At 41.3% G+C, this 144179-nt stretch overlaps 2 protein-coding genes and 1 non-coding gene across 6 annotated transcripts; 2 read left to right on the top strand and 1 right to left on the bottom strand.

The window, feature by feature from the left end:
• The first annotated feature begins 51944 nt into the window (after positions 1-51944).
• On the top strand, positions 51945-94240 carry EED (embryonic ectoderm development). 2 transcript variants are annotated; one of them, XM_049780050.1, is made up of 13 exons: positions 51953-52151; positions 61775-61927; positions 62944-63036; positions 66483-66548; positions 67384-67509; positions 70166-70247; positions 74046-74137; positions 77522-77655; positions 81795-81900; positions 83070-83144; positions 90949-91107; positions 92321-92394; positions 93838-94240. In XM_049780050.1, the coding sequence occupies exons 1-13, from the start codon at positions 52014-52016 to the stop codon at positions 93962-93964; spliced, it is 1425 nt and encodes a 474-aa protein (XP_049636007.1). In that variant the 5' UTR covers positions 51953-52013; the 3' UTR covers positions 93965-94240. The 2 variants fall into 2 exon arrangements, with proteins under 2 accessions (XP_049636008.1, XP_049636007.1); XM_049780051.1 differs by lacking the exon at positions 83070-83144 and having other exon boundaries at positions 51945-52151.
• LOC126019809 (U6 spliceosomal RNA) lies at positions 60067-60172 on the bottom strand. The gene has a single exon (XR_007499430.1). It is a non-coding gene; the product is annotated as a U6 spliceosomal RNA (small nuclear RNA).
• A 3913-nt stretch (positions 94241-98153) lies between the features above and the next one.
• Positions 98154-129670, top strand: HIKESHI (heat shock protein nuclear import factor hikeshi). Of its 3 annotated transcripts, none has more exons than XM_049780064.1 (5): positions 98154-98253; positions 102116-102353; positions 117632-117783; positions 125838-125956; positions 129588-129670. In XM_049780064.1, exons 2-5 carry the CDS (start codon positions 102203-102205, stop codon positions 129640-129642), a joined length of 477 nt encoding a protein of 158 aa, XP_049636021.1. In that variant the 5' UTR covers positions 98154-98253; positions 102116-102202; the 3' UTR covers positions 129643-129670. The 3 variants fall into 3 exon arrangements, with proteins under 3 accessions (XP_049636021.1, XP_049636020.1, XP_049636022.1); XM_049780063.1 differs by having other exon boundaries at positions 98154-98358; XM_049780065.1 differs by having other exon boundaries at positions 98184-98212.
• Positions 129671-144179: the final 14509 nt, after the last annotated feature.

Genomic DNA, 144179 nt, shown 5'->3' with positions numbered 1-144179 from the left:
TTGATAAGGTCCAACACCCATTCTTGATCAAAACTCTCAGCAAGATGGGAATGGAGGGAACCTTTCTCAATATAGTGAAGGCCATCTACCACAAGCCAGTGGCAAATATTATCCTCAATGGAGAAAAACTGAAAGCCTTCCCTCTAAATTCTGGCACAAGACAAGGCTGTCCTCTCTCACCACTCCTATTCAACATAGCACTGGAAGTACTTGCTATAGCGATTAGGCAAGAAAAGGATATCAAGGGAATCCAGATAGGAAAGGAAGAAGTCAAGCTCTCACTGTTTGCAGATGACATGATACTCTACTTAGGAAACCCTAAAGACTCTATCAAAAAGCTTCTAGAAACAATAGACTCATATAGCAAGGTGGCAGGCTACAAAATTAACACACAAAAATCAATGGCCTTTCTATATACCAATAGTAATAAGGATGAAATGGACATTAAGAAAACAACCCCATTCACAATAGTACCACACAAACTCAAATATCTTGGAATCAACTTGACTAAATATGTGAAGGACCTATACAAAGAAAACTATAAAACTCTGCTCCAAGAAATAAGAGAGGACACACGGAAATGGAAACACATACCCTGCTCATGGATTGGCAGGATTAACATCATCAAAATGTCAATACTCCCCAAGGCATTATACAGATTTAATGCCATCCCTCTAAAGATACCCATGACATTCTTGAAAGAAGTGGATCAGACACTTTTGAAATTCATTTGGAACAATAAACACCCTCGAATAGCTAAAGCAATCATTGGGAAAAAGAATATGGGAGGAATTACTTTTCCCAACTTTAAACTGTACTACAAAGCAACAATTATCAAAACAGCATGGTATTGGAATAAGGATAGGTCCTCAGATCAGTGGAATAGGCTTGAATACTCAGAAAATGTTCCCCAGAGATACAACCATCTAATTTTTGATAAAGGAGCAGGAAATCCTAAATGGAGCAGGGAAAGCCTCTTCAACAAGTGGTGTTGGCACAATTGGATAGCCACTTGCAAAAAATTGAACTTAGACCCCCAGCTAACATCATGTACGAAGGTAAAATCCAAATGGATTAAAGACCTCGATATCAGCCCCAAAACCATAAGATATATAGAACAGCACATAGGCAAAACACTCCAGGACATTACAGGCATCTTCAAGGAGGAAACTGCACTCTCCAAGCAAGTGAAAGCAGAGATTAACAGATGGGAATATATTAAGCTGAGAAGCTTCTGCACCTCAAAGGAAATAGTGCCCAGGATACAAGAGCCACCCACTGAGTGGGAGAAACTATTCACCCAATACCCATCAGATAAGGGGCTAATCTCCAAAATATACAAGGCACTGACAGAACTTTACAAGAAAAAAACATCTAACCCCATCAAAAAATGGGGAGAAGAAATGAACAGACACTTTGACAAAGAAGAAATACGCATGGCCAAAAGACACATGAAAAAATGTTCCACATCACTAATCATCAGGGAGATGCAAATCAAAACAACGATGAGATACCACCTCACACCCCAGAGAATGGCACACATCACAAAGAATGAGAATAAACAGTGTTGGCGGGGATGTGGAGAGAAAGGAACTCTTATCCACTGCTGGTGGGAATGCTGTCTAGTTCAACCTTTATGGAAAGCGATATGGAGATTCCTCCAAAAACTGGAAATCGAGCTCCCATACGATCCAGCTATACCACTCCTAGGAATATACCCTAGGAACACAAAAATACAATACAAAAACCCCTTCCTTACACCTATATTCATTGCAGCTCTATTTACCATAGCAAGACTCTGGAAACAACCAAGATGCCCTTCAACAGACAAATGGCTAAAGAAACTGTGGTACATATACACAATGGAATATTATGCAGCTGTCAGGAGAGATGAAGTCATGAAATTTTCCTATACATGGATGTACATGGAATCTATTATGCTGAGTGAAATAAGTCAGAGAGAGAGAGAAAAACGCAGAATGGTCTCACTCATCTATGGGTTTTAAGAAAAATGAAAGACACCCTTGTAATAATAATTTTCAGACACAAAAGAGAAAAGAGCTGGAAGTTCCAGCTCACCTCAGGAAGCTCACCACAAAGAGTGATGAGTTTAGTTAGAGAAATAACTACATTTTGAACTGTCCTAATATTGAGAATGTATGAGGGAAATGTAGAGCCTGTTTAGGGTACAGGCGGGGGTTGGGGGGGGAGGAGGGAGATTTGGGACTTGGGTGATGGGAATGTTGCACTGGTGATGGGTGGTGTTCCTTTTATGACTGAAACCCAAACACAATCATGTATGTAATCAAGGTGTTTAAATAAAAAAAAAATTAAAAAAAAAAAGAAAAAAGAAAGAAAGAAAGAAAGAAAGAAAGAAAGAAAGAAAGAAAGAAAGAAAGAAAGAAAGAAAGAAAGAAAGAAAGAAAGAAAGAAAGAAAGAGAAAGAGTGAAAAAGATGAAAGAGGGGCCGGGAAGGTGGCGCTAGAGGTAAGGTGTCTGCCTTACAAGCGCTAGCCAAGGAACGGACCGTGGTTCGATTCCCCGGCGTCCCATATGGTCCCCCCAAGCCAGGGGCGATTTCTGAGCACATAGCCAGGAGTAACCCCTGAGTGTCAAACGGGTGTGGCCCAAAAACAAAAAAAAAAAGAAAAAGAAAAAGATGAAAGAAAAATAAAATAAAAAGAGCAATGCAAGAAAACCCCAAAATAAGAGCTGCTCATCTCACACCACAGAGACTGGCACATATCACAAAGAACAAGAACTGGAGGGATGTGAAGAGAAAGAAACTCTCATTCACTGCTGGTGGAAATGCTGTCTAGTTAAACCTTTATGGGAAAAAAAAAACTATAAATTGAACTACCATATATATAATCCAGCTATATCACTCCTAGGGATATACCCTAGAAACACAAAAACACAATTCAAAAATCCATTCCTCGCACCAACATTCATTGAAGTGCTATTTACAATAGCCAGACTCTGGAAACAACCAAGATGCCCTTCAATAGATGAATGGTTAAAGAAACTATGGTTTACATACACAATGGAATATTATGCAGCCGTCAGGAGAGATAAAGTCATGAAATTTTCCTATACATGAATGTACATGGAATCTATTATGCTGAGTGAAATAAGTCAGAGGGAGAGAGATAGACGCAAAATAATATCACTCATCTATGGGTTTTAAGAAAAATAAAAGACATTTTTGTAATAATTCTCAGAGACAATAGGGATGAGCACTGGAAGGTCCAGCTCACCACAAAGAGTGGTGCGTGCAGTTAGAGAAATAACTACACTGACAACTAACATAAGAATGTGAATGAATGGAGGGAAGTAGAAAGCCTGTCTCAAATTCAGGCAGGGGTGGGTAGGGAGGTGGGAGATTTGGGGCACTGGTGATGGGAATGTCACACTGGTGAAAGGGGGGGTTCTTTATATGACTGAAACCCAATTACAACCATGTTTGTAATCAAATTGTATAAAGACATTAATTTAAAAATAAAAAAACATAAAAACAATTGGAACAGTAGAATACAAGTAAGTATTTAAGTCTCCAGAACAATAATAATACAGGCACTGTAGTTGAGAAATTTTTAAAACATATATTTAAATAATCCAAAGTTGCTCATAGCCTTGTATGTTAGTATATGTAAAATGCCAATCATAACTGAAGTTGGCTTATTGTACTGAGGGATATATACTCCTCCTATTCTCTCTTCCAACCCTGCCACACCAGGCCCTGTCATGTGGCATAACTGCTGCCACAGACTGCCTGGTTACTACTGCCAATGCTACTGCTACACCTGGGCCAGTCATGACAAAAATCTTTTCATGAAAACATGAAGCAAGAAACTAAGTTAGAATCACCCCACAAAATCTTCCTTGAGGAAACAGGAAGAGATTCAGTGGACACATAGAGTCTCCCCCAACTCCCAAAATTGACTTCATCCCGACCTGGGAGAGAAGGGTTAACTTTGCAGCCACCAGAAGGCCAAATATGGCAGAATCATACCTGTACCAACTGGAAGGCCTTTTCACCTTAGAAATTTTAAAACCACCTTAAGATCCTGCAGACTACAAGGAACTCGGTCATCTCTTTAGGTTTCCTACCCCATTTTTTGCAGCACCCTTTTCCCCTAATAAAAACAGTCACTTGTCAGTGTGCAGAGTACTTCCAATAAATCTTCCCTAAGACAAGCAAGGAGAATGCCCTTAGAACTAAGGAAGGGGCATTCTCCTAGTGTGATTATTGGTTTATTATATTATTATTTACGTTTTGGGATAGCTAATTGATTTGCTATCCCTTGTAATTTGTCAAAATCCCATCTGGAATTTTCATTGCAATCCTTGGGCTGAATCACATTACCTTCAGGTGAAAGGGCACAGCTGGAAGGTTGATATAAAGCTGTTCCAGTGGTGCTGAGTTTTTGTTCTTGTTTTGTTTTATTGGTTGTTTGTTTTTGCTTTTTGAGAACCCTGCCTCTGCTTCTGAACTCAACAGCCTGGGTTTCTGCCATCCTGCTGTTTGTGGTTTTCTCTTCATGGAGATATAAAATGAGCTCTCCAAGTCCATCTTTGTGGTGCCATTCTTCTCATATCCAGAGCAAGAATATACTACTCCCAACAGCCATAGCTAGAATTCCTAAAGAAGATGTGTCACTGTTTTTGCCCATCATCCTAGAGCTGGGCGAAAGTGGATACACTGTGAGTCCAGCCTATCAGAGGGTCTTTAAAAACAAATAAACAAAAGCTTTGAATAATGGACTTTCTAGCATCAATGCCATACAACTACAAAGAAATTACAAATTATAGCCAGCATATATGTCACAATGGTGCCATCATGAGACAAGTCCATGTAATATAAAAAATGAAGGAGGAAATACAGTCTACTAAAGACCAACCTAGTCTCAGCTTCAATAAATACCAGGGCAGGATTTAGTTTTATAGTAAAGCACACATCTTGCCTGTATGAGGCCCTGGATTTGATCACCAGCACTGAATATTTAAAACATTGCAATAGCACTTTTATTGTTTGTTTGTTTTTTGTTTTTGAGCCACACCCGTTGATGCTCAGGAATTACTCCTGGCTATGGGATCAGAAATCGCTCCTGGCTTGGGGAGACCATATGGGACACCTTACCTCTAGCACCACTGCTCCAGCCCCTGCAATATCACTTTTTTGACCCTTTCTAAAAGAAAAAAATAATAGAACAACGGAGTTGCTTGTGCTGGGTGCCTAAGACTTATACCTATTTGCATTTTCAGTCCAATAGCCATTCCTTGCCACTGTTCATCTTACACCACCAATTTCCAAGCTACCTTCTTGTCCCTCGCCTCCCCCAGAAGCCTACCTACCTTCCTGCCTCCCGCTCCCACCCACCACCGCCACTTTTTTTCAAAAACTTATAGGCACTGTGGTTTGACATACTGTTACTGAAGGGGTGTTATGCATCAATTTACTTCCTTTCAGTTCTCAGTTCTTTTCCAGTGATCATTTTCAACAATTATTCTCATAGTAGCCACTTCTCTGTCCTAAATGCACTGCCCCCATAATTTCTATTGTCTTTGGTTATTATTTTTATACATTTTTTAACTATATGCTGCATATAATTCTATGTCTGTCTTTTCTCTAACTCATTTCACTCAGCCTGATACACTTCATATCTATCGATGTATAAGCAAATTTCATTACTTGATTTTTTTCCCAACAGCTACATTGTTAAAAACAATTTTTTTAACCTAGTGGGATATATCAGCAGAGAAATAATGCTGCAACTGGTCCTCTAATGATATTAAGCATGAGAGAATCATCCTGAAATCTTAAGCTAAATGCTTTTTAGGCATTTAGATTGTTTCCACATCCTGGCAATAATAGTATTTCAAAGAACATAGGAGTACCAATGGCTTTTCTGCATTGTTTTTGGAGCCTCTAGGATATATTCTCAGGAGCAATATTGCTGTGTAAAATGAAAGTTCAATTTCTGGTGTGTTTTTTTTTTCAATTCCAAATTGTTTTCCAAAAAAAGGCTAGACTAGTCTGCATTCCCACCAGCAATGAATGAGTTCCTTTCTTCCTACATCTGTGCCAGCACCAACTGTTCTTGTTATTCTTTTTTTTTTTTTGGGGGGGGGGGAGGGTGTGCCCACACCCAGCGGTACTCAGGGGTTACTTCTGGCTATCTGCTCAGAAATAGCTCCTGGCAGGCACGGGGGGGGGGGGGGCAATACGGGACACTGGGATTCGAACCAACCACCTTTGGTCCTGCATCGGCTGCTTGCAAGGCAAACACCGCTGTGCTATCTCTCCGGGCCCTCTTGTTCTTCTTGATATGTACCAGTCTCCATAGTGTGAAGTGTTAGTTTTGATTTGCATCTCCTTGATTAATGATGTAGAGTATTTTTCTCATGTGTTATTTGGCCATCTGTATTTCTTCTTTGAGGAAGTTTTTGTTCATCTCTTCTTCTCATTTCTTTTAATTCTTCTCATTTTTTCATAGGATTTTTTTTTCCTTGTCAAGCTCTACTAGTGCCTTATATATCTTATATGTTAACACACTTATCAGGTGGATTTTGGGTGAATAATTTTTCCCTTTCCATCGGCTGTGTTTGTATCCTAGTCACTATATCCTTTGAGGTGCAGAAGCTTCTTAATTTAATGAAGTCCTATTTGTTTATCTTTTATCCACTTGCTCAGTTTATGGTGTTTTACCCTTGAAGATACTTTTTAGCATCAAAATCATGGAGAGTTCTGCTTATGTTTTTCTCTATTACCTTATGTATTGAATCTAAACCCTCCAGTTCCAACCCCAAACACTGTCGAGATGGGTCTGAGGTCAGAAGACGATCTGTAAAATAATCCAAACACACACTTAGAAAAAGATAAAAAAGACTTTGGAAAATTCCCCACGTAACTCTCACTCCTACCCACAGACCACCACTTCAAAAATGCCAGCACCACAGAGATCCGGAAATAAAAAAGATTTTTACTTTTTGCCCAAGCTTTTTATATGAGAAACAAAAAACGTCCCACCTGGTGGGACCATCCAGTTTCACTACCAATCAGAGAGGCTACATTCAAAGAATTGCATCCAATGAGAAACAATGTGGATGTTGATTGATGTAGAAACAGACAAATCCCGTAATCTTACACTTATAGTTTTAGATCTGATATCAAGGTCTTGAATATATTTTGATTTGACTTTTGTGCATTATATTAGAAAGAAGTCTGAGGGAAAAAAAAAAAAAAGAAAGAAGTCTGAGTTCATTTTCTTGCAGGACTCTGGCCAGTATTCCCAACACACTTTGTTGAGGGGGCTTTCAACTTCACGTTTCTTTTTTTCCTTTATGAAAGATTAACTTACTGTAATACCTGGGCATCTGTTACAGGATGTTCAATTCTACTGCAGTGATCTGAGGGTCGTCTGATCTAACAGTATCACAAAAGTATTAATTTACAATAACTTAAGTACCAAAGTGTTGAAATATTTAAACCAATAACCTAAAAAGTGTAAAAATTTGATTATAGGGCCGGAGAGATAGCATGGAGGTAAGGCGTTTGCCTCTCATGCAGGAGGTCATCGGTTCGAATCCCGGCGTCCCATATATGGTCCTCCCGTGCCTGCCAGGAGCAATTTCTGAGCCTGGAGCCAGGAATAACCCCTGAGCACTGCCGGGTGTGACCCAAAAACCACAAAAAAAAAAAAAAAAAAAAAAAAAAATTTGATTATAGCTTATTATTTTAAAGATCCTCCTTTGAACAAAGTATAACAGGAGGTATAAAATAGACAAAAAGACACCATTAACACTGTCAAGTCCCAACTATCTTAATGCACTTGGGCCAAGTTATTTAACTTTTATATCACCAGCTTTGATTTTTTTGAAATGGGAATAAATAATTGGCATCTCATGGGTAGAATTTGTAAATTTGTTTCTGAGCTCTCAGTTTAACACTCTTTCTCCCTTCCCTTCCACTGTCTTTTACCAATCTCCTCTTAAATTTACATGGGAATGTCCACCATCATGAGTTCATTACTATTCTAGCACCACTTTCTCTCTACATCATTGAACATTTTCTTATTTTACTCAGAAGATAGTGGCGACCCATTGATGGCAGCAAGCACCTGGCCTATGCTGCTCATATTCTCTGAGAAAAATCTCTCTCTGTGTGTACAAAATGCTTGATGTGGTAATGAGGACAAACCTCAGTGTCATCCACACAGCTTCTTCTTTCCTCTGAATGAGAAAATTGTTCTTTGTGTGGCTGGGGAAATCCTGCTCAGTCATTTCTGATGACCTTTCAAATAAGAGTTTTGAATCAAGTTGTTTTGGGGGAAAAGATGACCAAGGTAACAGTCTCACTTTACACTTAACCTTTCCTGGTCATCAACTCTTATTCTCTAACCCTCTCGAATGTTCTGAGAAAAATATACCATCCATTAAGCAGAATAACAGACCCTATCCTCGGAGGGTGGAGACTGTAAAAATTTATGTTGGCATACTCTTTTCATAAGTTCATCTAGTCACCAGCCACCTATTAAGGACTATCACCCGCAATCTGCCTTCTTCCCCTCCTACACTTCTGAGAAAAGTGAATAAAGAGAAAGACAAGAATGACTCAACTACTTAAAAAGTTATCAGAGAGAGGGCCTGGAGAGATAGCACAGCAGTGTTTGCCTTGCAAGCAGTTGATCCAGGACCAAAGGTGGTTGGTTCGAATTCCGGTGTCCCATATGGTCCCCCGTGCCTGCCAGGAGCTATTTCTGAGCAGGCAGCCAAGAGTTACCCCTGAGCACTACCGGGTGTGGCCCAAAAATAAAACAAACAAACAACAAAAAAAAAACAGTTATCAGAGGGGCCGGAGAGATAGCATGGAGGTAAGACATTTGCCTTGCATGCAGAAGGTTGATGGTTAGAATCCCAGCATCCCATATGGTCCCCTGAGCCTGCCAGGAGCGACTTTTGAGCATAGAGCCAGGAGTAACTCCTGAGCACTGCCGGGTGTGACAAAAAAAAAAAAAAAGGTTATCAGAAAGTCCAAAAAAGTATACAATCAATAACAGAACATCAGATATGAAGAGTAATTTCATATCCTCTCCTTCTGTTGCTGTTGTTATGATAAGCATGGGTCACCCATGCTTTGGTTGTGATGTGCTCCGGGAATTGCTGCAAATGCTCACTCTCATACATGTCAGGGGCTGTGGCCCTGATTGCAATGTTGTACATCACCTTCATTTTAGTACTCATACACCTGCACATGGATTTTAGTTACAATTCACCTGTGACACTAGGGACTTGCAGAACAGCTAGAGACAAGCAGCAGAGCTGCCAGGATCTCACACCATTCATGTGGTAGTATTGAAGATAGAACTTTGCCTCACATTTGCCAGGCAGGTGCTTTTGCTTCTGAAGTCATTCCTGTAGATTCCAGCTTCAAACTAGACATTCTGTGTTTTTTTTTTTTTGTTTTGTTTTTGTTTTTTGTTTTTGGGCCACACCCGGTAACGCTCAGGGGTTACTCCTGGCTATGCGCTCAGAAGTTGCTCCTGGCTTGGGGGACCATATGGGACGCCGGGGGATCGAACCGTGGTCCGTCCAAGGCTAGCGCGGGCAAGGCAGGCACCTTACCTCTTGCGCCACCACCCGGCCCCGATTCTGTGTTTTTTTGAGTCTTTGGAATGTCCAACACTTAGCTCATGACTGTGACACTGAGAATCTTTCTGCTGAGACTTCAGTCTACAGACTCTACCATATCCTTTGATCCTTCCATGCCCCTGGTCCTTGCCTTGGACCACAATTGTAGCTCTACTTTTAGTTCTGCTATCTTAGGCAGAGTTTGTTAAGTAACTGAACATTTTTGAAATCTCCAGCCTACATTTAAATCCTTTACTAGGAGCCAGAAAGATAGCATGGAGGTAGGGTGTTTGCCTTGCATGCAGAAGGATGGTGATTCAAATCCCAGCAACCAATATGGTCCCCCAAGCCTGCCAGGAGTGATTTCTCAGCACATAGCCAGGAGTAACCCCTGAGCGCTACTGGGTGTGACCCAAACCAAAAACCAAAAACCAAAAACCAAAAAAAAAAACAAAAACAAAAACAAATCAAAACAAAATCCTCCACTGACTAGAAGTCCAAAAATATGTACTTCAATTCCTTCATGTAGTTGTTTCAAAAGTCTCCCTGACCATATTATGTATATATAATAAAACCCATGTGCGAGGGGGCTGAAGAAATAACATGGAGGTAGGGAGTTTGTCTTGCATGCAGAAGGATGGTGGTTCGAATCTTGGCATTCCATATGGTTCAGTAACCCCTGAGTACTACCAGGTGTGACCCAAAAACCAAAACAAACAAACAAAAACCCATGTGCTCACATATTTGAATCATGTGCTCTATCACTGATTCACATCCCTGGCTGGCCTTCCTGATTGAACCTGGTAACCTGGTTGTCCCTTTTTTTTTTGGGGGGGGGTCACACCTGGCAGCACTCAGGGGTTACTCCTGGCTCTGCACTCAGAAGTCGCTCCTGGCAGGCTTGGGGGACCATATGGAATGGCGGGATTCTAACTGGGGTCTGTGCTGTATTGGCTGAGTGCAAGGCAAAAGCCTTACCGCTGTGCTATTGCTCTGGCCCTGTCCCTTTTATTTTTATTATTATTTATTAGTTTAAGTATTATTAGTTTAAGTATTATTAAAGTATCATGATTATAATAGTGTTACCATTCATTGTTCTGATGTATATTTATCATACCTCACCACCACCAACGTGCCCAAGACCCTTCTTAAATGTCCTTTTGCTACTTTAGTCCCAGGCTATCACTATTTCCATTTTAGGGATTAGTACTAACTTTAGGGATCTTGCTTCTGTTTTTGTTGTTGTTGTTTTGTTTTGTTTTGTTTTGTTAGGTCACAACCAGCAGCACTCAGATGTCCTCCTGGCAGACTCAGGGGACCATATGGGATGCCAGAATTAGAACCACTGACCTTCTGCATGCAAGGCAAATGCTTTACCTCCATGCTATCTCTCCAGCCCCAGGGATCTTGCTTCTGAAAGATCCTCTACTATTCTTCGTATTGGTTTATTGAATTCCACCCCCACCAGATATGGTATAAAAGATTGAATAAGGGGCCGGAGAGATAGCATGGAGGTAAGGCGTTTGCCTCTCATGCAGAAGGTCAGTGGTTCAAATCCCAGCATCCCATATGGTCCCCCCAGCCTGCCAGGAGCGATTTCTGAGCATAGAGCCAGGAGTAACCCCTGAGCACTGCCGGTTGTGACCCAAAAACCAAAAAACAAAAAAGATTGAATTATAACCAGGGGCCAGAGAGATAGCACAGCGGTAGGGCTTTTGCCTTGCACGCAGCCGATCCAGGACAGACAGTGGTTGGAATCCCAGCTTCACATATGGTTTCCCTGTGCCTGCCAGGAGTGATTTCTGAGAGCAGAGTCAGGAGTAACACCTGAGCACTGTCGAGTGTGATCCAAAAACCTAAATAAATAAATAACCAAACAAATATACCAGTGGAGCCTAAAATACATTAAATTATTTGGAAAGAGTACTTGGAGTTATGATTTAAGTTCAGGATCTTGAGATGGGTTAATGTTATAAGAACTGAATTTGTCAAGGATGAATTAATTTAGAACATAGAGGGAGAGAAGAGTTGTGTGATTAGGGTGATAAATCCCAGTAACTAAAAATTAGACTTTTTTTTATTTTTTTAAAATATTACATACATAGGAACTATAGAAAGTTAAAAGTTGGGCTCAGAGAGATAGCTCAGCAGTAGGACATTTACCTTGCATGGATGAATGATAGTTTGAATCCCAGTGTCCCATATGGTCCCATGAGCCTGCCAGGAGTGATTTCTGAGCACAGAACCAGGAGTAACCCCTGAGCGCCGCTGGGTGTGACCCCCCCAAAAGTGTTATTTATTAAAAGAAAATGCATCAGGGGCCGGGCGGTGGCGCTCGAGGTAAGGTGCCTGCCTTACCTGCGCTAGCCTAGGAGACGGACCGCGGTTCGATCCCCCGGCGTCCCATATGGTCCCCCAAGCCAGGAGCGACTTCTGAGCGCATAGCCAGGAGTAACCCCTGAGCGTCACCGGGTGTGGCCCAAAAACCAAAAAAAAAAAAAAAAAAAAAAAAAAGAAAATGCATCAAATATTTGACATAATTAATCATAATACATTTGTTTCCAGATAAGTGAAAGAAAAGCTATTGAAGAAAATGGAAAGAAAAAAGAAAAGGAAAAAAAGAAGAAAGGAAAAATAAAGTAGCAAGCTCATTTGTGAAAATTTTGTATCACCAATTAGGTCATTAATAGAATGGTAGAAGGTATAGTAAGTTCTAGTTGTTATATACATACATACATACATACATACATACATATATATATATATATATATATATATACATATATACGTTAAATTGGGATGTTCTTTTAGGGATGGCAGCATCAAACAAATGAAATTGCCCAGAAATTCAAAGAATTTTAGGGGCAAATATTCAGCTACAGGGCATCCTGGAAGAAGGCCGAGTTCAAACATAGTGACTGCATTTGTGGGCATGGTTACAACTGCCGGGCTTTCCTGGGAAAAGGGAGATATAGGGGAGGTACCCACACTTGCTTCCAAAAAACCCAGGTGATATTAGCCCAACCACCTGCATACTAGAAGTGTAGTCAGATCTGTGTTTTTGCATGGAGTTGAGAAGTTCAGTGATAAGGCAGGCCATCAGGGAAAGGGTAATTCTGGATTTTGAAGACAGCAAGCGTGGCGTCAGCAGGGTGAGTCGTGGCCTACCCTCTCCTCTTGAGATGGCCAGCTTTGTGATGTGTGAGCTAGTTTAGCCATGATCTTTCACAGCACAGATTACAACTGACTGGAGAAAAGAATGAGTCTATGGTGCTGGCCTGGTTTAAACATGTTCACTGCATTTGTCTTATCCAGGTTTTCTCTAAATCTGTCTATGGTGATTTGTGCCTGCTCTATGAAATAGAAAAATATTAACCACAAATACTTCAATCAAAACAATAAGATAGGTCCAGGGAGATGGTTCAGCAGGCTGAGGGCATTCTTTGCCTGCATGAAGCCTGGATTCAATTCCTGGCACCACATGGTCCCCCAAGCATTACCAGGAAGGACCTTCCCAAGATACCGTAGCTACCAAGCTTTATCAGGTATAACCCCACCTTAAACAAAATTAACAACAAAAATAAATGGTAAGTTATATCTTACAGAACTAAACACACTTTTAACTATGCAGTCCAGAATACATGAGGCCCTAAATTTCATCCAAGCACCACAATGATTTGGTGGCTCCAAATCATTACTAAGTGTAATTACCTCTGTAATAAAAGTAAGAAGACAAAAGAAAGTGCTAGTAACTTAGCTCAGTGTTAGGACATTTATCTTGCATATGTGAAACCCTAGGATCAATCTTAGCAACTCAAAATAAATAAATAAATAAATAGTAAAAGAAAGGAAATAGGGTTTCAAGTAGGACAAACATTAAATATATATTACATGGTGAAAGATACTAATACAAAAGAGCTATTTCTTCTCTACAGAAGAGATACAAAAAATCCAGAAGATTATAGAATAGATGTCTCTCAAAGGGAAATTATTTAATAAAAGTTGAGACATTTTGAGGTTAGAGAGATATATATACTTGCCTTGCATGTAGTCAACCCAAGCTTGATCCCAGCATCCCATATTGTCCACTGAGCTCTGCTGGGACTAATTTCCTTAGTACAGAGCCAGGAGTAAATGGAGTATTATCAGATGTTGCCCCCTCTCCCCCAAAAAAAGATATTTGATGTTTATTATATTATAGCTGTTAATTAATTTTGTTGTCCCTTGCTAAGAGTCAGTACGAAGGACCTTTCTCTGGTATGGAACACATAAAGAACCACTATACTGCATTTGTCATGTAGAAAGCCAAAAGAAATACTTTCTGTGGTCATTTATTTTTGTTAGACTGTTCTTCTCCTACAGGGAAGTTTAACAAAGACTTTTGACTCATGTCTTTCACTTACAATTAACTACCTAAGAACATGTCTAAATCATATCTGGACCAGACCCAAAGACTGAAAAGCTATAAAAGCTGCCATGGAAATACTTCTTTGGAGCACTTGTCTTGCCACCTTCGCAAATAGTCCTGGTTGTCTCACTGTCAACTGTTTATGTTCCTTTGGGCTTCAACAAAAAATATCATATACCCAACTCTGCCACATAACCCTTTTTTGCATCACTGAGCAAGAACCTGTCGTCCATGGACATTTCATACCATTTTTGAGTAATTAGGATTGTTAGAGGAAAATATTTTCATGACATTGCTCTTGTTATGAAAATAACTATATGACCATATATAACTATATATCCAAGCTGAGGGGTACATAAATATTCAAAAAAGAGAAACCCAGACAGTTTGAACAGACAATGAGGCAGTTTTTTCAAAATGAGTTGAAGTACCAAGGCATCTTTATAATTTCTTGACTTGAGGCAGATCCAACTGATGATACAGGTATTAAACCTGATATCTTATCTATGGATTGGTTTGAAGAAGGAAAGAAAACAAAGAAAGCGTAAGCTTGTGTGTTAATGTCTTCCCATAGATGGAGGACAGGGTGAGGCAAGATTTAAATTTTCTTCATTTGGCTTCCCACCCTTCTATCTTTCCATCTGCTTGAAGCAGTTTTCCATGATAAAAGGAGACCCAGGGGGACAGAGAGATAGCATGGAGGTAAGGCCTTTCATGCCTTTCATGCAGGAGGTCATCGGTTAGAATCCCATATGGTTCCCAGTGCCTGCCAGGAGCAATTTCTGAGCCTGGAGCCAGGAATAACCCCTGAGCACTGCTGGGTGTGACTCAAAAACCACAAAAAAAAAAAAAAAAAAAAAAAAAAAGAGAGAGAGAGAGACCCAGGCATAAATCTTAATAAATAACATGAGATAACTCTGTTAACAGCTTTAGCATAATAAAACAACACTAGCAGAATTATGGCTAATTTTGTTTCACACTGTGATTTTTTTGTGAGTTCACATCTTCTGCATCATTTATGAAGTCTGTTATAGTTTTGGACCTGCCACTTGGCCTGGTACTCAGAAATCACTCCCAGCATTCCTGGTAACCATGTAATGCTGGAGATCAAGCCTGAGGTTACTATATGCAAAGAATGCATTCCAGGTCTTCATGCTATCTCCCTAGACTTATTTATAAATTTCTTTAATGACAGAAATAATAAGTACCATTAAACAACTATGAAAAGTTGAAAATATACAAACAATAGAATAAAAGATTATTTGGATCACACTCATATGACTTTATGATTAGAATAATTGATAACATGATAGAATTTTGATGTGGTTCTTATTTTTGGAACATAGAAAGGAGTTAAAAATTGTCCTGAGCAGGGCTGGATAGATAGCACAGCATTAGGGCCAACCCGGACAGACACCAGTTCAATTCTGGCATCCCATATGGTCCCCCGAGCCTGCCAGGAGCAATTTTTGAGCACAGAACTAGGAGTAACCCTTGAGCACTTCCAGGTGTAACCCAAAAACAGAAACAAAAACTAACAAACAAAAAAAAAAGACTACAAAGTTTAAAAACATGAAAATTTCACATAAAAACGTACCTAGAATTTGGGCCAGAAAGATATACAGTGGGAAAAGCACTTGCCTCGCACAGTCATCCCAGCATTTTGTATGGTTCCCTGAGTTCCACCAGGAGTGATTCCTGAATACAGAGCCAGAGTAACCACTGAGCATCACCAGATGTGGCCCCAAACCTCCCAAAGATAAATAAAATAAATTTTTATTCTTTATATCTAATTGTTCACATTAGAAATTAAAATTGAGGGGGCCGGAGAGATTGCATGGAGGTAAGGCGTTTGCCTGCATACAGAAGGACAGTGGTTCGAATCCTGGCTTCCCATAAGGTCCCCCAAGCCTGCCAGGAGCGAATTCTGAGCGTAGAGCCTGGAGTAACCCCTGAGCGCTGCCGGGTATGACTCAAAAAACAAAAAACAAAAAAATTTAAATTTAAATATTCTTGGGGCCTGAGAGGTGGTGCTAGAAGTAAGGTGTCTGCCTTGCAAGCGCTAGCATAGGACGGACCGCGGTTCATCCCCCAGCGTCCCTTATGGTCCCCCCAAGCCAGGAGTAATTTCTGAGCGCATAGCCAGGAGTAACCCCTGAGTGTCAAACGGGTGTGGCCCAAAAACAAAAAGAATTGAAATGTTCTTTAAAGAGAACAGAAAGATAAAGGTTAAAATTGTAGTATTCTGGAATCAAAAAAGCTCAATATCTGCATCTCTAATACATTTGTGCCTAAACATCTCTACAAACGAGCTAGATTAAGAATTCCCAATACTGGGCCGGAGAGATAGCATGGAGGTAAAACGTTTGCCTTGCATGCAGAAGGTTGGCGGTTCAAATCCCAGCATCCCATATGGTCCCCCGAGCCTGCCAGCAGTGATTTCTGATAGAGCCAGGAGTAACCCCTGAGCGCTGACAGGTGTGATCCAAAAACAAACAAACAAACAAACAAAAAAGAATTCCCAATACTGTAAGCCCTCTTCCTGACTCATTTGAAGATTCCATTCATTTAGGTGAATTAAACACCTCTCCAAGGTCATAGGTTTGAGACTGAATAAGGACTAAATTTGGTCCCTCCTCCCATCAAGAAGCCCAGCCTTTAAATTCCACAGAGAATTTGCCTCAAGGTCAAACAACCTCCTGCCTACAAATTTCTCAGCACATGCAAATCAAGGTGTTTTTATTACAAACTTTCTCCCCAGCAAGACAGGGGAGAATTCCTAACCCTGTATTAACTATTAAGCAACAGTGTTAAGCAACAGACCTATTATATCAACATTTCAATTGGAGGCCAAATGGCCTCCCAGGAGGGGTGCACAGATAAAACTTAGGTGAATGGGGGGTGGGGATAGCAACTGGTTGAGTTGGGTGGGTTGGGGGGCACAGAAAGAAAAAAAGTTGGAAAGAAGGAACCGGAAAGACATAGCTTGCCTTGCAAGCAGCCGATCCAGGACGGATGGTGGTTCGAATCCCAGCATCCCATATGGTCCCCCATGCCTACCAGGAACGACTTCTGAGCACAGAGCCAAGAGTAACTCTTGAACGCCACTGGTGTAGCCAAAACAAAACAAAACAAAAAAGTTGGAAAGAGCCACAGTTGGGAAAAGTTTGAGAAATACTTCTTTATATTACTACTGAGACTGTAGTTCCATCTTAGGCCCCTGTGCCTTTGATTTCCATGTACATGCAGTGTACATGCAGTACTTGCAGTGCCCTTTTGTGCTACAATAGTCCCCAAATGAGACACAAGAAGATCAGTGAGCACATATACAAAACACAGCATTCCCTTCTTGGAGTCAGCTAGCCTCAGCACTCATCCATGGGCTTCTCTGTGTTCTGAATTCCTGGTCTTTCCTTCCATAAACCTCTTCCCTCAGTAAACTTGATTTGGGAATAAGATTTCTGGTCTTACCATGTATTTCTTGAGAGCCAAAGAACCTGAGTCTCTGTAACAGATTCTTGACTTTGCTCTTAGCATTTCCAGTACTTCAGACCTAAATGAAGAGAGGACACCTAGTTCAGAGAAATGTTCTTTGTTGCCCTAAAGGACATCCTTCATTCTTGCCTTTGCAGTCCTTCCAATTCTAGGATTATCCTGAGAATCTAATCCTAAAAATGAGTAGGACCTAGGCCAGAATTTGCTCCCTCCTTTAGGGATTTGAACCACTATTTGTGCAGTTACCTCAGTGCCTTGAGAATCTGTCTCTCAAGGGAAATTTATCTATTGCCAGAAATAATTCTCTACCACTGCCAATGAAGAATCAGCAACTGAAGCTGTGACCATTCATTTCTCATAGCAAGAATTTCATCTAAAAATCCAGTCTCCTAAATCTTGTCTTGTGATACTGTACCAGATACCAACAGAAGCAGGTAGAAACAACCCGACTATGATGCTGAGGGATGCCTGTGGCTGCATTAGCTTCTCCTAGCTTACACAAGACAATCCAGGCAGTCAACTACAAGACATCATTTCTGCATGGATGAAAAGAGAACTGAAAATTTCCAGAGATTTTACATTCAAGGACTGGAAGGGAAGAAGTTAAAGAGTTGTAGTGGGCAGCCTGGTAACCTCCGCCCTAACAAACCAGAGTTTAAGGGCAGTATCTTTCTTTGAAAGAATAGAATGAGACATGTGTTCATTTTTTAACAGGCCCATAACAATACCCAACATTCTGATTAAACCAAAAACTACATTTACATTTGGGAGGTTTAAGGCAAAAAAAATTCTAGAGGTGAAGATCTAGATAGTCCTAAGATAACATTGTTCAGAAATCCCAGTCTTAGATTTGCTAAGAGTCAGCTGACTATTCATGGTTACTGTAAGGAGCTAGTCTGGAGGTGGGTAAGGTCTTCAGTTAGCTTTTCATACTCAACAAAAGCCTTTTTTTCCCCCTTTGTGAGTGACTAAGGAGAAAGACTTGACAAAGATTCAGTCTCTGCCCAAATATTATTCCCCAGAGCAAATATCCATTGTTCATCTTATCTCCACTTATCTCCACTCAAGATCCCAAAGCCCTTTAGACTGCTTGCTCCAGTGGCTGTAAGGACCTTGTAGAATGCCTCCCAGGAGACTTGTGACCTTCTAACTTCAAAAGGTCCCATACAGTATCACAAAGTAGAAAAAAAAGTGAAATATTTCAAAAACTACACTAGTCCCAAGATGATTGATGAGGAAACAATGTCTCAGTACACTTCCATTTACAACAATTTTATTGCTCCAGCAGACTCTGCCACAGAATAATTTTCTATAAAATCTCCATTTTGTTCTCTAGTCAATTCAGAATTTTTCCCCTCTGGAATGAAGAACGGGAATCATGAGCTCCCCCTGGAGGTCGGAGTGTGCTAGTACACATTTCCTAGGATATTGATTTATGCCACCTATGCAGTTCATCTTAGCAGCAACCTTAATTAACTTGGTTGTTGACTTTCAGCCCTTAGCAGTCATCTTCGAGGTGACCTGCCTACAATCTTCTTGATATCATACTGGAATGTCCATCTTCTCTGCATCTGATAATAGGGAAGGCTCTCTTGCATTCACCGCATATACACACACACAAAAATCTATGTTGCTTCCACTTTCTCTTGTAATGCAAATACTGTTCATCTTACTTGATATATCTCTCCAACATAGTCCCTTCCTTAGATCCCTTATTGTTGCTTTCCCCCACACCTGGAATTTGTTTCCTATCTTCAATCCTATCTTCCTTATGAAAGGTTTTACTTTTGTGGGAAGCGGGGGTCACACCTAGCAATTCTCAGAGATTACTCCTCACTACGCACTAAGAAATTACTCTTGGTTGTGTTCAGGGACCATATGGGATGCTAAGGATCTAACTCCTATCAGCCATGTGCAAGGCAAGAACCCTACTATCTCCAGCCCCCCCTTTTTTAAACCCAAACCAGAAGTTTCCCACACCTACTTTTGAAATCCTGTAGTAAAACTTGTTCCTGAAGTATTTGTGTATACTTATCTCTGTATAGCTTATCTAGGATGGACCATGGTTCATCCCCACCCCACCCCATCCCACCCTACCCCACCCCACCCCACCCTACCCCCTGTGTCCCATATGGCTCCCCAAACAAGGAGCAATTTCTGAGTCCATAGCCAGGAGTAACTTCTTTTTTTTTTCTTTTTTTCTTTTTCTTTTTTTTTTTTTTTTGGTTTTTGGGCCACACCCAGCGGCGCTCAGGGGTTACTCCTGGCTATCTGCTCAAAAATAGCTCCTGGCAGGCACGGGGGACCATATGGGACGCTGGGATTCGAACCAACCATCTTAGGTCCTGGATCTTCTGCTTGCAAGGCAAACACCGCTGTGCTATCTCTCCGGCCCCCCAGGAGTAACTTTTGAACGTCACCAGTTGTGACGTAAAAAAAAAAAAAACAAAAAAAGGAAAAGAAGAAGAAAGAAAGAAAGAAAGAAAGAAAGAAAGAAAGAAAGAAAGAAAGAAAGAAAGAAAGAAAGAAAGAAAGAAAGAAAGAAAGAAAGAAAGAAAGAAAGAAAGGTTATATTAAAAACAAAAATTCCTTTTCAATGCAAAAAAAAAGAAAGGAAGGAAGGAAGGAAGGAAGGAAGGAAGGAAGGAAGGAAGGAAGGGAGGGTGGGAGGGAGGGAGGGAGGAGGGAGGGAGAGAGAGAAGAAAAGAAAGAATGAAAGAAAGAAAAAGGAAAAGAAAGAAAGGAAAGAGAAGAAAGGAAGGAAGGAAAGGACGAAGGGAGGAAGAGAGAAAGAACAAAAAAGAAGAAAAGAGACAGAAAGAAGGAAGGAAGGGAAGGAAGGAGGGAGGGAGAGAGAGAAGAAAAGAAAGAATGAAAGAGAGAAAGAAAAAGGAAAAGAAAGAAAGAGGAAAGAAAGAAGGAAGGAAAGGATAGAGGGAGGGAGAGAGAAAGAAAAGAAAGAAAAGGAAGGAAGGAAAGAAGGAAGAAAGGAAGAAAGGAAGAAAGAAAGAAGAAAAGCAGAAGCTTTGGGTTCACTTGGGGAAAGAAGGAAGGAAAGGATGGAGGGAGGGAGAGAAAAAGAAAGAAAAGAAAGAGAGAAAGAAGAAAAGAAAGAAAAAAGGAAGGAAGAAAGAAAGAAAGAAAGAAAGAAAGAAAGAAAGAAAGAAAGAAAGAAAGAAAGAAAGAAAGAAGGAAAGAAGGAAAGGAAAGAAAAGAAAGAAGAAGAAAGAAAGAAAGAAAAGAAGAAAGGAAAGAAAGATAGGAAGGAAGAAAGGAATGAAGGAAAGGAAGGAAGGAAGGAAAAGGAGAAGGAAAGGAAGAAGGAAAGAAAGAAGGAAGGAAGGAAGGAAGAAGAAGGAAAGAAAGAAAGGAAGACAGAAAGAAAGAAGAGAAAGAAGGAAAGAAAGAAAGAAAGAAAAGAAAGAAGAAGAAAAGAAAGAAAGAAAGAAAAGAAAGAAAGAAGAAAGAAAGAAAGAAAAGAAAGAAAGAAAGAAAGAAGAAAGGAAGAAGAAAGGAAGAAAGGAAGAAAGGAAGAAAGGAAGAAAGGAAGAAAGGAAGAAAGAAAGAAAGAAAGGAAGAAGGAAAGGAAGAAGGAAAGAAAGAAGGAAGAAGAAAGAAAGAAAGAAAGAAAGAAGGAAGAAGAAAGAAAGAAAGAAAGAAAGAAAGAAAGAAAGAAAGAAAGAAAGAAAGAAAGAAAGAAAGAAAGAAAGAAAGAAAGAAAGAAAGAAAGAAAGAAAGAAAGAAAGAAAGAAAGAAAGAGAAAAGCAGAAGCTTTGGGTTCACTTGGGAGAACACTATTTTGGTGGAAGGGTTGGGAGGCACCAGGCTATCTCATTCATTTTATTGGTCATTATAAACTTTGTCCACAAGAAGCAGAACCAGTTTGATGGATAATGAAAATGGTTAGGGGTGGGGATACAAATTAAAAGGGGCACAGATCAGGTTTCTTCAGTCTCTTTAATCCCTCCAACTATACCAGGCAGATGGTATGAAATCAGCAGCAGCTCTCACCCACCTGTGTGCTGCAGAGAACAAAGAAAAGCCAAAAGAACAGAGATCATCAAGGGCTAACTGGGAGAGGCAGATCACAGAGCAGCAATGGCAGACCAGCGTGACTGCGGACATGGAAGAACACAAGACCCCTTGGATATCTGGAACCTGGAAGGACTGAGCAGCAAAGAGCACAGAGCATCATGGAACAAGACTAGCAAAAGGTCCAAACACAGGACATGGAGAGGGGCATGGGGCAAAACTATCTTTTACAGGCTGTTAAATAAATAGCTGCAAATCACACACATTTGGGGTTTTGAATGTTAATATTGCATACAACACTCAAACACACACACACACACACACACACACACACACACACACTTGCTTGTTTCACTACATAACTTTCTGTTTGTTCACTTAAAGGTGGATTTTACCCAGATTCAATCCCCAGCAATCCAATGGCAGTTTCCAATAGCCCGCCAGGAGTGTTTCCTGAGTACAGAGTCAAGAGTTACCCCTGCTAAGTATGCCCTCATCGCCCAAAAAAGGTGGATTTCAAGGGGATCACTGAATGATTTTTTTAAGAAGCTGGCATGGGCTTGGAGAGATAGCATAATGGCGTTTGCCTTGCAAGCAGCCGATCCAGGACCAAAGGTGGTTGGTTTGAATCCTGGTGTCCCATATGGTCCCCCGTGCCTGCCAGGAGCTATTTCTGAGCAGACAGCCAGTAGTAACCCCTGAACACTGCCGGGTGTGCCCCCCCCCCCAAAAAAAAGAAGAAGCTGGCATGAATACCCTGGTTCTCTTCACCTCTAGAGAAGTCCAAATTCTCTCTTAAGAACATTGTTCTTTCTTATCTTCTCACTCCCCATCCTCAGTACCTCCAAATAAAACCTGTTTTGGGGGCAAGAGGAATAGAACAGTGGGTTGGGTATGTACCTTGCATGCGGACAACCCAGGTTTATCCCTACCATTCCATATGGTCCTCTGAGCCTGCCAGGAGTAATTTCTGAGTGCAGAACCAAGTGTTACTCCTGAGCACCACCAGGTATAGCCCCAAAGCAAAAACAAACCAACAAAAGCTACCACCTGTTTTTATTTCACTGCTCATTTCCTAAAATTCTCTTCTGTGAGGGAAGGAAGTGGACCTGAAAGACCTGGACAAGGTCTAGGACTGACTTTCCTTTTCTTGAGAGCAAAAACAGCCCACAATCCTAAATGCTCCAGCCATTCCTGAGGTAACAAGAGATGGAGAGAGGCGCTGGAGAGATAGCATGGAGGTAAGGTATTTGCCTTGCATGCAGAAGGACGATGGTTCGAATCCAGGCATCCTATATGATTCCCAGGAGCGATTTCTGATGGTAGAACCAGGAGGAACCCTGAGCACTGCTGGGTGTGACCCAAAAAGACAGAAACAGAAAACAACACCAAAAAAAAAAAAAGATGGAGAGACAGAGAGAGAGGAGAGAGAGGAGAGAGAGAGAGAGAGAGAGAGAGAGAGAGAGAGAGAGAGAGAGAGAGAGAGAGAGAGAGAGAGAGAGAGAGAGAGAGAGAAGCAGATTCCCTCAAGGGACTGTTGTTTTTATCTTCACCACTTCACATAAATCACCCAGGAATTGTCACCAATATGAGAGCCACATATGAGAGAAATCATTCTGTATCTGTTCCTTGCATTCTGACTATTTCTTAGCATTTTATCCTCTAGTTCTATTCATGTTGCTGCAAATTGCGTGATTTGTTTTCACTATTTTCTTAAGATTTTCCCAACTAAGAGCATTACCAAGTCCTGCAGATGTGTAATGGCCTTCATTCCTTCTGCATCTAGGAGTGCAGTTTCTTCATTTCCTCCTCAGGAGTCCTTCCTTATCTCTTGCCCTGAAAAAACTATTTTAATGATATCTGGGACTTCAGTGAACAGAGTAAATTGCTCCTGTTGTTATCCAATGGTTCATAGGCTGTTGTTTTCATAATCCCTGAGGCAGTAGCTGAGTAAAAATGCCAGGTGCACCTAGTTGGGGACCTGGGTGTGACAGGAGGAAACTGGAGAGGGTGACAGTATTCATTTATGAGATGTTGGCAGCCTTTATTTAGCAACATCTAACTGCATTTTCTGCTTAACAATGAAACCCTATAATATAAATGTTTTCTTCAGATGCTATGCTGGTGGTAAGGAAAATCTACAAGAGAGTGCTAAAATAAGAGGTTAAAAAATTACAAGTCATAGCACAGTGTTTTAAGAAAAATGAAAGGCATTTTTAACAGTATCTCAGAGACAAGAGAGATGAGGGCTGGTAGGGGCAGCTCATGACATGAAGCTCATCACATAGAGTGATGAGTGCTTGGAGAGATGACTACATTGAAAACTATCATAACAATGTGAATGAATGAGGGAAGTAGAAAACCTGTCTCGGGTACAGGTGTGGGTGGGGTGAGGAGGAGGGAGATCTGGGAAATTGGTGGTGGGAATGTTGCACTGGTGAAGGGGGGTGTTCTTTACATGACTGTAATCATACAACTATAATCATATTTGTAATCACGGTGTTTAAATAAAGATAATTATAAAAAAAGAACTAAAGGGAAGTACAATGCCTATCAAAAAATTATTAATGAGAACAAAAGTTGCTTCTAGAAAAATAGCTGTAGTTCAGGCATGCATATTGAAGAGCCCATTCTTATGAACATATATAAAACATACACAAATGTATAGGTCTAAATATCTATACAGTAACAACTATCATGACTTTCTTAATGAGTGAGACAAGTAAAATGCCTGTCTCAAATACAGGCAGAGGTTGGGAAGTGGGTGGGAATATTGCACTGGTGAAGGGGGGGGGTTCTGTTTGTGACTGAAATCCAACTGCAATCATGTTTGTAATCATGGTGCTTAAATAAAGATTTTATATATATATATATATATATATATATATATATATATATATATATATATAAAGAAATAGCAAGTCATAGGACCAGAGCAATAGCACAGTGGTAAGGCATTTGCCTTGCACGCAGCCAACACAGGAGGGACCCCAGCTTGAATCTCAGCATTCCATATGGTCCCTGACCCTGCCAGGAGTAACTCCTGAATGCCACCAGGTGTGACCCAAACCAAAGAATAAATAAATAGCAAGTCACAATAGCAAGGATTAAGTTGTTATATGCTATGTCCATATCTCATTGTTCTATAGTTAAAATATTGCAGCTTTCTTGGAAGAGTGTATCATAATCTTTCTGACAAGACCACTTTATCTTATTCCTCATTCACAGCACTAATCATAGTTGTTTTTTGTTGTTGTTGATGGTGGTGGTGGTTTTTTTGGGGGGCGTCACACCGAGCAGTGTTCAGGGTTGACTCCTGGCTCTCTGCTCAGAAATCTCTTCTGGCAGGCACGGGGGACCATATGGGATGCTGGGGTTCGAACCAACGTCCTTCTGCATGCAAGGCAAATGCCTTATCTCCATGCTATCTCTCTGACCCCTCACTAATCATAGTTGTAAAAGTAACTGTATACATGTCTTTTCCTTTTTTTACACATGTCTTTTCCTTCTTTCCTTTCATCCTTCATTATCTGCCTTCATTTATTCATCCTTCCCTCCCTCCCTCCCTCCCTTCCTTCCCTCCTTTCCTCCCTCTACCTCCCTCCTTCCCTCCCTCCCTCCTTCCCTCCCTTCCTTCCTTCCCTTCCTCCCTCCCTCCCTCCTTTCCTTTCTTCCCTCCTTCCCTCCCTCCCTCCCTTCCTTCCTTCATTACCTCCTTCCCTCCCTCCTTCCCTCCCTCCTTCCCTCCCTCCCTCCCTTCCTCCCTCCCTTCCATCCTTCCTTCCTTCCTTCCTTCCTTCCTTCCTTCCTTCCTTCCTTCCTTCCTTCCTTCCTTCCTTCCTTCCTTCCTTCTTTCCTTCTCCACACCTGGTGATACTCAGTGGTTACTCATGGCTCTGCACTTGGGATCACTCCTGGAGGTGCCCAGGACCATATGGTATGCTAAGGATCAAACTTGGGTCAGCCACATGCAAGGCAAGCACCCTACCCACTGTACTATCTCTCTGGTCCTTCTTTTTTCTCTGTTCTTTTTTTTTTATTTTTTCTCTCATTCATTCATTCATTCTTTTTTGGGGGGGCACACCTGGCAGCGCTCAGGGGGTACTCCTGGCTCTTTGCCCAGAAATTGCTCCTGGCAGGCACGGGGGACCATATGGGATGCCAGAATTCGAACCACAGTTGGTTCTGGGTCGGCCACTTGCAAGGCAAATGCCCAACTGCTGTGCTTTCTCTTCGGCACCTCATTCATTCTTTCATTTGTTCTTTCTTCCTTCTTTCTTTCTTTCTTTCTTTCTTTCTTTCTTTCTTTCTTTCTTTCTTTCTTTCTTTCTTTCTTTCTTTCTTTCCTTTCTTCTTTCTTTCTTTCTTTCTTTCTTTCTTTCTCTCTCTCTTTCTCTCTCTTTCTTTCTTTCTTTCTTTCTTTCTTTCTTTCTTTCTTTCTTTCTTTCTTTCTTTCTTTCTTTCTTTCTTTCTTTTCTTTTCTTTTCTTTTTTTTTTTGGTTTTTGAGTCACATCCGAGAGTGCTCAGGTGTTACTCCTGGATCCATGCTCAGAAATCGCTCCTGGCAGGCTGGGGGGACCATATGGGATGCCGGGATTTGAAGCAATGACCTTCTGCATGAAAGGCAAATGCCTTACCTCCATGCTATCTCTCCGGCCCCTCATTTGTTCTTTCTTTATTTTTCTTACTTAGTTAAGAATATGTGCTCAAATCTGGCTTTGTTCACTATTATATGAGATCCAGCATAAAGCCTGGCACATAATAGGATTTCAATGTTAGTTGGGGGGCTGGGCGGTGGCACTAGAGGTAAGGTGCTTCCCTTGCCTGCGCTAGCCTAGGACGGACCGTGGTTCGATCCCCCGGCGTCCCATATGCTTCCCCAAGCCAGGAGCGACTTCTGAACGCATAGCCAGGAGTAACCCCTGAGCGTCACCGGGTGTGGCCCAAAAATAAAAAAAAAAAAAAACACTCAATGTTAGTTGGATAAATCCATATTATTGCAAGAAAGACGAGTAAAAAGAGTTGAAACAGACTTGAAGGGTCTGATTTAAGCAATAAGTATTATTAATAATTACTGGAAGAATTGCACAAAAATGAAACAGACTTCCGAGAATATTTGTTTATCATGACACCATTATATGTAATCTCTTTCCAATATCACTTCTTTGATTTTCTGAAATCAGCAAGGCATTCAACAAGTCACCTAAATCCTTACATCCAGGAAACTCTCAAAAGATTGCTACCATCCCTTTAAGATCAAGCACAAGTCTCAGGCCACCTGTGCTTCTGCTCCACCAGACACAAGTTAATAAGTCAAGTCAAGGACTTTCAGGTTCTTAAGGATTCTCCTCAGGTTTAATATTTTGCTATGATGACTCACAGAAGTTAGGAAAACATTTTACTTCTATTTATTAAAATTGTAGTAATAATTTTGGGTGTCAGAATTGAACCCAGAGCCTCAAACTTGTGACACAGAAGCTCCGCCAATGAGCCACATGGCTAGTTCATTGCTGGCTGTTTTTGTTTATTTGTGGCACTGTGGTTTACCATTAATAAATGTTAGGGCTTTATGCATACAACATTCCATCACCACATCCACCATCAGAATGTTTGCTTTTCTCCACAGTGAGCTCAGTATTCCCCCATTCAACTGTCCTCCTCCCCCACCAACACCCACTGTCTCCCTGTATGTAAGTTCAGTTCCACAGACCAGGTCTCAAGTTCTGTTGTCTTTGGCCAAATGGGACAGAATATATATCTGTCCCTCTCCTGACTAATTTCATCCATCATGATACTCTATATATTCATCCATGTGTGGTGACAAATTGCATGATTTTATCTCTTCTTATAGCTGAATAGTATTTTATTGTGTACATATATCTATTTCTTTATACTGTGATCTGTACTTGAACACATCTTTTTATCTTCTAGATTTTGGCTTACTGGTTTATTTTAAAAAATATCAGCTGATCCAGCACCAAAGGTGGTTGGTTCAAATCCCGGTGTCCCATATGGACCCCTGTGCCTGCCAGGAGCTATTTCTGAGCAGACAGCCAGGAGTAACCCCTGAGCACTGCCGGGTGTGACCCAAAAAAAAAAAAAAGAATATGGGGGGAGGGGGGGGCGGAGAGATAGCAAAGCAGTAAGGCATTTGCCCTAGGCGCAGAAGGAATCCCGGCATCCCATAAGGTCCCCAAGCCTGCCAGGAGCAATTTCTGAGCATGGAGCCAGGAGTAACCCCTGAGCACGGTGGGATGTGATCCAAAAACCAAAAAAATAATGGAAGGAAGGAAGGAAGGAAGGAAGGAAGGAAGGAAGGAAGGAAGGAAGGAAGGAAGGAAGGAAGGAAGGAAGGAAGGAAGGAAGGAAGGAAGGAAGGAAGGAAGGAAGGAAGGAAGGAAGGAAGGAAGGAAGGAAGGAAGGAAGGAAGGAAGGAAGGAAGGAAGGAAGGAAGGAAGGAAGGAAGGAAGGAAGGAAGGAAGGAAGGAAGGAAGGAAGGAAGGAAGGAAGAATACATAGGACCAGAGATATAAAGAAGTATATAATGCAGAACCTATAAGCAGGAGCTCTGGAAAACAAAAAGCCACCATGGAAACATTCAAAAGCACTTTATCACAGGGTTTTGTGCAGCTTTCATTACAGAGGCATTGGTAAGTGAACTCAATTTCTAGTCACTTTACCCTCCCTGGACATAGAGTCAAAAGTTCCAAGTTCCGGGCCCGGAGAGATAGCACAGTGGCGTTTGCCTTGCAAGCAGCCAATCTAGGACCAATCTAGGACCAAAGGCGGTTGGTTTGAATCCCAGTGTCCCATATGGTCCCCCGTGCCTGCCAGGAGCTATTTCTGAGCAGACAGCCAGGAGTAACCCCTGAGCACTGCCGGGTGTGGCCCAAAAACCAAAAAAATAAAAAAAGTTCCAAGTTCCTGGGTTGAAGAAATGGTACAATAGGTAAGGCATTTGCCTTGCATGCAGCTAACTCATGTTCAATTCCTAGTATTCCTTACCCTCATCCCTTCTCCCCTCCCCCTACCACCCCACTGCCACCCCCATCCTCAGCACTGTTTCTGAATGCATAGTCAAGTAATCACCAAGTGTGTTTCTAAAAGTCAAAAAAAAAATGTTCCAAGTTTCTGAGAAGAAGAGACTAGGAAGGAGGGGACACATTTGGATTTTAATATTTCCAAGTTTAATATTTTAATATTTACAAGTTTCTCACTAAAGTTTGCTTTTTATGGCCACAAGCCTCTATCAAGCCATGGAAGATAGCTTGCTAAAAGCAATCTCATTAAATGGTCTTCCTACCATCCTTATCACTCAGGAAATTCCAAGAATGTTAGGATTTTGTACCAAGAACAAGGACAAAACCTTAGAAACCATAAAAAGACAAATATCTTTCTATGATACTATTGGTAGGAATGAATTTAAAGCTATAAACTTAGGGGTAAAGCAGCTAATCAGTAGATTGTAACAATAATACCAACAATGTTATCATCCAAGGTTTAAAAGTTTAAAATGTAGTGATAAATCAAGGTTACATTTGTGTTTTGTTGTAATATATTTCCTGCTAACTTCTTTTTTTGTGGGGGTCACACCCAGCGGAGCTCAGGGGTTACTTCTGGTTCTGTGCTCAGAAATCGCTCCTGGAAGGCTCAGGGGACCATATAAGATTCTGGGAATCGAACCCAGGTCTGTCCTGGGTCACCCTACCGCTGTGCTATCTCTCCGGCCTTGCCCCTATCTTCTTATAGAAATAATGACATCAGCATGCCTCCATGAGTAATTACACTGTTAGTCTCCTGCTTCATCTAGCCCAATACTCATCCCATCATACTCTGAGTCATTTATGTTATAATTAAATGTTACAGATACCCATGAGAAGGATTTGGCTGAATTAAATATTCTGGCACATTGATCCTAACAAAGCTTCTCTGGGAAAAGAAGCAGATGCCTTTAGCAACTTTAAGGCTCACACTCCCAGAGGCTGCAACTCTCAAAGCACTGTGTGTGTGTATGCAGGGCAACAAGATTGCAGCCCCTGCTCATGGAACCAAAAATAGTGAAAGAGAGAAGGGGTGGGGAAAAGACAAGGGGTGAACTATTGTGTCTCTCTCCAGAGGAGCTGATTGAGGCACCAGTGGGATTCTACCTTCCCAGAATGCAGTCCTAGTGTATTTGTTCTTGTTGTTGTTGTTGTTATTTCTCTCTCAAGATACACCAGAAAACTACAATTTAAAAATGTTGATAACTTGTAGAAACACAGAGGGTAGGTATTTGCCTTGCATGCGGCAGATCCAGGTTCTATGTCTAGCTTCCCTATAATCCCCGAGCCTGCCCAAAGTAATCTGAGCATGCAGCTAGAAGTTAACCTTGAACACCGCTGGGAGCCGGGAATGACCACAAAACAAAACAAAACAACAACAATAAAAATGTTGATAACTTGGGCCTGGAATGATAGTATAGCAGAGTGGCTGCTTACTTTGCAGGTGACCCAGATTCAATCCACATCACCCAATATAGCCTTCTGTGTCCCACCGGGAGTGATTCTTGAGCTCACTATGGCTCACTGGATGTGACCAAAACAAACAACAACAAAAGAAAGTATTGATAACTCATTTAAACCTTTAAAGTGTACTGCCAGAGGCCAGCCACAATGTAACTAAGTGGTAGGCCACTTCCTTTGCATGTATGAGGTTCTGAGCTTTCAGATCACAACATGCTCCCCTACACCACCACCACCACCCCATAAAATTAAAACCAAAATCACCAAAAATTTTATACTGACTAAACAGTACATGAAGATATAATTCAATATGCTCATCACCACTTTATGATCTTTATATATTTTATGTGCTTTTTGTCTTAGTTTTCAATATTTTACAAAAATGACCGGTTGCCTTCATGTTCAGTGAAAACAAATGCAATTAGAATACTTAACTGTGTTACAAGGAGATAGCACAAAGGGGCAGAGTGCATGCCTTGCATTCAGGAATTCGTAGTTGAGTCTGTGGCACCACATGGTTGACCAGGAACTCCTGGGAATGACCCCAAAATAAACAAACAAAAACAATATTACAATATTAGTTGAAAGGGACATGCAATTAATATGAAGCAAAAATATAAGTAGGGGCCAGGACACAGTGGTAAGGCATTTGCCTTGCACGAAGGCTACCAAGGACAGACCCAGGTTTGATTCCAGCATCCCATATGGTCTCCCGAGCCTGCCAAAGAAGATTTCTAGCACAGAGCCAGGAGGTTATGGCCCAAAACCAACCAAAAAAAAAATATATATATATATATACACATATATATTTTTATATACACTTATATTTTTATATATATAGCAAGAAATTGAAAATAATAAATGGCCTTACAGGACAAATTGCTGAATATTAATGTTAGTTCTGGTGTAATCATTCAATCATACATATATTTAATATAGTCAATAATAATGTGCAAAAAGAAGAAAAAGATAATTGTGAGAATATTCATATTTGCTCTTTTTCTACTCAGGGAAAGCAGGTCTGGAGCAAGGGTCATTACCACAGGAAATAATCCAAATAAAGCTAAGAATGAAATATACATGACTGAGTAGCAATCTGTCTCATCAAACCGAGAGAGAGAGAGAGCTACCTGCCAGGACTACAGTTTTGTTTTTTATTAGTACAAAGACCACCCCATCCCAGGGCAGGAGAATAAGGACAGAAGGCCTATAATGAGCCAGTCCTGCCAGGTTTGTTTGAGACAAATAAAATATGTTAAGTAGGAAAGTCCATGTTTTCATAAAACCAATTTGTAAACAAACAAATACAAAGAAATGAGAGATGACATTTTGTTTTGGGTGAAACCAAATTGCAAATTGTAAACCAACAATTCAGCTTGGACTAGAAAGATAGTATATGCTTGTTTTTTTGTTTTGTTTTGTTTTGTTTTGTTTTTTGGCTTTTTGGCTTTTTGGGTCACACCTGGCAACGATCAGGGGTTACTCCGGGCTCTGCTTTCAGAAATCACTCCTGGCAGGCACAGGGAACTATGTGGGATGCCGGGATTCGAACCATCGCCTGCCCTAGATCGGCTGCCTGCAAGACAAAAGTCCTACCACTGTGCTGTACTATCTCTCCGGCCCCAGTATATGCTTGTCTTCCACAAAGCAAGGTGCTAGGTTTGATTTTTGGCACTTCATATGGTCTCTCAAGCCACTTTAGGAATGATTCCTGAGCACAGAGCCAGAAGTAAGCCCTGCTTACAGCCAGGTATACTCTCTCCCCCACCTCCAAGACAAACAAACAAACAAACAAACAAAAAAACAGAATAAAACTGAGACATATTGAGCTAGAGGCGGGAGGTAAATATCAGACATTTAAAAAAAGTTAATACTGAGCAAAGACATTTGTTTGGGAACTTAAGACTACACGTACTAGACGGCATTCCCACCAGCATTGAAAAAGAGTTCCTTTCTCTCCACATCCCCACCAGCACTGCTTGATTTCCTTTTTTATGATGTGTGCCAATCTCAGTGGTGTGAGGTGGTACCTCACAGTAGTTTTGATTTGCATCTCCCTGACGATTAGTGATGTTGAACATCTTTTCATGTGCCTTTTGGCCATTTGCCTTTCTTCTTTTTCAAAGTGTCTGTTCATTTCTTCTCCCCATTTTTTGATGGGGTTAGTTGTTTTTTTTCTTGTATAGTTCTGTCAGTACCTTGTAAATTTTGGATATTAGCCCTTTATCTGATGAGTATTGGGTGAATAATTTCTCCCACTCAGTGGGTGGCCTTTGTATTCTGGGCACTATATCCTTTGAGATGCAGAAGCTTCTCAGCTTAATATAGTCCCATCTGTTTATCTCTGCTTCCACTTGTTTGGAGAGTGCTGTCTCCTCCTTAAAGATGCCTTTAGTCTCAATGTCCTGGAGTGTTTCACCTACATGTTGTTCTATATACCTTATAGGTACTTATATACCTAGTACAACCTTTATGGAAAGCGATATGGAGATTCCTTCACAAACTGGAAATTGAGCTTCCATACGATACAGCTATACCACTCCTAGGAATATACCCAAGGAACACAAAAATACAACACAAAAATCCCTTCCTTACTCCTATATTCATTGCAGCGCTATTTACAATAGCCAGACTCTGGAAACAACCAAGATGCCCTTCAACAGATGAGTGGCTGAAGAAACTGGTACATATACACAATGGAATACTATGCAGCCATCAGGAGAGATGAAGTCATGAAATTTTCCTATACATGGATGTACATGGAATCTATTATGCTGAGTGAAGTAAGTCAGAGGGAGAGAGAAAGACGCAGAATGGTTTCACTCATCTATGGGCTTTAAGAAAAATGAAGGACATTTTTAACAGTATCTCAGAGACAAGAGAGATGAGGGCTGGTAGGTGCAGCTCATAACATGAAGCTCATCACATAGAGTGATGAGTGCAGTTGCAGAGATGACTACACTGAAAACTATCATAACAATGTGAATGAATGAGGGAAGTAGAAAGCCTGTCTCGAGTACAGGTGTAGGGGGATGGGGAGGAGGGAGATCTGGGAAATTGGTGGTGGGAATGTTGCACCGGTGAAGGGGGGTGTTCTTTACATGACTGTAATCATACAACTATAATCATGTTTGTAATCACGGTGTTTAAATAAAGATAAAAAATAAAAATAAATAAAAAATAATAATTTTAAAGCATTTATATAAACACATTGTTCTGGATATTCCATTTGATATTTTGTTAACTATAATGCTCTAGACATTCATTTTACTTTTCTAGTTTCTGAGCTTGAGTTATACACTAACCAATTTTCCAAACAAGTGTTTTGAAAAAAATATGAAAAAATTACATGATTTTTAAAGCGATGTATTGTTATTATCAAGTTAAAGTTCTTTAATAGGTTTAAAAATACATCAATTATATTGATTCTATATTGCCTTCTCTATCAGACACAAATTGCCAGAAGAATGTTTTTCGATTAATTCTTGTTTAAAAGAATCACAGATGGAAAATATATTTTGACTAAGTTATAGACACAGGCAGGTGTAATTTATAATCCTTGAGGTATATTATATATCAGAAATTTATATTAAAAACATGAAATCTATAGTAAGCTGAATTATTTGTTGTTAATCAATGCTAGAGTGTATCTCACCTGTCTCAACATTTCTCTCTCATCTCTCCTCTGTCCTCTCCTTTCATTCTCTCTTTTCTATGATAGCTGCATCTGAGTTTAAATTTCAAAAAATGGTTAACATTCTTGAATATCCTTTCTGTATGCATAGGCAAAATTGTTTATAAAAAGCTCACCTTCATTGCTATATGTACTACAAACATATTTATCCTATTTCACTATGCTTTTGCATTTTTCATGAATATATGAGAAGGCCTGGAGACACTATATAAGAAAATATTTTATATAGTATTTTCTATTTTGTATGAGGTCACACAAGACTTTAAACAAATTATGAACAAGTTCAGCAGAATGTTCATTCTTTCATCAGGTCGCCCCATGTCTAATAAAATATATGTTCTATGTCTTCTTGATGAGACAGTCTGATCTTAAGTAGAAATATATCATCGTTTCTCATCAAATATGCCTCATAAAATACACCCAGTGTGTATTATGTTGAAGAGAACTGTGATCTGTCTCAGTGACATGTGAATTGAAATGCTACAGATATGAAGTGTCATAAGATAGAATAAAGGTAATTTAAATTTTAAAAAAAAAAGACTACACGTAATATAAAAAAAAAAATTAAAAAAAAAAAGTGCTACCAGTACATTTAACACAGCCCAACTTCAGTTCCATTTTTTTTTTGTTGTTTGTTTTTTTGTTTTTTGTTTTTGGGCCACACTCGGCAGTGCTCAGGGGTCACTCCTGGCTGTCTGCTCAGAAATAGCTCCTGGCAGGCACGGGGGACACCGGGATTCAAACCAACCACCTTTGGTCCTGGATCAGCTGCTTGCAAGGCAAATGCCGCTGTGCTATCTCTCCGGGCCCCAGTTCCTTTTTTTGTTGTTGTTGTTTTTTTGGCCACACCCAGCGGTGTTCAGGGGTTACTCCTGGCTGTTTGCTCAGAAATAGCTCCTGGCAGGCAGGGGGGACCATATGGGACACCGGGATTCGAACCAACCACCTTAGGTCCTGAATAGGCTGCTTGCAAGGCAAACACCGCTGTGCTATCTCTCCGGGCCCCCAGTTCCTTTTTTGTTGTTGTTGTTGTTGTTTTGGCCACACCCAGCGGTGCTCAGGGGTTACTCCTGGCTGTCTGCTCAGAAATAGCTCCTGGCAGGCAGGGGGGACCATATGGGACACCAGGATTCAAACCAACCACCTTAGGTCCTGAATAGGCTGCTTGCAAGGCAAACACCGCTGTGCTATCTCTCCGGGCCCCCAGTTCCATTTTTTAATGAGAGAATAGTATAAGACATTTTCATTTTCCTTTTTTTTTTTTTTTTTTTTTTGTGTGTGTGTGTGTGGTTTTTGGATCACTTCTGGCAGTGCTCAGGGGTTACTCCTGGTTCCATGCTCAGAAATTGCTCCTGGCAGGCACGGGGGACCATATGGGACACCGGGATTCGAACCGATGCCCTTCTGCATGAAAGGCAAATGCCTTACTTCCATGCTATCTCTCCGGCCCCTTCATTTTCCTTTCTTTTCACCATAATTTATAATAGTGTTAACATTGAAGGGGGGGGGTTCATACTCAGCTGTGCTCAGGGGTTACTCCTAACTCTGCATTCAGAAATCACTCCTGGGCCAGAGAGATAGCACAGCAGTAACGAGTTTGCCTTGCACGCAGCCAATCCAGGACCAATGGTGGTTTGAATCCCGGCATCCATATGGTCCCTCTTGCCTGCCAAGAGTGATGTCGGAGTGCAGAGCTAGGAGTAACCCCTGAGCACTACCAGATGTAACCCAAAACCAAAACAAAGGGCCAAAGAGATAGCATGGAGGTAAGGCATTTGCCTTGCATGCAGGAGGATGGTGGTTCAAATCCCAGCATCTCATATGGTCCTGAGCATAGAGCCAGGAGTAACCCCTGAGCGCTGCTGGGTGTGACCCAAAAACCAACTAAACAAACAAACAAACAAAAAACAAGACTAAAACAAAAGCAAAAAACAAAACAAAACAACAACAAAAAGCGAAAAGGAAAGAAGTCACTCCTGGCAGGCTTGAGTGACCAGATGGGATATTGGGGATTGAATCCAGGTCAGCCACATGAAAAGCAAGGCCCTACTCACTGTGCACTCACTCCAGCCCCAAATAGTATTAATATTGATGTTTTAAGCTTACAATGTCACTGCACTATACCCACCACCAAAGCACCAACATTCCCTTCACCACTGCCTTTTTCCTTTCTCAGTCTCGTCCACCTCATACTTAGCAGACTCCATTCCATAGGGAGACTCCCAAGGTCTCTTTTTATTGGCTATCGCTTATTCCTTGATCTCCTTTTTTTATAGTCCGTAAGAGTGAGATAATTTTATATTTGTCCTCTTTTTTTTGTTTGCTTGTTTGTTTGTTTGTTTGATAATGTTCAGGGCTTACTCCTGGCTCTGCACTCAGGAATTTCTCTTGGTAGAGCTCTAGAGACCCTATGGATTGCTAAAATTTAATCTCAGTCAGCCACAAGCAAGGCAAAATTCTTCCATCACCAAGTCCTCCTCAGTTGACTTTGCTCAACACATTACCCTCAAACTCCATCCAACTTGTAGCAAACTGCAAAATTTTGTCTTTCTTATCACAGAGTAGTAGTCTATTGTGAATTTACATCACAAAAGGGAGGGTGGTTTGGGCCAAACACAATGATGTTCATGGTTATTCTTGGCTCTGTTCTCAGACATCTCTCCTAACAGGCTCAGGGATCATATGAGGTATAGGAGATCAAACCCAGATTGCTTATGTTTTAAGGCCAATGCCCTCCTATCCACTATGCTATCTCTTTGTACCCCCCCGATTTTCTTCTGGTTTTGGTTTTTGATTCTTTCTCTATGAAAAGCAGTATAGAGGGGCAGAAGACTTAGCACTGCTTTTTATAAAGAACCAAATAACAGTCTCATTAACAGTAAATGAGGGTTCCTTTTGCTTATCATTATTGTTGTTGTTATTATTATTATTATTTTATTATACTTTACTTTTGCTTGGCTTTTTGGGAGGGGCATATCTGGTAAAGTTCAGGAACTACTTACTCCGGATTCTGTGCTAGAAGTGGGATTGCTCCCAAGAGTGCTTGAGATTGGTGTGGGAATTGAACTGAACCAGGCCCCTGCATTCAAAGCATATTTCAGCCCTCTGAACTATCTACCTCTCAGGCTCTTGAGGATTGCTTTCTCATTTTTCCTGGAATGTTTAATAGAAGCCGTTCTCACTGGTGTAAGAGGATCTTATTCTTTTTATTGGAATTTCCCTAATAATCAGTGATACTGAACATGTTTTTATATTCTTGTAGTCATCTATATGTGTTCTTTGGAAAAGCATTTGCTCATCTCTCCCCCCCCCTTTTTTTTTTACTTTTTTGTTTGTTTGTTTGTTTGTTTTTGGGCCACACCTGGTGACATTCAGGTTCAGGGGTTACTTCTGGCTCTCAGCTCAGAAATTGCTCCTGGGGGCTGGAGAGATAGCATAGAGGTAGGGCATTTGCCTTGCATGCAGAAGGATGGCGATTCAAATCCTGGCATACCATATGATCCCCTGTGCCTGCCGGGGGCGATTTCTGAGAAACTGACTTCATTTTACATGTTGAGGGGTTTTATGTTCATATCCAGGTATTCTCAGGGCCTTTTCCTGACTCTGTGCTCAGAAGTGACCCCTGGTAATACCCAGGAGTGGTGGGTATTTGAACCACAGTCATAGTTGATGCTGCCACATGCAAGGCCTTGTCTTCTGGACTATATCTCTGCCTCCTCTCCCTTTTATTTTGTTTTTGGATCATATTCAGTGATACTTGGGGTTTACTCCTAGCTCACCAATCACTTTCAAAGGTTCTCAGATAACTATGTAAAATGCCCTGGATAGAACCTGGGTCAAGGGCCGGAGAGATAGCATGGAGATAAGGCATTCACCTTGCATGCAGAAGGTTGGTGGTTTGAATCCCTGCATCCCATATGGTCCCCGAGCCTGCCAGGAGCAATTTCTGAGCATAGAGCCAGGAGCAACTCCTGAGCACTGCCGGGAATGACTCAAAAACAAAAAACAAACAAACAAACAAAAAACAAAACAAAACAAAAAAAAGGACCTGGGGTCAGCTGCTTGCAAAGCAAGTGCCTTATCTGATTTATATGATTTGTTCCACACCTAGCAGTGTTCAGGACTTATTCCTGTGTCTATGCTTAAAGATCACTCCTTGCCCAGAGTGGTGGCGCTAGAGGTAGCACAGGTATTCTTAGTACTGCAGGATCCAAGAAGCATCATAAGTTAAGGCCAGTTAAACCAATAGTTTCATTGGCAAAGAATCACCAGTGAGGAACCCAGACCTCCTTAGCATTGTTTGAGAGGTTCCCTCCATCAAAAAAAAAAGGGGGGGGGGCTGGAGCAATAGTGCAGCAAGTAGGGCATTTGCCTTGCACGTGGCTGACCCAGGATGGACTTCGTTTTGATCCCTGGTGTCCCATATGGTCCCCCAAGTCAGGAGCAATTTCTGAGCGCATAGCCAGGAGTAACCGCTGAGCGTCACAAAAACAAAAACAAAACAAAACAAAAGAATTAATTTTCAGAATGAATCAGGAACTACCTGCTTTCAGATTTATTATAAAGCTACAGTAATCAAGAGAATTTGTATAGGTTAATTAAATAGAATAGAAAACTAAGAACTGGAGGAATTTTACAAGAACAACACCATGCAAAAAAAAAAAGGTCACTGTTACCACACCCCCCATTCTTCTTGTAACCTTAACTAGAAGAAAGACCCTTCCATTTCTGGGAGGGGTCTTGGGAAAGTTACAAAAGGTTTGGCCTCAGGGGCAAAAGAAGATTTGCGGGCTGGAGAGATAGTGGTGTTTGCCTTGCAAGCAGCCGATGCAGGACCAAAGGTGGTTGGTTTGAATCCCCCACACACACCAGTGTCCCATCTGGTCCCCCGTGCCTGCAGACAGCCAGGAGTAACCCCTGAGCACCGCCGGGTGTGACCCAAAAACCAAAAAAAAAAAAAAAAAAAAAAAAAAAAGAAGATTTGCATGGATGGAGTTGGAGCAGGTGCAGATGGCTGAAAGATAAGTTAGAATGTAGGGCTGAATAAAGGATCCAATGTAAATGGTTATGATCGACCACATATGTTGGCCAGGGCTGAATAAAGATGATCTCTCTGGAAGCCTGACTGCATGCGAGTTTTCTACCTGCTGCTATCCTGAACTTGCTGACCCGCTGGCTGGAGAGGGTGGCAGACACACGTGGTCCTGGCCTGGAGGAGAAAGTCCTCCATCTCTATCCACCATCATCCAAGCCCATCCAAAGGGCCTCTTTATTATTATTATTTTTTTTTTTTGTTTTTGGGCCATACCCGTTTGACGCTTAGGGGTTACTCCTGGCTATGCGCTCAGAAATCACCCCTGGCTTGGGGAGACCATATGGGACGCCGGGGGATCGAATCGCTGTCCTACACTAGCGCTTGCAAAGCAGACACTTTACCTCTAGCGCCACCTTCCCGGCCCCTTCTTTATTATTTAATTCTACAGTCACAAGTTTAAATCTGGGGTGTCTGACATCCACAAAGTATAATGTGTTGCAGCATAGACTTTGCTGTTTGAATCTGACAGCTATGATCCCAGTGCTGCAAGCAATGTCCATCTATACCATAACAGGTATATATGAGCACCACAGGAATGGGTGTGACTTCCCAACAAGTGCCAACTCTTCAAAAAAGTCACAACCACCTCCTACAAACACGTGTGAGCACTGCCATATGCCCCCCCAGTGAGCACTATCACCAAAATTTGTGTCTAAAAGTGCAAGTCCAGCAAGTACCACAAGTAAAAGAACACAGACTTTAGTGAACATCACAAATGAGATTGTGATCATTGCAGTCTAATCATCAACCTACAGCTGGACTCATAGCTAAACATGTGTGAGTACCACAGCCAGGCTTGTGTAAAAAACTGGCTATCACAATAACAAGGAAGAGAAAAGCTAGGAGGCAATTAAAAGAATAAATATTTTATTGTTATTATTATTATTATTTTGGTTTTTGGGTCACATTCAGCTGCGCTCAGAGGTTTATCCTGGTTCTACGCTCGAACAAACAAATAAAAATCTGAGGAGGGGCTGGAAAGATTGTACACAGATGAAGGTGCTTGTCTTGTACACACCTAATTCTAGTTTTTTTTTTTTTTTTTTGGTTTTTGGGTCACACCTGGCAGTGCTCAGAAGTTATTCCTGGCTCCAGGCTCAGAAATTGTTCCTGGCAGGCACAGGGGACCATATGGGGCGCCGGGATTCGAACCAATGACCTCCTGCATGAAAGGCAAACGCCTTACCTCCATGCTATCTCTCCGGCCCCCCTAATTCCAGTTTTATCCTCAGCATTGCATATGAACCCCAAGCACTATCAGGAGTGATTCTTAAGCACAAAGCTAGGGCAAAGCCCTGAGCATCACCGAGTAAGGTACGAACCCAAAAATTAAAATAAAAGGAAAAGAAAAACAATTGAAAGTAAAATTATTTTAAATATTCCAATTTTCTTTATTCCTTTTTTTTTTTTTTTTTGAGTCACACCCGTTGGCGCTCGGGTTACTCCTGGCTCTGCGCTCAGAAATCACACTTGGCATGCTTAGGGGACCATATGGGATGCCGGCGGGATTGAACCTGGGTCTGAACCAGGTCGTCTGAATGAAAGGCGAACGCTCTACCACTGTGCTATCTCACCTGGGCCCCTCTTTTTTTTTTTTTTCTTTTTTTAATTTTGAGCAAAACTGACCATACTCAGGGCTTAATCCTGGCTCTTCTCTCAGGAATTACAAGTGACATACTTCGAGGAAAAATATGTGATACTAGATATTGAACCCAAGTCAACACATACAATACAAAAGCCTTGTTCACTGTACTTCTTCTCTGAACCTTTTTATCATTCTTTTCTTTCTTTTTGATTCACAGCCAGCAGTGCTCAAGAGTTACTCTTGGCTCTCCATTCAGGAATTACTACTGGTGGTGCTCAGGGGATCATATAGAGTGTGGGGTATCAAAGCCACATAGATTATATATAGGGCAAATGTCCTATTGACTATACTGTTACTCCACCCCCTCATCATTCTTTTTAAAAAAGATAACTCTAGACTGGGGGTGCAAAGAGATAACATGTAGGTAGGGCATTTGCCTTGCATGCAGAAGGATGGTGGTTCGAATCCTGGCATCCCATATGGTCCCCCGAGCCTGCCGGGGGCAACTTCTGAGCCAGGAGTAACCCCTGAGTGCCTACGGGTTTGACCCAGAAACCAAAACAAAAACCAAACCAAACCAAAACAAAAAACTCTAGGCTGGCCACTAGACCGATTTGATCCTGGGCATCTCAGTGGTTCCCTGAGTCTATCAGAAGCAACTGAGCGCAGAGCAAGGAGTAACTGGTTCTGGAGCCAGGAGCACAGTGCCAACACTGCCAGGTATGGCCCAAAACAAAAACAAAAACCAAACAAACAAATGAAAAAAAAAAACAAAAACCTCTAACTCTGGGGCCAGAGAGATAGCATCGTGGGTAGGTGTTTGCTTTGCACTCAGATAATTGGGGTTTGATCCTTAGCATATATCCCTGAGCACCATTAGAGTGAGCACAGAATGAAGAATAAGCCTTGAGTACTGCCGGGTATGTTCCCAAAATAAAATCAAACCCAAACCACGTAAAAAACCAAATTCCCCTCCTCGATATCTAATTTTGATTTTTTTCCCACTTTGTTTTTGTCTTGGGGAGGTGCACATAGCATGGTCTGAGCTCAGGGGTGCTGAGCTCTGAGTGGTGCTTCCAGGACCATGTGTTGCCTGGGATCTAATCTGGATCTCCTGTATGTAAAGTATGTATTTAGTGCCACTGTGCTGTCTTTCTGGTTCTCTAGTTTTGATGGTAAGTATTAATACATTGGTATTTTAAGGCAAAATTTTAGCTGATGCATGGTTTCTTTTTCTTTTTTCTTTTTGTTTTGTTTTTTGGGCCACACCTAGTGACACTCAGGGGTTACCTCCTGCCTATGAGCTCAGAAATTGCTCCTGGCATATGAGATGCCTGGGGGATTAAACTATGATCCATCCTAGGCTAGCGCATGCAAGGCAGATGCCTTACCGCTTGTGCCACCATTCCATAGTGCATGGTTTCTATGTATGTCGTCCCCACAGAGCTTAGGATCCTCCAGGTCCATACACAACTCCTATTGTGTTTTGTTTTGGGGCAACACCTGATGACACTCAGGCTTTATTCATGGTTTCAAGCTACAGTTCACTCCTGGCAGGACTCAGGGAAACATATGTAGTGTCATGGATTGAACCTGGTTTGGCTGTGTGTTAGGCAAATGCTTTAACAACTATATTATCTCTTCAGTAGCACAGCAGTAGAGCATTTCCCTTGCATGCAGCCAACCAAAGAGGGATGCAGATTCTATCCTCGGCATCCCAAATGGTCCCCCCAGACAAGAGTGATTTCTGAGCACAAAGCCAGGAGTCACTTCTGAGCACCACCAGGTGTGCACCCCCCAAAAAAAAAGGGAAAAAATTGCTAATTTTAACTGTAAATTAACTCCAACAAAGTTCCTTAAAACAGAATCTAGAAGTTTGACCTAAGAGATACCTTTTAAAATTTTTATTTAATTTAATCTTATTTTTTTGGTATTTGGGCTACACCAGGCAGTTCTTAGAAATTACTCCTGGCTCTTGCCTCAGAAATCACTCCTGGCAGGCTCAGGGGACCATATAGGATGCCAGGGATTGAACCTGGGTCTGTCTGGGTTGGCCCCATGCAAGGCAAACGCCCTACCACTGTGCAGATATATCTTTCTAACACGTTACCCACTATGAGAATACCTATTTTCTTCCACTAAGGTTTCAGAGGTTTCTTCTGTTATTTGTTTGTTTGTTTGTTTTGGGGTCACATGCAGCAGTTCTCATGACTTACTCCTGGCCCTGGGCTCAGGGATCACTTCTGGCAGACATGGGGCACCATATAGTATGCTGGGAATTGAACCTCTTTCTTTTAAGAGCAAAGTACTGTTGATTCAAGCCCAATCCTCAACTCAGTTCTGTAGAGTAAGTACAGTTTTGCTGCCTTTGATATGTGCTATTTCTCAGATCCAAGTGTGCTGTTCATTTCTTTTCAGACTTTTTTTTTTTTGCAGACTTCTGTTGTTTTCTAGAGTTTTCCTGCATCTCATCATAGAGCTCACTGATCTTTATGTCTGTTGTTATTATTCTGCTGTTCAGATCTTATATGAATTTTTTTTTTTTTTTTTTTTGGTTTTTGGGCCACACCGGTGATGCTCAGGGGTTACTCCTGGCTATGCGCTCAGAAGTCAATCCTGGCTTAGGGGACCATATGGGATGTCGAGGGATGGAACTGTGGTCTGTCCTAGGCTAGCGCTCTCAAGGCAGACACCTTACCTCTAGCGCCACCACGCCGGCACCCTTTATGGATTTTTTTAATATCACCTACCACGCTCTTCCTATCACTTCTCATTTCTGCTCTCATACTCTCTTGTGCTTTGCTGACTGCCTGTGCCATTACTTTGAGCTTATTAAAACACTATTCTTAATAGTTTACAGAGCTGGTTGGTTCAGACTAAACATTTAGTGTCACTATTTTTACTCACTGAACTTGATGGACTTTTAGGTATCTTCCCCATTAAGCTTGATGTGCCCCAACTGTGTTAAGGGTGAATCTTTGTAGTTTGCCCTCTGGGAAGCCTATAGGGGTTAGGCAAGATCTGCTCTTTTCCTTCCCTGTCTTCATCCAGTGACAAGAAGTATAACTGTGAGCAGGGTGAGATCTGATGAATAGATTGTCAGGAAATGTGCTGGGCTTGGAAGGGTGTGGAAACAATCAGAGGCTCATGAGATATGGAACTGGTACCACTGATATGGCAGGGGTCAAGTGTGGAGGCTGGTGAATCTTAGCTTGAAGGGAAGGGAATCTTCCCCTTGTTCTGGAAAAACTTAGAAATCAGCTAGAGGGGCCAGTGCGGTGGCGCTAGAGGTAAGGTGTCTGCCTTGCCAGTGCTAGCCTAGAACGGACAACAGTTCGATCCCCTGGCGTCCCATATGGTCCCCCAAGCCAGGACCGACTTCTAAGCGTCACCGGGTGTGGCCCCAAAACCAAAAAAAAAAAAAAAAAAGAAATCAATTAGGAAATTAATCTCACCTGGAAGGGTTGGGGGAGTAAGTAGAAGTCCCAGCAATAAATTTTTTATTTTGTTTTAATTTATTTATGTATGTATTTATTTACTTATTTATTTTTGGTTTTTGGGTCACACCCGATGGCGCTCAGGAGTTAAAAGACATAGCATTTTCTTCTGCTGGGTGTTCAAATCCCAGATTCCACAAAAGCACACAAAGATCTCCAGAAAATGCCACAACAACTGACAGCAAAGAGAAGTCATGTAAACAAAGAGACCTAATTTGTTTTTATATTATTGTGTAATAATATTACTCTTTACTCTTTACTCCAGACAAAGACATTATTTCCTGGCTCTGTGCTCAGAAATTACTCCCGGTAGTATCAGAGGACCATATGGGATGCCAGGATTCGAACCAGGATCTGGTTTGTGTTGGCCGTGTGCAAGGCAAACTCCTTACCATTTGATATCGCTCTGGCCCCAGCAATGAATGTTTTGTTTTTGTTTGTTTGTTTGTTTGTTTTTTGGTCAACTCTCGATGGCCCTCAGGGGTTACTCCTAGCTATCTGCTCAGAAATTGCTCCTGGCAGGCACGGGGGTGGGGGTGGGGGTGGGAACCATATGGGGTGCCGGGATTCGAACCACCTTTGGTCCTGGGTCAGCTGCTTGTAAGGTAAATGCCGTACTGCTGTGCTAACTCTCCGGCCCCCCAGCAATGAATTTTTAAACACTGCCTTGCATATTGTCTCACCAATACTCACAAAAACTCTTTTATTAGAACGAAACAGAAGAATTATTTCTATTCAGTAAGCTAATTTATCTTAGATTAATGACAGACCACTGTAATTTACATTTGCTCTTAAAGATATATTTGCATTTGAAGAATAGTAAAATTGCAGTTAGTCTATTACATTTAAATGAAAGTAAAATTACATTTAGTCTTAGAAAAACTAGAATAACTTATTTAAAACCAAAAACTAAAAATTCCACCTATTTTTACTTTCCTATTCCTATCCTAAAGATATCATCATCCAGGACTCGAGCATTCTAAGTCATCCTAAGTCAGACCTATTCATTTCATTCCTTACATTCCATGAGACCTGTTAATTATAGTTCACAAATATCTCTGAAAAATAAAAAAAAACTCTCCCCCATCTTTTAATATTCTGGGAAAATATTAGACTGCAAAAGGTAAGAACTATGGGTCTGGAGAGGTAGTACAGCAGGTAGAGCACTTGCTTTTCACATGGCAGATACAGTTGAATTACTGGCTCTCCATATAATCCACCTGCTAAAAATGCTTCCTGACCACAGAGCTAGGAAAAATCTCTGAGCACCACTAGTTATAGCAAAAATAATCTTGTTGTTGTTGTTGTTTGGGTCACACTCGGCAGCGCTCAAGGGTTACTCCTGGATCTACGCTCAGAAATTGCTCCTGGCAGGCTCAGGGGACCATATGGGAGACTGGGATTCGAACCACCATCCTTCTGCATGCAAGGCAAATGCCCTACCACCATGCTATCTCTCTGGTCACAGCAAAAAACATTTTTTTAAATAAATATAAAGACTGTGGGGCCCAGAGAGATAGCACAGCAATGTTTGCCTTGCAAGCAGCCGATTCAGGACCTAAGGTGGTTGGTTCGAATCCCGGTGTCCCATATGGTCCCCAGTGCCTGCCAGGAGCTATTTCTGAGCAGACAGCCAGGAGTAACCCCTGAACACCACCGGGTTTGGCCCAAAAACCAAATATATACACACACACATATATATGTATATATGTATATATACATATATATGTATATATGTATATATACATATATATGTATACATACATATATATACATATATATGTATACATATATATATATATATATATATATATATATATATATATATATATATATATATAAAGACTGTGTTCTATTGTCCCCTTTATTCCCTTCTTTTTGGGAAGGGACCATGCTTGGTGGTGCCCAGGGCTCTGTGCTCAGGGATTAGTCTTAATGGTCACATGGGGTTGTGAGGATAAAAGTTAGGTTGGCTGCATGTGTAGCAAGTGCCCTACTTGCTCTACTATAACTTGGCTCCTATTTTCCCTTATCTCCTATATGACCCCTCATCTGATTTGACCATGAAATTTGACCATGAAATTCAGTAAATACTTCCTGGTTAATTTTAAAATACTCAAGGCAGCCTTATGTTATCGTTTAGAGGAAACTGAATCAAGAAGCATGTGATTATACTCTGCATAAGTGGTGATGAAGAGTTGCTATTTATGAAGCAGACAAGACAAGAAATGTTGAATGATAGAGACACAGACTTCAATTGAAATGGGAAAGACTTAATTTAGCTTTTGAAACTAATTTCCTGATGTGAAGTTTACAAAATAATATTAAAGGAGTCTGTAGTTGATGGTAGGCAAATGGAAGTAGAGAAGCATTGATGGCGGGAAGTGGACACTGGTGAAGGGAATGATGCTGAAACATAGTATGCCTGAAACCCAATTATGAATAACTGTAATATTATGGTAACTATTTATAAAGCAATACAAATTAATAAGTAAATAAATGCATCTGTATTTTTTCCTTTATCAAGAAATTTTGTTTGAGGGGTTCAGAGTGACAGCACAGTAGGATAGGGCATTTGCCTTGCCTGTAGCCTACCCAGGTTTGATCCCTGACATCTCATATGGTCCTCCATGCTTGCCAGGAGTGAGTTCTGAGTGCATTAAGCCAGGAATAACCCGAGTGCTGCAGGGTGTGGCCCAAAAACCAAACAAACGTAAAACATTTTTGAAAGTTTTCCAAGACATATCAACCACTTATTTTAAGGCTAAGGGGGGTTTTCTAACTAGAGGTCTTAGCAGTCTAACATGAGGTAGATTTTTATAAAAGTAAACTTTATTCTTTGTTCTTTTTGCTATTGCAATGACCAGGGATTGTGGTCATTGTGTTGTTAGGAAACTCGAACCTTACTCATATGCCAGGTGGTACCAGCGCTGAACTCAGCTTCACAATTACCTGTCAGGTGCTCTAACATTAAACTGTGTGCCTGGGCCCCTGCCGAAACTTTTTAAAAGTAGGTATTGGATTAGAAAGAGGAGGATAATTTTTTAGAAAAGTTATAAAGAGTGTAGAGAATCCTGTATAATCCTACCCGTTTATTTCATTGTTAATGTCTTATATTACCATAGTACATTAACCCAAATGAATTGAATTAAGTACATAATTATTAGGTATATAACTATACAACATAAACTAGACACAATCAAGTTTTATTTGGATTTTTTCGAATTTGTCCAGTTATGTCCTTTTTGTTTCGAGTGAGGCAGTATGTTAATATCTTTTGACAGTGTACTAAAGATCGAAAAGTCTAAAAACTAAGCTTTGTATGTAGAACTATATAAATTTAGAGCGGTTAGGAAAAAGTACATTGGCTTTCTCATCAGTTAGACTTGTTTATGTTTTTAGCTCTGCCACTTTGAGGAGATTTATGTTTTGGAGACAATAATTTAATGACACTAAGTTTCTATATATGTGAACATAGTGGTAGAATCTCTTCAGCTCCAAGAGTCCCTGAAAAATCCTCTACAGGAGAATTTAAGGAGAAAATCCTGTACAGGAGAATTCCTGAGATAGCTATGAGTTTTTGGAGGGGAATTGTCTTTGTATTTAATAAATGAAGACCACAAATATTGTGCTCAAAATGTGTCTTTCCACAGAACATAAATCATCTTGTTCTGCCTCATAGGTCTATGACTTCTTACAAATTAAAAAAAGAAAAAAGTAGATGGGACCCAGGGGCCAAGCTGTCTCAGGAGCACTGAGTAGAAATAAAAAATGGTCAAACCCAGGGGCCAGAGTGGTGGCACAGAGGTAGGGCATTTGCCTTTAATCCAGGACAGACCACGGTTCGATCCTCCAGCGTTCCATATGGTTCCCCAAGCTAAGAGCAATTTCTGAGCACATAGCCAGAAGTAACCCTGAGCGTCATTGGGTATGTCTCCCCCACTCCCCCAAAAAAAGTCAAACCTAAATATCCAATTTAAAGTCAGTGACAATGACAATAGAATCAAGAGACCCAAACTACAACAAGCTATACACAAAAGGGACCTACTGCTGTGCCACCACTCTGGGCCCCTTAATCAAACTTTTTAGCAATAATTTTGCTTTACTACAATTCACATACTGAAATGCATTTTCATTCCATGTGTTCTTTTTTTTTTTTTTTTTTTTTTTGTTTTTGTTTTTGGGCCACACCCGGCGGTGCTCAGGGGTTACTCCTGGCTGTCTGCTCAGAAATAGCTCCTGGCAGGCACGGGGGACCATATGGGACACCGGGATTTGAACCAACCACCTCTGGTCCTGGATCGGCTGCTTGCAAGGCAAACGCTGCTGTGCTATCTCTCTGGCCCCTCCATGTGTTCTTTATCCAAATGTGTTGCACTTTTTTGACCATTAGGTCAAAATACTAAAAGTTGTATTCTTGTTTTCTTTTCTTGTTTCTTTTTGAGTCTCACCAGGCAGCTCTCAAGGTTAACTCCTGGCTCTGTGCTCAGAAATTACTCTTGACAGGCTCAGGAGTCCATATGGAATGTCAGGGATCAAATTGGGTTGGCAGTGTGCAAGGCAAACGCCTTATCTGTTGTGCTATTGCTCTGGTCTCTAGAAGGGGAATTCTATTGACTAGATCCCCTTAATTTTAGAGGCACAAAATAATTTAGATTGGAAATACTTTTATTTTGTAGAGTCATATATCACAGATCTTGGTAATGGATAAGAAGAATATGAGAGGAATAAGTTTGTCTTTGTCCATGACAATGTTATATCAAAGCATTTCTTTCCAGTAGTTAACTCCATACCATATCATCTTTCTCTCATATTCAATGAATTGTGCTTAGCAGTTCCAGGCACACTGAAAGAACTTTCAATACCTACAATTATTAGACCTTAACTTGAATCTTTCAGTAACTTGTTTTTTTCCGAATTTATGTTAAAATTTTACTCTCCCCTATCTTTACCTTTCTTTTTCATTCCCCAAAATTTTCTTCTATTTCTCAAAGAAACTCCCAAAACAAAAACAACTCAGGAACTTGCATTTGGGTGGGAGTGAGGGTTTTGGGACACACCTGCCGCTCAAAAATCGCTCTGGCAGGCTCAGGGGACTATATGGGCTGCCAGGATCAAACCCAGGTTGGTCCTGGGTAAGCCAGGTGCCAGAACCTACTACTGTAGGTTCTCACTCAGGCACCAGCAACTTACTTTTTATGGAAGAGTATTAATATTTTCTAAGCCATCATGTTTAATTGATCCAAATGCTCTAGAATTTTAAGGATGAGGTATTTGGTATAGATTATCCACCAGGTGAATGAAAATCCTAAAGAAAAAAAATAAGTAACAGATCAAGAAATATTAGGTGACTTTTAGGGCCCGGAGAGATAGCACAGCGGTGTTTGCCTTGCAAGCAGCCGATCCAGGACCAAAGGTGGTTGGTTCGAATCCCGGTGTCCCATATGGTCCCCCGTGCCTGCCAGGAGCTATTTCTGAGCAGATAGCCAGGAGTAACCCCTGAGCACTGCCGGGTGTGGCCCAAAAACCAAAAAAAAAAAAAAAAAAAAAAAAAAAAAAAGAAATATTAGGTGACTTTTGCACCTCATTGAGTATCACATGGCACACAAAGATTGGTCAAAACTAAATTCTAAAACAGGGGATGGGTAATTAGAGAGATAGGACACTTGCCTTCCATGAAAGCCATGAAAGGTTAGACTTCTGGTAACCCAAATATAGAATATATGAAATATAGAATCAAGAATGGCCAAAAAACACTCTCCACAAAAAGCAGTTGGGACTGTGCTGCTTGTTTCTTACTGATTTTTCTGTCAAGCTAATGATTCATCTAACACATTAATCTAATGAATTAACCAATTTATTTGGCATGGGTTCCAGATATATATATGTATATATATATACATATATATATATATGTATATATATATACATTTTGGAATGTTTTGTTGTCTTCACCTAAAACTTTGTTCAAATTAGAGTGTCCAAATGCTATTTGTTGGAGACAGATAGTGCATCTGGTATTTGCCTTGTATGAGGCTGACTTGAGTTCAATCCCTAGCACTGCATATGCTACCCCAGCACTGAATGTTTCTTCAGAAACTCTGGGTTTCTCCCTCATCCTTTGTCTCACAGTCTCATACACACGTGGAAATGATCATTGCTCACTGGTTTTGGGATTGTTCAGGGTCCAGATAATCCTTTAACATTTGAAAAGAGAACTAGGGGCTTGCTCAACAGGTTAGATCGCTCAAGGCGAAGGTGGGGAGTTTGGAGTAGTCCAAAGTGTTCCCTCAAAAATAATAGTAATTATAATATTAAAAGCACCAGTTCGATTCCTTCAGGGTGTTTAACTCATCGAAACTGAAGTCTTAAATATAATAACGTTAAGATATTGTCACTGACAATATTGATAGCAAACTGGTGAGGAATAATCGAAATAAACATTCCTTATTAAGAAATGTTCACCAGAGGGGCCGGAGTGTTGGCACAGCGGTAAGGCATTTGCAGTGACCCAGTACAGGCCTGGGTTTGATCTTTGGCCTCCCCTCAGGTCCCCCAAGCCAGGAGCCATTTCTTCTCTTTTATTTTTTTAGTCCCCAAGCACTATAATTACTGAGCAGTCATGACCCAGGAGGAAGGTAGGGAGGGAGGGAGGGAAGAAGGTTAAGAGGAGGGAAGGAGATAAGAGAGAGAGGAAGAGAAGGAAGGGAGGGGTGAGGGAGGGGAAGAAGGGAAGGAGATAAGAGAAAGAGAAGAAAGGAGGGAGGGACGGAGAGGGAGGGAGAGACAGAGAGAGGGAGAGAGACAGAGACAGAGAGGGAGGGAGGGGGAGAGAGAGAGAGAGAAAGAGAGAAAGAGAGAGAGAGAGAGAGAGAGAGAGAGAGAGAGAGAGAGAGAGAGAGAGAGAGAGAGAGAGAGAGAGAGAGAGAGAGAGAGAGAGAGAGAAAAGAGAGAGAGAGGGAGAGAAAAGAGAGAGCGCTATCCAGGAGCCATTTCTAAGCGCAGAGCCAGGAGTAACCCCCTGAATGTCACCGGGTGTGGCCCAAACACCGAATCCCCTCCTTCCCCCCCAAAAAATGTTCACAAGAATCTAGGACACGTGGGTGAAGGATATGGTTCAGAGGCAAAGCGTATGTGTTGCAAGCATGAAACAAGGGTTCAATCCGGGGTCATGCAAAAAGAAAAAAAAAGGCAAAACAAACAAGAATTCAGCAACATCCATTAAGTGCCGAGGAAACAGTGTGCAAACCAAGTACGGTTCGAGAAAGAGGCCAGGGCTAGAAGAGCATCTGCAGACGAGACTTCTCGCCCAGGGGAGGAGCCCGGAGGGGGCGGGCCAGACGAGCCAGCGCGAGAGTTACGCTTCGGCGCATGCGCATTCTCGGGCGGGCCACTTCTATCGACTACGCGGGGGGGACACAAGTGACAAGAAGTCTAGTTCCAATTATTTTTCCGTGCTAGCCAACAACGGACCATAGAAACCCAAACGCCTAAAGTCCAACTATAACCATCCGAATTTAATCCAAAAGATTCTTGATCTAAACAACTGCCGAGATAATAAGCGACTTGGACTATTCCCCCCGTCCCTGAGGATCTGGGTGGTCTAGTCCATTACAGGGACTTTCGAGTCCGGGCAGCGGGGCCGGGAGCGTAGGATTGGGCCGAGCGCGGCTGCAACGGCGGGGGAGGAAGGCAGCGGCGGAGAGAGAGAGAGAGAGTGCATCTTCGGGGTTCCGCCTCTGGTTCTTCGGGGAAGAAACGCCGCTCCCCTCGGAAGCCAACGGACCCCACGTCGGCGTCGGAGTGCCGGGCAGGCGGCGGGGAGCAGGGGCCCGCCGGGTGGGGGGCAGTGAGGCGAGGGAGCCACGCGGGCGGGAGGGAGGGCGCGCTCGGCGGCGCGCCGCTTTTGCAGCAGTGTGGCGGGCTCGCACGCACGCCCGCCTCGGCGGCTGGGCGCGGTTTGCGACAGCGGGGGCGGCGGCGGCGGCGGCGGCGGCGCGGGCCGGGCGTGCTTGACGGCGGTGTGGCGGAGGCCCCGCCCCAGGCGGCAGGAAGCTGGCGGGCGGCGCAGGAGCATGTCCGAGAGGGACGCGGCGGCGGCGGCGACGGCGACGGCGGCCACGGCGCCGGCGGGAAGCGACATGCCCGCCGCCAAGAAGCAGAAGCTGAGCAGCGACGAGAACAGCAACCCCGACCTGTCGGCCGACGAGAACGTGAGTCCGCGCGGCGCCCGGGGGCTGCGCTCGGCGGGGAAAGTTTGCGCCGAAGGGAAGCCGCGCACTTGGTGGGACTCGCTCTGCGCGGGAGACTCGGGGGGTGGCGGGGAAGGGGAGAGGGGAAGTTGGGGTGCCGATCGCTTCGGGGATCGCGGGCTGGGACGGGTGGGGGACGCTAGAAGGACCCCCCCACTTGGGATTTGGGGACTCGAGTGACTACTAGGACGGCGTGGTGTGGCGCCACCCCCGAGGCCGAGGGGGAAGGCTGGCTCGCGTGCAGAGTGCGGCCCAAGATTTGGGACGTTTCGGAGCCGGAGTAGAGACCTCGAAGGAGAAAGTTTTCTTGATCTCTTTTTTTTTTTTTTTTTTTGCTTTGGATTTTTTGGGTCACATCCAGCAGCGCTCAGGGGTCCCTCCTGGCTCTACACTCAGAAATCGCTCCTGGCAGGCTCGGGGGACCACATGAGATGCCGGGATTCGAACCACCGTCCTTCTGCATGCAAGGCAAACGCCCTCCTTCACGCTCTCTCTCCGGCCCCAAACTTCAAAATGAACTGTGGCGATTACAGGACGGGCCGGGGCGGGCATTAGCCTTTCCCCGCGGCTCACCCGGGTTCGATCTCTTTGGCGTCCCACGTGCTCCTCCTGCACCCCGTCTTCTCTCCCCCTCCCAGGGATCTTCCCCGGGTGAACCCCCCAGCGCTCCCCGTTTGAAACAAACAGCCCTTCGAAGCCGCCCTCACTCTCCTGATGCCCCCGAGTTCTTCTTTTTTTCCTCTTCGTGGCTGGAATGTTAAGTTGCCGCTGCTTCTGGGGGCCTTTCCGAAGGTGGGGTGTTATTTTTTTTGTTTCCCGTTTTCGGTTTTTAGGGATCGGAAAATTTTCCAAGGACGATTCTGAGGAAGTAAAGGCCTGCAGGATTTTAGGCCCGAATGTGAACCCTTGGGGCCACGCCACGTGAAAGGAATTAGTTTGGGAGTCTTGTTTTTTTGTTTGTTTGTTTGTTTCTTTTTTCTTAAGTTCTAATGGGTCTGGGCCTGATAGGGTGTTGGTTTTACACGCGGTACACCCGGACTCTATCTCAGCCACTACGTATCTCTGTACCACTAATCCGGCACCACATATCCTAGTGATCTCTGAAGGCAGAGTCAGCATTAAATCCTGAGCACCGCTGGCTGTGACCCCAAACAAATAACTCAATAAAAACTTAGGAGGTTTCGGAGTAGGGGAGCGTTGAGCATGTTCCGGATGGCACTTGCACGTGGCCTATGCAGCTTGGAACTTGGCTCCTCGGCACCCCCCTGTGATTTCTGTGTGCAAAGCCGCGAATAAGCCTCAAGTATAGCAGAATTCATCTTTAGTGATCAACTAGCCCCAATAGTTAACCTTTAAGTGAATTCTTCAGGGACACGGTAATAAATAAAATGGCCAGGACTAAAATCTAATTCGATATAAAGAATTAATTTAAAGGTTGTGCTCTAGTGTATGTGACCCTCCTCACAATCTTAATTCTGAAAGTTGTTTAAAAACACAGGATGGTGTTCGTTCCTTTGTTAACTATTGCAATAAATGATGTCTCCAGCACCAGTTTCTGATCTCTGTCTTCAATATTGCTTGGTACATGGCCTCCCATTGTACAGAGATCCCCCCCTCCCCGCTTGTGGCTGAAACGTACATTCAAAAAAAGAGGGGAAGAGTGCTTTTTGCTGATGGAGGGAAGATGTTTGGGTGACTACCTGTAGGATTTGTATTTGAAATGCTGAAAAGCTTAGATGTCCCGCATTATTAGATTAAGCAGTGCTTCCCCACCTTTCTGTGCTTCCCAATCATATCATATAACAGGAGCTAGTATTTTATTTTAGTCTCATTTTCCAATTCTTGGAACTAATTTTATTTCTACAGTTATCTTAAGTTTAGCCAAGTGATGTTTGTATATAGGCGCAAACACTTATCAAAATGGTAGGATAAACTCCCCATTCTACTGTTTACTGGTTTATTAACCCTGAGCAAGGCTTTTGACCTAGTTGCATCAGTGTCTTACTTAACTTAGAAAGGAATCCTTGGGCCTGGGAGATGGCTTTCCTTTTTTTTTTTTTAAAAACAAAACAAAACAAAACAAAAACAAAAACCTGGGGCCGGAGAGATAGCACAGCCGCGTTTGCCTTGCAATCAACCGACCTAAGGTGGTTGGTTCAAACCCCGGTGTCCCATATGGTCTCTCGAGCCTGCCAGGGGCGATTTCTGAGCATAGAGCCAGGAGTAGCTCCTGTTAATGATGGCTTCCCACATATATTCCAACACCATACCGGTACATCACCAGTGAACCCACCTTCTCCCCCAAGAACCTTTTCAAACATCTCCATCCCCCACATTTCCAACTCAGCTCTATGGGTCAGTTTCTTGGGAGCTGTTTAAAGGTTTGTAGATGGGCTGGAGAGATGGCATGCAGAAGACTGGTTCGAATCCAGCCATCCCATATGGTGCTTGAGCCTGCCAGGAGCGATTTCCGAGTGTAGAGTGTAGAGTCAGGAGTAATCCCTGAGCACTGCTGGGTGTGACCCAAAAACAAAACAACAAAAAAAAAACAAGAACCGAAATAAAACAAAAGGTTTGTAAAAGGCATACATTGATTACAGGAGGTTTCTTCCAAGTTTTAAAAATGAACACTGATAATGCTGGCCTTATATAAAATGAGATGTGGACCAAGTGGTTAGATTACCTATGCCATATTGAGTGCTATTCATATATTCTGAATTACTATTACTATTCTGTAATCACTTAGTATAAACATGTTTCTGACACTAACATAATTTTGTAGAAGTTTAATGCAGATGCCAGCAATCTCCTTAGACTGGGGGAAATTTCAAAGGAACAAATAAGTAGAACACTTGTTCAGTGTGTCAGGTCCTTGAGAATGAATTCTTTGGTGCCTTTTAAAGCTATTTAGAAACTTCTGAGTATTAAACTCCTGATTTGGTTTAGGGTTTTTTAGTTTCTCTATGTCTTCATCTCTTGTTCTATATCCCTCTTTCTACTTAGAGCAGGGGTCTCAAACTCAACCTGGGGGTTGTAGGAGGCAAAGTCGGGTAATCCTTGAGTGCAAAGTCAGTAGTAAGCCTTGAACATTGGGAGGTGTGACCCAAACTAAAACAAAACAAAACAAAGAAAGATTCCTCTAGGGCAGGGCCACAAAATGTATGGAGGGCCGTTTTGAGACTCCTGACTTAAAGTTTACTGTTTACAAGCTTTCTCAGAATAACTTTTAAAATGGCATAAGAATATATTAAAATAAATTTGCTTTGGAACTACAGCTGGTATAGGCTGCTTGCTGTATGGGGTCAATGCCATATAGTCGCCCAGGAGTAATTTCTGAGTGCAGAGCTAGGAGTAATCCCTAAGCATTGGCAATTGTAGCCCCCAAATAGGAAAATAAATTTGCTTTAATAAGCACTTAATTTTTAAAGTACTTATCTGCACATTATATAGCAGTACTGGGTTAGAGTAATGGAAGTGGGGGAGAAGGAAGATAGGGGGGATTGTTGGTGGAAATGTTGCGCTGGTGAAGGAGGGTGTTCTTTTTATGACTGAAACTGAACTACAATCATGTTTGTATCATGGTGTTTAAATAAATATTATTAAAAAAGAACCCCCAAACCCAAAGAGTAATGATGGGCATTTATTTGAAGTCTTCAATTGTTATCACTTTTTATAAATTACCAAGCCCACTTTTTTTTTGTTTTTTTGGTTTTTGGGCCACACCCGTTTGACGCTCAGGGGTTACTCCTGGCTATGTGCTCAGAAATCGCCCCTGGCTTGGGGGGACCATATGGGACGCCGGGGGATCGAACCGCGGTTCGTTCCTTGACCAAGCCCACTTTTTAAAAAGTCACAGCTACAAGGGGAAGAGGTGCTCAGGACCATAATAATGGGGACTGGTCCAGACAACAGACTGGCTGCCCCTGGACTGAGGGAGGGGCACCCTGCAGGGAATACAAGGCACAGTTATGTGCCTCTTACCCATCCCTGGAGGGGCCCATCAGGGTTTCCTCCTTTACATGGACTATTATAATGAGACTGTAGAAGCCAATATAGCTGCATGGGGAACTAACTCAGTGTGACTTGGCTTTGTGTGTTTTTAGGAACTTACTCTTCTTGTGTTTGTCACTGCATTTGCAAACCCAGACGATTTTGCATCATACCTGGCTGGAGAGGGTGGGTGAGAACAAGTTGAGCATTGTTATCATCTCCACAAGAAGAGGGCAGGTCCCCTTAGTCCAGCTCTTGTAGCAACTGGTGGGAGTTCCTTGTCAAGGGAGACAGGCAACTAACTTAACTCTCCCAACAAGTGGACACTGATCTGAGAAGATACCATTTTTCTATGGATGTTAGCTGAAGTTGCCCACTAGAACAGGTGGGGACTAGACCTAGGCTCTGGGGGAGCAATGTTATTTCTATGCTAACAAGTCAGGGGTCATCTATGAGACATTGCTGCAGGTGAAGGCTGGTTTGCAGGAACTGGAAAGGCAGTGAAAAATTCTGCCACCTGGTTTGAACAGTGGTTTAAGGTGCCAGTATGTGCCCACGAGTAGGGACAAGGATGAGGAACTTCAAGGAGAGTAAAGATTTGACTTGGGGGGGGGTCGGAAAGATAGCATGGAGGTAAGGCATTTGCCTTGCATGCAGGAGGGCAGTGGTTCGAATCCCAGCATCCCATATGGTCCCCCGAGCCTGCCAGGAGCGATTTCTGATCGTAAAGCCAGGAGAGTAACCCCTGAGCACTGCTGGATGTGACCCAAAAAACAAAATAATGGTGTGTGTGTGTGTCTGGCTATTGCCTATGTGGCCATAGGCACATAGAATATGGGAGAAATAGAAAAGAACCTTTGGCCAATGAAAGGTAAAAGAAATCTCTGCAGCTTCCGGAGGACTGGCCCTTGATACATTTTAATGCTGAGCTTCACCAGAACCACCCCTCCCTAAATCCCAAGGACTTGCCCATGACATTTTTTTTTTTTTTTGGTGGTTTTTAGGTCACACCCGGCAGTGCTCAGGGGTTATTCCTGGCTCCAGGCTCAGAAATTGCTCCTGGCAGGCACGGGGGACCATATGGGGCGCCGGGATTCAAACCAATGTTTCAAACCGATGACTTCCTGCATGAAAGGCAAACGCCTTACCTCCATGCTATCTCTCCGGCCCCGACATTTTAACTGTTGCAAACCTTATGACTTGTGGTTATCTAAATCTTGCAAAAATGTAACTGAGCAAATGTCAAGTATCATGTACTCCCTGAAATGGACCACCCTACTCTAAGGCTTGTTAAATCTGGTTCAGGGCTCTCATCCTCTGGAAGGGCCCCTGCATGCTTTAGTATAATAAAACCCCTTGCTTTTGCATGGTCTCTGCCTCTTGGCCTCATTACTCATTAGAGAGGTGCGTGTGGAAAACCCAACCTTATCAGGCCTAAAAACAAGGAGGCCTTACCCATGAAGTATTCTGGCATAAGACCAACTCCAGGTTGCAGGCATACTAGGTTGTCCAATCCCTAAATCTTTCGCTGTGGTCCCAGTAAAAGCTCTTCACAATCAAGGTTGTGATATATTTTTTTTTTTAAAGCTTAATACTGTAATCCATCTGCCAAAAAGCTCCCACACTGGATAGCCAGGGCCATCCCCAAGGAGATGAGGAAGATTATATATGGAAGGGATATAGGGAGGCTACAGCTTTCTGATGATCTTTTTAAATGATTGGCTATTGTCCAAAAATACCTTCCTATTGCTCCCTTGTCCTTCCCTGATAGGCTACCTGGTTTGGCCAGGTAGCTTGGGGCGGTGTCTATGGAAATAAGCTTGTGAAGACTTAGCATGTGGAGTACACCACGTGGTTCTTACAAAATGGCGTCTCTCCCTACTCAGAACCTGAGGTGCGCGCCATGTGGCCTTTACAAAATGGCGGCCCTCCTTGTTCGGAATACAGGTCCGATGAACCTGAATCAAATCTTTTTTTTGTTTGTTTTTTGCTTTTTGGGGTCACACCTGGCAGCGATCAGGGGTTACTCCTGGCTCTACGCTCAGAAATGCACTCCTGGCAGGCACGGGGACCATATGGATGACAGGATTCGAACCACTGATCTTCTGCATGCAAGGCAAACGCCTTACCTCCATGCTATCTCTCCGGCCCCTGAACTTTTTCTTTTTTCTTCCATTTTACTATTTTACTTTCTTTTCTTTGTTTCTTTCTTTTTTTTTTTTTTTTGGTTTTTCGGGCCACACCCGTTTGATGCTCAGGGGTTACTCCTGGCTACTTGCTCAGAAATTGCTCCTGGCTTGGGGGGACCATATGGGATGCCGGGGGATCGAACCGCGGTCCTTCCTTGGCTAGCGCTTGCAAGGCGGACACTTTACCTCAAGTGCCACCTCGCCGGCCCCTATTTTACATTTTCTGAGCTTCATTGGATGTGGGCCAAAAACAAACAAAATAACCCTGAATATATTTAGCAATAAGTACTTAAGGTATTATTTAGAATCTACTCTGCCATCTAGCTACTACACTTTTTTTGCACCCACGGTAACTTTTATTGTGGTCTAGGTAACAAGATTACAGTAGTATAATTTGTGTAGTAATTAATTTTATATATTAAATCTGATTATGTAAAGTAGCTTTAGGAAACAATATGTTCCTAGACCATAGTAATGTGTTAGCACTTCAGAATCCAAAGTTCTTCTGGAATGAATTTAGAAACTGTTACCCCCAGGGGCTGGAGAGATAGAGATAGAACAGCAGTAGGGTCTTTGCCTTGCATGCTGCAGATTCTGTACAAACTCGACTTCAGGACAGACATAGTGGTTTGAATCCCGGCATCCCATATGGTCCCCTGTGCCTGCCAGGAGAGATTTCTGAGTGCAGAGCCAAGAGTAACACCTGAGCGTTGCCTGGTGTGACCCAAAACAAAAACAAAAAGAAAAGAGGGAGAGGGAGTGAAAGAAGAAAGGGAAAGAAACTTACTCTGAGGTGATATAGTTTAAATGTTTCTCTTTTTAACAGAGTAAATTTTTTTAGTGCCACACCTAGTGTTGCAGGACAGCTGAGTCAGCACTGAGATGGGGCTTCAGGGTTATTCGACAGGAGGATGGGGGCAGGGAGTCAGCCAAAAGTAGGTACTCAAGAGACCAGACACACTCGAGTAGTTGGAACTGAGTTTGATTTATTGGGAGTTCTGCTTTATTTTTAAGCGAAAAGTTATCAGTAGTAGGAAGTTGGGTAGATAAGTGTAACATGTTTTTTGCTATAAAATAAACATTACATGTCAGCATAATCATTAATCATTTAAACGATATAAGTATATTGTGAATTCTTTTTAATCAGTATCATTTACCATAAACAGACATCAGAAAAGTATTTTCTTTTGGATATGATTCTTGGTAGTCAGCAGAAATCAGAAAAATACTAATTCTTCTTGGATATGATTCTTGCTAGTCAACTATTAATCGACAAAGTACAACCCCATTGTCTATTAAATATACCAAAGAGCTATTGTGAACAAAGGGCAGATGTAATTAAAAGACCAAACACATCAGCCTACACAATACTAAATAACTGACTAAAAAATATTACTACTGATTCTACCAGCTTGGGAAAAATATTACTGTAGATTGGGGTTTTTTTTTTTTTTTTTTTTTTGGTTTTTGGGTCACACCCGTCGGTGCTCAGGGGTTACTCCTGACTGTCTGCTCAGAAATAGCTCCTGCAGGCACGGGGGACCATATGGGACACCGGGATTCGAACCAACCACCTTTGGTCCTGGATCGGCTGCTTGCAAGGCACACACCGCTGTGCTATCTCTCCGGGCCCTGTAGATTGTTTTTTCAGCTTAGAGTAAGTAAAGGTATGTCCCAGCAATTCTTTTTTTTCTTTTTTTAATATGGAATGCTTCATGAATTTCGTGTCATTCTTGCGCAGGGGCCATGCTAATCTTCTCTGTATCGTTCCAATTTTAGTATATGTGCTGCCGAAGCAAGCACATGTTCCAGCAATTCTTGTTTTAATGCAAGGGCAAAGGCACACAGTTTGTTTTTTATTTTTTATGTACTCGGCATTGTTAATTCTCATACATTAATGTTGTGTAAGTTCATGGTTGCTATCCTGCTAAGTGCTGACCTAAGAAGGCACAATTGGCCTTTTCTCAGCTGTGTCTGCCAGGACCACACCCCTTTTTCAGGGGAGCGATGGAGCCTTCACTGTAGTACTGTTTAGAATCCTGCCATCATGCCCGGCTACAGCAACCTACTACTTAGCTGAGTTCAAGTCAAGCATTCTGCTTTCTGTACTCTCCAGTTTCTAAATAAGTTTCTTTAAGAAAAACGCTTGGTTATATATAATCAAAGGATGTTGTGAATTCTCTTCTGAGACCGGAAGACTAATTTTTGAGATTTGTACTGTATTTTGTTTACTGAAGATATGAGGTAGGTTGAAGCCATCCTGCAGTCATTTCTGTATTTGTAGTTAACTTAAGTTTATAAAAGAGGGGCATTATTATTCAGAACCTTGAATGGGGGGGCCTCAGGAACTAAGTTGGTTGGTTCGAATCCCATATGGTCCCCCGCCGGGTGTGGCCCAAAAACAAAACAGAACTTTGAATCAAATTTCATTAGAATGTAGCGCAGGGGCTGAGAAGGTGGCGCTAGAGGTAAGGTGTCTGCCTTGCAAGCGCTAGCTGGCGTCCAGCGTCCCATATGGTCCCCCCAAGCCAGGGGCGATTTCTGAGCGCATAGCCAGGAGTAACCCCTGAGCGACAAACGGGTGTGGCCCAAAAACCAAAAAAAAAAAAAAGAATGTAGCGCAGAATATGTAGAATTTTTTTTTTTTTTTTTAGTTTTTTGGTTTTTGGGCCACACCCGGCGATGCTCAGGAGTTACTCCTGGCTGTCTGCTCAGAAATAGCTCCTGGCAGGCACGGGGGACCATATGGGACACCGGGATTCGAACCAACCACCTTGGGTCCTGGATCAGCTGCTTGCAAGGCAAATGCTGCTTTGCTGTCTCTCTGGGCCCAATATGTAGAATTTAAGAAATCATACTGGTTAAAGTGTTTAAGAAATAATTCAAATGATAACAATTTCTGAAACTCCAGACTGAGCAGCAGTTCCAATGACTGCTGTACTCACAGGTTTGGGTTTGAATCAAGCAAGAGACAGGCCAGTCTTTTTTTTTTTTTTTTTTTTGGGTTTTTGGGCCACACCCGGTGCTCAGGGGTTACTCCTGGCTATGTGCTCAGAAGTTGCTCCTGGCTTGGGGGACCATATGGGACACCGGGGGATCGAACCTCAGTCCGTCCAAGGCTAGTGCAGGCAAGGCAGGCACCTTACCTTCAGCGCCACCACCCGGCCCCGACAGGCCAGTCTTACTCTCTATTCAAAGCTTTCTTTTCCAGTAGTAATTTCTGTGAAGGCTGAAATGAGCTAATCTTATATTAAAGTAGCTGACACACAAGAGTAGCAGTATATTGCTTCATTCCAGTAAAATGTCTTGCAATTTTGATTACATTTTTTTTATTTTTGCTGAATTGATAGGTATTATCTGTAAACAGTATTTGAGTAATTTTTCTTAAAATTTACTGCCTTTTAGGATGATGCTGTCAGTATAGAAAGTGGAACAAACACTGAACGACCTGATACACCTACAAATACTCCAAATGCACCTGGAAGAAAAAGTTGGGGGAAGGGAAAATGGAAATCAAAGAAATGCAAATATTCTTTCAGATGTGTAAATAGTCTCAAGGTATGTATTCAATGCTAGACCAGAATTATGTTTTCAACGATAAGCATAGTTGTTTTGTTGGGTCTTTGTAGGACTATCCCCTGTGATGATCAAGGGACCATACTATGCTGGAGATCAAACTTGGGCCTCTTGCATGTAAAGCATGTTTCTAGCCTATTGAGCTGTCTCTCCAGTCCCTAAATTTTACAACTTTCAGGGTTGTTTTTTTTTTTTTTGTGATACAGATAGTATATTTTGGTTAAATGTTTCAGAAGCATAAAACTGAATCTTCTAAAGATACAATGAAAATAGTTTTATTTTACATCTGGCAATGCTCAGGGTTGATTTTTGGGTCTGCACTAAATAATCATCACTCTTGGTAGGCTTGGGGGAACCATATGTGGTGCCAGGGATTGAATTTGGGTTGGTGCAAGGCAAATGTCCTATTGTTATACTATTGCTCCAGCCCCAAAAGTTTAATTTTAAAAGTGAAGATAGGTCATGGATGTAGCCCAGTGTTAATCAGGGCATGCTTCTCATGAGATCTTTCCTTGATTTGATCCTTAGCACAGAAAAAAAGGAAAATGGCAAATGTATTTTTTAAATACATTTTAAATGGCAAAAGTATTTTTTTTGGTTTTTGGGCCACACCCGGTAATGCTCAGGGGTTACTCCTGGCTATGCGCTCAGAAGTCGCTCCTGGCTTGGGGGACCATATGGGACGCCGGGGGAATCGATCTGCCGTCCGTAGCGCAGGCAAGGCAGGCACCTTACCTTTAGCGCCACCGCCCGGCCCGGCAAAAGTATTTTTAAGGCAAGTACTTGTTACTTAGCTCTTGAGTAAGTCAGTGTTATGAAACACATTCACACCCCAATATTTGAAAATATCAGACTAGTTGGTCTCTTTTTAGTGTCAAAGGACAGTTTATATTTGATATCTAACGTGGTAACTAGCATTTTGGAAAATTGGAGATGGGAGTATTCAGTTCACTACTATTTTTTACTTATAATATGCTAATGTTTCTTTTATTTTATAGGAAGATCATAACCAACCATTGTTTGGAGTTCAGTTTAATTGGCACAGTAAAGAAGGAGATCCATTAGTGTTTGCCACTGTAGGAAGTAACAGAGTGAGTGTTAAGGGGTCTATAATCTGTTCGACAGTAGACTTATATTCTTTTCGTGTAAAGTAAAACTAAAAATCATGTTTTTAATACTTTTGTTCATGAAACGGTTGGTACTTGAAATTTTTTTTTTGGTGGGGGGGCACACCCGGCGGTGCTCAAGGGTAACTCCTGGCTGTCTGCTCAGAAATAGCTCCTGGCAGGCACGGGGGACCATATGGGACACCAGGATTTGAACCAACCACCTTTGGTCCTAGGTTGGCTGCTTGCAAGGCAAACACCACTGTGCTATCTCTCTGTGCCCCGAAATTTTGTTTTTTTATAAATTTTTTTTTTTTTTTTTTTTTTTTGGTTTTTTGGGTCACACCCGGCAATGCTCAGGGGTTATTCCTGGCTCCAGGCTCAGAAATTGCTCCTGGCAGGCACAGGGGACCATATGGGGCGCCGGGATTCGAACCGATGACCTCCTGCATGAAAGGCAAACGCCTTACCTCCATGCTATCTCTCCGGCCCCTTTTATAAATATTTGTATTAATAACTTGACTGCTTTTCTGGGAAATGAATTTAATAGTTCGTTGTTCACTTTAAGGTAAGATATGTGGTTTTCATTTTTAAAAGACTTAACTTCTCTTTATAGATGCTTAGTAAAAGTTCAGAATAGTTACACGATAGCTGTTGAAAATTATTTGTTTAAACATTGAAGTTCTGAAAATTTGAAGCTCTCTACTAAAGTTGATAACATAGGATAATACTTGTTTTGCTATTCTATCAAATATAAATGTTAGGTCACCTATTAATACTTGTCTGTTCCCAACATTCTTCGAAAACAATTTAGAAGAAACGTGATGTTGTGTGAGATTTATTTATTTATTCATTTATTTATTTTTGGTTTTTGGGCCACACCCGGCGGTGCTCAGGGGTCACTCCTGGCTGTCTGCTCAGAAATAGCTCCTGGCAGGCACTGGGGACCATATGGGACACTGGGATTCGAACCAACCACCTTTGGCCTTGGATCGGCTGCTTGCAAGGCAAATGCCGCTGTGCTGTCTCCGGGCCCCTTATTTATTTATTTTTATATTGCATAAGTGGGAGAGTTGTTTGGGCTTGGTTTTGGGTCACACCTAGTGGCAATCAGGAGCTATTTCTCATGTTGGGGTTGTGACTGGCAGATCTCAGGGACCAGGCCTTTTTTTGTTTTTGTGCCACACCCAGCAGTGCTCAGGGGTTACTCCTGGCTCTGCCCTCAGAAATCACTCCTGGCGGTCTCGAGGACTTTATGAGATGCCTGGAATTGAACCCAGGTCTGTTCTGGGTCGGCTGCTTGCAAATGGCCCTACTGCTATACTATCTTTCTGGCCCCAGACCAGGCCTTTTGAGTTTTATCTCTGTCCCTAAGGTCATATAGTTTTGTGGGTTGGGGTTTGTTTTTTGGGCCACACTCAATGATGCTCAGGGCCTATTCCTAAACAGTATGCTAGTGTGCTTAGAGGTTACGTTTTTTTGTGGGTGGGTGGGGTCCACACCTGGTGCCACTTGGGGTTACTCCTGACAGCTCTCAGAAGTCTCTCCTGGCAGGCTCCAGGGACCATATGGGATGCTGGGATTCCAACCAGGGTCCTTCCCGTGCAAGGCAAACGCCCTACTGCTGTACTATTGCTCCTGGTCTAGGGATTACTTCTGGCAGTGCTCCACGGACTATATGCAAGTGTTAGGGATCAAATGGGTTAGGTACAAGGCAAGTACCTTACTGTTCATCTCTGCTACTCAAAATGATGAAGTTTTAAAAAAAGATTGAAGTTTTTTGTTGTTTTTCTTCCTATTGGAACAACCAATAATTAAGTTTACAAGACATTGTATAGGCCTAACATTATACTTTACTAACTTGGTCATGGCAGACCCCAATTTTTTTTTTGTTTTTTTTTTGGGTCACACTCAGAGACCCTCAGGGGTTACTCCTGTCTCTGAGCTCAGAAGTCGCTTCTGACAGGCTTGGGGACCATATTGGACACCAGGAATCGAACCCAGGTCTGTCTTGGGGTTGGCCACATTCAAGGTAAATGCCTATCGCTTTACCGCTGTGCTATCTCTCAGGCCAATGACAGACCTAATTACAACTTACTTTAAAGCAGTTATTTCATGCTTTGTAACAGATCTCAAATTTAAAGTGACACTGAAGAGTTTTTGATTTGTTAACATTTCTGCTGTTTGGATTTTTAGACTATCAAAGGATATAAAAAATTATAGCATCTTCATAGACCTATCTCACAAAAATGAATGACAGGTTATGTCTTAAATTATAAGGAATTGGAAATAATGTTTAGAATTACAGAATTGTGTACTGTGTGTATATATTTGGTGTAAGCAGTGCTCAGAAGACCAGGACTAATCATAAAGCATGTGGTCGCTTAGCTATTTCTTTGGCAGATAAGAGTATATGTATATGTGTATATATATGTATATATATATATTTTTTTTTTTTTAGAATGATGGCTTTTATTCTGATTCATTATAGAGAATATTTTTAAAATACTTGACAAACAAGAAAGAGGCACAGTGCATTAAAAGATTATGTAGATATGCTAGAGAGATAGCACAGCAGGTAGGGTCCTTGCCTTGTAGGTGGCTTACCCGGGTTTGATCCTTGGTATTCCTCATAATCCTTGCAGGGCCTACCAAGAGTGATGCCTGAACAGAAAGCCAGGAGCCTAAGTACATCTGGGTGTGACCATAAAAGCAACCACCACACAAAAATGTTGTTTAATGAACTATAGCTATCAGAAAAATGATTATTGGGCAAGTTATATATTTTAAGAACTTAAGTCACAACTTTAGGAAGTATTAATATTTTTTTTGGGTCACACCCAGCGGCGCTCAGGGGTTACTCCTGGCTGGCTGCTCAGAAATAGCTCCTGGCAGGCACGGGGGACCATATGGGACACCGGGATTCGAACCAACCACCTTTGGTCCTGGATCAGCTGCTTGCAAGGCAAATGCCGCTGTGCTATCTCTCCGGGCCCGGAGGTATTAATAATTTAAGACAGCAAATTTTATAGGTTTTAAAGAGTTGATAAAATTGAAATATGGCTAAGGGGCTAAAGCCAAGAGTACAGTGGGTAGGGCACTTGTCTGCATAAGGACACCAACCTGGGTTCAATCTCTGGTATCCCATATGGTCCTCTGGGTATTGCTAGGGAGTGATTTCTGAGTGCAGAGCCAGGAGTAATCCCTGAACATCACCAGGTGTGCCCCCCCATGAAAGAAATATATGTTTAAGAAATTAGAAGTACATGACTTACTGAATATACTTTAGAAAGTCCATAATAGGTTAAATTTTATAATGATTAGTTTAAGGCAGGAATTTTCTGTATTATATTTAATAAGTTCTTGTGACTGAAATGCTTAAGAAAGAAGAATGAGGTACATTGAGATAACATGCATTTTGTTTTCACTAGGTTACCTTGTATGAATGCCACTCACAAGGAGAAATCCGGTTGTTGCAGTCTTATGTAGATGCTGATGTATCCTTTCCTGGGTTTTTAATATCTTTGGTTAAAATTTTTGCCTTTCTATAAATACCCCAAAGCTTTTCTAAATTTAATTAGTTCCTTTCTAAACTTTAACCAATACTTATTGATTCATCCTAACTATTATTCAAGGGATTTCTGACAGCTATAGATCTTAGCTAATTTTCTGCCACACCCGGTGACTCCTTGCTTGGAGGACCATATGGGATGCCGGGAATTGAACCGAGTTCCGTACTAGGTTAGTGTGTGCAAGGCAATCGCCCTACTGCTTGCGCCACCACTCCGACATAAAACCTCTATGGTTGAAATGTGTTTTTTTTTTTTTTTGGTTTTTGGGCCACACCCTGTGACGCTCAGGGGTTACTCCTGGCTATGCGCTCAGAAGTTGCTCCTGGCTTCTTGGGGGACCATATGGGATGCCGGGGGATCGAACCGTGGTCCGTCCTAGGCTAGCGCAGGCAAGGCAGGCACCTTACCTCCAGCGCCACCGCCCGGCCCCTGAAATGTGTTTAACGGGGCCGGAGAGATAGCATGGAGGTAAGGCTTTTGCCTTTCATGCAGAAGGTCATCAGTTCGAATCCCGGTGTCCCATATGGTCCCCCCGTGCCTGCCAGGAGCTATTTCTGAGCAGAGAGCCAGGAGTAACCCCTGAGCACTGCTGGATGTGGCCAAAAAAAAAAATTTTTTTTTCTTTGCATCTTTTGTTCTCATAATTTAAAATACAAAAATTAAAAAAAAATGTGTTTAACATAGAGGAAAGTGATGACTAAGTTTATGCTTAAGTTTACTTGCCTTTCAAAAATGTTTTTCTTAATTTGCATTTCAAAAGGCTGATGAGAATTTTTATACTTGTGCATGGACATATGATAGTAATACAAGCCATCCTTTGCTAGCTGTGGCTGGATCCAGAGGCATAATTAGGATAATTAATCCCATAACAATGCAGTGTATAAAGGTGGGTTAATGTTTAAATAATGTTAATGTTTTAAATGCACATCTTTTAAAATTTGTATATATTGAACTTAAAACTAATGGAGCTTGCAAACTGTTAATTTGGGTCTGCACTGTTGGTTCTTGAGGTGAGTCAGCTATGTTCTTGCCTGTGCTAGGGATCCATTGTATGCCAGCAGTCAAATCTGAACTTCCAGCATGTTCTCACAACTTTAGCCTTTCTAGCCTGAAAATGTAAAAATTTGTCATTTTATATGTGCTTATTGCTTCTTTGTACTTACACGTTATTTTTGGAGACTTGACCATATTTGGGTAATAAAAATTAAAAAACAAGTGAGTTTTTAGGAGGCAGCGTACAGCAGCTAACCTGAGTTCAGTCTCTAGCACAATCTATGGTCCCCAAATCCCCAGAAGTAATCTGTGGGTTCATAGTAAAGAGTAAGCCCTGAGCATTGGCCTGGTGTGTGAGCTGAGTGTGCTCTCCATCCCCCCCCCACCCTTTTTTATTATTACTGGTAATTGAACCCAAGCCTCGTATAAGCAAGGCAAGTGCCTTCTGGCCATTGGTTATTGGCTTTTTATCCCTTTCTTTGTTGGTAGTTGTCATACAGACTTGTTTACAGTTTTTTTTTTTTTTTGGGTCACACCCGGCAGCTCTTACTTGTGGTTACTTCTGGTTCCACACTCAGAAATTGCTCCTGGCCAGCTCGGGGGACTATATGGGATGCCGGGATTCAAACTAATGACCTACTGCCTTACCTACGCTTTACCTCCTTGTTATCTCTTCGGCCCCTTGTTTATGGTTCTTGTACACCACCATTTTATTGGTGCTGACTACCATGTTATGTGCACAAATCCCACCAGTTGAGTCATGTATGTGCAGTACTGTACATGTAAGACAAGACTGTTACTGAGCCACATCCTTTTTTTTTTTTTCGGGCCACACCCGTTTGATGCTCAGGGCTTGCTCCTGGCTAAGTGCTCAGAAATAGCTTCTGGCTTGGGGGGACCATATGGGACGCCAGGGATCGAACGGTGGTCGTGATCTTTCCTTGGCTAGCACTTGCAAGGCCTTACCTCTAGCACCACCTCGCCGGCCCCATGAGCCACATACTTGGTCCCTTGCTTTTTTGTTTTGCTTTGTTTTTTGGGCCACACCTGGCAGTGCTTAGGGATTACTCCTAGCAGGCTCAGGGAACCATATAGGATGCTGGGAATCAATCCCAGGTCTGTCCTAGGCTGGCTCCATGCCAGGCAAACAACCTACCTCTGTGCTATCTCTAGCCCTTGATCCCCTGCCTTTTCACTATTTATTTATTTATTTATTTATTTATTTATTTATTTATTTATTTATTTATTTATTTATTTATTGTTTTTGGGCAACACCTATTGACGTTTAGGGGTTACTCCTAGCTGTGCGCTCTGAAATGGCTCCTGGCTTGGGGATCATATGGGATACAAGGGGAGCTTCATCCTAGCGGGCAAGGCAGATGCCTTACTGCTTGTCCAACTGCTCTGGCCCCTCCTGCTTTTTTAAAGAAAACAAAAACAAATATTTTCCTTCTTTTTTTGCTCTATTCTGAGAGGCTCTGAATGAACTTTTTTTTTTTTTGGGTTTTTGGGCCACACCCGGCGGTGCTCAGGGGTTACTCCTGGCTGTCTGCTCAGAAATAGCTCCCGGCAGGCACGGGGGACCATATGGGACACCGGGACTCGAACCAACCACCTTTGGTCCTGGATCGGCTGCTTGCAAGGCAAACACCGCTGTGCTATCTCTCCGGGCCCTCTGAATGAACTTTAACAGAAGATCATTTTCTAAGAAAGCCAGACTTACGGGATATATCACGTCTACTGTGTAGAACCTTAAAGTTGATACTAAAAGTGTTACGAATCACTTCAAAACAGAAGTTTTATCCCTTGGTGCACATTATCAGAGGATCTTTTTAATTTGGAGGCCAAGGTTTCTGGAGTATTTGAGGTTGTGCACTTTGGTCTACCCATGATAAAACCCAGGAGTCCTTCATGCACCAACCCTCAAATCTCTCATTAGTCCAAATGACAAAACCATAGTTTCATATATATGAGAGTTGCAAGCACATCTTAGCTATGATCTTTTTTGTGTAGTGCAGGGGTATGATGAACAATGTTCATCTCCTGCTTGTGGTTGCTCCTAGCTATGCTTAATATCAAAAAACCTGGTTGAACCTAAAAAAACAGTTCTGTTCTTTTCCAGCCACCTCTCAGTCTTTAAAATCTTGACCAGTATCTGATCTAATCAAATCTAATATCTACGGGAGCTGGAGAGATAGCATGGAGGTAGGGCATTTGCCTTCCATGCAGAAGAATGGTGGTTTGAATCCCGGCATCCCATATGGTCCCCCAGCCTGCCAGGAGTGATTTCTGAGTGTAGAGCCAGGAGTAACCCCTGAGCGCTGCTGGGTGTGACTCAAAAACAAAAACAAAAACAAAAAACCAAATCTAATATCTACAGATGAAATTTGAGCAATTTTTTTGCCCTTCAAGTTTCTTAGCTTATTTTAAAATATAGCCAGAGTTGAGAACCTCTATTTAAAATGAAACTTTTTGCACTCTCATGTTTAATGGAAAAGACTGTATTAAGATTTAGATCTGAAATTTGAATTTTTTTTTAAACATTCTAGCACTACGTTGGCCATGGAAATGCTATCAATGAACTGAAATTCCATCCAAGAGATCCAAATCTTCTCTTGTCTGTAAGTAAAGGTAAGAGAGCCAAAATTTTTGAAGTGGTAAGTTTTATTTAAAAAAAAAGTCAGACTACATTATCATTCTTAAAGGAAATTGAACATAAGGTATTTACAATTATATATGTAATACTCTTCTTACCATATTGCCTTGATATATAATTTTATCTTTATTTGAGTAAGATATTCAGCTTTTATTCAGGGCTGAAAAGATAGTACAGCTATGGCAGGTAGGGTACTTACTTGCCTTGCAAATGTTCCTCCTGTTGGGTTGAGCAATAGTACAGTGGTAGGGCATTTGCCTTGCACACTGCAGACTCCGACGGATCGGTTCGATTCCCGGCATCCCATATGATCCCCGAGCCTGCCAGGAGATTTCTGAGCCCAGAGCCAGGAGTAATCCCTGAGCACTGCCTGGCGTGCTCCTCCCCCCAAAAAACAAGCACAAAAGCAAATGTACCTTCCGAATTGATCCCCAGCATCCCATATGGTCCCATGATCCCACAAGAGTAATTGCTGAAAAGAGCGCTATGAGTATACCCTGAGCATTGCTGGGTGTGGCCTATAAATACTAAAATTATACAATGGCTTATTACCAAAAAAGTTTTATAAATAGTTTAGCAAATCATTTCATGTTTCTGGTTTAGTCATCTTAGTTGGGGATCATGTTCTAGGGATTGAACATAGGGCCTTATATATACAGACCAATGTTCCAACCCTGAGGCACATCCCTGGCTATTAGCTTTAGCTCTTTGAAATACTTCTCATAAAGACAAATATTGCTGCCGGAAAGATAGCGCAGCGGCCTTTGCCTTGCTAGCAGCCGACCAGGGACCAAAGGTGGTTGGTTTGAATCCCGGTGTCCCATATGGTCCCCCGTGCCTGCCAGGAGCTATTTCTGAGCAGACAGCCAGGAGTAACCCCTGAGTACCGCCGGGTGTGAAAACAACAACAATAAAAGACATATTGCTTTGTTCTATCACTGCATTGGCATATCTTGGGTTCAGAAATGTTCCTTAATTCTTGATTATCTCTGAAATGCCTCTTGAGGCATTTGTTTTTACAATTTGTTCTTGCTTTTCTTATATTACCTAGCCAAATTTATAGTTAAAAGCTTGTTAAAGCTATAATAAACTCTTACCTATTAAAGCTCTTAGATAAATATGCTTTTCAGCATAGTTTTTTCTTAAAATACCAAGCCTTTAAAGTTTAGTGAAAAAAAAATTTTTTTTTTGACACTCAGGGGTTGCTCCTGGCTTGGGGGACCATTAAAAAATAGATAGGGTTGTCTTGGGGCTGGAGATTTAGCATGGAGGTAGGATGTTTGCCTTGCATGCAGAAGGACAGTGGTTTTAATCCCTGCATCCAATATGGTCCCCCGAACCTGCTAGGAGTGATTTCTGAGCGTAGAGCCAGGAGTAACCTTTGAGCGCTGCCAGGTGTGACCCAAAAACCAAAAAAAAAAAAAAAAGATAGGGTTGTGGAGGTGTTTCCGGTGGTTGAAGCACATACATGCTTTACTACAGGATTGTATATTACTCTGAGAGTCAAATTGGTATTTGGCAGGTATAGTTTCAGAAAAAAAAATATTGATGACACTCTTGGGGTGGTCCTCACTAGTTACTCCTAGATCTGCTTAGGGACATGCGGACCTCCTGCATGCTAAGTATTCACTAAGCTAGTTAGCTCTCTCTGACCCCTCTTTTAATGTTTTAGGGTCACACTTGATGCTTAGGGTCTACTGCCTTTGTCCTCTAAGAGATGCTAGAATCTTGTGTGTGTTGTGGTAAACTCAGTTATATATACCAATTCTGATTTTTTTTTTTTTTAAAGAAAAGTTTGGGGAGCATGAGGGCAGTTGGGGCCTAAACTGTTATGCTCAGGGGCTATTCCTGGCCATGTCCAGGAGCGACTCCTGACTGGGGCACAGGGGCTGTTTGCAATGCTGGATTCCCTGAGCCTAAGCATTGGCTGGCATTCCTCAACTTCTTTCTTTTTTTTGGGGGGTGGGTGGGTTTGGGCCACACCCGGCGGTGCTCAGGGGTTACTCCTGGCTATCTGCTCAGAAATAGCTCCTGGCAGGCACGGGGGACCATATGGGACACCGGGATTCGAACCAACCACCTTTGGTCCTGGATCGGCTGCTTGGAAGGCAAACGCTGCTGTGCTATCTCTCCGGGCCCCAATTCTGAGTTTTAAATTGCCTTTGGCAACTTGTTATCTACTTCCTATGTTTCTTTATAGCTCACCTCAGACATTGTCTATCCTTCTCTTCCAACAACTCAGCATGATGCTTTCCTAGATTTATGTGCATTGTCATATGCATGATTTCCTCTTTGTTTATAAGTAGTATTCTTTGTTTATATATGTTATTTTATACACTCATCTTGGACACTTAGGTTATTACTGTGTATTGGCCAGTATTGTAGTGAACATAGAAGTATAAATGTCTTTTCAGAATTAAGATTTTTTTTTTTGCTTGAAAGATAGAATAATATTGCAAGGCCCTTGCCTTGAACGTGTTTGAATCCCTGCCATCACATATGCTCCTGAAGCTCTCTAGGAGTGATTTCGCAATGCAGAAGCAGGAATAAACTGCTAGCACTACTTAGTGTGGTACAAAAACAAGGAAAAGAAAAAAACCTGTAGAGAGAAAGCTTATTTCTTTTTTTTTTTTCCTTTTCTTTTGCGGCACACCTGTTGATGCTCAGGTTACTCCTGGCTATTCACTCAGAAATTGCTCCTGGCTTGGGGGACCATATGGGATGCTGCGGATCGAACCATCCCTCCTAGGCTAGTGTGTACAAGGCAGCTTGCACCACCACCCCTCCAGACTGAGAGGAAGCTTTTTTTTTTTGGTTTTTGGGTCAAACGTGGCTGTGCTCAGGGGTTACTCCTGGCTGTCTGCTCAGAAATAGCTCCTGGCAGGCACAGGGGACCGACCATATGGGACACCGGGATTCGAACCAACCACCTTTGGTCCTGGATCGGCTGCTTACAAGGCAAACGCTGCTGTGCTACCAGAAGCTTATTTCTTTTTTTTTTTTTTTTTTGGTTTTTGGGCCACACCCTGTGACGCTCAGGGGTTACTCCTGGCTATGCGCTCAGATGTTGCTCCTGGCTTCTTGGGGGACCATATGGGACGCTGGGGGATCGAACCGCGGTCCGTCCTAGGCTAGCGCAGGCAAGGCAGGCACCTTACCTCCAGCGCCACCGCCCGGCCCCGGAAGCTTATTTCTTAATGGTTTGCAAAGTATATTGCTTTTCTTTTTTTTTTTCTTTTTTTCTTTTTGGCCACACCCATTTGCTCAGGGGCTACTCCCAGCTAATCGCTCAGAAATTGCCCCTGGCTTGGGGACCATATGGGACGCTGGGGGATCGAACTGCGGTCCTTCCTTGTCTAGCGCTTGCAAGGCAAACACCTTAACTCTAGCGCCACCTCCCCGGCCCCTACTCCCCTATTAAGAGTTATTTTGGGTATGATGCAAAATTTTTACAAATATACTCAGTTTCAGTTTAGTACAGATATAGTGGAAACAATTTTTTTAGGATACTGTCTTATGGCATAATACAAAAATTGCTCCTATAAATTTCTAAATTTTGCTTATCTATAAAGCAGTTCTTCACAACAAGGATATTAAAGGAAAATATTTACAGTATGTTTCTGATCTTGAAAAGTTGAAATCGTTTAGAAAATCTAAATTATACATTTTAATTTGCCATTTCATATGGATTTTGTTTTTAGCCTGCGCATATCTTATGTAAACTTTTAAAGCTGTTACTTAGAAGTTTTGTTCATCTTAATTCTTTGTACTAGATCATGCTTTACGATTGTGGAATATCCAAACGGACACTCTGGTGGCAATATTTGGAGGTGTAGAAGGACACAGAGATGAAGTTCTGAGTGCTGTAAGTTGTTCAGTTCATGATTGAGTTTTTGCATAGAATCTGCTAGGCAATTAATTTGTGATAAAGCTTTTGTCTTATGTGGAGAAAAAAACCAGTCTCTTTAAAAGTTTTATATACCAATATTTATGTTCATAAAGAATACTACTAACTTAATCTTTCGTTAATATTAAATCACCAACTTATCTTTTATTTTGCCTTTTAATTAGAAATGGAAAGGTTAGGGGCTGGAGAGATAACAGTGGTAGGGTGTTTGCCTTATGTGCAGCCAATCCAGGATGGATGGTGGTAAAAAAAGAGAAAAATTTAGCCTAGGTAGGGGTTTTGAAACTTCTTTGTTCATTGTTGAAATAGTATTTTTAGAAGTACTTTGTGCTCACACTGAGATTTAGATACCTCTAATTGATAGTATAGTTTTAAAATTTTTTGCTTGTGTTTGGGCCACACCTGGTAGCACTCAGGGTTTATTCCTGGCTCTGTACTCAGAAATCACTCCTGGCTCTGGGAACCATATGGGATATGGGGCGGGAGGGGAATCTAACCCAGGTCTGTCTTGGTTCAGACACCTGCAAGTCAAACACCCTACCAATGGGCTGTCACTCTAGCCCTCTTTTTTTTTTTTTTTTTTTTGGTTTCTAGAGCCACACCCATTGGTGCTCAGAGGTTACTTCTGGCTCTGAGCTCATGGGGGCCGGACAGATAGCACAGCAAGCCGCCAACCCAGAACCAATGGTGGTTCGAATCCTGGCATCCCATATGGTCCCCGGGGGCCTGCCAGGAGCGATTTCTGAGCACAGAGCCAGGACCCCTGAGCGCTGCTAGGTGTGACCCCCCCCCCCCCCAAACAAACAAAAAAAGAAATCTCTCATGGCAGACTAGGGACCATATGGGATAACAGGAATTGAACCCAGGTCAGTCCTTGTTTGGCCATATGCAAGGCAAATGCCGTACCGCTGTGCTACCTCTCCAGCTCTCTGGCCTCATTTAAACATTTTTATAAATATTTTTTGGGGGGGCCGGGCGGTGGCGCTAGAGGTAAGGTGCCTGCCTTGCCTGCGCTAGCCTTGGATGGACCGAGGTTCCCATATGGTCCCCCAAGCCAGGAGCAACTTCTGAGGGCATAGCCAGGAGTAACCCCTGAGCGTCACCAGGTGTGACCCAAAAAACCAAAAAAAAAAAAAAATTTTTTTTTGGGTATTTTTGTTTGTTTTGAGCCACATCTGGCTGTGCTCAGGGATTACTCCTGGTTCTGCATTTAGAAGTCATTGCTGAGGAATTAGAGTGATAGCACTGCCAGTAGTAATTCCTGAATGTAGAACCAGAGTAACCTCTGGGCACTGCAATGGATGGCCCCCAAGTCACTCCCACCCCATGAGACTAAGATTTCTTCACTTTTAAATGTAAGTTTACTGCTGATTTAATTGTGCATTAAAATGTCTTCCATTCCAGTAATACATGTGTGTTAGATTTAATTACATCTCTGCACTGCTGTGAAGTAAGGTGTAATAACTGTAATAAAAATATAAATGATAGAGGCCAGAGTTGTAGTACATTGGGTAGGGTGTTGGCCTTGCATGTGTTCCACCCAGGTTTGATCCCCAGCATTACATATGGTCCCTGGAACCTGTCAGCAGTGATTTCTGAGCAGAGTCAGGAGTAACCCAAGCAATGCTGGGTATTGCCCTTAAACTAATTTATATTTGTTTTATATATATATAAAACTTGTATATATGCATATATAAAACCATGTGTGTATATATATACTAATACATAATGCAACTAAGATATGCAACTAATGTAAAATTATAAAGTGGGGAGCGTAGTGATAGCACAATGGTAGGGCGTTTGCCTTGCATGTGGCCAACCCAGGATGGACCCAGGTTCGATCCCCAACATCCCCTTTTGCCCCCCAAGCCTGCCAGGAGCGATTTCTGAGCAAGGAGCCAGGAGTAACCCCTTAGTGCCACTGTGTGTGGCTCCAAAACCAAAAAATATAGTCTAATTTAAGGATTCAGATCTAAGAATATAAGGGGCTATCGTCATGGGAATGTTGCACTGGTGAAGGGGATGCTTTTTTAAAAATCATTACTATAACAAATTCAACTACAAACATGTTTGTAATCATGGTGCTTAAATTAAGATTTTTTTTTTTTTTTTTTGGTTTTTGGGCCACACCCGGCGGTGCTCAGGGGTTACTCCTGGCTGTCTGCTTAGAAATAGCTTCTGGCAGGCATGGGGGACCATATGGGACACCGGGATTTGAACCAACCTCCTTTGGTCCTTGATCGGCTGCTTGCAAGGCAAACGCCACTGTGCTATCTATCTCCCTGGGCCCAAATGAAGATATTTTAATAAAAAGGATTTAGGGGGTTGGAGAGAGAGCATGTAAGTAGGGAGTTTGCCTTGCATGCACAAGGACGGTGGTTTGAATACCAGCATCTCATATGGTCCCCTGAGCCTGTCAGGCGCGATTTCTGAGTGTAGAGCCAGGAGTAACTCCTGAGCGCTGCTAGGTGTGACCCAAAAACCAAAAAAAGGAATTTGATCTAGATAAGGTGTCAGTTGCATAGCTTGATAGAGGCTGAATTAAAAGTAATATATATGGGGCTGGAGAGATAGCATGTAGGTAGGTCATTTGCCTCGCATGCAGAAGGCTGGTGGTTCGAATCCCAGCATCCCATATGGTCCCCCGAGCCTGCCATGGGCGACTTCTGAGCGCTGTCGTGTGTGAGTAATATATATAATATAACTTTTGGATTTTGGTTTTACTGTAGCATTTGATCTACCTATACAACAAAGGAAATTCTCACCCTACTAAGAATTAAATCTAGATCCTTTGCATATAAGGCATGCCATGCACTCTACCACAAAGCAATGTCACCAGCCTAAAATTTACTTCCATGACATAATATGCTCATGTACTGTGATGGTATGAAATCAGTTAAAACTAGGTTGTGACTCTAATTGTATCCTTGGCTATGAACCTGTGTCAGTTTTACCCAAGGCTTCATATGTCTTAAGAAAGCACAGGGCACTGAACTACATTCTTTTTTTTTTTTTTTTTTTGGCCACATCTGGTTACACTCAGGTTACTGCTGGCTATGCGCTCAGAAATAGTTCCTAGCTTGGGGACCATATGGAACTCTGGGGAACGGACTGCGGTCCATCCTAGGCTAGTGCCAGCAAGGCACATGGCTTACTGCTCTACCATCACTCCTGCCCCTGAACTACCTTCTTGACCCTAAAGCTTTGTCTTGATAGCAAGCAGTATGAGTTGCTTTCTAAAGCTTTTAGATAAAGTGCAAAATGATTTGCAATTGAATAGAATAACATAGTTTTGGAAAATAGTGTGTATATATATATTTAAGCTTTTCATTTTACATTTAGGACTATGATCTTCTGGGTGAAAAAATAATGTCCTGCGGTATGGATCATTCACTTAAACTCTGGAGAATCAATTCAAAGAGAATGATAAATGCAATTAAAGACTCTTATGATTATAACCCAAATAAAACTAACAGGTAACCATTATGATATTTATAACAACTTGTTATCTTAATAGTATTGAGTAGATTGTATTTTACTTTTTTCAAACTATTCTCTAAGACACCAATATTAGAAGCTCTGCATATAATAAGGAGAGGTATAATTTTTAGGCTATAAAATAGTCACCTCTACTCAAAGTTCATTATATTTAATGACTTTGATTTTGTTTTCAAAATTTCAAGTTGTGTTTTCATCTTTGTAGAACATTGTATTTGCACCTTACATAAGTATATATTCTTAGCATTTTGTGTTGGAGATCAACTCAGTTCCTAATTTAGAAGGCATGTGTCCTATCACTGAGTTATACCCTGGTTATATTCTTTTATTATTATTTTGTTGGGGGCATATCAGCAGTGCCCAGGATCACTCTTTGCAGGCTTGGGGGACCATACGGGATACCAAGGATCGAGCATGGGTTGATGGAGTGCAAGGCAAGCACCCTCTTCCCTGTATTATTAGCTCCAGCTTTTTGGTTTTGGTTTTGATTTTTGGCTTACAGCAGCGCTCAGGGGTTACTCTTGGCTTAACGCTCAGAAATCACTCCTGACAGGCTTGGGGGACCATATGGGACGGCAGGAATTGAACCACCGTCCTCCTGTATATATGCAAACACCCTATCTCTCCGGCCCCTGCCATGGCTTTGTGTGTGTGTGTGTGTGTGTGTGTGTGTGTGGTTTTTGGGTCAAACTCGGTAGTGCTCAGGGGTTACTCGCTCAGAAATTGCTCCTGGCAGGAATTGAACCACCGTCCTCCTGTATATATGCAAACACCCTATCTCTCCGGCCCCTGCCATGGCTTTGTGTGTGTGTGTGTGTGTGTGTGTGTGTGTGTGTGGTTTTTGGGTCAAACTCGGTAGTGCTCAGGGGTTACTCGCTCAGAAATTGCTCCTGGCAGGCAAGGGGGACCATATGGGATGCTAAGATTCGAACCATTGACCTTCTGCAATAAAGGCAAACGCCTTACCTCCATGCTATCTCTCTGGCCCCTGCCATGGCTTTTTAATATAAACTTGTTAAATTTATTATGGAATTAAATTCAAAAACATAACTAACATTATTTGTTAGCCTTGTAAGTTCTTATTTAGAACAGTTAACTATACTTTTCAAAATGGGTTCTGGCTTAATTCATTATGATGTAAGGGTTTCTTTCAAATAATGCTTAATTCACTAAATGGAAAAAAGGTTTAAGCTCAGATGTGAGTCCATTGGATTGTTCGTGAGTACTTTCATTTGGGGTTGGGTGGGTTTTGAGCCATACCTGGTAGTACTGAAAGGTTATACCAATGTGCACTCTGATTTAAATAAAGAAATCAAAGATACTATTTGGTTTATCTTTCCAGAAATGGTTATGTGCACAATAAACTGTGCTTGGAGCTTACTCTTGGCATTGAGCTCAGAGATTACTCATGGTAGGCTTTTGGGGGATCATATGATGTGCTAAGGATTGAACCTAAGTCAACTGTGTACAAAGCAATCACCTTACTCAATATACTGTCCATCCAGATCCACTTAAAATACTAGTGCAGAGGCTGGAGAGATAGCATGCCTTGCACACAGTTGATTTGAACAGATGGTGGTTTGAATCCCGGCATTTCATATGGTCCCCTGTGCTTGCCAGGAGCAACTTCTGAGCACAGAGCCAGGAGTAACCCCTGAACGCCGCCAGGTATGACACCCCCTTCCCCAAACAAAACCAAAAAAAAAATACTAGTGCTGAATACCTTAATTCTTGGGCTGGAATGATGATACAGATAGGGAGTATATCTTTAGCCTTAAGTGCCTTAATTCTATTTTTTTGGTTTTTTTTGGGGGGGGGGCCCATACCCGGTGACACTCGGGGATTATTCCTGGCTATGTGCTCAGAAATCGCCCCTGGCTTTGGGGAATCATATGGGATACCAGCAGAATGAACTGAACTGCGTTGCATCCTCGGTCAGCCACGTGCAAGGCAAACGCCCTACTGCTGTGCCACGGCTCCAGCCCTGAGTGTCTTAATTCTTGATTTATTAACCCTATTTTTTTTTTGTTTGTTTTTTTTGGGCCACACTCGTTTGACGCTCAGGGGTTACTCCTGGCTATGTGCTCAGAAATCGCCCCTGGCTTGGGGGACCATATGGGATACGGGGGATCAAACCACGGTCCGTCCTATGCTAGCGCTTGCAAGGCAGACACCTTACCTCTAGCGCCACCTTCCCGGCCCCTTCTAACCCTATTTGCTGATTCTTAGCAGACTGTTAAATTGGGGCTGGAAAAATAGCATGCAGAAGGACAGTGGTTTGAATCCCAGCATCCCATACGGTCCCCCGAACCTGCCAGAAGCGATGCCTGAGTGTAGAGCAGGAGTAATCCCTGAGTGTTGCTGGGTGTGACCCAAAAACCAAAAAAAAAGTGTTAAATTAATAACTTCACTCAAAGTATGTTAACTTTACATTATTGATGTACTAATATTAGATCTCTAAAGATCTAAAAATTAATACAAGTTTCACATTTGTATTTTAAAATATCAGGAGCTACAACAATATTTGAATATTTTTCTAAAGCCTTAGGAATAACATCTCATTAGAATAGCATTGAATTATGCAGATATTCTCCAACATTTTATATCATAATTTGTTGAAAACCAATTAATACGCCATTTAAAAATAAGTATCAGGCTCTAGGGTCAGAGCAGTATTATACAGCAGCTAGGATGCTTGCCTTGCACATGGCTGACTTGGGTCTGATCTCCGGCATCCCATATGGTTCCCTGAGAGCTGCTAGATTGTGCCCCAAAACCAAAAGGTAAAAATACATAAAATAATAACATTTTGGGGCTGGAGCAGTGGCACAGGTGGTAGGGCATTTGCCTTGCATGTGCTAACCTAGGACAGACTGCGTTTTGATTCCCCGGCGTCCCATATTGTCCCCCAAGCCAGGGCAGTTTTTGAGTGCATAGCCAGGAATAACCCCTGAGTGTCACTGGATGTGCCCCCCCCCCCAAAGATAATAACATTTTAATGTTCTAGGGCCGGAGCAATGGCACAGCGGTAGGGTGTTTGCCTTGCACGAAATCAACCATGGACGGTCCCCTGTTGACTTCCTGGCATCCCATATGGTCTCCTGAGCTTGCCATTGCCATAATTGATTTCTGAGCTCAGAGCCAACTCCTGAGCCTTTGGGTGTAGACCACAAAACAAAACCTAAAACAAAAACAAAACAACTTTTTAATGTTCTAATAATATGCCACAGGGTCTGGAGTGATAGGGTGCTTGTCTTGCACACAGCCAACCTGGGCTCAATCCCTGCCATTTCATATGGTCCCTTGAGCCCACCAGGGTTGATTCCTGAGCACAGAGTCAGGAGTAATCTGAATATCTGGTGTGGCTCCCAAAATAAGACAAAAAAGTTACAGAATTTGAACTGGAAATGATACTAGATCATTAAGCTTACTGTCCTTTTTACCTGGGAGGAAAATAGTAAATAGGAGACATATAATTTACTCATTAGATAGCAATTTGTGGAATATCATACCATGAGAGGCATTGGAATAAAAATTGAGGAACTAAATTAGAAACAATAGTCACTAAATCAGAAACAATGGACATATTTTCTAATTAAATACAGAATATGTAGAAACATTTACTGTGTATCTTTGTAAAGAAAAAAATTTAAATATAATGGTCAATGTCAAATTTTCAATAGCATTTTCAAGAACTTGCTGAAAAATAAATTCTCATCTTTGAAACTTTAACAAACTCTGAAATAATATTACTGAAAAGATAATTGCTTTGAAATCTAGATATGTTGACTTTCATAGACAGTTGATTACTTAATTCTACTTGAGTTTGTATTTTTTTTCATTTTGTGGTACTTGTGATTGAACTCAGTGCCTCACAGAGTTAGGCACACAACAGTGTCACTGAACCCTGCTGCTTAAGTTTATTATGTGTTTATTTTTCCTTGGTTTCGAATAGGTACTTTGTTTATATAGTACTGCAAAACTTAGAGTGTTGTAGTCAGATATAGATAGTGAAGTTTTCTACTTATTTTATTTTTCAGTTTTATAAATCAGAACATGAAAAAACAGGTGGTTCTGCTGTACTCTTTCCTCTTAACTTGTGACATTTCCATTTCAGGCCATTTATTTCTCAGAAAATTCACTTTCCTGACTTTTCTACCAGAGACATACATAGGAATTATGTGGATTGTGTGCGATGGTTAGGTGATTTGATACTGTCCAAGGTATGGTAATTGCTCTTAAGTTATACTTCCATTGTTGTATGAGTTGGAATTTTGCAGGGAGAACAGTTTTTTTTTTTTAAATGTTTGGTAAATTGCGTGGCAGGTTGCCTTTTTTTTTTAAATGAGACTCATGGTACTTTGAAAGCTTTAGAAAACTTGTTTCAGGCATAAAACATCATTGTGATGAATTATTTTTGTTCCCACTGAGATGACAAATGTTAAATTGTATTATGATCTTGTTCTCTTCTGATTCTTTGTAAAATAATATCTAAAGTCATGCTTAGTTTTTGTGGGGGTTTTTGTATGTATGTGTGTGTTTGTGTCCATTTCAGTAAACCTACGTGCAAAAACAGATAGCTAAAGTTGGCTGATGGGCTATGATTGGCCCGATCCTTGCTGTAGTATGTTGTTGTAGTTTTTTATATATAGTGCTATATATCTTGGCATATAGATATATAACCATATGTCTAGATATACAGAAATGTACCATTTTTTGGCTGATAATTTGAAGATGTCGTTGATGTCATGTGAACATTTGGTACTAGCAAATTTGAAGAAATTGCTATCCAGTTCCTTTTCTTGATGTGAATTTCAGGGTACTTAACATTTCTAAGATAGAGCTAATTTATTTTTTTCTTGGCCTATGAGTAGTTTTACCTGCCACATATACTTTTTTTAAGTCTTAGATTCAAAGTTTCAAAGATAGGCAGAAAGATTCCATTTTGCCCTTTACTCTTATTAGTTAAAATAACTATAATGCAATGCCAAATTGACCTTTGTACAGTGTGTATCTTGAGTTATTTGTCATCTAGTATATAGAAATTTTGTCATTTTAAGAAAGTTGCAGTCAGGGATAGTTCAAGTTTTTTTCCCCCGCTCATAATGCCATCCTGCTTGTATGTACCAATGGTTCTCTCCCTTTTTGTTGCTGAGTAATAATCCATGTATGGATGTACCATTGTCACAATTTAAAAACTGTTCATTTGTTTTAGGACATTTTGGTCCTTTCTGCTTTGGGGCTATGATAAAGTTGCAAATGAACATTCTTGTACAGGTTTTTGTGTGGACTTAAGTTTTCATTTCTTTGGGATAAATGCCTAGAAAGGGCAATTGCTGGGTCATGGTTAAGTTTGTTTAGTTTTTTAAGAAACTGCCAAACTATTTTCCAGAGTGGCCGTGCCATTTTACATTCCCACCAGAAATATAAGAAAGATCGAGTGTCTTCGAGTCTTCGCCGGCATTTGGTATTGTCACTATTTTTTATTTTAGCTGTTCTGATAGGTGTGTAGTGATATCTCATCATGGTCTTAATTTTGCATTTCTCTGATGGCTAGTGATGTTGAACATCTCTTTCATGTGCTTATTTACCATCCATATACCCTTTTCAGTAATGTCTCCATATCTTTTACTCATTTTCTAACTGGACTGGGATTTTTGTTGTTGGTTTATTTTTTCTATTGTATTTTGAGAGTTCTTAATATATTCTAACTAGTGTGAGGATATTTTCTTGTGTATAGCTAGCTAGTTATCTCATCTTAATAGGATCTTATGCAGAACACATTTTTTAACTTTGATAAAAGTAAAAAAACATTTATGTATCATGCTTTGACATTTTTAAAAACGTACTTTACCAAGCACTAAATTCTAGTAATTTTCTCTAACTTCTACTAAAAGTTCTATAGGTCTGGGGCTGGAATGATAGCACAGTGGTAGGGCGTTTGCCTTGCACGTGACCGATTCGGGATGGACAGGGTTTTGATTCCAGCATCCCATATGGTCCCCTAAGCCTGCCAGAAGTGATTTCTGAGTGCAGAGCCAGGAGTAACCCTTGAGTGTCACTGGGTGTGGCCCAAACACCAAAAAAAAAAAAAAAGATTTACAGGTTTCTGTTTTTATTTTTTTTTTGATTTGTTTTTCAATAAGTGTCAATAGTGGAATGATGCACTCTTTTTACTTGAAAAGTGTATACAGCAGCTGTTTTTCTAGGACATTTGTAAAACATTTTTTTTCACTTTATTAAGAAACTATAGGGGGTCAGCGAGCTGGCGCTAGAGGTAAGGTGTCTGCCTTGCAAGCACTAGCCAAGGAAAGATCGGTTCGGTCCCCCCAAGCCAGGGGCAATTTCTGAGCTTTAGCCAGGAGTAACTCCTGAGCATCAAATGGGTGTGGCCCGAAAAACCAACCCCCCCCCCCCAAAAAAAAAAGAAAAAAAGAAACTACTTTAAAATAAATGTCCATTATAGTTTTATATTTCTTTCTTTTTTTTTTTTTGTGGAACTTTTAATCAATGCATCTATTTGTGCAAATACATATGTGGATATCTTTACAGATGCAATATTACCTGGTTCAAGAAGAGCTGTTCATTTATATTATATTTCAAGTGTGATACATTTTAAAATTAATTTTACTGGAGTTAGTGGCTTTTTTTTTTTTGAGGGGGAGGTTTGGGCCACACTTTGTAGTGTAGGGTCAACTGTATGCAAAGCAAGTGCCTTACTACTGAGTCTTTATCTCAGTAGTGTTTTTTTTTTCTTTTTTTTTTTTCCTGTATAGATAGATGTTTTCACATTGCTTGTTAGAAGACAATCCCATTTTCTTTAATTTCTTTTGAACTTTTGTCAAAATTATTTGACCATGCTTGTGTGAAATGGTTTCTGGCTTTTCCTTTTCTATTATCTACACCAGTATAATTTAATACAGTATTAATCTTGTTTACTATAGTCTGAAAAACCTTGAACTTGGTAGGATGATTTATTTCTTGTTGGAAATTATTTTAGATACTTTAGTGCCTTTTGTAAATTTTAGAATGTTCTTGTCCACGTGTTTGAGAAATATCAGTAAAAATTGGAGGGGTAGAATTTTTACTGAAATTGTGCAAGGAATTAATAGATTTACTCTTGCTTGGTCTTTAAATTCAAAGAATGTAGCATATCGCTTTTTATTTAGAGCTTTTTTGATTTTATATTCTCAGTGTTTTGTGACTTTTAGCATGTAAGTCCTATACATATTTTGTTAGTACACCTAAAATTTTTTCCCAAGGGGTTACAAATAGTACTCTTGGATTTTGATTACATTTAGTGGTGCTGAGGATGGGGATATAGGGCACAGCCAAGATACTTGGGGACCACATATTTGTGGGGGTTCAATCCAGGACTTATACAGAAAAGTCATTTTGCTTTACCAACTTCACCTATACTTGAGCTTACTTGTATATTTCCTTTTCTTGCTTAATCACACTGGCAGAGTTGGTTTTCTGTGAATAGCAGTGTAGATAACCTTTTTTTTTATGGACTTTTTTTTTATAATGCTGAGTTCTGTTATTCACAAGTATGATAGGAAGTTTTTTTTTTTGATATTGCTTGTAGTTTTGGTACTAATAATACTGACTTCATAGAACAAATTGAAAAGCCTTGTCTGCCTTCCTGTTTTCTAAAAGTTGATATAGAATGAATGTTGTTTTTGAATTTCCTAAACAAACGGCTATTCATATTTAACTTTATTATATTGTATAGATTGTGATATAGTTTGTACTATCTTTGAGGAGTTGATTATATCCATCTAAAGTAAACGTTTGTATAGAGCTAATGTTCCGGTTATCTGCAATAGTGAGAGCTCTGGTTTTATGTATGTTACAGGTATTTTGTATCTCTAGTTTTGTTTTTTGGTCAGTTTAGGCTAGGGTTTATCTCTTTTTACTTCTGTGATAGTATTTTATTAGTTTGCTCACTCAATGTTCCCAATCCCCACCCCTTGGGTGTTGATTTTAGAGGTTGAATCCAGGGCCTTATACATTTGAAACATGCTCTATTGTTGTGTTGAGAGTGCTCAGTGCTTAGAGATTCTGGCAATTGAACCTGGGCCTCTACATGGTAGGCAAGCACTGTGCCTGCTGTATTATCTCTCTAGGCCAAGGCATGCACTATTTTACTAGATTGGGTTTCTTCCTACTTCCCCTGCCCTGTGGGGTGGGGGTGCAATGGGGAGGGGACTACCCAGCATTGCTCAGGGCTGTGCTCTGAAGAATGGGACTCCAGTTGGTTGTGTGCAAGCCAAGCATCCTAACTTCTCTTCTATCAACTGGTCCTCTTTACTATATGGCACTTAAATTACTGAGGAACTGAGATTTTTGTGTGTCAAAAAGGAATGAACCAGCAGTTCACACACATCAACACTAAGCTTCATGCCTCACCCAATACTTTCCTAATGTCAGCAGTTGATGCTGTAACTCCGTCAGCACTTTATGGGCTTTATGTGTCTTGTTCTGTTTTGAAATATTGGAAGGTTTTCTAGTGATCTTTGTCTTGCTGATTTCTAATTTGTTTCAACTATGATAGGACTATTTTGTGTGATTTTGATTCCTAGATTTTTTTTTGATGACAATTTTGTTTTGTTCCATGGAAGCTTGAAAAGAATGGATATGTATTTTACTCTTGAGTAGATAAGTTATTAATTCATGCCCGCCTCTGGCAGTTTGCTTTGCAGTTTTATTTAATACTGAAATAGTCATTCCTATTTTCCTGCTGATTGTACGATCCATATCTTTTTAATCTTCTACTTAAAATCTATGCATGTTGTTGAAGTGTTTCTTATAGAAGTATGTGTCCCCAGGGCCCGGAGATATATAGCACAGTGATAGGGCATGGTAGGACATGCAAAGCTTTGCAACAGTTGACCCAGGACCAACTGTGCTTCGAATCCCAGCATCCAATATGGTCTCCCATGAGTAACCCTGAGCACCATCGGGTGTGACCCCAAAACCCCGGAATTATGTGCTCCTAGTGCTCAGGGATATCAATATTAAGTTTTTAACTGCCACCAAACTGTCTACATTTGTGTTATGGAGTGATGGTGCAGCAGTAGGGTATTCACCTTGCACGCAGCTGACCCAGGACACACCATGGTTTGATCCCCTGGTGTTACATATGGCCCATCAAGCCAGGAGCAATTTCTGAGTAAATAGCTATTAGTAACCCCTGAGTGGCACCCAAAAATCCTCCCCCCCAGTTATGTGTTTAGTCCTTTTATACTTGTGTTATACATACTTATTTTTTCCCATAAAAGTTAAAGTGTGTCTGTATAGCTTTTTATATATACACGACACCTAGAAAAAAGTTCAATTACATATATTTGTCACTGTGTGTCAACATTTTATCACTTTACAGAAAGTGTAAAAGCCTTATTTTGCTTTGCCGTCCAGTAATTATATAATTGCTTCAAATATTCCTTTTACAGTTGAAAACTGTATCAAATAGTGTTGTAATTTTTTGTTTTTGAGTCACACCCAGTGGTGCTCAGGGGTTACTCCCGGGCTCTGCATTCAGAAACCACCCCTGGCAGGCAGGGGGAACCATATGGGATGTGGGGAATTGAACCACCATCTGTCCTGGGTTGGCTGCTTGCAAGGCCCTACTGCTGTGCTATCTCTAGCCCTGTAATTTTTGCTTCAATCAGTAAATGTAATTTTAACAATTCAAGAAGTGAATATTGTATTTACTAATTTTTTTTGTTTTATTTTTCTTGGCAAGTTTTAGGAGTCTTTCTGATGTTTTCTTTTTTTTTTTTTTATAAAGCTTCCTGTAGGCATTCTTTTAGGTCTGATAGAAACAAATCCTCTTAGCTTTTTGTTTGTTTGTTTGTTTGTTTATTTATGAAAGTCTCATTTCCCATTCATTTCTAAAAGGGATTTTATTTTACTTGTGGTGGTGCTGTGCCACTTTCGGTGTCGCTTAGGTTATTCCTAGCTCTGCACTTAAATTACTCCTGGCAGGCTCGAGAGACACATGGAATGTTGGGGATCGTATTTGGATTTGTCCTGGGTCAGAAGTGTGCAAAGCAAATATCCTACTGCTGTGCTATTGCTTCTATCGCTCTAGCCCCAGGAAATTCTTGTTTGCAGAAGTTTGACTAGAAAGAATCTCTTTTTTATTTTTTTGGTTTTTGTTTTTTGGGCCACACCCAGTGACACTAAGGGTTACTCCTGGCTGTGTGCTTAGAAATTGCTTTTGACTTGGGCTAGGTTAGCTGGTGCAAGGCAGATAGATGCCCTACCACTTGGGCCACTGGTCTGGTCCCATAAGAAAGAATGTCTTGATAAGAGGTTTTAGTTCGATCATTTTGGAGTTAGACTATTCTTGAACCTTTTGTGGGTTTAAGTGTTTTTGAAAGCATAATCTGGAGCCTTCACATGCTTCTCTTTCCCTTCTTTTCAAAGTCTATAATGGATATTAGGTCTTTTTGGCGGGGTGGGGTGGGGTGGGGGTTAGATCTCTACAGCTGTCTTTTTCAGTTTTCTCAGATTGGCAATTTCTAATTTGAGGTCTACTAGTGATTCCTTAACTCTCTTATAATAGGTAGCCCTTCAGTTAAGTCTTATTTTTTTTCTTTCCATTCCAAAATTTCCATTTGACCTTACTTTTTTTTGTTCAGCCTTTTAAAAGCATTTTTGTGGTAACTGCTTTAAATTCTTTTCTCATTGTTTTCCTATTTTGAGGCCATACCCAGCAGTGCCCAGGGATCAGATCCCAATATATTGAATGCAGTGCATGTCTCAGCCCTTTGAACAGTTTACAGCTGCTTTAAATTGTCAGTATTGTGATGCCATTTCAGTATTAGCATTTACTAATGGGCTTTTAATAAAATTGGTTTATACAGTTTTTACCATGATTAGTGATTTTTTAAATTGAAATCTAGATATTTGGGGTGTTGGATTTTGTGACAAGATCAAAATTTCTTTTACTATAAGCTTCCCTTGATGGCTTTTCAAGCTTGGGAAAGGAGAACATAATGCTGATTTGGTGATGGTGTTGCTTCACTGGTGGTCACTATCATGAGAGAGGAGAGTTAGTCAGGGTATGCACTCGATGAGCCCAAGTATACATTTGAGGTTTCCAGTAAATTTTCTCAGGATCTTAGCTTGTTTATGTGGGTAGGTGGGACCATGATTATTATTATTTTTTTTTATTGGATTTTGGGTCACACCCGGCTGCGCTCAGAAGTTACTCCTGACTCTAAGCTCAGAAGTCACTCCTGGAAGGCTTGGGGGACCATATGGGATGCCAGGATTTGAACCACTATTCTTCTGCATGCAAGGCAAACGCCCTTCCTCCATGCTATCTCTCCAGCCCTCAGGACCATGATTTTTTTGGTTTTTGTTTGTTTTGTTTTGATTTTTGGTTGCAAGTGGCTGTGTTGATAGGTTCCATTGACTAGAAAAGGCAGGCTTTTGTCTTAAAAATATTAGCATATTGGTTTCTTCTATATTGTACTGGGGAAATGTATATTAGGTAAAGGAAAACCAGAGATCTCAAGCTTCTTCATGCCCAGTTCTCTACCTTTCAGAGTTTTAAATTTGCTTTGTATTTGATATTCAAACTTTAAAAATATAAATAAGGGACACATGAGAAAAGTACAGCTACATGTTTTGGAAGCAGAAATTTATAAGCCAATATCCCTAAAATTTCTGTTAATTTTCACACATGAAAGGCTCTTGGATTTTATGTAGAAAGTTGAACTGAGTTATCTATATTGATTGCATCAGAATCAGTAGGAAGACATTGTACGGATTTTTTTTTATTGTACGGATTTTTTTTTATTGTACGGATTTTTTTTAGGTTTTTCTAAGTCTTATCCTAAAGATGCTAAATCATGGCACAAAGATCTAGAAAATTATAATTTTAATAAAATTGCTCTGGATTTTTGAATGCCAGATCTGTTAGTGTGGGCAGTTTCTCCTCCCCCACTCTCTGCTCTCTTGTGTTAGGGATTGAACCCAGTACTTCACACATGTTCCAGGCCCAGTGTGAGCAAATTCCATTTACTTTATTCACTATTTTCACACACACTGCTGGTGTTCAGAGTGTACTCTTGGCTCTGCACTCAAGGGTCACCCCTGACAGTTCTCAGGGACTGTATGTGATGTTGGGGATTGAACCCAGGCCCACCAAGGCAAGTTACCTACGCATTATATTGTTCTGCCAGCTCCTCAGGACTCTTTAAAGCAAGGTACAGTTAGTAAAGAAAATACTGTCTTAGTCTTATGCCCCTACTGTTAAATTGTTTAAATATCCCACAAGCCTGCTGGGTGTGATTGTGTAAACTGTTGCATGTCAAACGCCAGGAGACACTATTCACTTTCATCAGGGTTTCTTATGTCTCTAGAATATGGGCCACATAATTATTTTGTGTGGAAAGGCTGTATTGTGTATTGTAAGGAATTCTGCAGCATCTCTGGTCAGTATATGCTATGTCCAGGAGATGAAGACACAGCATCTCTGGTCGGTATATGCTATGTCCAGGAGATGAAGACATTACTAGATATTTTTTATATAAGTAAACCACTGAGCAAATTGCAAATTAATGTGTTCCATTATTTTGAAATTCATCTTCACTGTACTTTATCACTTTTTAAAAATAGTATATATGCAAATATTACTGGATAGAAAAGATGTAACTCAAATTTCAGTCCCATATCCATATCAGTGTGTTGATTTAAGCCACTTTTCATTACCTTCTATATAATCCAATTTCTACGGTTCTTTCTATGAGTTCATTAGTTTTCCTTCAAGATCACCTACCTCATATAACACACACATTGGGGATGAAAGATTAAAGATCAAGAAGAGGGGCACATGGGATTAGAAATAGACTTGGCAGTTGAATGGGGAAAGATAAAAGAGAAATAAAAGCCATGTTGAGAACCATCTATTCAAATACAATGTTTGTAATATTATCTTTTCTATAAAATACCTCAAATCTTTGGATGCCAGAAATCTAGAAGTAAATTTTGTTTGATCTTGGATAAATTATGGCTTCCAAAGTGAATATTTTTATTGTCAATTTCTGTTAATCAGACTTCTTATCTTTAAGTATGAACTCTGATATGTAAATGTAAATGAATGCATCTAGCTCTGCTTGGTAGGTACATGGATAACCAAGTTTTAAGAGCTGTCCATTCTAAAATGAATATAGAGAAAAGGCATTTTTTAATATTTTAAAAACTAGTTCTCTGTAGGTGATGTTTCATTTTTCTTTGTTCTTTTTTCTTTTCAGTCTTGTGAAAATGCGATTGTGTGCTGGAAACCTGGCAAAATGGAAGATGACATAGATAAAATCAAGCCCAGTGAGTCTAATGTGACTATTCTTGGACGATTTGATTACAGCCAGTGTGACATTTGGTATATGAGGTTTTCTATGGATTTCTGGCAAAAGGTATGAAAAATTTTTATTTTGAAATTATTCAAGTTTAGAGTCTTGCATTTTGGATTTTTTTCTGTATATTCATGTTGTCCTATCTAAGAATATAACTTGATTTTTTGGTATTAATTATTTTTGCCCTCCTAGTATTATATCTTTGGTATTGCATGTTTTCTGTGTAAAGATGGAATTGGCAGGTGTCAGTGGTAGCAGGTATAGTTCACTTACCATAGCATTACTTATGATTTAATGCTAATGCATATAGAATGTGCCTTTATCCAAGAAATACTAACAAGGAAGATAGAGACATAATACTAGTTTTGGATATATGGGGTTTTGGTTTATTTTTTATGTTGGGGCCACACCCAGCTGCTCAAGGCTTATTCCTGACTCTAGACTCAGATCATTTCTAGCAGACTAGGAACCATATGAAATAATGGGGACTGAGCCCTGGTCAGCCACATGCAAGGCAAAGTATCCTACTACCTGTATTAACTATTATCTGTATTAACATCCCTGGAAATAAATTACATGAGGTTTTTTTTTTTTCTTCTCCCCTTTTTTGGGCCACACCCGGTGACACTCAGGTTGCTCCTGGCTTCGCGGGACCAATGGGATGCCAGGGGATTGAACTGTGATCTGGCCTAGGTTAATTAGCGCATGCAAGGCAGTGATGCCCTATCTGCACCACTGCTCTGGCCCCTGAGTATTTCTATAAGAAACTCCTGTAGCTATCACTATATTTTTTATGGTATAATAGTGAAGAATTGTAAAGCCCTTCATAAATTTATTAACCGAAGACACCCATGTGAAGTACAAAATACCACTTAACTGTATCCCCAGGGATGTATACCAGGATCCCTTTTGGATACTTAAATGGTAGATGTTACTGAACCTATATACTATGAATGCCTGTAATAAAGCTTAAATTATAGTAAGATTAGCAATAACAAATTAGGACAAATTAATCCTGTAACAATTATGGAAACGTGATTTTTTTTTTCTTCACAAAATATATTCTTATGTAATACTTCAGGCTGTAGTTGACCATCACTAAAACCTTTATAGAAGTAAACTGGCTCTTGGTTGTTTTTACTACATTTAAAAATCAGGAAGAGATATAATTAAAACTAGCCAGAAACTGCTGAAGTATCTTTTAAGAAAATGAAGATGTCTGGAATGGCTTGCATATTTGGATAATTTGTAATTTTCTTAAATGTTTACACAGATGCTTGCATTGGGCAATCAGGTTGGCAAACTTTATGTCTGGGATTTAGAAGTAGAAGATCCTCATAAAGCCAAGTGAGTATTTAGAAATTTCTATTAGTAATTTCTGCCTTTTTTTTTTTTTTTTTTTTTTTTAAGAATTTACTTATTTATTTTTTTGTCCACACCTGGTGGCACTCAGGGGTTACTTCTGGTCTGGGCTCAGAAATCACTCCTGGCAAGGCCTGGGGACCTTATGGATGCCGGGAATCAAACCAGGGTCTATCCTGAGTTGGCAGTATGAAGGGCAAACACTCTACTGCTGTGCTATTGCTCTGGCCCCGAATTTCTGTTTTTCAGTCAAATTTTTATTCTAGTATGATAATGGATACCTTTCTAAGTTATTTAAATTTTTTATTTTGTGGTGCTGGGAATTGAACCCAGGCCTTCACACTGACAACTCTTGAAGTGATCCACATTTCCAGCCTTTTTAAAATCATTTTAAATATTTGTTTGCTATTTTAATGTACTTTAATTCTAATCATTTTTAAATACCTTGTTTACAAGTTAATATTTCTTCATGTAAATTATAAGGTGCCTTTTAATTTTAAAATAGCAAAATTGGGGGGCCGGGCGGTGGCGCTAGAGGTAAGGTGCCTGCCTTGCCTGCGCTAGCCTTGGACAGACAGCGGTTCGATCCCCCGGTGTCCCATATGGTCCCCCAAGCCAGGAGTGACTTCTGAGCTCATAGCCAGGAGTAACCCCTGAGTGTCACCGGGTGTGGCCCAAAAAAAAAAAAAAAACCAAAATTGGGGCTAGAAAGATAGCTTAGCTTTCTGGAGCACATGCTTTGCTGCAGATGGCCCAAGTATTGCATGGTCTCCAGAGCACTTTCTAGAATGATCTGACTGTGACCCCAAAATCCAAAAAGTAAAACAAAGCAATAATTAGACCAAATAAAATACAAATTGCATATGCAAGACCCAGGTTTTTATGTCCAATGCCACATAGAATAATAGAATTTCAAATTTTATAAAACTTAAAATTGAACTCTTGATAAAATATATATTATTTTAAATGTTTTCTTTGAGGAGGGTTGGGGTGGTTGGGTCACACCCTACTTTGTTCAGGGCTTAACTCTTGGCTCTGTACTTGGGTTATATTGGGAACCAGAGACAGAAAATGGTTCTGCATGGCAAGCACTACCCGTAGTACTGTTTCTGTCCCCTTAAATATTTTCTTTTCTTTTTGGGGGGGGGGGCGGCACACTCATTTGATGCTCAGGGGTTACTCCTGGCTAAGCACTCAGAAATTGCCCCTGGCTTGGGGGGACCATATGGGATGCCGGGGATCGAACCGCTGTCCTTCCTTGGCTGGTGCTTACATGGCAGACACCTTACCTCTAGCGCTACCTCACCGGCCCCAAATATTTTCTTTATATCTTATAATAATATTTGTATTACAGTTCACTGATACATATTAGATACTGACATTATGTATGAATGTATTTAAATGGTTGTGGTTTTCTCCTCTCCCTAGATGCACAACACTGACTCATCAGAAATGTGGTTCGGCTATTCGACAAACCAGTTTTAGTAGAGATAGCAGCATTCTTATAGCTGTTTGTGATGATGCCAGCATTTGGCGCTGGGATCGGCTTCGATAAAATACTTTATTTCTAATGAAAATTAAGAGTATGTTTTTTGTGTATAATGGAATTAATGTATCTTGCTAGTAAGGGCACATAGAACATTTAGAGTTGTCTTTCAGCATTCAATCTGGCTGAGCTGAATGTAGTGATGTTTACATTGTTTACACTCTTTGTACTGTCTCCTGCTCAGACTCTACTGCTTTTAATAAAAAAATTATTTTTGTAAAGCTTTGTTATTTTATTTTATTTTCATTGTGAAGTGATAAAAGCAATAAAATTTTGTCATGCCTTTTTGTACTGGTAATTTTTTATAGATCTTTTAAGCATGAAAAAATTTGTCTTTCTTAGATAAGTATCTCAACATTTCTATTTCATTTCCTTATGAGTAAAATAGGGATAATAATCATCATAGGGTTATTGAAATGCTCCAGTGATCAGTATAAAGAGATCAGTATGGATTTTCATCTACCTCTAAAAATATACGTAAGGTCATTTGAACATTTTTTTTTGTTTGTTTTCGGGCTTGGCTGTGCTTAGAGCTTACTCCTGGCTCTACTTGGCTCTGAATCGGGCGCTAGGATTGAACCCAAGTCAGCTGAAGACAAGAGTAGTGCCCTACCTGCTGTACTTTATTTCCAGCCCCTGGAAATGTTCCATGAGTGTTTGTGCGTGTGTGTGCGTGTGCGTGTGCGTGTGTGTGTGTGTGTGTGTGTGTGTGTGTGTGTGTGTGTGGTTATGCATGCAAAGCAAACATCCTACCTCCAGGCTATCTCTCCGGCCCCCTACTTTTTTTTGGGCCACATCCAGCGGTGCTCAGGGGTTACTCCTGGCTGGCTGCTCAGAAATAGCTCCTGGCAGGCACGGCGGACCATATGGGACACCGGGATTCGAACCAACCACCTTTGGTCCTAGATCGGCTGCTTGCAAGGCAAACACCGCTGTACTATCTCTCCAGGCCCCCTACTTTTGTTTTTTTAATACTTTTTTGCTTGGGTTTTTTTTTTTTTTTTTTTTTTTTTTTTGGCTATTACTCCTGGCTATGCACTCAGAAATTGTTCCTGGCGTGCTCGGGTGACCATATGGGATGCCGAGAATCAAATTCGGGTCTGTCCGGGTTTGCTGCATCCATAGCAAATGCCCTACTGCTGTGCTATAACGCTGGCCCCTTGTGAGATATTTAAAAAAAAAACTGGGCCAGAGCCGTGGTGCAACCGGTAGGGTATCTGCCTTGCACGTGGTAACCTAGGATGGATTGTGGTTCCATTCGTTGGTGTCTCATGGTCCTCCAAGCCAGGAATGATTTTTGAGCGCAGTCAGGCTTAACCCCTGAGCGTCACTGGGTGTGCCCCCAACAAGAAAACAAAATAAATAAAAATCCATAATATAAGACTAATACTCAAAAGCAACAGAAGCGGGGCCCGGAGAGATAGCACAGCAGTAAGGCTTTTGCCTTGCACGTAGCCAATCTAGGAAGGACGGTGGTTCGAATCCTGGCATCCCATATGGTCGGTCCCCTATTTCTGAGTACAGAGCCAGGAGTAACCCCACTACTGCCGGGTATGACTCCCCTTCCCATAAAAAGGGTAACAAGATTGGGGCCAGAGGGGTGGCGCGGAGTGGTAAGGTGTCTGCCTAGCCGGCGCTAGCCTAGGATGGACTGCAGTTCCATCCCCTGGCATCCTGTATGGTCCCCCAAGCCAGGAGCAATTTCTGAGCACATAGCCATAACACCTGAGGTGTTCCCCCCCCAAAAAAAACACCCCAAAGTAGAAGGTGGGGGTTGTAGTTAGAGAACAGAAATGATCACTTGAAAGAACTGAGTGCTGAAAGTAAATCGATATGCATGATACTCTTTCCATAAGGGAAAAGAGGTGTGACATAAAGGCAAGCTACAGGTGGGTGGGGAAGGACTTGGGAGGAAGACCCACTGTTGAAGGGATGGGTGTTGGAACAATGTGTAATTGAAACTCAACCATAGACAATATTTTTAACCAATGGTGGTTCAATTTAAGTAAAATTACTTAAAATTTAAGTAGTTGATTTTTTTTTTTTTTTTTGGTTTTTGGGCCACACCCTGTGACGCTCAGGGGTTACTCCTGGCTATGCGCTCAGAAGTTGCTCCTGGCTTCTTGGGGGACCATATGGGACACCGGGGGATCGAACCGCGGTCCGTCCTAGGCTAGCGCAGGCAAGGCAGGCACCTTACCTCCAGCGCCACCGCCCGGCCCCTAAGTAGTTGATTTGATGCCACGCATGAATGCTAAAAATCCTAAAGTGGGGCCAGGGAAATACCTTGAGGGCTGGTTTTTTTCGAACAGAAACCCAAGGTTTCTAAACAAATCCCAGACACTGCATAGTCCCATTCTCAGTGTGGATCTCTTACCCCCACTTTTCAAGAAAGTAAGAAAGTTACAAGTTTATCTTAAGGCAGAGTAGGGGCCAGATTGATAGCACAGTAAGGCATTTGCCTTACATGTGGTCCACTAGGGTTCAATCCCCAGCATCCCATATGGTTTCCTTAGGACTGCCAGGAATGACAGCACAGTGGGTAGGGCCTTTGCCTTGCATAATACTGACCAGGTTTGATCCCTGGCATCCCATTTGGTCTAGCCTGCCAGCAGTGATTTCTGAGCATAGAGCAGGTATAACCCCTGAGCTCTGCAGAGTATGGCCCATAAACAAAGTATAAACTAATCCAAAGCGAAATCACTGAAGAATCAAACATAAAAATCTAGAAAGAAAACAGAGAAACTAAGCTATAATGTGAAATTGGGGGGGGGGGAGGGGATTCAGTACAGTAGTGCTCAGTTGCTATTTACTCCTGGTAGTGTTGGTGGTAGGAGTTGTCTGGCTATAGAGAGTTAAACCTAGGCCTCCTATCTGTAAAGCATGTGCTCTAGGCCTTTGAGCTGTCTTACCATCTAATTTGGCTTGGGGGAGGTCCTTATCAGGTGTGGCACTCTTGGTTTTCCCAGTGGAAGCCTTGTAACACTTTAGATTCATGAGTTCGATTTCATGAGCTGCTCACTCATATCTATGCTCCAGTTACTTATAGGGTTCTGGGGATTAAATACAGGCCATCAGCATGTAAGCCTAGAGCCCTAACCTCTAAGTATTTGTTGAATGAAACATTAAAAAGGGAAATTAGGAACCAGGAAGATAGTACAGAGGGAATGACCTCTAAACCCCCTCATCCCCAAGGAGTGGTTCTTGGGTACAGAGCCATGAGTAATCCCTGAGCACTGCTGAGTGGCTAACAAAACAGAATAGTTGAGAAAGGAAATATGAAAAAGCTATTAATTAATAAAACATTAAACCAGCACGGACAGGATCTCTCCTAATGTATAAAGTGCACTCAGACTACCAGGGTTCATTCCCTGGTAACACACATAGTCTCCCAACACCTGCACAGAGAGGAATAAACCCAGAGTACCCACCAGATGTGCTCTATCCCAAAATGGTTTTCTGAGACACTGTGTGGCATAAGGAACCCTTGATTTGGAGTCAGGATCCAATAGTTGTTACGTAACATTTCGTTCGTTTGTTTGATTTTGGGTTACACCAGGTGGTACTCGGGGGAGGGGGGGAAGGGCACCATGTGGGATGCCCATAATAGAACGCAAGTCAGCCACCTGCAATGCAAGCGCCCTTCTCGACGGTCATTTTAAGCAACTTCTCCAACAAAAGTGAGTGATGGGGCTGGAGAGATAGCACACCGGCGTTTGCCTTGCAAGCAGCCGATCCAGGACCAAAGGTGGTTGGTTCGAATCCCGGTGTCCCATATGGTGCCCCGTGCCTGCCAGGAGCTATTTCTGAGCAGACAGCCAGGAATGACCCCTGAGCACCACCGGGTGTGGCCCAAAACCCCCCCCCCCCAAAAAAATAGTGGGCGATAACAATGCCAGGCGTTTTTTGTTTTTTTTTTTAATGCCCATTATAAAATCGCCGTGTAATATTTGCATTGTTACACCACCGGAGCGCACCTGGATTGGCCAAGAAGGACAGCTGGCTCTTAACCGTCCATCAATTCCTCCGGGGCACATGGGTGGTGACGTCTCCGGAAGCGGGCGCAAGATCTTCTGGGACTTGTAGTTTTGTCGCGAGCCCTGCCCGGCCTTTCCTAAATTCCTTCTTTTACGGCCGCGCCTGGAGCCATGCCCCGGAAGTACTCCTTCCCGGGGCGACGTGCGGGGGGGACGTGGGGTCAGAGGTCACGAGCTCCTCCCGCTGCCTTCTTCGTCGCGATGTAGGGGAGTGTCGCAGGTGTCCTGCTGTTGCTGTTTCGGAAGGGGGATTGGACTCAAGTAGGGCAATCCCCACCCAGGTCTTCTCGTGGCCGACTTCGGGTCCCTGCTGGCCCAAAAGCCGCCGGCGTCGCCATGTTTGGCTGTTTGGTGGCGGGGAGGCTGGTGAGGATGGGGCCGGGCGATGTCGTCGCGAAGGGGTTGGATGGAACCTGGATGGTGCAGCCCGGGAAGGTGCGGGGCGGGCGGGTGGTTGCCCGGGTACTGGGGATCAGGGAAGCCTCTGGGACTGCTGTCGGAGAAAGTGAAGGTGTGGAGCCTGTTCCGAAGGTGCTGGTGGAGGTGTGTTTGAGTGTATCTGCTTCGTTTTTTGGAAGAACGGAGTGAAATGATGCACAACAGGCCCCAAAGGTGGCGGCCCAGCCCGGCAGACATTTAAGTGGGAGCCATTTGTAAGATTGTGGTTTGCACTTTTTGGTTTTGTTTGTTTGTTTATTTATTTCCGATTCAGAGAGATTTCATTTTTCCTTGCCAGGTTTTTGGCTGGCACGCTTTAGTTAGCTCTGGAGGACGTCAGGAATCCTATTAGCCATCTCTAGCTTTGTGAGATGTTGGAGCCTTTTCTGCTGAATTGTGCTCTTTTATTTGTTTATTTATTGACTTATTGTTGCGCTCAGGGGTTACTTCTGGCTCAGTGCTCAGAAATCGTTCCTAGCAGGCTCAAGGGACCACATGGGATGCCGGGAATCGAAGCCCTTCCGCTGTGCTATCGCTCCGGCCCCAATTGTGTTCTTTTAATCATAGATCTTATTCTGTATCCTAGTGGTTTACTTTCTCGAATAGGAGAGATAGTATAAAGCAGGTAAGGAGAGTGTTGCAATTCACTGACTGGGTTCGATTCTTGGCACCACATGGTGTAGGTACCCTGAGACTAGAACTGATCCCTGAGCTCTGAGGTAGGGAAAAACAAAACAACAAAAAACTTTTGGTGGTGATTGATAATGGTATTGAGATGATCATAGATTGCTGCCAATGTTGATACCGAAAAGGAAAGAAAATGCTTGGGGCATGTCTTGCTTAAATTCAGGGACTCCTTTTGCTTTCCTTCTTTGAGCTGCCTTTTTCTCGTGGTACCAGAGTTTCCACTCATGGCCTCACACATGCTAGGCAAGTAGTCTGTTCCAGTTCTAGTAGTTTGGGTTTTTTTGTTTGTTTTATTTTTGTTTTTTGTTTGTTTTGGATCACACCCAGCAGCGCTCCGGGATTCCTCCTGGCTCTGCTCAGAAATCGCTCCTGGCAGGCTCGGGGAACCATATGGGATGCTGGGATTCGAACCCCCATCTATCCTGGATTAGCTGCTTGCTAGGCAAACGCCTTACAGCTGTGTTATCTCTCCGGCCCCAGCAAGTAGGTTTTTTTTTTTTTTTTAAATTTCTTTAGTAAATCCAATAAAGAGAAAAGAATTAAACGTTTTAGTTATAATCAGCAAATATAAGAAAATATAAACAAACCATGGTTACAAACATATTTGTAGTTGGGTTTCAGTTATAAAATAAAGATATTATTAGAAAAGGAAAAATATATAAACAAACCTTATAGCCAGTCTACATTAATGTTCTCAGAATACTTTTTGTCAATATATGTGATTTAGCAATAATCAGTACTCTTTTTTTTTTTTTTTTTTTTTTTTTTGTGCTGGAGTAATGGCTCTGTTTGCTGGAGATCATTCTTTTCTTGCAAAAGGTCCAGGTTTAATCTCCTGAAAAAACAGTCCCTTGAGCACTCCAATAGCAACCCCCAAGCATAGTGCCGAGTACCAATAGGTGGTGACAAAAAAAGAAAAAGTGTCCTAAAAGTGTGAAAAATTAATTTTTCTGTCAAAGTGCTATAAATTCAATTCACAATAGAAAATTATATTCTGAAATATGTTGAGGAAACATAAACATTCAAGATAGAATGTCTCTGTCTGGTTTTTTTGCTTGTTGGTTTGGTTTTGGGGCCAGAGCTAGACATGCTTACTAATGACTCTAATGGAATCACATGGCAGTGCACAGAGGTCTGTATGAGATACTAGGGATTGAATCAGGCTTAGCCTTTTGCATTGCAGGAGTCTACTATCTTTCTAGCCTCTAGAATTTTTGTATTTTATTTATAGTTGATTCTCAATTGTAGTAGTCATATTACAGAAATCACTGCAATTTAATATATTAAAACAACACTAGTTTAATTGATAAGCATTGAATCGATGCCCCTGGAGGTGGTCAGTTAGAGTTTGGTCTGTAAGCCTCTGATACTATTGATCTGTTATTTAAAAAGCTTGTTTTATGTTTTCTTATTCATTTCTTTAATGTTTTTTTGTTTTTGGGCCACACCCGGTGACACTCAGTGGTTACTCCTGGCTATGCGCTCAGAAATCGCTCCTGGCTGGGGTACCATATGGGACGTGGGGCAGGACGTGGGGGGATCAAATCAAGGTCTGTCCTAGGTGAGCACATGCAAGGCAAACGCCCTACTGCTTGAGCCACCGCTCTAGCCCCTAATATGTATTCTTGATTTGTTTTTGTATTCTTGATTTTTAAGTTGAAATTATATCCAAGAATACTAATTTATATCTGAATGAAACTCCTATAGTATAATTTCTTAGTAGGGTAAAAAAAAAAATCTTTGGGTACTTAGAATATAAACTGTCATTTCAGATTGGTGTCTTACTTGGCTTGATTTTAGGGCCATACTTATGGATTACTCCTGCCTCTGTTTGGTGGACCATATGTGGTGCCAGAGACCAAATGGGGGCCTGATTGGAGTCCCCCTAGCATGCCAGGAGTAATTGCTGAGTGCAGAGCCAGGAGTAACCCCTGAGCACCACAGGGTATGGTCCAAACTTCTACTCACTTTCCCCCTTAAAAATAGTTAAGATAGATGGGGTCTTGTGCATAGGTTTTTAGTGAGTTTCTGAATTTAGTGAATTTAGTAATTTCTCATTATCTAACACTGAACCTTTACTGTTGAAGATTGACTATAGTACTGTATTGATTATTCATCCTAGTAACTTTGTTTTTGATTTAGTGGTGTCAGGGGTCCTGGCTCTGTGGTCAGATACCAGTTCTAGCAGGCTCAGGGGACCATATGAGGTGCTGGGGATTGAACCAGGTCAATTCTGAAGAGAGAGAAGAGAGTGTGTTTTGGGCCACACCCTCTGGTGCTAGTGTTTATTTCTGGTTCTGCTCTCAGAAATTGCTCCTGGCAGACTGGGGAACATATGGGGTGCTGGGAATCAACCCAGGTTGGTCTGGTTTTGTATTGCCATGTGCAAGGCAAATGCCCTAGCTGCTATGCTATATTGCTCTGGCCCTTCATCTTAATGACTTGAAAGTCTGAGGCATAAGGTCGAGGTATTGTGTTTTGAATCGTTTTTATAACATTGTAAAACTAGTATTTGTTTATTTATTTAAAAACATTTCGGGATACTTCTGGTGTAGTTATTTTTATTGTTTTTGTGGTTTGGGTGCCCACGGGTTACTCCTAGCTTGGTTTTTAGCAACCACTGCAGTACCTGGTATTGAATATGGGCCTCATACATCCAAAATATTGTTCCAGCCCTTTGAGGTACCCCCCACCCCTTCTTTGGGATTTATCCAGGATTTCATAATGAAAGCAAGTGTCTATCTCTGAGTACCTGTCCCCTTAGTAACATTTTTGAAAGATTATATTAATTAAAAGTACATTTTAAGGCTAAGTTTTTATTGGAAGTTAAAATAACTGTTATATTTGGTAATTTCATAATGAGAGTATCAGACTAATGCAGTGTTATACTTGGCATAATGACTGTAATTGATGATAGTAATGTAATATGTTAAGCAATATTAGAAGGGTTAGAGAAATTTACAAAACAATGAACTAAGACAAGTTTCTTATTTTCTAGGTGCAAACAGCAGCACAGCAAGTGGCAGAGGATAAATTTGTTTTTGATTTGCCTGATTATGAAAATATAAACCATGTTGTGGTTTTTATGCTGGGAACAGTCCCATTTCCTGAGGGGATGGGAGGATCTGTCTATTTTTCTTATCCTGACTCAAATGGAATGCCAGTATGGCAGCTTTTAGGATTTGTCACCAATGGAAAACCAAGTGCCATCTTCAAAATTTCAGGTCTTAAAGCTGGTAAGGATAATATGCTAAATTGTTTCTTAAAAACTGTATTATGAAAACAAAAACAAAAACAAAACAAAAAATTAGTATGTTCTGACTACTAAAATAATATACAATGTTACTTTTTAAAAAAATTAGATGGTGGTATCAGTACATAGCACAGGGGCTAGGAGCACATTTGATCAGACCCAGTTCAGTCCTTGACATCATGGTCCCTCAGTAACTTCAGTAGTAGACCTGGAAGCTCTTGAGTACCACCAGGTGTGGTCCTGAAGATCTCTGGGATTATAAGACCTGAACAGCTTGCACCTTGGGCTCTAGCTTTGTACTGCCAGGCTCATTAGGCTAAGTATTATCCGGAGTGGCTTTGGGTTCCCTGATCACTGCTTAGGAGGCCCCTTCTCCCCACCCCCTTCAAAAAAAAAAAATAAGATGATATTGCACATATTGAAAAATAGAAAATTAGTAAAAGGTTTTTTTTTTTTTTTTTTTTTTGTTCTTCTGTTCTCTCCTTAGAGAGAACACTCACTGTTATTCTCTGAATGGTATCTTTGAAAAGGAATCATTCTGAAATAGAATCTTTTTTGTTGTTTTGTTTTTGGGACACACCCAGTGGCCCTCAGGGTTTCTCCTGGCTCTGCATTCAGAAATCGCTCCTGGCAGACTGATAGTCAGCCACGAGCAAGACAAATGCCCTAAGCACTACTTTCTTCCATTTTTAATTTTTATTTTTTGGCCATACCCAGTGCATAGCCTGAGTTCTAGCCTTTGAATGTTCATATAATTTCTTATTTGTTTATCTGTTTTAAATAAGCAGATAGATCAGACTGTTGAGTAAATTAAAATGAGTTTTCTTTTTGCTATGAAGATTTGTTTTAGGTCTATACCCAACTAGCTGTATTTCTGCTCTGTACTCAGGTGCTGGAAGAGAACATGTGCGGTACTGAAAATCAGTTCAGTTGGCCATGTTCAATTGGCACCTTGCCCCCTGTACAATCTCTCAGGCCCTTTATGAAGATTTTGGAACTGCAGTATTTGATTACTCCTTAGTGTTTCATTTGCTATACTGTTAATTCAGATTTAAGTTTTCTAGGGACATAATGCTTATTTGCTTTTATACTTTGAGGCTTTTAGGTTAGAGAATAAAATTAAGTGCCATTAACTGCCTTTGAGTCTGTTTTCTTGAAAGTCAAGGTGAAAACAGGAATGAAAATCCTTAGCCTGTATTTATATTTTAGTTTTGGCCACACTCAGTGGCACTCAGGGATTCTCCTGTCTCTGTACTCAGGTATTATTCCTGGCAGGCTCTAACCTGGGATGCTAGGGATCAAACCCAGGTCGACTGCATACAAGGCAAATGCCCTATCTGCTGTGCTATCATGCTGGTCCATACTGTATAGGCTCTTTTAGAAATTTTCTGTAATGTTCAAATAAAAATTATTTAGGCAATATGTATGTGTGTATATATACATATACATGACCCATGTATGATATATAGGTATGTATATGGAGGTCAAACCCAGGTGCCCCTCATGCAAAGCATGTGCTCAGTTTTGCCTCAATAAATATATATGTATGTATATATATATTTAATTTAGGTATTTACTATGAGAATTTTAAAATAATGGTATCCACACTCTAAAAAAGTTCTGGTGATGTTAGCCCAAATACTGGTATACTTAGAGTTCTGAACAGATTGATGTCTCTAGAGAGACATAGAGGAGTGGTGAAGCAGGGCCATTCCCAAAGCAGTGATTGTAGGTAATGGGTTCAGCAGGCATGACATTGGAAATTTAGGGACTTTGCTAACTCTCTCCTGAGATTGCTAGCTTTCAGTTTTGTAGCTATATATGTATACCCATAATATTTTATGTCTTAGTATGCATCTCTTTTGTGTGAGTCTATGGAGTTGGTCAAATGCAGATATGGGGACCACATTTGTCAGCTTTCTGCATATTAAAGGAAATGATTACCAGTATACATTGACCACCTAAAAAATGGGAGAAGTTATGGGCTAATATGGGCTAATATCTGAGATATTTAAGGTACTACAAAGTTTAACAATACTGAAACACCCAGCTCCATCAAAACTTGGAGGAAAGAGGGGCCGGTAGAGCATTTGCCTCGCATGCAGAAGGACGGTGGTTCGAATTCCGGCATCCCATATGATCCCCCGAGCCTGCCAGGAGCGATTTCTGAGTGTAGAGTCAGGAGTGGCTCCTGAGCGCTGCCGGGTGTGACCCAAAAACCAAAAAAAAACAAAAAAAAACAAAAAAAAACTTGGGGGAAAGAGATGGATAGAAATTTTCTCAAAGAAGATATACAGATGGCCAAAAAAGGCACATAAAAATGCTCCACATCATCAGTTTTCAAGGAGATACAAATCAAAATGACAATGAGATACCATTTCATACCACAGAGACTGGCACATCAAGAAAACAAGAACAGGGCCTGGAGAGACAGCACAGCGGTGTTTGCCTTCCAGGACCTAAGGTGGTTGGTTCGAATCCAGGTGTCCCAGATGGTGCCCCGTGCCTGCCAGGAGCTATTTCTGAGCAGACAGCCAGGAGTAACCCCTGAGCACCGCCAGGTGTGGCCCCAAAACCAAAAAACCCCAAAAACAACCAGTTCTGGCACAGATGCATGAGAAATGAACTCTCATGGTGGCAATGTAGACTGGTCCAGCCTTTTTGGAAAACAGTATGTATATTCCTTAAAGAACTAGAACTTGAGAAGCCTAAGTGGTGGTGCAGTGATAGGGTGTTTGCCTTGCATGTGGCTGACTCAGGACGGACCACGGTTTGATTCCTCGGCGTCCCATATGGTCCCCCAAGTCCCGAGCGATTTCTGAGTGCTTAGCCAGGAATAACCCCTGAGCGTTACTGGGTGTGACCCAAAAACCAAAACCAAAAAAAGAAAAAAGAACTAGAAGTTGAGCTTCCATTCGATCCAGTGACTCCTCTCCTCACCATATACCCCAGTGGAGAGATAACACAACCATAGGGCATTTGCCTTGCATACAGCCAATCCAGGAGAGACAGTGATTTGAATCCTGGCATCCCATATGGTCGGTCCCCTGTGTCTGCCAGATGCAACTTCTGAGTGCAGTCAGGAGTAACCCCTGAGCGCTGCTGGATGTGACCCAAAATAAAAAAAAAATTTAAAAGAATATACCCCAAAGACCCAAAACACAGTATAGAAAAGGCATCTGTTCATCACAGCATTATTCACAATAGCCAGAATCTGCAAAGAGTCCAATTGTCTAAGAACAAATGAGTTGTTAAAGAAACCATAGTACTTTTACACAATGGAATACTATGCAGTAGTTAGGAAAAATGAAGTCATGAAAATTGCTTATACATGGATAGACATGGAGAATATTTAAGTTTAGTAAAATGAGTCAGAGGAAGAGGAACAGAGAATAATGATATTTATCTTTACGATATTAAATCCATTGTAAGATTAATATCCAAAGACAATAGAAATTGGATGGAAAGTACAGTGAAGACAAAGGACCACTGTGACAATAATAGTTGGAAATGAAATGATCATTCTCTACAAAAGTTGGGAATTGAAGTAAAGTGGGGCTGGGACGATGGCGCAGTGGTAGGACGTTTGCCTTGAATGCTGCTGACCCAGGACAGACCGCTGTTTGATTCCCCGGTGTTCCATATGGTCCCCCAAGCCAGGATCCATTTCTGAGCACATAGCCAGGAGTAACCCCTGAGCATCACTGGGTGTGGCCCAAAAACAAACAAAAAAGGAAGTAAAGTGAAGGCATAATACCCCTTTCATTAACAGTAATGAAAACAGTGCCTAAAACTAAAAGGGGGGTAGGTGAGACAACAGGAGGTTAACTGGTGATTTTAGTGGTGGGAAATGAACACTAATGAATGGATGGGTGTTGGAACATTGTATGATCAAAACTCAACTCTAAACTTTTTTTTTTTTTTTTTTTTTTTTGGTTTTTGGGCCACACCCGGTAACGCTCAGGGGTTACTCCTGGCTATGTGCTCAGAAGTTGCTCCTGGCTTGGGGGACCATATGGGACACCGGGGGATCGAACCGCGGTCCGTCCAAGGCTAGCGCAGGCAAGGCAGGCACCTTACCTTTAGCGCCACCGCCCGGCCCCAACTCTAAACTTTTTAACTCTGTCACGATGTCAGTCTTTAATTCTCCTTGAAATTGATCTTCAGGTATTATTATTTTGTTGCTGTTATTAACCTGTCAATAACTGTCTTACTGGTTATTGAACTTCTTTTATATTTGTTTAGGCTCCAGAATCAGAAACTTAAATATAATTAGCTTTTAGTATTGGATATAAAGTGAACGTCTTTTTTAGCACTTGTTTTAGTCCAAAAATAAATTTTTCTGTTTTGATGTGTTCTTGAGAATTGTATAAAAGGTTTACATACAAAACCCAGAAGATTTTATTGTATAGTTTAAATGGTTCCTGGTTCCTCCCCAGATGTCCAGGTCACTTGTCCTGTCCTTGGCCTTGCCTTACCAATATATGATTTCCTGATTTTGTCCCACGTTGTCCACTCACAACCAGTGGTCACGTCGCATCCCTGTATTACAATCTATCCTGTGCTTGCTTCCCTAGACTGAAATTGTGTCCCTGAGTGTTTGTTTGCCTGACTGTTCCCTGAAATCTCATGCTGCCTTTCCTTAGTCTCTAGCCTGCAGCTGTGTGCTTGTGGGCCTGATTTCTATGTGCTATACCTGATACTGGACCTCTGTCAGCTGTACAGCAGTAGTTCCTGTTGTCCAATCTGGCTTTCCTTGTCTCCAGCCATTGTTCTGGTACCTGTGCATTAATGTTCTGATTTTAGTACTTGTATTCTGCCTTTCTCTGGGTTTAGGAGTGAGAGAAAAGAGAGGGAGGCTATGCCTCCTTTATCTACTGCCATTTCCCTCCCCAGCCATCCCATTTTCTATTTTGAGTTATTCCATCTTCCACTGGTGTTGGATCAGTTGTATTAGAGGAAGGTATTATATCTGCTATGATCTTGAGCTTTTAATACTGTATTCATAAAAGATAATTCTTACGGAATATTTTAATTACTTTGGTGACTAAGCTGCTACACTTGTAGTGAAGCAGATAGAGAAAGTGTACATTCTGTGTATCTTGTTTTGTTTATTTTTTGAGCCACACCTAGTGATGCTCAGGGGTTATTCCTGGTGGTGCTTGGGGGACTGTATAGAATGCCAGAGTTTGGACTCTGGTTGAACCATGCATTTAAGACACAGATCCTTCCCGCTTTACTACCACTCTGGCCCTGTGAGGGTCTTTCGTATAATTTAAACTTAAAGACATGGTAGTAGTAATTCATGCAAGTGCCATATGATAAAATAGCTTATAATCATGAAAATAATAATTGCCAGAAAAATAGTTCTAAAAACTGCAGCAGAGGCTGGAGAAATGGTGTAATAATTTAGGTGCTTGCTTTGCATTTAACTGAATCTGGTTTGATCCCTGGTACCACATATAGGCCCCGTGAACACAGAGCCAGGAGTCATCCCTGAGCAACACCAGCCATGACCCAAAAATCAAAAACTGAAAACAAGGAAAGAAACTCCATGTGTATCTCAAACCATTCAAACAAGTTAACATTTCTACTTCACATGAGTATTGTCAGAGCTTTGTGATTTTTTTTCTTTTTTCTTTCCTTCTATTTTATTTCTTGGGGGTTGGGAGAACTTGTCCAACAGTGCTCAGGGCTTTTTCCTGGCTTTTCACTAAGAAATCACTCCTGGAGAGCTCCGGGTACTATTTGTGGTGCTGGGGATTGAATACCAGTTGACCACATAAAAGGCAACACCTTACTTGCTCTGGCCTGTGATATTTTTCTTAAAGTACATAATCTGAGGGCCGGAGTGGTAGCACAGTGGCAGGGCTTTTGCCTTGCATGTGGCTGACTCAGGACGCACCACGGGTTCAATCTCTGGCATCCTATATGGTCCTCTGAGCCAGGAGCAATTTCTGAGTGAAGAGCCAGGAGTAATCCCTGAGCGCTGCCAGGGATTACTAAAAAACAAACAAACAAAAAAGGTTATCTTTTTTGAGTTCTCAAAGTGAAATCTAGCCTTAATGTTATTAAACTCTAAGATTATATGTGTATATATATATATATATATATACACATATATGTATATAATATATTGAAAGTCCTCACCATGTTTATAGTCCCATATTTCTCAGAGTGGTCAATATAACCACCCCTTTGTGATGCTGAAGCTATTTAGTAGGTGGTAAGGGGTAGTGCCAGGTGCAACTGAAGGACACTTTCTGTGTGCTTGTATGCTTGCTTGTGTGTCTTAAAGAAGGTAGATTTCAGGGAATTTTTTTTTTTTTATTGAATTTTACAAAGTTGTTGACAATTGAATTTTAGGCATACATTGCTACTCCAGTCCCACCACCAGTGTCCACGTTCCTCTACTGGTAACAGCAAGTTCTCTCCCATCCTTTGAACTGTCTCCTTGGTAGATACAGTTTTAAGTATAATAATTGTAACTGTAGTGTTGGCTCTAATGGTTTAGATATATACAGACAGCTTGTCTTTACATAACCTATGAGTCCAAAGCTCTTGCTCCTGTGTTATTTCCAGTCCACCTCTTTCTTGCTTCCCACTTCCACCCTAGCATTCTCAATTCTATAGTTGATGGGCAAAGATTTGCCCAGTTTTAATAGCTTCCATTTTTTTGGAAGTTTTATTCTGTTTGCCATAAATTAGTGAGAAAACCACTTTTTCGTTGTACATTTCGGAACCTCTAACAAAACATTTGAATGCTGTTTCAAATATGCAAAGATAACTGAGTGTCATCATAAAAGGTTAAGATAGTTTGATTTACATTATATAAAAAATTACAAAAGAAAAAACACACACACATACAAACCCCCATAACTACAGTATCTTAAAATATTGTTTACAATTTTTGTTTGAAATTTTTTGATTTTGGGGCCATACTCAGTGATGTTCAGCGATTACTCCTGCCCTTTGGCAGTACACAAGAGATTGTATGAGATGCTAGGCATCAAACCAGTTTTGCCTCATGCAAGGAAAATGCCCTACCCACTGACCTCATCATTTACAGTTTTGATTTCTGAATTTGTTGGTGGAAAGTTTCTTTAACCAAAAAGAATTTAACTGAAATAAGTTATATAATGCATATTTATGCATGTTTATATGGCTGTAAAATACAGATTTATTTGTAGAGTTCATATACTATTTGAAGGGTATATTTGTAAACTATTTGAAGAAGAGCTTGTTTAAGTCACATCCACATGACTTTTCATATATACAAAGTTCACCTTAAAAAACCTTCCTTTTTCTCTGTAGGTTAACTATTTGTAAGTGTTTCAAGAGACAATGAGGAAATGGCTCTATGCCTCAGTCAGGGAGAATTCCAGTGACATCTGCAGTGGAGAATTATGTGGAGAATGGGAAGCAGAAGAGGCCAAGATTGGAAGAGCAGGTGGGGGAGTAGGACATTAGGTCAGGTATAATAAAAACACTGTGGAACTTTACAGCTACTTTTCATTATGTTTTAGAACTTTAATATGTGATTATTCTGAAGATAATTTAATATTCATATTGCTGGTACAACAAGAAAAGGGCTTAATGAATTAAATGAATTTATTGATGAGTAAAATGACAATGATTATGATTATGATTGTAGATTTTTCTTTTTATGAGAAATCAGACATTTTTTCTTTTGGAGTTTATAATAAATAAGGTACTATTCTAATCCTATATTTTTATTTGTGTTTTTGGAATTTTTTTAATTTTTTTTTTTTTTTTTGGTTTTTGGGCCACACCCTGTGACGCTCAGGGGTTACTCCTGGCTATGCGCTCAGAAGTTGCTCCTGGCTTCTTGGGGGACCATATGGGACGCCGGGGGATCGAACTGCGGTCCGTCCTAGGCTAGCGCAGGCAAGGCAGGCACCTTACCTCCAGCGCCACCGCCCGGCCCCGAATTTTTTTAATTTTTAATTTTTTTTTTTTTTGCCTAGCAGCACTTGTAGCATGATAAAGGTATTGTTCTGATATTAAAACATGGCTTTTTAGTTTATTTTGAAATAAAAACACAATATAAATATTTCTTTGCATTTATCATATTCCTCAATTTGCCATATTATATATATATATTTAGGACTACTTCCAGCAGAGCTCTGCTTAGGTGCCACCCAGGACTGTACTCGTCTGTAGTTTTGTAACATTTATAACTCATCTGAATCTTTTGAGACAGTATTATAAATGTATTATGTTCTTTTACTCCATAAGAGAATTCTAGACTAAGAGAAGTTCTAGTATAATCAGTATAGTTATTCAATATAGCAAAAAGGAATTTTTCTGTTGATTTTTTTGGAGGGAGGGGTTTTAGGAGTTGCTCCTGGCTCTGCTCAGTAATTGGCTCCTGGCAGGCTCAGGACCATATGGGATCCAGGAATCAAGCCTGGGACTGTCCTGGGTTGGCTGCATGCAAGGCAAACACCCTACCACTATGCTATCATTTTGGCCATGATTTTTGGTTTGGGGCATAACCTTTTGTTCTCATGTGATCCTGGGGATTTCTATCTAAATCAAGGCCACTGCTGCTACATTCTGGACAAGTACTTTATCTTCTGTGGTCTCTCCAGTCCTCAAGTAGGAATTCTTGTTGGTTGGTTGTTTTCTCATTTTGTTTTATTTGGGGCTCATACCTGACTTGCTTAGGCTTTATTTCCTGGTTCTGTTTTCAGAGATCATTCTTGACATTGCTGAAGGGGACCGACCTCATGTGGTCTGGGGAGCGAACCCAGACCTGTAGCATGCAAGATAGCTTTACCCACTGGGCTATCTATCTCTTAGGACCCCAAAGAGGAATGTTTGAGAAATGTTAAAATTGTAGTTTCATCTTTTAAATTTCTTTTTCATATATTTGCTCTTTGAGGGCAGTAGTATTTAAATGTTTCTGCTTTCTCTGCATATGACATGTGATGTCATTTTTCATCCAGTTAAGTTACAGAAAAAAATTTCAAATTCTGGGGCCGAAGAGATAGCACAACGGCGTTTGCTTGCAAGCAGCCAACCCAGAACCTAAGGTGGTTGGTTCACATCCCGGCATCCCATATGGTTCCCCGTGCCTGCCAGGAGCTATTTCTGAGCAGATAGCCAGGAGCATCCCCTGAGTGCCGCCGGATGTGACCCAAAAACTAAAAAAAAAACTAAAAAAAAAAAATTTAAATTCTAGTTTTCTCTGTTCAGTTTTTTTTGTTTGTTTCGTCTTGGTTTATAGGCTACACCGAACTGTTCCCCCTTGGCTCTATTTTCAAGGGGATATTCCTGGCATTATTCTAAGAGACCATATGTGGAGCTGGGCTCAAACTGAGGTTGACTGCATACAAGTGCTTTACCTATCACACAATTTTTCTTATGTAAATTTATTTTAGGGTTCATTATAAAATAGAGTTAAACTTGTTGAGGGATCAAAGAGAACAACAAAAGCTCAAGATGATTACCTGCTTTCATAAAGTGGAGCTGCTAGGCCAGAAGAAAGACTTTGGGGACCATACCCAGTGCTGTTCAGGGTTTACTCTTGGCTCTGCACTCAGAAATTACTCCTGGCGGAGTTGAGGTGTTGCGGTTGGAGAGCGCGTTGGCCTCTGTCGCCGTTCCCCAGCCGGCCGGCCGCCCCCGCCTCGCCTCCAGATGTCGGCGTCCGCATCCTGGCTGCAGGCCGAACTGCGTTTCCTGGCGTCCATGTTCGGGCCTGAGCACGAGCTCTTCCGCGTGGTGGGCTGGAGGCCGGATGAGCTGCGCTGCCTCTTCCTGGCGCCGGCCCGCCGCCATTTGCCCTGGGCTGCAGCATCAAGGAATCTTACCCATCTTCTTCACCAATATGGTTTGTGAACTGTGATGACCCAAACCTGGCAACAGTTCTGGAACGTCTAGAAGACACTAAGCACAATTCGCTTCGTCAGCAATTGAAGTGGTTGATATGTGAACTCTGCAGATTATATAACCTTCTTAAGCACCTGGATGTTGAGATGCTAGATCAACCACTACCCACGGGTCAGAACATGACAACCGAAGAAGTGACTTCAGAAGAAGAAGAGGAAGAGATGACAGAAGTATGTATTTCATTTAAGAATAACAAATCTGGGGCCCGGAGAGATAGCACAGCGGCGTTTGCCTTGCAAGCAGCTGATCCAGGACCAAAGGTGGTTGGTTCGAATCCCGGTGTCCCACATGGTCCCCCGTGCCTGCCAGGAGCTATTTCTGAGCAGACAGCCAGGAGTAACCCCTGAGCACCTCCGGGTGTGATCCAGAAAACAAAAAACAAACAAACAAAAAGAATAACAAATCTCTCTCCCCCCTCCCTTTCTCTCTCCTCCCCTTCCTTGTTTTGGGGCACACCCAGATGGGCTGGGCTCAGGGCTTACTCCTGGCTGTGTGCTCTGAAATCATTCCTGGCAGGCTGGGGGGACCATATGAGATGCTGGGAATTGAACGTGGGTCCATCCCAGGCTGGCCACATGCATGGCAAATGCCCTGCCACTGTGCTATCATTCCAGCCCCAGAATAACAAGTATTTAATTTACAAATATTTTTTATTAAAAGATAGTGTGGGAACTATTTACAACAGTTCTGGGACGGCCATTCTATGTGTATGGGTGGGAGACATGGAAGAGGGTGGGAGATAAGCCCCATGGCATGCCATGGAATCAAACCCATGGCCTCACACATGGTTTTTATTTTACAACTAAAGCCAAATATCCAGCTGCCAAATATCTAAAATTTGTACATTTTAGAGATTCTTCAATGATTTCATATGTAGACTAATGAAAAGTGCATTATGTTTGGAATTAAATAGTTTCTAAAATCTGGCTTTAGCTAATTGTAGTCCCATTGAGCAAATTGCCTATCTGGAGTCCTAGAAAATAAGGGTTCTTAATCTTTATTACCCAAATTAGATTTAGTAGCAATCAATACTCAACATGTATTTAGTTAGCTTTGCATTAAACTAAATCCTTTTAATTTTGGCTTGGGGGTAATATCTGCCAGTGCTCAGGGGTCACTCCTGGATCTGTCTGTATCAGAGATTACTCTTGTCAGGCTCAGAGGACTATAAGGTATGCTGGTTGATTGAATAGCTAAAGCACTCCTTGGGAAAAGGAATATGGGAGGCATTACTTTCCCCAATTTTAAGCTGGATTACAAAGCAATAGTTATAAAAACAGCATGGTATTGGAATAAAGACAGACCCTCAGATCAGTGGAATAGGCTTGAATACTCAGAGAATGTTCCTCAGACATATAACCACCTAGTTTTTGATAAAGGAGCAAGAAATCCTAAATGGAGCAAAGAAAGCCTATTCAACAAGTGGTGCTGGCACAATAGGTTAGCCACTTCCAAAAAAGCGAACTCAGACCCCCAGCTAACACCATGTACGAAGGTAAAATCCAAATGGATTAAAGACCTTGATATCAGCTCTGAAACTATAAGGTATATAGAACAACATGTAGGTAAAACACTATGACATTGAGACTAAAGGCATCTTTAAGGAAGAAACAGCACTCTCCAAACAAGTAGAAAAAGAGATAAACGATGGGACTATATTAAGCTGAGAAGCTTCTGCATCTCAAAGGAAATAGTGCCCAGAATACAAAAGCCACCCACTGAGTGGGAGAAATTATTCACCCAGTACTCATCAGATAAAGGACTAATATCCAAAATATACAAGGTACTGACATAACCATACAAGAAAAAAATCTAACCCCATCAAAAAATGGGGAGAAGAAATGAACAGACACTTTGTAAAAGAAGAAATGCAAATAGCTAAAAGGCACATGAAAAGACGCTCAACATCACTAATCGTCAGGGAGATGCAAATCAAAACTACTATGAGGTACCACCTCATGCCACTGAGATTGGCACACATCACAAAGAAGGAAAACAAGCAGTGCTGGCCGGGATGTGGAGAGAAAGGAACTCTTTTTCACTGCTAGTGGGAATGCCATCTAATCCAACCTTTATGGAAAGCGATATGGAGATTCCTCCACAATCTGGAAATTGAGCTCCCATATGATCCAGCTATCCCACTCCTAGGAATATACCCGAGGAACACAAAAATACAATACAAAAATCCCTTCCTCACACCTATATTCATTGCAGCACTATTTACAATAGCCAGACTCTGGAAACAAGATGCCCTTCAACAGATGAGTGGCTAAAGAAACTGGTACATATACACAATGGAATACTATGCAGCTGTCAGGAGAGGTGAAGTCATGAAATTTTCCTATACATGGATGTACATGGAATTATTATGCTGAGGGAGAGAGAAAAACGCAGAATGGTTTCACTCATCTATGGGTTTTAAGAAAAATAAAAGACATTTTTAAAGGTATCTCAGAGACAAGAGAGATGAGGGCTGGTAGGTGCAGCTCATTACATGAAGCTGGCCACATAGAGTGATGAGTGCAGTTAGAGAACTACACTGAAAACTATCATAACAATGTGAATGAATGAGGGAAGTAGAAAGCTTGTCTTGAGTACAGGTGTGGGTGGGGTGGGAGATCTGGGAAATTGGTGGTGGGAATGTTGCACTGGTGAAGGGTGGGGTGTTCTTTTCATGACTGTAATCATACAACTATAATATTTATAATCACAGTGTTTAAATAAAATCACAGTGTTTAAAAAAATATTACTCCTGGCAGGCTCAGAGGACCATATGGGATGCTGGGGATTGATCCCAGGTTGACTGCATGCAAAGCAAATGCCTGACCCACTGTTCTATTGCTCCGACCCAGAAGGAAGACTTTTTACTTCCAGTGTATTGGAATTGCTTTTTTTTTTAAAGGGGGTGTGTCATACAGTGGCTCAGGGGTTATTCCTGATTCTTTAGAAATCGCTGCTGGCAGGCTTGAGATACCATATGGATGCCAGGAATCAAACCAAAGTCTATCTGGGGTTGGCTGCATGCAAGGCAAATGCCCTACCCCTGTGCTGTTGCTCCGGTCCCTGGAATTGCTTTTTGAGTGAAATAATGAATACTGATTAGTTAAGAATTTATATCTTAGAACAATTAACAGTGAGTATTGACTTCAGACCTCTAAAGACTTGTGGTGAATTCCTGTGATACTATTGTTTTCTGTGTAATCTTGACCAATATATTTATCCATAAAAAGAGTTTATCTATAAAAAGTGTGAATAAAGATACAGTAATGCAAAGTCTTTTATTTTTGATTTTTATGTCACACCCAGTGGTGCTCAGGGGTTACTCCTGGCTCTGTGCTCAGGCATTGCTCCTGGCAGTCTCGGGGGACTATATGGGATGCCAGGAATTGAACCTGGGGCCTTGCCAAGTCCTCTGCATGCAAGGCATTTAAACGCTCTACTACTGTGCTATCTCTTTGGCCTCACTGCAAAATCCTTTATAGTTTCTGCTACATAGTTGATGCTTAAGCAATTTAAGAAATGGTGGCCAGAGGGGTGCAAACGGTAAGGCGTCTGCCTTGCCTGCGCTAGCCTAGGATGGTCTGTGGTTCAATCCCCCGGCATCCCATATGGCTCCCCCAAGCCAGGAGCGATTTCTGAGCACATAGCCAGGAGTAACCCTTTGGGTGTGGCCCAAAAACCAAAAGTCAAAACAAAAAAAAAATTTAAGAAATGGTGTTTAGATTTTGTAAAGTCATAGACAGAAGCTCTAGGATGGACTCTCTAAAACCACCAAGCATTGATAATACTTAAGAAAATTTATTACTTGTCTTTTTAGAGGATAAGGAATTGGTATATTACTTATTTGACAAATATTGTTTTATGCATACTTCAGATATCCAAATCCTAGACATATACAAGATAAATTTTTTTTTTTTTGTGGTTTTTGGGTCACACGCGGCAGTGCTCAGGGGTTACTCCTGGCTCCATGCTCAGAAATTGCTCCTGGCAGGCACAGGGGACCATATGGGATGCCGGGATTCAAACTGATGACCTTCTGCATGAAAGGCAAACACCTTACCTCCATGCTATCACTCCGGCCCCAAGATAAATTATTTTTATCTCAATATACATATGTGTATATAATTTGTTTGGGGGGCCACACCCAGCTGTGCTCGGGTCTTATTTTTTTTTTTTTTTTTTTTTTGGTTTTTGGGCCACACCCAGCGGTGCTCAGGGGTTACCCTTGGCTGTCTGCTCAGAAATAGCTCCTGGCAGGCACGGGGGACCATATGGGACACCGAGATTCGAACCAACCACCTTTGGTCCTGGATTGGCTGCTTGCAAGGCAAACGCCGCTGTGCTATCTCTCCGGGCCCGGGTCTTATTTCTGGCTTTGTACTGAGGGGTTAATTATGGTTGGACTCTGGGGTGCCAGGGATTGATCATGGGTCAATTGTGTGCAAGGCAAGTACCCTGCCTTCTGTATAATATTTCCAGCGTCTATTTTATTTTGTTTTAGGGGTACATCCAGCAGTGTCCAGGGTCTACTCCTGGGTCTGCCCGCAGGAATCACTTCTGGCAGGCTTGGGGGACAGTATGGACTGATGGTGATCAAGGCTGGGTCAGTTGTATACAAGGCATACTAACGTATTACATACTACTAACTATGCTGTCACTGGACCCTCTAAAATTTTGCTTTTTTTTTTTTTTTTGGCCACACCTGGTGCCACTCAAGGGTTATTCCTGGCTATCTACTCAGAAATCGCTCCTGGCTTGGGGGACCATATGGACACTGGGGGATTGAACCATGGTCCGTCCTAGGCTAGTGCCAGCAAGGCAAATGCCTTACTGCTCCATGCCACTGTTCCACCCACCCCCAAAATATTTTTGAGAAGCCTTTGAGAGTCACTTCTCTCTTAAAATATGTGTTAGTGGGGCCGGTGAGGTGGCACTAGAGGTAAGGTGTCTGCCTTGCAAGCGCTAGCCAAGGAAAGACCACAGTTTGATCCCCCGGCATCCCATATGGTCCCTCTAAGCCAGGGGCAATTTCTGAGCACTTAGCCAGGAGTAACCCCTGAGCATCAAACAGGTGTGGCCCAAAAATACCAAAAAAAAAATGTGTTAGTAAAATATGCCCAATTTATCAGGATATCATTTGAAATGAGGCAGAGGTTTTAGGAACCTTAATGGGAACATTAAGTAACATTAAGTTACTTTTTTCTAGATATTTATATTAAGTATTAAGATTTGTTGCTTTGGGCTACACCTGTCAGTGCTCTAGTTTACTTCTGATTTTGCACTCAGACATCATGCCTGAGAGGATCATATTTAGTACTGAAAATTTACATTTTTTTTTTTTAGGAGAAGGAAGCCAACATCCTTTTGGAGCCATGAATATTGTACGAACTCCTTCTGTTGCTCAGATTGGAATTTCAGTGGAATTATTGGAGAGTTTGGCTCAACAGACTCCAGTAGGCAATGCTGCTGTATCCTCGGTAGACTCATTCACACAGGTAATGCAGTACACATTTCCTGATTTTCTTAGACAATGAAAACATCCTATTTTATAGTTTAAATTCACCTGGCGTTGGAAAATGTAAAAATGAAACTAAATATTAATCCCATAAGTCAGGGGTCTCAAACTCAATTTACCTGGGGGCCGCAGGAGGCAAAGTTGGGGTGAGGTAGGGCCACATAAGGGATTTTGCTTACTGAATATTCACAGTAAAAGTTGCATTAGTAAGAAAAAAAATCGCATTAAACATTTGCATATCCCAGAAATCTTGCAGGCTACCTTTGCTGACCACAAGGCTCTGAAATTAGATGTGAACTACAAAGCCACACAGAAGAAAAACTTTAACAATTGGAAATTAAACACCCTGCTACTGAACAACCAGTGGGTCCGAGATGAAATCAAAAAGGAAATCAAAACTTTCCTAGAAACAAATGATAATGAAGACACAAACTGCCAGAATCTATGGGACACAGCTAAAGAGGTCCTGAGAGGAAAATTTATAGCTCTACAAGCACACATCAGGAAGGAAGTAGGGGCATACCTGAATAACTTAATGACGCAGGTCAAAAAATTAGAAAATGACCAACAAAAGGAACCAAAAATAGGGAGACAGAAGGAAATAACAAAGCTGAAAGCAGAAATCAATGAAGTGGAAAACCAAAAAATCCGAAAGATCAACGAAAGCAGAAGTTGGTTCTTTAAAAAAATAAACAAGCTCCAGATCTCCAGGGCTTCCCCGGGCCACATGCCTGGGCAAGCCGGTGAGTTGGGTCCCTTGGTGGAGCTTGAAGGTACCCTAGGCCTTCCCCCATTATCCATTCAGCTCCTTAGGGAGGGTCTGGGTGGGGCTCTGAACTTCTGGCCTCCCATTTTCTTGAAGTCACTGGTAATCTCTGTCCAGTCTAAATTTTCAAGAAACATTAATAGTACTCACACAAGAAACATTAATAGTACTCACTATCATTGAATTATGTTTTTATGTATGCAGAATGTCCATTTTGTACTCTGCCCTTTTGCATACCCCTATATAAGTTCATATTTCTCTTTAACTTATTTAACTCCTATCATCATTACTCCTCATTTACCGTTTCTAACTTAATTACTGTAGTCCTAAGTCACAGACCAAAGTGGTGCCCTGGAGTTAACACCCACCCAACTATTTCAAAAGGCATAAAAAAGACACATATCTTTTCAACATTTTATGGGTGTTTTCTTTGACGTCTATAAACTTTTGCTGAATATTTTCTTATACAGTGACGATCCCCCCCCCCAATGTTTTTTATCTTCTCTTTGTGAACTGCTCAATATGGAATTTGTTGTGAAAGAATCCCTCAGTATAATACTTATGTTTGAACCAAGTCATGGGTCTTGTTGGAAATGTTCTTACGCCCCCCATATATCTGATAGCACCACGTGGCTTTATTTCTTGTTTGCTTAGGCACACTAAAATGGGAAAATACTATACATACCAATAAGTTCTTATTTAATAGAGATAGGAACACACAAATCTTGTAGTGCAATGAGACCTTACACCCCGAACATTGACATAAAGACCTGGCACAGGCCTCAGAAGAATGGGCATTCTCCATTCACCCCTTGATCTACAGAAGACATTTACAAAACATCCAAGGTTGTATATAACATCACCTGGAGGCATTCCTTTACCAGGGAAGACCCTACAGCTGCTCTGACAATGATCTACTCAAAAGAGACACCCCTTAACACTGAGAAGACAACAAGAACAATGACCTTCTTACTGGACAGGGCTTGCTGTATTGCCCCTTTATGGTGAGGTTTGTCTATAACATCACCTGGAAGCAATCCTCTACCACGGAAGACCCTACCACTGCTCAGACATCGTCCTGCTCAAAAGAGACTTCCCTTAACACTGAGAAGACTTAACAACAACAACCTGCTTACAGGACAGGGCTTCCTGCATTGCCCTTTTATGGTGAGATGAAACGAGAAAACACCCACATCATGACTTCAATGTAGGACATGCAGATTCCAGAATCTTAATACAGAAACATGATACCAACAACAGAGACTGTGTGAAAAGTGTGTTGGCACTACGGAGAATGTCTTGCCTGGGGCCTAGAGCTGGTCTTGTGCCAGGAAACTTCAGGGGTAGGATCTCTTTGTATTTAGGCCAAGGTTATTCCTTTCCATGCCTCTCATATTTTGGTGGGCCTATGCAAACAACAATTGCCACTCTAACACCGTTTTTACTGTACTCCTTTGACTCTAATCCTTAAAACGCACCCACTTAAAATTTGAGGTTAACTTAAGCTAATATGCATGTACATGGAAATGTAAAAAATACTATGCCTCTAATGTTTAAGGAGTTACGTAAGTTTGATGGCTTTAGATTGCCTTGTGTGCTGTTAAGAAATATTATAATGTGCTACAATCTGGGGACTTGAGGGACAAAGTAATTGCACATGGATTCTGTTTTATTTATCTTAATGTTCTTTGGCTGAAAGTTCAAAGTTAAGATATCAGCAAGGGGACTTCTTCTGAGAATTATGTTATGGGTGATTGTCCCTACACTGTAACTTTACCTTGTCCTCTTTCTTTGCATCTTTTGTTCTCATAATTCAAAATAAAAAAATAAAAAAAAAATAAACAAGATTGATAGACCATTGGCAAAACTCACAAAGAAAGAGAGAGAAATCTGATAACCCGAATTAGAAATGAAAAGGGGGGGGGGCTGGAGAGATAGCACAGTGGCGTTTGCCTTGCTAGCAGCCGATCCAGGACCAAAGGTGGTTGGTTCGAATCCCGGTGTCCCATATGGTTCCCCATGCCTACCAGGAGCTATTTCTGAGCAGACAGCCAGGAGTAACCCCTGAGCACCGCCGGGTGTGGCCCAAAAACAAAAAAACAAAAACAAAAAACAAACAAAAAAAAAGAAATGAAAAGGGGGAGATCACGACAGATATTGCAGAGATCCAAAGGGTAATCAGAGTCTACTTTGAGAAACTTTATGCTACTAAACATGAAAACCTAGAAGAAATGGAAAAATTCTTGGACACTTATAACCTTCCACAGTTAAGTAAGGAGGAGGTAGCATATCTAAACACCCCCATCACTACTGAGGAAGTTGAAACTGTAATCAAACATCTGCCCAAAAAGAAAAGCCCAGGCCCAGATGGATTTCCTAATGAATTCTTTCAAAAATTTCAAGAGGAGCTACTACCAATCCTAGCCAGGTTCTTCCATGAAATTGAAAAAACGGAAACACTCCCAAACAGCTTTTATGAAGCCAACATCACCTTGATACCAAAACCAGATAGAGATGCTGCCAAAAAAGAAAATTACAGACCAATATCCCTGATGAATGCTGATGCAAAGATCTTCAACAAAATCCTGGCAAATAGGATCCAGTGCATCATCAAGAAGATCATACACTACAACTAGTTAGGTTTCATCCCAGGAATGCAAAGATGGTTTAACATCTATAAATTTATCAACATTATATACGACAGCAACAAGAAAAATAAAAATCACATGATCATATCAATAGACGCAGAGAAAGCATTTGATAAGGTCCAACACCCATTCTTTTTGTTTCCCTAGGTGCTCTTTATTTTTTTAATATATGTTTTATTTAAGCAACATGATCATATTTGGGTTACAGTCATAACCAGAACACCCCCTTTCACCAGTGTAACATTACCCCCCCCCCCCTTCCCATTTCTTGCTTGTATTCGAGACAGGCATTCTACTACAGTTATTTGTTTTTAAGTTCAGTAAGTTGTATTTTTTTCCTTAAAGGATAAAAAAATATAGTAAAGGTGTGATAATGGCAATCGCCATTGTTTGCATAGGTCCAGAAAAATGGGGAAAATGGAAAATAAAAATTCTTGACCTGATTACAAAAAGGCCTCACCCGAGAAGTTTATTGGCATAAGACAGACTCTGGGTTCCAGTCTGTCCAACTCCAGTCATTCTCAAGGTCCTGGTGAAACTTTTTCACACTTTAGCTGTTGTTGGTATCAGATTCTTATATTTAAAGACTCTGGATTCTGTGCATTTCTTTCATCGATGTCAGGCTGATGTGGAGCATCCTCTAGTTTCAGCATACCATTAAATGTGGAGCGATCTGCCCTGCATGCAGACTGTTGCTGAGTATCTGGGCCAACACCCATTCTTGATCAAAATCTCAGCAAGATAGGAATGGATGGAACCTTTCTCAATCTAGTTGAAGCCATCTACCACAAGCCAATGTCAAGTAATATCCTCAATGGAGAAAAACTAAAAGCCTTTCCTCTAAATTCTGGTACAAGACAAAGCAGTCCGCTTTCACCACTACTCTTCAAAATAGTACTGGAAGTTCTTGCTATAGTGATCAGGCAAAAAAGATATCAAGGGAATCCAGATAGGAAAGGAAGAAGTCAAGCTCTCACTGTTTGCAGATGACATGATACTCTATATAGAAAACCCTAAAAACTCTACCAAAAAACTTCTAGAAACAATAGACTCATATAGCAAGGTGGCAGGCTACAAAATTAACACACAGAAATCAATGGCCTTTTTATACACCAGTAATGATAGGGAAGAGACGGAAGTCAAGAAGGCAACCCCATTCACATTAGTGCCACACAAACTCAAATATCTTGGAGTCAACTTGACCAAAGACGTGAAGGACCTATACAAAGAAAACTATAAAGCCCTGCTCCAAGAAATAAGAGAGGACACGCGGAAATGGAAACACATACCCTGCTCATGGATTGGCAGGATTAACATTATTAAAATGGCAATACTCCCCAAAGCATTATGCAAATTTAATGTGATCCCCTTAAAAATACCCATGACATTCTTCAAAGAAGTGGATCAAACACTTATGAAGTTTATCTGGAACAATAAACACCCTCGAATAGCTAAAGCACTCCTAGGGAAAAGGAAAATGGGAGGCATTACTTTCCCCAACTTTAAATTGTACTACAGAGCAACAGTTATCAAAACAGCATGGTATTGGAATAAAGACAGACACTCAGATCATTGGAATAGGCCTGAGTTTTCAGACAATATTCCCCAGACATACAATTACCTAATTTTTGACAAAGGAGCAAGAAATCCTAAGTGGAGCAGGGAAAACCTCTTTCAACACGTGGTGCTGGCAGAACTGGTTAGCCACTTGCAAAAAGGCGAACATAGACCCCCAGTTAACACCATGTACAAAGGTAAAATCCAAATGGATTAAAGACCTCGATATCAGACCTGATACCATATAGAACAACACGTCAGTAAAACACTCCATGACATTGAGACTAAAGGCATCTTCAAGGAGGAAACTGCACTTTCCAAACAAGTGGAAGCAGAGATCAACAGATGGGAATACATTAAGCTGAGAAGCTTCAGCACCTCAAAAGAAATAGTGCCCAGGATACAAGAGCCACCCACCGAGTGGGAAAAACTATTCACCCAATACCCATCAGATAAGGGGCTAATATCCAAAATATACAGGGCACTGACAGAACTTTATAAGAAAAAAACATCTAATCCCATAAAAAAAATGGGGAGAAGAAATGAACACTTTGATAAAAAAGAAATAGAAATGGCCAAAAGGCACATGAAAAAATGCTCCTTGTCACTAATCATTAGGGAGATGCAAATCAAAACAACGATGAGATACCATCTCACACCACAGAGATTGGTACACATCACAAAGAATGAGAACTATCAGTGCTGGTGGGGATGTGGAGAGAAAGGAACTCTCATCCACTGCTGGTGGGAATGCCATCTAGTCCAACCTCTATGGAAAGCGATATGGATATTCCTCCAAAATCTGGAAATTGAGCTCCCATTCGACCCAGCTATTCTACTCCTAGGGATATTCCCTAGGAACACAAGAATACAATACAAAAACCCCTTCCTCACACCTATATTTATTGCAGCACTATTCACAGTAGACAGGCTCTGGAAACAATCAAGATGCCATTCAACAGATGAATGGCTAAAGAAACTGTGGTACATATACACAATGGGATATTATGCAGCCATCAGGAGAGATGAAGTCATGAAATTTTCCTATACATGGTTGTACATGAAATCGATCATGCTGAGTGAAATAAGTCAGAGGGAGAGAGAGACGCAGAATAGTCTCATCTATGGGTTTTAAGAAAAATATATAAAAGTCATTTTTGCAACAATCCTGAGAGACAATGAGAGGAGGGCTGGAACTTCCAGCTCACTTCATGAAGCTCACCACAAAGAGTGGTGAGTGCAGTTATAGAAATAACTACACAGAGAACTACCATAATCATGTGAATGAATGAGGGAACTGGAAAGCCTGTCTGGAGTACAGGTGGGGGTGGGGTGGGATGGAGGGAGATTTAGGACATTGGTGATGGGAATGTTGCACTGGTAAAGGGAGTGTTCTTTACATGACTGAAACCTAATCACAATCATATATGTAATGAAGATGTTTAAATAATGTAAAAAATACATAAATATATAAAAGAAGAAAAGAAAAAACCAGCATTCAAAATGCAATCTTAAACTACAATCCTGCATTTTAAGAAAAAAATAAAAATAAATATTATCTTTTAATCTTAAAAATTTGCATATCCTGTACAGAACTGCTAGGGGTATTCTAATGTTTAATGTGATTTTTTTTTCTTAGTAATGCGATTTTTGCGATTTTTCGGTAAGCGAATAACGTGAATACTGTGATATTTGAAGGCTGGCCGCGGGCCACAAAATGTTTGGAGGGCCACGAGTTTGAGGCCCGTGCCATAAGTTATTGCCATCTATAGATGGTTTACATTTGCTATTCAAGTATTTTACCTATTTTACAGATACTTTTGACATTTTCTTATGTGTTAAGGGACTTCTGTTTTATATTCATAAAAATAGCTCAAAATTATTTATTTTTGTTTGGAGACCACATCCATTTGTACTCAGGCCTTTCTCCTGCTATGTGCAGGTGCTTAGGGAACCTTCCCTGAAGGTGCTTAGGGAACTTGTTGCTGAGTATAGAACCCAGTTTGCTACACTAATAGGGAAAAAAATCGAGAAAATAATAGTGTTAGTTTTCTTTATAATTTTGTTATTTTATAATAGTATTACTTTTCTTTACAATTGTCATTCAACTAGAAGTTTCTTTTTGTTGTTGTTTGCTTGTTTGTTTTGGCCATACCCGGTGATGCTCAGGGGTTACTTCTGGTTATGCGCTCAGAAATTGCTCCTGGCTTGGGGGACCATATGGGATTCCAGGGGATCAAACTGCAGTCCTTCCTAGGCTAGCACCAACAAAGCAGATGCCTTACTGCTTCGCGCCAATGCTCCGGCCTCGAGTTTCATTATTATATCTAATTTTTTTTATTATATCTAATTTTTTATCTTTTTGACAAGACAAAAGATTTCTAGGAGAATTTTTTTTTTTTTTTTTGGTTTTGGGGCCACACCCGTTTGATGCTCAGGGGTTACTCCTGGCTATGCGCTCAGAAATCGCCCCTGGCTTGGGAGGACCATATGGGACGCCGGGGGATCGAACCACTGTCCGTCCTATGCTAGCGCTTGCAAGGCAGACACCTTACCTCTAGCGCCACCTTCCCGGCCCCTATTTCTAGGAGAATTTTATTTTATTATTTATTGATAGATTTTGGAGCCACACAGGACAATGCTCAAAGTATTTCTGGCTCTGCTCTCAGGTATTACTCTTGCTAGTACTGGGCAACTATACGGATACAAGGGATCAAATCGAGTTCTGCTTTGTTCAAGACAAGCAGAGTACCCACTGTATTCTCTTCAGTCCCCATTTAATGGTTTTTAATTAAATTAATGTAGGAGCATTAAAATTTTTGAAGATAAAAGGGCCGGAGAGATAATTCAGCTGGTAAGGCACTTTCCTTGCATGCAGCTCTTCCAGGTTCAATCCCCAGCACCCAAGCCCCTGCAGAAAGATCCCTGAGTGCAAGCCTTGAACATCACGAGGTATGGCCCAGAAACACAATACACTCACACCCAAAAGTGAAGAGAATTAAGATACTAAAGCTTAAATGGAATGTTTAGATGTATCTATTAATCTGTGCTTTACTTTTGTAGTTCACACAAAAGATGTTGGACAACTTCTACAATTTTGCTTCATCGTTTGCTATCTCTCAGGCCCAGATGACACCAAATCCATCTGAAATGTTCATTCCAGCAAATGTGGTTCTGAAATGGTATGGAACACTTTGTATCTCTAATATTAAAAATTTTAATAACCATGTATGTTTACTTTTTAACATTTAAAAGTACTTAATTGTGGACATTTACACACATTAATACATGCCATTAAGAAGTATATAATATAGAGTTCAGATATGGGTCTTATCCTAAATACTTTTTACTTTTTCATATAAAGACTGGAAAATATAATGGTGCATATTTTAGGTGCATATTTCATTCTCCACCTTGGAGATTGCTTCACAACTCAATCTTTGCTGTTTTCTCAGTTTATTTTCCTCTCTCAAAATTATCTTTCTTTCTGTCCCTTTCTTTTAGTATTCCTTTATTTTTCCTTTTAGACACTGTAGTTTGCAATATTGTTACTGAAGGGGTATCACATGTATCCCTCTATCACCTTTCAGCACCCAGTTTTTGTCCAGCATGATCATTTCCAACGATCATTGTCATAGTGGTCCCTTCTCTACCCTAACTGCACTCCCCACCATCACTATTTGTGGACGTCTTCCTGGTCCTCATCTTTATTGTCTTTGGATATTACTACCGTACTATCTTTTTGTTCTATATCCCACAAACGAGGAAAATCATTCTATGGTGGGTCTTCTTGCATTTGGAACTTCTTACCAGAGTTGACTGATAAGAGTCCATTCTCCTTGATAACAGCATGATTTTTTTTTTTTTCTTTTTGTGGTCCACCTTCATGGCCTTATCACAACCCTTTGTTCCTTCTTCCTTCTGGAGTTTCTCTCCAGACCTTTTCTGGGTCTGTGCTTGTGCCAGGTAGAGTCTTATCAGACATGTTGGAAATGACAATGACAAAATTGGAATGGCAATATTGCTTTTAGCTGCTTTAGGGCTAGTGAAAATTGCATTTTGATTTTATTATGTTCTTTTTATCATTTTATTCTCTCTTTTTTTTTAAATTTTATTGAAGGCAAAGATGCAAAGAAAGGACAAGGTGAAGTTACAATGGGAAGGCAATCATCCATAAACAGAATTCTCAAAGAAATCCTCTTGCTGACACCTTAATTTTGAATTTTCAGCTAAAAAAACATTAAGATAAATAAAACAAAATACATGACATTTACTTTGTCCCTCGAGCCCCCAGATTGTAGTGCATTATAACATTTCTTAGCAGTACACAAAGCAATTCAAAGCCACAAAATTTATGCAACTTCTTTAACATTAAAAGCTATAGTATTGTTGACACAATTGATCATAATACATTATTTCATTAAGAATGATGGGGCCGGGCGGTGGCGCTAAAGGTAAGGTGCCTGCCTTGCCAGCGCTGCCTTGGACGGACCGCGGTTCGATCCCCCGGTGTCCCATATGGTCCCCCAAGCCAGGAGCAACTTCTGAGCACATAGCCAGGAGTAACCCCTGAGTGTTACCGGGTGTGGCCCAAAAACCAAAAAAAAAAAAAAAAAAAAAGAATGAGTCAAAGGAGCACAGCAAAGACAGTGTTAGTGTGGAAATTGTTTGCATAGGCCCAGCAAAATATAGGGGACATGGAAAAGAAAAGCCTTGGCCTAAATACAAGGAGACCTTATCCCTGAAGTTTTCTGGCATAAGACCAACTCTAGGCTCCAGGCATATTAGGTTCCAAGCCAACTCTCTCTCTCTCTCTCTCTCTCTCTCTCTCTCGCTCTCTCTCTCTCTCTCTCTCTCTCGCTCTCTCTCTCTCTCTCGCTCTTTCTCGCTCGCTCGCTTTTGCTCTCTCTCGCTTTCTCTCTCTCTTGCAACCATATGTGATACCTGGGATTGATCCCTAGTCACTTGATGTGTAAGGCAAGCACCCTACTTGCTGTCTCTCTGTCTTGTTTTTTGTTTGTTTGTTTGTTTGTTTGTTTTGTTTTTTGGGCCACACCCGGTGACTCTCAGGGATTACTCCTGACTATGCCCTCAGAAATCACTCTTGGCTTGGGGGACCATATGGGACGCTGAGGGATTGAACCACAGTCCATCTTAGGCTAGTACCAACAAGGCAGATGCCTTACCGGTCTGCATCACCACTCTTGGCCCCAGCCTTCATTTTTTTGGTTTGTTTTGTTGTTTTTGGACCATACCTGGCAGTACTCGGGTAGCTTTCGACACAGTGATCAGGGATTGTACCTAGTGATGCTCTGGGGACCATACTGTGCTTGGGATCAAACCAGGACCTCTTGCATGTCTGTATTCAGTGTGTACTCAATCCCTTGGTTTGTCTTTCCTACCCCTAAGCCAGTGATTTAAATCACTATTCTTGCTATCTAATATTTTTTTTAACTAGGGAGATCAAGGATAAGGCAGTTTTGGCTACACTTATCTGCTGTTGAAGGGATGTGGGGAACTAAGTTTTTGTTTATTTAGTGTCACTCCTAGTACTTAGAGAACCTGTGGCGGTAGGTTCAAACCGTCTTTCTTTTAATTTTTAGTTTTGGTTTTTGGGTCACACCTGGCAGTACTCGAATTACTCCTGGCTCTGCGCTCAGAAATTACTTCTGGCAGGCTCAGGAAACCATATGGTATGCCAGGATTCGAACTACCGTCCTTCTGCATGCAAGGCAAACACCCTACCTCCATGCTATCTCTCCGGCCTCTCAAACCTTCTCTTAAGTAATGCATGCACTGAGCACTTTGAGCTATCTCTCTAGCTTGCTTGTTGTCTTTTGTTTTGTTTTATTTTGTTTTTGGGCCAACCCAGCGGTGCTCAGGGCTTACTCCTGGCTATCTGCTCAGAAATAGCTCCTGGCAGGCACGGGGACCATATGGGACACCGGGATTCGAACCAACCATCTTACGTCCTGGATTGGCTTCTTGCAAGGCAAATGCCGCTGTGCTATCTCTCTGGCTCCTGTTGTCTTTTTGTAAGAATAGTTCATAGGGGCCGGAGAGATAGCACAGTGGTAAGGCATTTGCCTTGCACACAGCCGATCCAGGATGGACGGTGGTTTGAATCCCAGCATCCTATATGGTCCCCTGTGACTGCTAGGAGTGATTTATGAGTGTAGAGCCAGGAGCAAGCCCTGAGTGTGACCCGAAACCGAAAAAAAAAAAAAAGAATAATTAAATTTCTCTGAGACTATAATGATAGAATACCAGGTAGGGTGCTTGCCATGCATGAAGCAGGCCCAGCTTTGATCCCTGGCATCAATCACACAAGGTTCACTGGACCCACTAGGATTTCTGAGTGAAGAGCCAGGAGTAAACCCTGAGCACCACCAAGTATGACCCCCAAACCAAAAACAAACAGAACAAAGCAAAAAGTAATTAATTAAACTTTAAGTTTGGGGGGCTGGGAAGGTGGCGCTAGAGCTAAGGTGTCTGCCTTACAAGCGCTAGCCAAGGAACGGACCGCGGTTCGATCCCCCGGCGTCCCATATGGTCCCCCCAAGCCAGGGGCGATTTCTGAGCACATAGCCAGGAGTAACCCCTGAGCGTCAAACGGGTGTGGCCCAAAAACCAAAAAAAAAAAAGAAACTTTAAGTTTGGGCTTTTTAAGTTTGTATCTTAACTCTTCTGTTTTGTTTTGCTTTGCTTTTGTTTTTGAGCCTCATCTGGTAATGTAAGTGCTATGAGAAGTCATTTGGACTTATATAAAAAATCCTATTTTAATTACCTTATAAATTATTTTTTCTTTTGTAGGTATGAAAACTTTCAAAGACGACTGGCACAGAACCCTCTCTTTTGGAAAACATAATTTTAATAAAGTCGTTTTTAATGGATTATGCAATTTGTCATGTTTTGAAAATAAATGACTCCATGTAAAAGCACCAAGTGAAAATCTGGATCATGAAACCTAAGTTCAAAACTTAATGACTATGAAATTTAATGAAAATATTTATAAAAATTAAAAATATTGAATAATGAACAATGTTTCATAGTATAGTGGCTTTCTCATCCTTAGCTTGAAGTACTATTCTGAGGCTAAATTAAATGTTTTGGATATAATTATTTTTTTACTTGCATAATTTGGGAGCTAGAGTGATAGTACAGTAAGCAGGGAGTTTGCCTTGCATGTGGCCAACCCAGGTTTGATCCCTCATCCCCTGAGCCTGCCAGGAGTGATTCCTGACTGCAGAGATAAGAATGATTAGGATGAGGGCCCGGAGAGATAGCACAGCGGTGTTTGCCTTGCAAGCAACAGCCGATCCAGGACCAAAGGTGGTTTGTTCAAGCCCCGGTGTCCCATATGGTTCCCCGTGCCTGCCAGGAGCTATTTCTGAGCAGACAGCCAGGAGAAAGCCCTGAGCACCGCCGGGTATGGCCCAAAAACCAAAAAAAAAAAAAAGAATGATTAGGATGAGAATTAGGTTTAGGATTAGTAAAGAGTTGGTAGGTATGAGGCATTCTTCATTGGACAATAACTGGGTACTTAAAGGAGATAAAATGACATGCCATAGAAGCAGGCGGGGAGAAGAAGGGCTGGGAGGAATACTGGTGATATTGGTGGTTGGAAAATGTGCACTGGTGAAGGGATAGATGTTGGACATTGTGTGACTGAAAATCATGAGCAACCTTGTAGTTGTACCTCATGATGATTCAATTAAAAATAACAACAGTAAAGTAAAAGAAATTACTCCTGGGGTTGTTCAGGGGATCATAGGGATACCAGAGATTGAACTCCATATGTGCCCATCAGTACTATCCTTCCAGCCTGAGAACCCTAGATACCTTTGAGAATATAAATTTGTTTTTCTGTCCTGGAGTTATATACCCAAAAGTGAAGTTGCTGTGTCACATGGCAGCTCAATTCTGAATTTTTAAGAATCTCTATACTGATTTTTATAGGGGTTGAACCAGACAATCCCACCATCTGTGCATGAGAGTTACTTTTTCACCACATCTCTGCTAACACATCTAAACCACAGAGTCGTCAACACTGAAATTATGACTCAAACATTAACAACCAAGCTTAAAGTTGCCTGTTGTAATGGCAGACTAAGGGGCAATGGTTTCTGGGAACTTTGGTGGAAGGAGGTTACACTGGTGGTGGGATTGGTGCTGAAACACTGTCTAAAACTCAGCTTTGGAACTTTGTAAATCATAATGCTTTAAACAAACAACAAAAAATTATTTTTAAGGGCCAGAGAGAGAGCACAGCGGGAGGCTGCTCGCCTTGCAAGACCAACGGTGTTTGGAATCCCAGCGTCCCATATGGTCGCCTGAGCCTGCCAGGGGCAGTTTCTGAGCGCAGAGCTAGAAGTAACTCCTAGAAGCACCACCAGGTGTTACCCAAACACAAACAAAAAATTTTTTAAGGATATGTTTGGGTCAGTGAGATAGTTGAACAGGCTGGGATGCACACTTTATATGCAGGAGCACCAGGTTTTTTCCGCAGCACATGGATGTACCCAGTCCCCCACAAATAATACAAATTTAAGAGTGATGAGGGGCTGGAGCGGTGGTGGAAGTGGTAAGGTGTCTTCCTTGCCGGCGCTAGCCTAGGATGGACTGCGGTTTGATTCCCTGGTGTCCCATATGGTCCCCCAAAACTCAAATGATTTCTGGGCTCATAGCCAGGACTAACCCGACTGTCACAGGGTGTGGCCCAAAACCAAAAACAAAAAAGTGATGAGCATAGTTCAATATTATTCTATTCCATAAGTGCTTTTATTTATATGCATTAAATTAATTGCATTGTTTAATGACTGAATTTAATAAATTTAAACTTCTGAGACATCAGAAAAATATACTTTCAATAAAAAGTCAAATTATTGAATGTGTAATTAGCATGATGGTAAACTCCATCAGAAGTTTTTTTTTTGAGGGGGAGCACACCCTTTTGATGCTCAGGGGTTACTCGTGGCTATGCGCTCAGAAATGGTTCCTGGCTTGGGGGGACCATATAGGATGCCTGGGGATCAAACTGCGGTCTGCCCTAGGCTAGTGCTTGCAAGGCAGACACCTTACTCTAGCACCACCTATCCAGCCCCCATCAGAAGTCTTAAAATAAGTAAATCCAGTCTGGGAGGTAGCTCACAGAGCTAGAATACATACTTACGTGCCAGAGTTCTCAGTTCAATTCTAGCATCACATGGTACTGCATGATACCCTCAGTACTACTGTAAATGCCCCCTTAGTACTTTGTCAAGCAGGAGTAACCCCCAAGCACTATCAGATATGCTCTCCTGTCTCCCTAGACCCACAAACAACCTGTAATTTTAGGAATTATATAGCCAACATATTTGGAGGGAGATTACTTATTAAAACCCTCAAGTTGAACAGATATAGGAAGTTAAATCTTCCTAAAACAACAAAACAATCAAGATTTCTAGATAATTTTTCTTCCTATTAAAATTTTGGGCCATATCCAGTAGTGTTCAGAGCTTACTGTTTGCTCGGGGTAGTTCTGGCTCTGCTCAGGGCACCATCTGTAGCATCAGGTTTCACTGTGTGTTGGGTAAACATGTTACCTATTATATTCTCTCTGGCCCTTTATTTTATAATTGATGGGATTGCTTTATGTTTGGTGAACTGTTCAGAGAAAAAAAATAGTTATTAGTAAGTCTGAGTATGTCTTTATTTACATCTACTACCTTCAAACTATTGGAAAAGAACGAAAATACATTTCTAGTTAAAGTTGAATGTATTTTCAGGATGATTTTTCAGACCTGTAAGAGACTTCAAAGAAATGTAAATGTGTGCTCTTCGCTCTCACATTTCTCTAAAGGTTAGTTCTGTCTACATGTTTTGTTTAGTCAATACCAATACCTAGTGAGAATTCTTGCCAGTACTGTATGAGACAAATGCAAGGGCAACGGCCTTTTCAGTGAGATGAGTCTTTTCTGTTATATTTGGGGGGGGGGGCACACCAGTGATGCTCAATAATTATTGATAATTACTGATTCTGCATTCAGGAATTACTACTGGCAGCACTTTGAGAACTATATGAGAAGCTAAGGATTGAACCCAGGTAGGCCATGTGCAAAGCATGCACTCTACCCACTCTCCAACTTTCTATAATCTTTTTCTTTTGTTGAGCAAAAAAACAGAAACAAGGAAGCCTGTTTTTTAAGAGAAAAAATAGGCATCCATTAATAACTTGCTGTATATTTTCTGCATGCATAGAAAAACCCAACAAGTTAAGAAGTTTTGCCTTTCACCTCTTGCTCTGAAGATTATGCGACGCTCTCAATAGGCTCCGCATATATTTGTAACTTTTGTTTGGGGACCACACAGGCAGCGCTCAGAGTTGACTCCTGGCTCTGTGCTCAGAGGTCATTCTTAGCGGTGCTCAGGGATTATATAGGAGGCTATGGATCGAACCCGGGTCAGCTGCGTGCAAGGCTATATATGCTGTGCTATTTCTCCAGCCATGTAACATTTTATTACTCTAGAATTTTCAATCATCCTAAAAAATGCAGGCCGAAGTGAAGCATGGTGGGTAGGATGTTTGCTTGCATGTTGCCAACTTGGGTTTGATCTCCAGCATTCCATATAGTCTCCTGGAAATTGGTAACTGAAAATTCTAGAGTTGTTTTTTCTTAATCTATGCATGCAGAAAGTATCCAGCAAGTTATTAATGGATGCCTATATTTTTTTCTCTTTAAAAAAAAAAGCTTACTCTATACTTATTTTCTGTTGGTAGTCTTTCAGACAAAATTTCTTCTCTCCTTTCACATTTTTCTAACTAAGTTTCAATTTAAAAACTACCTTGTTTTATTAAAATATATAGATATGGGCCTGGAGAGATAGCACAGTGGCGTTTGCTTTGCAAGCAGCTGAACCAGGACCAAAGGTGGTTGTTCGAATCCCGGTGTCCCATATGGTCCCCCGTGCCTGCCAGGAGCTATTTCTAAGCAGACAGCCAGGAGTAACCCCTGAGCACCGCCGGGTGTGGCCCAATATATATATATATATATATATATATGTATGTATATATATATGTATGTATGTATGTATGTATAGATAGATAGATATAAGTATAGGCATAGGTAGTAGCTTTCTCAGTCATACAAAGATGTTTTCGTAGTTCTCCAAGCACTGCCAGGAGTAATTTCCAAGGGCAGAACCAGGAGATACCACTGAGCATTCCCAGGAATGGCCTCCCTAGTTTCCCCTCCCCCCAATAAAGGCAAATTTAGCTACAACACATTTCATGGAGGAGTATTGGAACCAAGATTCAGTTCAATTCTCACGTTTGGGGGTTAAAGTAAGCCACTGTCTAGGTGACATTTTGTTATTTTGTTTTATTTATTTAATCATTTATTTTTGGCCACACCGGTAACACTCAGGGATTACTCCTGGCTCTCTGCACTCAGAAGTTGCTCCTGGCTCGGGAACCATATGGGATGTCAGGGATCAAACCTAGGTCCATCCTGCATCAGCTGCTTGCAAGACAATTTGTGCAAGGCAAACACCCTACCGCTGTGCTATAGCTACGACCCCATTTTTTTGGGGGGGGGCTGTTGTTTTTGGGCGCTCTCAAGGGTTAATTCTGGCTTTGCGCTCAGAAATTGCTCCTGGCAGGCACTGGGGACCATATGGGATGCTGGGATTTGACCACCGTCCACCCTAGATCGGCTGTGTGCAAGGCAAACAAACGCCCTATCGCTATGCTATCTCTCTGGCCCCCCATTTTGTTTTATTTTTTTATTTTTATTTTTTAATACTTTATTTTAAAAAATGTATCATGTAGTTGACATAGTAAACCATAATAAATTTTTCCAGATGAGTGAGAGCAGTTATTGAAAATAACATAGAAATAAAAAATAAAATGAAAGAGCAAAAGAAAGAATAAAGAAAAAGGAGAATATTTAGTAAACTTGTTAGCTGTCCATTCAGTTAAATTGGTGTCTTCCTCTAGGGATGACAGCTTTAAACAAATGAAGTTGTCCAGAGATTCAAAGCACTGTTACTGATACTGCGACATTTGGGGTCGTGTATTCAGCTGCCAGAACTCCTGGGAAAAAAAGATTTGGGACCCTCTCGGTTTTCTGTATTTCCAGCACCTGAGGCTGCTTGCATGATCTTTAATTAACCATTGAGTGAAACCAGGGACCTAGTAAATGTCTTTCCCTGCAAATACCAAATACGACCCTTCTGCCGAACAGCCACGAGATAGCGCTGTGGGTGTTTCTGTCAAACCTTTGGTTCTGGTTCTCTGGTTCTCTAAGAAATTCATTCTCTCTCTCTCTCTCTCTCTCTCTCTCTCTCTCTCTCTCTCTCTCTCTCTCTCTCTCTCTCTCTCTCTCTCTCTCTCTCTCTCTCTCTCTCTCTCTCTCTCTTTCTCTCTCTCTCTTCTTTCTCCCTCCCTCCCTCCCTCCCTCCCTCCCTCCCTTCCTTCCTTCCTTCCTTCCTTCCTTCTTCCCTTCCTTCCTCTCTTCTTCCCTCCGTCTCTTCCTTCCTCCCTCCCTTCCTCCCTCCCTTCCTTCCTTCCTTCCTTTCTCCCTCCCTCCCTTCCTCCCTCCCTCCCTTTCTTCCTTCCTTCCTCCCTCCTTCCTTTCTTCCTTCCTTCCTTCTTCCTTCCTTCTTCCTTCCTTCTTCCCTTCCTTCCTCTCTTCTTCCCTCCCTCCCTTCCTCCCTCCCTCCCTCCCTCCCTCCCTCCCTCCCTTCCCTCCCTCCCTTCCCTCCCTCCCTCCCTCCCTCCCTCCTTCCCTCCTTCCTTCCTTCCTTCCTTCCTTCCTTCCTTCCTTCCTTCCTTCCTTCCTTCCTTCCTTCCTTCCTTCCTCATTCATTGTTGGGTGCCTTTCGGGCTACACCCAGTGTCAAACCTGTACTATATCACTTGATCCCAATTTAAAAATCTCTTTAAAAAGTGTTGTTACTGCAATTCCATTTCATCTCACACAATATTAAGTTTTTTTTTTAATTTTAGTAATAAAAATAACTGGAAAAAATAAGTCATAAACCTAAAAAAGAATATTGCTGTTGGCAGTGTTCGGGATTAAGTTCAGAGCCTTACATTACACATGTAAGGCAACTGTTCTACTACTGAATACTCATGTATGCAAATGCTTTATTTTTCCCATGCTTTAGTTCTCAATCAAAAAATCTTTTTGTTTTGTTTTTGGGTCACACCCGGCATGCTCAGTGGTTACTTCTGACTCCAGGCTCAGAAATAGCTCCTGGCAGGCTCGGGGGACCATATGGGATGCCAGGATTTGAACCAATGATCTTCTGCATGAAAGGCAAATGTTTTACCTCCATGCTATTTCTCTGGCCCCCTATCAAGAAATCTATTAAGGGTCCTTCACCAGTGTTGTCAAAAAGTATTTAAAGAACTATTTTTGTTTTGTTTTGGGACTACACTGTATAGTACATAGGGCTGGCTCTGCACTCAGAAATCCCTTCAGGTGGTGGGAAGCCAGGAATCAAATCTGAGTCAGCTGCTTGCAAGGCAAAAGCCCTACTTAAACCCATTGATATAAGTTTATATCGAATCAAATATAGTTTAAATGTATTATATGCATGTCATTTTCTTTTCTTTTCTTTTCCTTTCTTTTTTTTTTATTTTTGGGTCACACCCGGCAGTACTCAGGGGTTACTCCTGGCTCTATGCTCAGAAATCACTCCTGGTAGGCTCGGGGGACCATATGGGATGCCGGGATTCCAACCACTGTCCTTCTGCATGCAAGGCAAATGCTCTACCTCCATGCTATCTCTCCGGCCCCTAATTTTCTAATGTAATTATTAAACCTATGTTTATACATCAAAATTAAAAAGCTCTGAATTCCTGAATATCTTAGGGATGACTTGCTGATGAGGCCTAAAGTTCAATGCCCAGCACCACTCCTCACATGCTCAATGTGAGTAGTCTCATTGCCAGTCGTGATCTTCATGGCCACAACAAAGTATGCTATTTCCAGTGCACCACAAGTATGTATGTTTTGCACAACTGATGTGCACTACCAGTGGTGAGCAATGCAACCAAGGTTTGGACACCCATCTCTTCCACCTTACCGTTTCTCTATCCCACCCCTGTGAGGACTACAAGTATGTATGCAACCCCTGGCCATCAGAGCAACAAGGAAAACAAACAGTAGTCTGGGGAGAAATCCTATATGATTTCCCACAGATACTAAGAAATGGGTAAAGAACAACAACAACTCTGAATTTCTTACTTTTCTTCTTAACAGTTAAAACACTTTTCAAAATACTAGTCAGAATAAAAGAACAGTCTCTGAGGCCATAGAGACTGGCACATATCACAAAAAACAAAAACAATCGGTGCTGGCGGGGATTGGGAGAGAAAGGAACTCTCATTCACTGCTGGTGGGAATGCCATCTAGTTGAGCCTAAATGGAAAACAATATGAAGATTCCAAAAAAACCTGGAAATTGAGCTCTCATATGATCCAGCTATACCACTCTTAGGGGTATACCCTAGGAATTCAAAAATACAATACAAAGATCCCTTCCTCATACCTATATTCATTGCAGCGCTATTTATAATAGCCAGATTCTGGAAATAATCCTTCAACAGATGAATGACTAAAGAAACTGTGGTACATATACACAATGGAATATTATGCAGCCATCCGGAGTGATGAAGTCATGAAATTTTCCTATAGATGGATGTACATGGAATCTATTATGCTGAGTAAAATAAGTCAAAAGGAGAGAGATAGATGCAGAATAGTCTCACTCATCTATGGGCTTTAAGAAAAATGAAAGACATTATTGTAATAATGCCCAGGGAAAATAGAGATGAATGCTGGAAGGACTGGCTCACAATATGAAGCTCACCACAAAGAATGGTGAGTGCAGTTAGAGAAATAACTATACTGACAACTATGGTGACAATGTCAATGAGTGAGAGAAGTAGAGTGTCTGTCTCAAATACAGGTGGGGATAGGGGGGAAGAGGAGGGAGACTGGGGGCATTGGTGATGGGAAAGTTGCACTGATGAAGGGGGGTGTTCTTTTTATGACTGAAACCCAATTACAATAATGTTTGTAATCAAGGCTTTTAAATAAGAAAATATTTTTAAAAAATAATAAAGGAAGAACCAGAATAGAAGAATAAAAGAATAGTAGAGCTGTTGTTAAGCATCGAGTTCCACTCCCATTTTGGAGTTTCTTGAATTTCCTCAAGTTTGGGCAAACATGGAATATAAATCATGGGTCTGGGATGATAGTACAGTGGGTAAATTGCTTGCCTTGTGTGTGGACAATGTGGGCTTATCCCATAGGGTTGCCTGAGCCCTGTTATGTTGCCTGATCACTGTGTGCAAAGGTAGGAGTAATCCTATGCACCACTGAATGTGGCCTCAAAATAACAACAAAAAAGTAAGAGCGGCTAGGTATGATTTCAAAAACTTGTCTTTGGAGATGTTAAATCAGTGACAACTGTATGCAAAAATATGAAAACTGAAGTCAGTGCTGTTAGGAACTGTGAAAGAAAATGCTGGCTTAGGGGGCCGGGCGGTGGCGCTAAAGGTAAGGTGCCTGCCTTGCCTGCGCTAGCCTTGAACGGACCGCGGTTCGATCCCCCGGTGTCCCATATGGTCCCCCAAGCCAGGAGCGACTTCTGAGCGCATAGCCAGGAGTAACCCCTGAGTGTTACCGGGTGTGGCCCAAAAACCAAAAAAAAAAAAAAAAAAAAAAAAAGAAAATGCTGGCTTAGATTAATTTCTGATATTCATAATTATCAACCTTCCATGATGTGAACAGCTTTATTGAAATTAATTTACACATCTTATATATGGAATTTACTTTATCTCTATATACCGTTTACTGTAGTACAGTTTATTGTTTAAATCTTTAGGTGCTGGGCGTGAGTATAGTATAGCAGGTTGAGCATTTTGCCTTGCACGTGGGTTTGACCTGGTTTTGACCTCTCACATCCTATATTTTTCCCAAGTCCAAGCCTGTAGGAATATGCCCTGAGCATAGAGACAGGACTAAACCTTGGTCTCCACTAGGTGTGGCAAAACAAACAAGTAAACAAAACAAACAAATAAAACACCAAGCAAAATATTTTGGGTGCTACTGCACCATGCCTACCATGTGTCCTAGGATCCCCTACCATTAGGATCCCCAAAATTTACTCACCCAGCACTCCCAGATCACAGTTCTATTTACTGCATGTATGAGTGTTATCTAAACTTTTTTTTTTTTGTGATACTCCACAAATAAATAGGATCATCTGGTGTCTGCCATTTTCTTTCTGACTGACTTCACTTAACTGTTCTCTTCCAGTTCCATCCAAGTTGCAGCAAGCTGAATGATTTTATCTTTTCTCACAGTGGAGTCTTTGTATATATGTTTCATAAAGGGGTAAGCTTTAGATATTGGGGCATCACATGCTTTCCCTCTTATAGTGGAAATGAGAAAGGGTCCAGATAATCTATTCTAGAGGATCTAATTAGTCATTTTAAACCTTATTTATCTAAAGTGTAGCCATTTAAATAACAGACAAAGGCTAAGGACAGAAATAGGTATAAAAACACAAGACTGTTTATTTAGATAGGTGGATTTCAGAGACACTGAAAAGAAGGAAACAACAGAAACAACTTATATCAAAAAGTGGCAACAAGCAAGTGGCCTGAGCAATGACAGAAAGTGTCAGTAAGTGGCCTGAGCAGTAGAGAAGCAGAGAGGTAGAGAAGAGAAGATTAATTCAGGTGCTTATACAGACAGAGTTTCCTGTTTCTGGGACTAGATAGCCAGCAGATAACCTATATGAGTGTTAAAGAGCTCTAACACTGAAGACATCTGGTGTTCAATATGCTTATCTTTTTGGGGCCACACCTAGCAATACTCAGGGATTACTCCTAGAGGTTTTCAGGAGTCTAGATGGGATACCAGGGCTTGAACTCAGGTTGACCATATGCAAGGTACCTGCTATGCTATTGTTCCAGGCCCCACTATCCTTATTTTATTTTATTTTATTTAATAAAATCCTTATTTAAGCACAATAATTACAAGTCTGATTGTAGTTGGGTTTTAGTCACAAAAAGATCACTCCCCTTCACCAGTGCAACCTTCTACCGCCAATGCCCCCCCTCTTGTGACCATAAGAAGTGTCACAATTGAATCCCAATTGGCTGTGTGTAAGGCAAATGCATTACTTGTGCTATCTCTCCAGCCTCCCTTGCCCTATCCCCAAGTGTTAACTTATATACTGTCCATTTTTTGATTTATATATTTGAGATAATTGATTATTCCTCATCTTCTTTCACTCTGCTACTGAGGAATTCTACTGAGCTTTTCATTTCCTTAAGCATGCTCTTCAGTTGTCATTTTCTATTATATTTTTACTTCCAACTATTTAATATACTCAATATCTCAGACCCTTTGTCTCACTTCTTTTCTATCACCTTGACCAGAAAAGTTCAATCCTATATCTTTTTGTTTTGCTAAAAGGTTGCTTAGTGTTACAGAAAAAAACTCTGTAACCATCATCTCTAATTTCCTCTTGATTGTGTGTGTTGCTTAACAATCTTTTGTGTGTGTGTAAACTTTCCCATAACATTCATAACTTATTTCCTCTCTGGATACCTTTAGTGTTTTTCCTTTGTGTTTTGTCTTCAGCAATTAGGCAATCATTTGCCTAATTTTATCTGTCACCAATTTTCTTCCCATATTTTTCTGTCTTGTTCTTTCTGTCCAATCTATTATTCAAATTATGTGTGTTAGTCAATGATTATGTTCTGCCACTTATTTCTATTGTTTGCACACATTATTTTTATTTTTATTTATTTATTTATTTATTTATTTATTTATTTATTTATTTTTTGGTTTTTGGGCCACACCCGGTGACGCTCAGGGCTCCTGGCTATGCGCTCAGAAGTTGCTCCTGGCTTGGGGGACCATATGGGACACCGGGGGATCGAACCACCGTCCGTCCTAGGCTAGCTCAGGCAAGGCAGGCACCTTACCTCTAGCGCCACCGCCCGACCCCTATTTTTTATTTTCATTTATTTTTTATAATTTTTATTTTGACCAAAGTGGCTTACATATCTTTCACAGCAATATTTCGGTACATATTAACAACGTATCAGGAGGGCCTGGAGAGATAGCACAGCAGCGTTTGCCTTGCAAGCAGCCAATCCAGGACCAAAGGTGGTTGGTTCGAATCCCGGTGTCCCATATGGTCCCTGTGCCTGCCAGGAGCTATTTCTGAGCAGCCAGCCAGGAGTAACCCCTGAGCACCGCTGGGTGTGGCCCAAAAACAAAAACAAAACAAAACAAAACAAAACAACAACAACAAAAAAAAACAATGTATCAGGAGAATTCCCATCACCAAAGTTGTCCTCCCTCCACCCCCGTTCCCATCTTGCATCCCATATCCCCCACCCTTACCTCCTGGGCTGCTAGTATAAGTGGTCCCCTCTGTGTCTAGCTTACTACTTAGTGATCTATTTGGTCTTGATACTCTCCATTATTTCCCCTTCTATTTGAAAGGCGGAACTAGATAGTTCAAGTTATGTGGTTTTGTTTGAAGAAAATAAAAGCAATAAAATGGGGTAAAAATCAAATAAGCCAGGGCCGGCAAGGTGGTACTAGAGGTAAGGTGTCTGCCTTGCAAGCACTAGCCAAGGAAGGACCGAGGTTCTATCCCCTGGCGTCCCATATGGTCCCCCAAGCCAGGGGCAATTTCTGAGCGCTTAGCCAGGAGTAACCCCTGAGCATCAAATGGGTGTGGCCCGAAAAAAAAATCAAATAAGCCGAAAATGGGCGGAGTACTTTTAGAGGCTCTCAACCTCAGTTTGAGAGAGGAAAGGGAAAAAGGAAGTGAAACATCACAACCATACAAAAGGAGATATCAAATAAAAAATCCAGTGAGCACTACAGCAATAAAGGTAAGCACCACATAATAACCACAGTCCTGAAATAAAAACATAACAAAGTGCAAAAAGGAAAAAAGAAAAAAAGAAATAAAAAAACAGAGACAACTTCAATATCCAAACCAGAACAAAGAAATCAAAAAATAAATAAATAGATAAATACATACATACATAAATAAAAGATTATTTTGTGCTGTTTTTTTCCTGCATAGACACAGTACATTATTTTTTATAGATCCACAGTCAAACCCATGAATTTTGCTTTAATGATATAGCATCTACTAATAAGCCATGTGGTCTTAATTTCTAGTATTTACATTTAGATTTTGTTTTGTTTTACAATTTCCATCTTTACTAAAATGGACAGAGTAAGAAGTCAGGTGGCTGGGGAATGAAAAACAATTAGAGGGGACTACCTAGGTCTGCTGAGTGCTAACACAGTCAGGGAAACTGCCCAGAATGAAATCATCCTGGATTGTGGGGTCTCACATTCAAGAATGCCAAAACCCAGGATTCTTTTTTTTTTTTTTTTTGTGGGGGGGGGGGGGAGTTTGGGCTACACCTGGTGACGCTCAGGGGTTACTTGTGGCTATGCGCTCAGAATTAGCTCTTGGCTTGGGGAACCATGGGACGCCAGGAGATCAAACCACGGTCCATCCTAGGCTAGCGCTGGCAAGGCAGACACCTTACCTCTAGCGCCACCATGCTGGCCCCGAAAACCCAGGATCCTTAGTGCAAAGCCCAGGATTTTTTTTTTTTTTTTGGTTTTAGGTTTTTGGGTCACACCTGGCAGTGCTCCGGGGTCAGTCCTGGCTCTAGGCTCAGAAATCGCCCCTGGCAGGCACAGGGAACCATATGGGATGCCGGGATTCAAACCACCGCCCTTCTGCATGAAAGGCAAACGCCTTACCTCCATGCTATCTCTCCAGCCCCTCAAAGCCCAGGATTCTTAGTGCACCTTGAAGAACAGAACATGCAGCTTTTACCGGGACTTCCCCACTTAAGGAATGATAATACAACAGAGGAAAAATGATAAGAATTTCCAAATTGGGAAAAAAATGAAGCAGCATGTAGATACCCCTTCTGTCAATTAGTTCTTAGAACATAATAAAATAAAATAAAATAAAAGAAAAGAAAAGAAAAGAAAAGAACATAATAGGGGCCGGCGATATAGCATGCAGGTAAGGCGTTTGCCTTCCATGCAGAAGGACGGTGGTTTGAATCCCGGCATCCCATATGGTCCCCTGTGCCTGCCAGGGGCGATTTCTGAGCATAGAGCCAGGAGTAACCCCTGAGCGCTGCCTGGTGTAACCCAAAAACCAAAAAAAAAAAAAAAAAAAAGAACATAATAAAATCAAGATGCGATTTTTACTAGCCCTAAAGCAGCAATTTTGTGGACACATGTCTGATAAGACTCTACCAGGCACAAGCACAGACTCAGAAAAGGTCTGGAGAGAAACTCCAAAAGGAACAAAGGCTTGTGATAAGGCCATAAAGGTGGATCACAAAAAGAAAAAGAAAATTCAAGCTGTTATCAAAGAGAATGGACTCTTATGAATCAACTTTGGTAGAAAGTTCCAAATGCAAGGGTTCTACCACTTAACCACCATAGAATGATTTTCCTCATTTGTGGGATATATAACAAAAAGATAGTATGATAGTAATATCTAACGATAATTGAGATGAGTGCCAGAAAGACATCCATGGTATGAGCTTGCCACAAATAGTGGTGGTGGTGGGTGCAGTTAGGGTAGAGAAGGGACCACTATGACAATGATAGTTGGAAATGATCACTCTGGATAAGAATTAGGTTCTGAAAGGAGATAAAGTGATGTCCCTTCAGTAACAATATTGCAGGACTTTGTATGACTGAAACTCAGTCATGAATAATTCTATAACTAGCTTATGGTGATTCAATTAATCATTTTATTAAAGAGAAAGTTCCACAAAGGGGCAGCTTGAAACAAAGTCTATAAAACAAACTTTGCAAAGACAAATGGTGCACCTCCACATTTGAAGGGTGCCCATCTCTCTCTCTCTCCCTCTCTCTCCCTCTCTCTCTCTCTCTCTCTCTCTCTCTCTCTCTCTCGTTCTCTCTCCTTTCTTATCTCTAAATAAGGCTGTTCTACTTCACTCAATACTCATCTCCTCCTAAAATTCTTTTTCTGTGGGAACCGTGACAGGCCCCAAAGCCTCATAAGGTTTATCACTTCTTTCCTGCAAAGAGTAATTCCTCCAGTCTGAATACATGGCTCCTCAGAAATTGGGGAGCAGAGACCGGATTGATAGCGCAACGGTAAGGCATTTACCTTGCCCGCTGCAGACCCAGGATGGACCTGTGTTCAATTCCCGAAGTTCCTTATGGTCCCTCAGTTGAGATTGATTTCTGAGCTCATCTCCAGGAGTAACTCCTGAGCGTTACTGGGAGTGCCCCCAACTCCCCCCCAAAAGAATTTGGGGAGCAGAAATCCTCCTCCATCTTATAGAGAACAAGTCTGTACC

This window comes from Suncus etruscus, chromosome 9 (genome assembly GCF_024139225.1).
Source record: "Suncus etruscus isolate mSunEtr1 chromosome 9, mSunEtr1.pri.cur, whole genome shotgun sequence".
Classification (NCBI taxonomy): domain Eukaryota; kingdom Metazoa; phylum Chordata; class Mammalia; order Eulipotyphla; family Soricidae; genus Suncus; species Suncus etruscus.
Note: the sequence above shows the minus strand (reverse complement) of the source record. Positions and strands in the feature narration are given on the sequence as shown.

What these genes read in the sequence shown, in the direction of transcription:
- EED (XM_049780050.1), top strand. Translation starts at nt 52,014, where the DNA reads ATGTCCGAGAGGGACGCGGCGGCGGCGGCGACGGCGACGGCGGCCACG. An exon ending in TAACAATGCAGTGTATAAAG is followed by an intron (nt 67,510 to 70,165) that starts GTGGGTTAATGT and finishes TAAACATTCTAG; the next exon opens with CACTACGTTGGCCATGGAAA. An exon ending in CTATGGATTTCTGGCAAAAG is followed by an intron (nt 91,108 to 92,320) that starts GTATGAAAAATT and finishes ATGTTTACACAG; the next exon opens with ATGCTTGCATTGGGCAATCA.
- HIKESHI (XM_049780063.1), top strand. Translation starts at nt 98,329, where the DNA reads ATGTTTGGCTGTTTGGTGGCGGGGAGGCTG. An exon ending in AATTTCAGGTCTTAAAGCTG is followed by an intron (nt 102,354 to 117,631) that starts GTAAGGATAATA and finishes TTTTTTTTTTAG; the next exon opens with GAGAAGGAAGCCAACATCCT. An exon ending in CGGTAGACTCATTCACACAG is followed by an intron (nt 117,784 to 125,837) that starts GTAATGCAGTAC and finishes TTACTTTTGTAG; the next exon opens with TTCACACAAAAGATGTTGGA.